This window comes from Hyaena hyaena, unplaced genomic scaffold (genome assembly GCF_003009895.1).
Source record: "Hyaena hyaena isolate Hyena2069 unplaced genomic scaffold, ASM300989v1 scaffold_302, whole genome shotgun sequence".
NCBI lineage: Eukaryota > Metazoa > Chordata > Mammalia > Carnivora > Hyaenidae > Hyaena > Hyaena hyaena.
This window is the reverse complement of record NW_024080936.1, coordinates 722576-855340: the sequence shown is the minus strand read 5'-3', so window position 1 is coordinate 855340 and position 132765 is coordinate 722576. Positions and strand designations below refer to the sequence as shown.

The 132765-nt window shown below is 62.2% G+C and overlaps 8 protein-coding genes and 2 non-coding genes across 26 annotated transcripts in view; 4 read left to right on the top strand and 6 right to left on the bottom strand.

Moving 5' to 3' along the window:
• Positions 1-4736, top strand: part of PCSK4 (proprotein convertase subtilisin/kexin type 4) — a 6119-nt gene extending 1383 nt beyond the window's left edge. The window contains exons 3-15 of one of the 4 annotated variants that reach the window (XM_039248117.1): positions 550-642; positions 754-846; positions 931-1007; positions 1095-1183; positions 1421-1593; positions 1677-1889; positions 2252-2352; positions 2432-2535; positions 2604-2721; positions 2902-3120; positions 3284-3408; positions 3677-3799; positions 3937-4736. In XM_039248117.1, coding sequence (XP_039104048.1) covers positions 550-642; positions 754-846; positions 931-1007; positions 1095-1183; positions 1421-1593; positions 1677-1889; positions 2252-2352; positions 2432-2535; positions 2604-2721; positions 2902-3120; positions 3284-3408; positions 3677-3799; positions 3937-4388 — 1980 coding nt within the window. In that variant the 3' untranslated portion in view covers positions 4389-4736. Of the gene's footprint in view, positions 1-549; positions 643-717; positions 847-930; positions 1008-1094; positions 1184-1420; positions 1594-1676; positions 1890-2251; positions 2353-2431; positions 2536-2603; positions 2722-2901; positions 3121-3283; positions 3409-3676; positions 3800-3936 lie in introns of all 4 variants that reach the window. The other 3 variants (XM_039248115.1, XM_039248119.1, XM_039248118.1) reach the window with 3 other exon arrangements.
• A 1935-nt stretch (positions 4737-6671) lies between these two features.
• On the top strand, positions 6672-9930 carry CUNH19orf25 (chromosome unknown C19orf25 homolog). 2 transcript variants are annotated; one of them, XM_039247967.1, is made up of 4 exons: positions 6673-6915; positions 7151-7282; positions 8724-8916; positions 8999-9930. In XM_039247967.1, the coding sequence occupies exons 2-4, from the start codon at positions 7153-7155 to the stop codon at positions 9033-9035; spliced, it is 360 nt and encodes a 119-aa protein (XP_039103898.1). In that variant the 5' UTR covers positions 6673-6915; positions 7151-7152; the 3' UTR covers positions 9036-9930. The 2 variants fall into 2 exon arrangements, with proteins under 2 accessions (XP_039103899.1, XP_039103898.1); XM_039247968.1 differs by lacking the exon at positions 8999-9930 and having other exon boundaries at positions 6672-6915; positions 8724-8950.
• A 535-nt stretch (positions 9931-10465) lies between these two features.
• On the bottom strand, positions 10466-27731 carry APC2 (APC regulator of WNT signaling pathway 2). Of its 2 annotated transcripts, none has more exons than XM_039248144.1 (14): positions 27591-27731; positions 27354-27444; positions 27087-27267; positions 25956-26064; positions 25749-25865; positions 25162-25239; positions 24862-24960; positions 23985-24360; positions 23459-23554; positions 20894-21033; positions 20502-20579; positions 20048-20164; positions 19546-19760; positions 10466-17642 (listed from the first exon to the last, which is right to left on the bottom strand). In XM_039248144.1, exons 1-14 carry the CDS (start codon positions 27729-27731, stop codon positions 12785-12787), a joined length of 6696 nt encoding a protein of 2231 aa, XP_039104075.1. In that variant the 3' UTR covers positions 10466-12784. The 2 variants fall into 2 exon arrangements, with proteins under 2 accessions (XP_039104075.1, XP_039104076.1); XM_039248145.1 differs by having other exon boundaries at positions 25749-25862.
• A 9000-nt stretch (positions 27732-36731) lies between these two features.
• On the bottom strand, positions 36732-38205 carry RPS15 (ribosomal protein S15). Its single transcript, XM_039247971.1, has 4 exons — positions 38108-38205; positions 37675-37760; positions 36964-37198; positions 36732-36881 (listed from the first exon to the last, which is right to left on the bottom strand). Exons 1-4 carry the CDS (start codon positions 38108-38110, stop codon positions 36768-36770), a joined length of 438 nt encoding a protein of 145 aa, XP_039103902.1. The 5' UTR covers positions 38111-38205; the 3' UTR covers positions 36732-36767.
• A 3805-nt stretch (positions 38206-42010) lies between these two features.
• Positions 42011-64818, bottom strand: DAZAP1 (DAZ associated protein 1). Of its 6 annotated transcripts, XM_039248028.1 has the most exons (13): positions 64614-64818; positions 57353-57393; positions 56636-56802; positions 56291-56356; positions 54298-54408; positions 53075-53123; positions 49914-49996; positions 47233-47386; positions 46014-46043; positions 45762-45902; positions 44306-44482; positions 43267-43356; positions 42312-42398 (listed from the first exon to the last, which is right to left on the bottom strand). In XM_039248028.1, the coding sequence occupies exons 1-12, from the start codon at positions 64640-64642 to the stop codon at positions 43277-43279; spliced, it is 1128 nt and encodes a 375-aa protein (XP_039103959.1). In that variant the 5' UTR covers positions 64643-64818; the 3' UTR covers positions 42312-42398; positions 43267-43276. The 6 variants fall into 6 exon arrangements, with proteins under 6 accessions (XP_039103957.1, XP_039103958.1, XP_039103960.1 ...); XM_039248026.1 differs by lacking the exon at positions 43267-43356 and having other exon boundaries at positions 42011-42398; positions 64614-64811; XM_039248027.1 differs by lacking the exon at positions 43267-43356 and having other exon boundaries at positions 42011-42398; positions 54298-54405; positions 64614-64811.
• A 6337-nt stretch (positions 64819-71155) lies between these two features.
• GAMT (guanidinoacetate N-methyltransferase) lies at positions 71156-74261 on the top strand. Of its 2 annotated transcripts, XM_039248077.1 has the most exons (6): positions 71156-71394; positions 72384-72529; positions 72741-72804; positions 73067-73134; positions 73306-73416; positions 73932-74261. In XM_039248077.1, the coding sequence occupies exons 1-6, from the start codon at positions 71214-71216 to the stop codon at positions 74070-74072; spliced, it is 711 nt and encodes a 236-aa protein (XP_039104008.1). In that variant the 5' UTR covers positions 71156-71213; the 3' UTR covers positions 74073-74261. The 2 variants fall into 2 exon arrangements, with proteins under 2 accessions (XP_039104008.1, XP_039104009.1); XM_039248078.1 differs by lacking the exon at positions 73306-73416.
• Positions 74262-74707: 446 nt separating this feature from the next.
• On the bottom strand, positions 74708-80551 carry NDUFS7 (NADH:ubiquinone oxidoreductase core subunit S7). 2 transcript variants are annotated; one of them, XM_039248080.1, is made up of 8 exons: positions 80472-80551; positions 79441-79474; positions 78561-78629; positions 78080-78197; positions 77020-77199; positions 76893-76939; positions 76176-76264; positions 74708-74870 (listed from the first exon to the last, which is right to left on the bottom strand). In XM_039248080.1, the coding sequence occupies exons 1-8, from the start codon at positions 80485-80487 to the stop codon at positions 74773-74775; spliced, it is 651 nt and encodes a 216-aa protein (XP_039104011.1). In that variant the 5' UTR covers positions 80488-80551; the 3' UTR covers positions 74708-74772. The 2 variants fall into 2 exon arrangements, with proteins under 2 accessions (XP_039104011.1, XP_039104010.1); XM_039248079.1 differs by having other exon boundaries at positions 79441-79507; positions 80472-80502.
• A 220-nt stretch (positions 80552-80771) lies between these two features.
• TRNAN-GUU lies at positions 80772-80845 on the bottom strand. The gene has a single exon. It is a non-coding gene; the product is annotated as a tRNA-Asn (tRNA).
• A 112-nt stretch (positions 80846-80957) lies between these two features.
• On the top strand, positions 80958-81030 carry TRNAF-GAA. The gene has a single exon. It is a non-coding gene; the product is annotated as a tRNA-Phe (tRNA).
• A 2009-nt stretch (positions 81031-83039) lies between these two features.
• PWWP3A (PWWP domain containing 3A, DNA repair factor) lies at positions 83040-100282 on the bottom strand. Of its 5 annotated transcripts, none has more exons than XM_039248075.1 (14): positions 100245-100282; positions 99301-99383; positions 98563-98648; positions 97417-97487; positions 95128-95946; positions 94013-94114; positions 91965-92035; positions 90789-90865; positions 90028-90088; positions 88253-88328; positions 87885-87935; positions 86913-87349; positions 85346-85434; positions 83040-83321 (listed from the first exon to the last, which is right to left on the bottom strand). In XM_039248075.1, exons 2-14 carry the CDS (start codon positions 99325-99327, stop codon positions 83267-83269), a joined length of 2022 nt encoding a protein of 673 aa, XP_039104006.1. In that variant the 5' UTR covers positions 99328-99383; positions 100245-100282; the 3' UTR covers positions 83040-83266. The 5 variants fall into 5 exon arrangements, with proteins under 5 accessions (XP_039104006.1, XP_039104003.1, XP_039104005.1 ...); XM_039248072.1 differs by having other exon boundaries at positions 99258-99383; positions 100245-100259; XM_039248074.1 differs by lacking the exon at positions 100245-100282 and adding an exon at positions 100125-100223.
• Positions 100283-132765: the final 32483 nt, after the last annotated feature.

Genomic DNA, 132765 nt, shown 5'->3' with positions numbered 1-132765 from the left:
GTGCCTCCAGCGGAGGGAGGCTGGTGGGGGCCAGCCAGGCAGGGCTTTGTGGGCCCTGGAGAGGAGGGCAGCACTGGAGGCCGGGGGCAGGTGTGGCCATCCAGGCATGTTTTGCGAGGGGTGCGGCGTGGGCAGAAGGATCTAGAACATGGACTGGGGAAGGGTCAGGGCTGGACCCCAAGAGCAGTGGCTGCGTTGTCAGTGGGCCCTGAGGGCCTTGGTCCCCGCCGAAGGCGAAGCCGCACGCACACGGGGGCCGCAAAGAGCAGCCTCAGCAAACACGAGGTCCCGGGCCCTGTCCCACACCGCAGTGGCCCCAGGACAGGGTGGATGACCCAGACACACATCGCACCCCGGCCACGGCCCCACCGGGCGTCGCCCCTCCGTGGAGCTGGGGAGGAGGCCCGCGCAGACCCTGGAAGCAATTCCTTGGCCGGGAATTGGTGGGAAAGGCTTGGGGGCCAGGGCTCTCCACGCTGCGTGGGCGTGAGAGCGCTGGTGGCTGCGGCTTCGGGGCTGCGGCCTCCTGCCGTGCGCGTCTGCCTCCAGGTGCAGTGGTTCGAGCAGCAGACGCTGCGGCGGCGGGTGAAGCGCTCGGTGGCGGTGCCCACGGACCCCTGGTTCCCCAAGCAGTGGTACATGGTGAGCGGGCCGGGCCGGGTGGCGGGGCCAGGCCGGGCCAGAGCCCCGCTGACCGCAGCCCCCTCCCCCACACAGAACAACAAGGTGCAGCCCGACCTGAATGTCCTGCAGGTGTGGAGCCAGGGCCTGTCGGGCCGGGGCATCGTGGTGTCTGTCCTGGACGACGGCATCGAGAAGGACCACCCGGACCTCTGGGCCAACTACGTGAGACCGCGGGGACCCGGGGGGTGCGGGCTGCCCCAGCTCCCATGGGCTGCCCCCATCCCTCATGTGCCCGCTCATCCCCAGGACCCCCTGGCCAGCTACGACTTCAATGACTATGACCCAGACCCCCAGCCGCGGTACAGCCCCAGTGATGAGAACCGGTGAGCCGGCGTCCCGCGGGCGTGCGGGCAGCGCCCTGTGGGGAGCCGGAGGGGCCGGCACTGGCTCCCCTCTCTGCCTTGGAGCAGGCACGGGACCCGCTGTGCCGGGGAAGTGGCCGCAGTGGCAAACAACGGCTTCTGTGGAGCAGGTGTTGCCTACAACGCCCGGATTGGAGGTATCAGGGCCCGGCTCCCAGGACAGACGGCGGCCGGAGGGGTGACGTGGGCGCCCAGGAGCGCCAGGGAGAGCTAGCGGACAGACCACGGCGGGCAGCTTTGGGGGATGCAGGGCCCAAGCTCGGGGGTGGGGGGGAGCGGAGCCCCACGCGGACGCCCCCGCTCCAGGGGGGGCCTGGCAGGGAGGGCGCGGCGGGGCTGCCGCAGAGGCTGGATGCCCCCCCCCTCCCGTGCAGGCGTGCGCATGCTGGACGGCACCATCACGGACATCATCGAGGCCCAGTCGCTGAGCCTGCAGCCGCAGCACATCCACATCTACAGCGCCAGCTGGGGCCCCGAGGACGACGGCCGCACGGTGGACGGCCCGGGTATCCTCACCCGCGAGGCCTTCCGGCGCGGCGTGACCAAGGTGAGCGCATCCCGGGGCCTCGGGGGGCCTGGGCCCGCCCTTGAGACCGACGCCCCCATGCGGTCCCCCGCCCCTGTGTGCAGGGCCGTGGCGGGCTGGGCACGCTCTTCATCTGGGCGTCAGGCAACGGCGGCCTGCACTCCGACAACTGCAACTGTGACGGCTACACCAACAGCGTGCACACGCTCTCGGTGGGCAGCACCACCCGCGAGGGCCGCGTGCCCTGGTACAGCGAGGCCTGCGCCTCCACGCTCACCACCACCTACAGCAGCGGCGTGGCCGCCGACCCGCAGATCGTGAGCGCCGCCCGCCCCGCCCCCATCTGTGCTTGTCCCCCCTTCCCCCCACCCCTGCCGTCTTCCCCCTCCACGCCTGCCCTCCCTGCCCGTCCCCTCCTCCGCCTTTCTCTCCTCCCAGGGCTGCCCTGGGGCACCTGGAACCCAGGGGGGGCCCCGGACCGGGCCCCAGGTCGTCACCCTTTCACCCACCCTCCTGCCCTCCCGGCGGGCAGTCTCCCCTGCTCTGTGGCCTGGGGGGCGCTCCGGGCCCTGTTCCTGGCGGTGGCTCTGTGGCACCTTCTTGAAGTCCAGGGTGGGTTTTGAACAAAGGCTGGCTCTTCCGTGTGCCAGGACCCCCAGCCCCCCCCCCGCCCCCCCAGGTCACCACAGACCTGCACCACCGCTGCACCGATGAGCACACAGGCACCTCGGCGTCGGCACCGCTGGCTGCGGGCATCATCGCCCTCGCTCTGGAGGCCAAGTAGGTGAGGGAGGGGCCCCCGCTTCCTGCGCCCCCCCCTCCAGCACGGCCTCAGCTCACCCCCCTCGCCTGCCCCCAGCCCCTTCTTGACGTGGAGGGACATGCAGCACCTGGTGGTCCGGGCGTCCAGGCCGGCGCAGCTCCAGGCCGAGGACTGGAGGGCCAACGGCGTGGGGCGCCAAGGTGAGGCAGGGCCGGGGAGAGGTGGGGGTGCCACGCCCCCAGGGCGAGTGACACCGCCCTCCACACAGTGAGCCACCACTACGGCTACGGGCTGTTGGATGCCAGGCTGCTGGTGGACATGGCTCGCACGTGGCTGCCCACGCAGCCCCAGAAGAAATGCGTCATTCAGATTGTACACACCCCCACGTGAGCACCCTCCTCGGCCGCCCCACCCCACCCCGTGCCCGCCCCTCCTCGCCCCACGCGCGTCCTCACCACGGGGGAGGGGGTGACAGACGCCTCGCTTTCCCCACATATAAAACGAGAGGGTGGGCTCCGCGACGTGAGCCTCGACCCCGCCGCTGGCCCCTCCGTCTCCCCCCGCAGGCCCGCAGAAGGGGCGCTCGCGGCCCCCGCCGCCCCCAGCCCCATCTTGCCCTTGACGGAAGTGAGGAGGAACGTGTCGGCGTGCGCTGGCCGTGCCAACCGCATCCGCTCCCTGGAGCACGTGCAGGCCCAGCTCTCGCTGTCCTACAGCCGCCGCGGGGACCTGGAGATCTCGCTCACCAGCCCCATGGGCACCCGCTCCACGCTCGTGGCCATCAGGTGCGGGAGTGGGGCGCCGGGACTCCTGCCTTCCCCAGGTGGGGGGAGCCCCGTGGGGTCGGGGTGGGTCTGGGTCTGCTCAGGCCAGATGCCCGACGCCCCGCCCCCCGCAGCCCGCGCTTGGCCCTCCCTCCACCCCCGCCCACCCTGCCTTCCGCCCCAGACCCTTGGACGTCAGCGGCCAAGGCTACAACAACTGGATCTTCATGTCCACCCACTTCTGGGATGAGGACCCGCAGGGCCTGTGGACGCTGGGCCTAGAAAACAAGGGCAACTATTTCAACACGGGTGAGAGGCACACACAGGCTGGGGCCTCGGGCCCGGGTCACCCCGCTGCGCAGGGGCTCCTGGGGGCTCCCTCAGAGACCCCGCGGTGTCTTCGGAGAATAGTAGACGCTGGCTGTGGGCGCTCGGTGGGGGTTCAGCCTGGGGCCATCAGCGTCTGGGACTCCAGCTTGGGGTGGGGGGCGGTGGGGGCCAGGAGACCAGAAAGGTGGGACCAGGCTGCCAACAGCCTCTCCTCTTCTCCCCCGTGCCCACTACGACCCCTGCCCAGGGACGCTGTACCGCTACACGCTGCTGCTATACGGGACGGCCGAGGACATGACCGCGCGGCCCCCGGGCCCCCAGGTGACCAGCAGCGCGTGTGTGCAGCGGGACACGGAGGGGCTGTGCCAGGGTGAGTGCCCGACGCGGCACGGCCTGCTCCCTGGGGGGCGGCAGCGGCGGCTGGTGTGCGTGTGCGGCCCAGGGCGGGAGGGCGCACAGGGTGGCGGGTCTCGGCCTCACGCTCCAATGCACATGTCCCCCGTGCAGAATGCCACGGCCTCGCCTGTGTCCTGGGCCACCCCTGCCTCTCCAGCTGCCCGCCAAGGTGCTTCAGCCACAGCCGGCAGGCAGTGACCGCTGGGCCTGGGCGCACGGCTGCTCCCGCCCTGCGCGTCTGCCCGAGCTGCCTCGCCTCCTGCTACCCCTGCCTCAGCAGCTCCCCGCTCAGCTGCACTGCCTGCCCCCCGTCCTACACGCTGGACGAGAGTCGGGGCTCCTGCTCAGGACCTGTCCCTCCCAGCAGCCTCCCCCAGCCCACCGCGGTCGCCCACCCCAGCTGCCACCCTGGCCGGGTCCAGCCCGTGGAACTGGCCCTCCTGGCCCTGGCCTTCGGGAGCCCCTTACTCTGCAGCGTCCTCGCTGTAGGCTGCCCACCGCTGTGGGGGTCACCTCGCCACCACCCCGGGCCCTGCTGCTGGCCGGGGCCTAGAGATACGTGACTGGGGGGCAGCCGTAGCCGTGTGCCCGGGCAGGCACCGCCGTCCTCCTCTGCTCCAGCCTGGGCTCAGGGTACGTGGGGCTGCCCCCCCAGGAGGGCCTGGCTGAGCACCGGGGCCCTCAGGCCAGGGGCGGCCTGCTGGAGTCCCGGATCCGAAATTGGCAGGTCCAGGTGAAAGAGAGAGAGGAGTCTAGCCGCACAGTTTGGGACGGGAGTGGGGTGGGCTGGGGCGGAGGCCCTTCCCAGCCCCGGAAGTGGGGGGAGGGGCAGGGGGAACGGATGACAGCATCCAGAGTCTCGGGCACCACGCTTTGCAAATAAAGGTTGAATAGGAGGTGCCAAGTCTGCGGTCTCCTTTGGGGCAGGAGCAGGGCCCCGTCCCCACGGCACGCTTGGGGGTTCCCTGGTGCCCCGCTTGCAGACTGTCTTCTCCTGGAGGACTCAGTGGCCCACAAAGGAAAAGGGGCAGCCAGGGCACACGTGTCTGGGGTGGACAGGAGTGAGGTGGGGGCTCCCAGGCTGGCGTACTGCCTTCCTAGCTCCTCCTACGTTTACCTCCCCCGTTGGGATGTGTTGACGCTGAGAACTAAGAAGCGCGTGGTTCCCAAATGGCTCCTCGAGCCGCTGTTCCGCGGCCACACACAGGTCTGTGAGTTTGTAGTAACTGTGGTTACTCTGCTCCCTGGGCGTCTCGAGGAAGCCGAGGGGATTATGGGCTGGAGGTATGTTGCTTTCACTTGCCCCCAAGCTGGATTTTCCTGTTCGGGACATTTCACATACGTTCTGGGTCCGTCCTCGGGGCGGCGGGTGTGGGCGACGTGCTCCTGCTCGCGGCCGAGTGGATGCACAGTGCGTCGTCCGTTCTTCCATCGATGCGTAGTTGGGCGGTTTCTATGTCCCGTGCCTTGCGAGTCCTGCTGCTGTGAGTGTGCGCGCGTGTCTGAGCACCTGCTGGGCCCGGGCCATGTGTCCAGGGCTGCTTGGCCGCCTCCTTGGAGTTTTGGTGGCCTCATCTGTGCAACATAAGTCTTGCACCTGCGTCACCCAACGGAAGATCAAGAGAGGTCGTTTTCCCATGCGGCACACAGCAAGCACCCAAAATGTGCCAGCCTGGGGCAGACACTGTGGGAAACCAGAAGTTCTGTAAACCGGTGATCAGAGTTACCGTGTGACCCAGCAATTCCGCTCCCAGGTATGTACCCAGAGAAAGAAGAGCATGGACCTGCACAAAACCTTTACAGGGGTATTCTCAGCAGCACGAGTCACAACTGCCAAAGATGGGAACAACCCAGATGCCCATCAAGGGATGAGGTCAAACAACGTGTCCACCACACACAGACACATCATTCGGCCACAAGCGGGAGTGAGGCGCCCCCACACCCGCCGCCCTGCGGACAGACCCTGAACACACGACGCTCAGGGAGGGAACCAGACACGAGAGGCCACACCGGGTGTGAGTCCATGTGTGTGAAACATCCAGAACAGGCTCACCCACGATGGGATGGGGCTTGTGGGGGCCGGGGGCTGGTTGGGGGTTGATGGCTAATGGGAGCCAAGTTTCCTCTGGGATGATGGACAGTTCTGGAATTAGACTATGGTGATGGTTGTACATCTCTCTCAAAACCACTGAATTGTACATTTTATTTTTTAAAAATGTTTTATTTTTGAGAGAGAGATGGAGACAGCATGAGGAGGGGAAGGTCAGAGAGAGAGAGAGGGAGACACAGAATCCGAAGACAGGCTCCAGACTGTGAGGTGGCTGTCAGCACAGAGCCTGACGCGGGGCTTGAACCCACGAACCGGGAGATCATGACCTGAGCTGAAGTCGGATGCTTAACTGACTGAGCCCCCCAGGCGCCCCTGAATTGTACAATTTAAACAGGTGGACTGTATTTTGTGTAGATAATATCCAGTAAAGCTGTTAAAAGGCTCAAAACCAGCCCTAGTCTCTGAGCCTGTCTTCCCGCCCTAGCTGTACCGGGAGGAACCAGGCAGGGCAGAGGCGGGATGTTTTAGGGACCAGAGGGGCGACCGTGATGGAATCTAGCTGGCGACGCGACGCTGAGCTGTGTCCAGCGTCCCTGGCCGCCTCCCCGGTTATTGGCGCGGCCAGCACCCCCCACCCTCCACCCCCGCCAGGGCACTAACTTTGCTCCCACAACAGCCACGTGGGTTGGGAAGCCCTGTCCACTTTCGTCAGAAAACCGGGACTTGGGTGCTTTGTTACGCAGCGAGGGGAGCCGGGACAGGACCCCTGCCCCACCCCATGCTCTTCCAGACCTGGCGCGCTGGGAGGCTGAGGTCACGTACTTCCAGTCAATGTCAGACGATTGAGGACCTTTGCAGGCGCGGCGCCTTTAAGAGGGGGCGTGGCCTCCCGCCTAGCAGCGTCCAGGTGCCTGAGGAGGCACGAAGTGCGAGTCACGTGCTGGTGGGCGGGGCCGCGCCGCGACCGGAAACGGAAGTGGCTTCTCAGCAGTGCTGGCTGCTCAGTGTGCGCGCCCTCGTCCGGCGGTCGCACTTTCGGGGTATTAACAGGGAAACTGAGGTGGCGGGGGTGGAGTCGGACGCTAAACCCCCTGGCCCCAAGTTGTCGGTCGTTGGGAGGGGCAGGGGCGAAGCGAGCCCAGCGGGGCGGGGCAGGGTGGCTTCCCCGGGAACGGGGCGCCTCTGGGTGTGTAGGTGTTCACTGGGTGGGAGGAAGGGCCCAGAAGAAGGCGAGAGGTAGACGCCCCAGTCAGCTCCCCTTTCTCTCGCCTCCAGGGATGGGTTCCAAGGCCAAGAAGCGGGTAGTACTGCCCACTCGCCCAGCGCCCCCCACGGTGGAGCAGATCCTGGAGGACGTGCGGGGTGCGCCCTCCGAGGACCCCGTTTTCACCGCCCTGGCCCTGGAAGGTAGGGGGAGCCCGGGCACGGGCAGGGGAGGGACGACCCTGAGACCCCGGCGGCAAGGGGCGGGGAGAACCCTCTGCGGCAGGGTAGCCGGTCGGGTGAAGCCGAGGAGTTAAGAGCGTAGACTTTAGCGCCGTGCTTACTCTTTCTGAGCATCTGTAAAGTGGGGCGCAGCTTCAGAGGGGCGCCTGAACACCACAGCCGGGTGCTCAGCCAAATCCCGGTTGTCTGTTGTAAAAGCCAGGGAGCTAGAAATGGATCTTGCGGGGCGCCCGAGCGGGCCCAGCCCGCGGCCAGCGCGGCTCTGGATCTCGGGGTTGTGGGTTCCTGGCCCACGCTGGGGGTGGAGGTTGCTTAAAAGTAAAATCCTAAAGTTAAAAAGAAGAACGGGTTTTTAGTTGCGGGGGAGGGGTGGAGAATACACGGGACAAGGGAAACGGCTGGGAGTTGGGGTATCAGAGCCCGTGCCTTTGTGTGGGCCCAGAGCCCACTGGTTCAGGTGTGGAATCCGAAGAGGTTCAGGTATGCATTTGTTTAACCTTCTGGAAGAAGGTTCCGGGCACAGGCCGGCTGCTGTTGAGGCACTGGTTCAGGGGGTGAGCAAGATGGGGGCCAGCGCCCTTCCTGGGGTTGGTGTGGTGCCAGGAGAATTCACCGCTAGGTTGGGGAAGCCACAGATGGGGGGAGACTGGGAAGTTTTGTTTTGTTCTGTTTTTTTTTTTTTTTTTTGCGGCGGGGAGGGGAGAGCGTTGAGCAGGCACCATGCTCAGCGTGGAGCGCGACCCAGGACTGCAGCTCCAGAACCTTGAGATGGTGACCTGAGCCCAAACCAAGAGTTGGACGCTTGACCAGCAGCACCACCCGGGCGCCCCTGCTCTGGGAACTAAAAAAATTAAGGAATCGTAAACGTTTGGTTCTTTGCTCCGGGGGGCCGTGTTTCAAGTGCTCAAGGGCCGCTCGTGCCTGATGGCCGGTTCTGTATGCCAACAGCTCAGCCAGAGGACTTGTCCACCATCTGGAATGTTCTGTCAGATGGGTCCTGCAGCAGGGCCATAGAAGGCTACTTGAGCAGGGCCACCAGCGTTCGCAGGGTGGGGAGGCTGAGGCACCGGCCCGATCGAGGCTCGCTGAAGGGAGAGGGGCTCCCCCTGCTGGCTGCAGTTCCTGTCTGAGACCTCCTGGTCACCTTAAGGTGGTGGGGGGACGCAGGCACGTGGGGAGCTTCTGGACGTGTCTCCTGGGAACCCGGACCCTGTGGGGTCTCTCTGCCGCCGACCAGGCATGGGCTGTTTGACGCAGCGGGGCTGCTGGGAAACGCCTGTCCGAATCTTCCTCCTGCCCTGAGTGCTGGGTCTCACGAGGTCTCTAGGGCTGGGAGTGGGGTGGGCGCCAGCCTGCATCATGGGCCCCCAGGCCCGTTCCCTGATGGTGGTGCTGTCCCCAGACCCCCCAGGTCTCTCCGGGAGGGTGGAGGACATAGACGCCCAGCGGGAACAGCTGTACCAGCAGAGCCGGGACTACGTGGCCATGAACCAGCGGCTGCGGCAGGCGGGCGACGGGCTGCGGCAGAGGCGCGCGGGCCTGTGGCGGGCTGGCCAGGAGCTGGAGCAGGACCTCGGCCAGCTGACGCAGGGGGCGCTCTCCGGGGCCGTGGCTGCCTCCTTGGGCTGACTGGTCTGCCAGCTCACCTTAGCGCGCACCCCGGCAGGGCACCCCGCGGCTCACCGGAGCCTCCGGTCGCCCCTGTGACCCCTGACCCGGCACACCTCAGATGTGGGCCCCTGGGTCCCCTGGCCTGGGTTCTCCCCGGTGCCCGGAGACCCCGGGGCACAGGGCCTGCGTGGCGGGTGACAGACACACCTGCCTCGGCTGGGCACGGGCCCCTTCCCGACGGGCGGCTCTGGGTCAGCGTGGGTGCCGCTCACCCCTGGCCGTGGGGCCCAGACTGGACTCCGCGTGGGGTCCTCGGCGCTCGAGGGCCAGTCCGTCCATCCTCTCCTGCCCCTGGCGACCCCGCATCCCCTCGTCGTCCCAGCAGCCATCCCAGCTGACAGAGCGGGTGGGACGCGGCCCCCTCGCTGTCTCCGCCCACCTGGGGGGCGCAGGACCCCGTTCCTTGCAGACGGCGGCGGCTGCTGGAGGAGCACTTGCCCAGCAGCGCCCACACCGGAGACGGGGCCTCTGGTGGTGCCCCCTGAGCACCCTGACCTGAGGCCTGGGTGCTCCCACGGGGCGGGTCGCTGTCGGGGTGCAGGCACCCCATCACACGGGCTTCTGTGAGAGGAAGAGCTGGTCAGCCTCTCACCCGAGCCCTTGGTGTCTGCCTCCATCCAGGCAGGCTGCACCTGTGGGCGGTGGGGTGCACCGAACAGGAGCGGAGCTTGAAAAGGGCTTTTCATTTGAAAAGACAAACTTTCAGAAAATTGAGGCAGAGGCGGCCGCTCGTGGGTGTCCCCACCGGGCCCCACAGCTGAAGCCCTGTCTGCAGCAGGTCTCTGCACAGCGCCTCGTGACTGCCCCATTCAGGGGTCCCTGGGAGCTCCGAAGCACCGTGGCAGGGCCCTGTCACGAAGGATCCCAAGCATCCGAGGGACCCCCAAAACCAGAACCCAGAAAGTGGGGGGGGGAGGGGGGATGGGCATGGAGGAGGACACTTGTGGGGATGAGCACTGAGTGTTATGTGGAAACTAATTTGACAATAAACTATTTGTAAAAAAAAATAATAAAATAAAACACACCTTATCAACCTCCAAAAAAAAAAAAAAAGAAAAGAACCCAGAAAGTGGCTTTGGGGGCCCGGGCACATGGAAAGCACAGGCCCAGCTCCGGGTAGGGCAGCGGGCGCACAGCCGCCCCAGCTACCAGTGGTGCCCTTGCTGAGAGCTTCTTCCACCCTCTGGGCCTGGCCTGGGTCTCTGGCACTTCCTGACTCCAGGGTACCGTCTCCTCTCGGAGTCCCCTGGGGTCAGGCAGGGGCACACCCACCGGGCTCCCTGTGCTGTCGACCCGGGACCCCGGACCACACTCCGGCTCTGCATCAGGGACAGCTGCTCGCTCTTGGCAGAAGCCAGGCTGGGCCTTCACGCGGACCCCAGGTGGGGATGAGCAGGTCAGAAGGCCCCAGAGTCCCCTCCCGGCCCCCACCCCATCCTCACCCACTTGGAAACGGAGCCACAAGCGGCAGAGTGCGATTCGACAGCTGTGTTTATTAAAGGTGCATGTGAGACGCCTGCTTCCGCGCCTTCCTCCCGCCAGATGCCGGCGGTGTGGTTAGTGGGGGCAGATGGGTGTATTTACACGTGTCCTGTGGTGCTGCAGAGACGCGGGACGGGGATGCGAGGTTTGGGCCAGGACAGCCAGGCTCGGGCTGTGGGGCACTGTGGCCGCCGGCCTCCTGGGGCAGCGGGTGTGTCCGTCCGGCCCTGGCCCTGAAGTCACGGCGTGGGGTCACAGGTGTCCCCCTTGGGCTTGCCCCAAGAGCGCCCTAGAGGCGGATAGGTCCTTGACGTGTTCCTTTGGCGGGTGGCTGGGTTGGCCCTTTGGGTCCTCAGACCTTAGGTCTTCAGCCCTCGACTCAGGGTGATTGTCTGGTGACCGCCAGCCGGCGCCTCCAGGGCGCCTGCTACCCGCCCAGGCTGGAGGATGAGGCGCAGCTGCGCCCCCGGCGCAGGGGGGGTGGAAAAGGCAAACGTGGCTGCCGGGCACGCGTGGGAGGGAGCTCCTGTGTGCTGGCCCTCGGGGAGCTGCGGGAGAGGCAGCCCAGGGGCGGCAGCGAGGGAGGGCCCCGAAGCACAGGTCTCCCCCAGCCACGGCGGTCTCTCCACTCGCCCGAGAGGTAGCTCTGGGAGTTCTCCCCGCGGCCCACGTGGGGAGACTGAGGCACAGAGCGGCGAAAGCAGAGCCCAGGGTCTCACGGTGCGTGCTTGCTCGAAGCCCTGGGCCCGTGGCTGGACGAGCTGGTGGTGGGTCTCTGCCTCTTCCCTCCCAGCAGCCCGCGTTGGGAAAGCCTGTCCCATGGGGACTGTGAGCACAGGTGATACCGGGCAGTCCCCAAATCCACAAAGGAGCCGGGGGCCCCGCAGGCTACAGTGGGGACAGGGACTGGCGGTCTCTGAGAGGTGTCCGATATGCCTGTGGGTCCCGAGGGGCGGCCGCGGCCTTGCGCATGCTCAGCCGCCATCCCCGCTCAGGCGGGCCCGGCTCCCGTCCCACGGCACGGGGCATCTGGGGGTGCGATGCAGCAGCGGGTATGGCGTCAGGGTCTCTTGAGGGCTCCCCAGCTGAGGACGGTGAGCCACTGCAGAAACTTCTGGGTGACGGGGAGGGTCAGTGGTGCTGTCGGGTGGGGGCTCTCCACTGTGCTTCATAGAAGGGACTTCACGGTGGCTGCACTGTCTCCCCACTGTCTCCCCAAATGGCATCTGTCCGCGCCGGGAGTGGTGCTCTGGCGGGGCGGCTGTCACAGCGGATCTGTTTGCCAGGGGGCGCTCTCCGCGCAGCCCACGTGCCGCAGGAAGAGGTCGTCGGCTCTCCCTGCGAGGCAGCGTCCCGGGGGCTGAGCCTGAACAAACGCACACCTGGGGACACTGAGCTGCACACGATGGGGGGAGAAGCGAGGCCTCGGGGATCGCTGTCCCCCATGTGACCCCCCACAGCCGGCATCTCCTGCAGCTGTGCTGTCCCTGGCGGCGAGCCCATGAGCCCAGCACTTTGTGCGCCACGGAGGAGGATGGGATGGAAAAGCAGGGCGGTCGCCTCCGGGGACGTCCTCTACACGCTTCCTCCCGCCGGCTGCAGTTGCGCCCCCTTCCAGCGTCCCCGTCCCCAGGCTGGCAGCCATCGCGTCCCCCCAGCCAGGCTGTCTGACCACACCGTTGACTGTCCCTGTCTTCTGCACACCCGTCTCTCCCTGCAATTCCAGGCCGCCCAGCAGCCCGCCCCTGCCCTGCGACAGCCGCGGGCGCCCCGGGCTCTGTCTGGGGCTCCACCACTCCCGCCCCCACACTCCCCAGCCGGGGCTGAGGAGGCAAACAAACCCGCAAAGCCATCATTAACCAATTACGGGGCCTCCAACATTACAGGCTTCACCCTGGCGCACGCTGGCACCGAGGCCCCCAGCTGGCAGGCGCCTGCTTGATGGGGCCACCCTCCCCACCCTGTCCCTCATCCGGAGTGGGGTGCCACCTCCTTGCACCTCCCAAAACGAGAGGGTCTTGCTGGAGCTTGGGGCTGTGGAGCGCGCTGCTGAGGGCAGCCCGAGCTGGGAGGATTGGTCTCTGCATGGGGACCCGGTTGGGACTGGAGGTCCAGCCTGGGCTCCACTTCCTCCCAGAGCCCCCGCGACACGGAGCAAGCATCTGTGCGTGAGATGTGAGGCCCATTCGGGCTGCAGGGGAGCTCCAAGGGCAGGGGCTCTGGTGGGCAGATGGACCTTGGGACCACCCCCTGGGCAGCCAGGCCAGACCTTGGCCAGGAGAGGATGTTCTAGGAGGCCGGCCACGGCCCCTATTCCAGGAGGCTGGCGGGGGCAGCGGTGGGGGCCTTCTCCGCGGCCAAGTCAGTGGTGGCTGCCACCATGGGGCTGGGCACGTAGTTGAAGGGGGGCACGCGGGCCGCGCGGCTGGGGGAGCCGTGCCGACTGGTGGGAAAGCCTCCCACGGCCACCCCCAGGCCCTCGTGGACAAAGGGGGCAGAGGTGGGCACCTTGGAGGGGCAGGGCCCATCCACATCGCTGCCGGGGAATGAGGTGGGGCTGCTGCCCGGGACCTGGGGCGGCCCCCTGCTCTCCAGGCTTGGAGACGTGCTGGAGTTGGTCTTAGTGGCAACGAAGTCTTCTGTCTGGACCACAGCGTCGCTGGTCTTGCGCTGCGGGGGGCCGCTGGGACCCTCCTCGGGCGAGGCGCCCATCAGGGGCAGGGCAGTGGCGGGCAGTGTGCTCCGAAGGATGTGCGGAACGTCCTCGTCCCGGATGCGACGCCACGTGGTGCCTGGGGCCGCCACCCTGGGCAGTGGCCGGGCCTCCCCGTCGCTGCTGCGGCGGGCGGCATCAGCCGTGGGCGCTGGTGCCGCGCTAATGTGTGGCAGGGATGCGTAGCGCTTGACGGCCTCGGGCCGGGCGGCTGGTGTGCGGACGGGCAGGTGGGACGGGCTCTCGGAGCTGGGGCGCCGAGTCGGCCGCTCGCCGGGGTCAGGCCGGGCTGCAGGGGGTCGCCTGGGGGCCGCCCGCAGCTCGTCGCAGCGCGAGGAGCACAAGAAGACTGCGGGCAAGGCGGGCCGACCGCGCCGGGGTGAGCCGCCCTGGGAGGTGGCGGTCGAGGTCTCAGGCACAGACACTTCTGAACGGCGGCGACGGGGCAGGCCTGCTGACTCCTTGACGAAGGTCAGCTGCCGCCGGAAACCGGAGCGGTCAGAGGACTCGCTGCCACTGGAGCGGGTGGAGGCCACCCGTACCAGGCCCAGGCGGCCTCCTCGGGCACCCAGGCTTCCTTCGGTCCCTGCCCGGCCCCTGGGGCCCGGCTCCGGGGCTGCCCTGGCTAGAGGTGTCGGAGCCCGCCTGACTGGCCTCTGCATGAAGGGGATCCGAACAGGTGACTTCTGGGTCTTGTGCTGCCTGGACAGCAGGGCCCGTGCGGGCGTCTGGGGCACCAAAGACGCCCCGGGACCAGGAAGCGGCCCTGCAGCCTGGGCGCCCGGGGGTGGCCTCCTGGGCGGGGGTTGGGAGGCAGGGGAGGCTGGGGAGGAGCCGGATGAGGGGGCCTTGGCCAGGCGGGCAGGCGGCGTGGCGCTCCGCTGTGGGGGGCTCGGCGCCGCCAGCTCCGAGATCTTGCCTGGCCGGTGCAGGCTGCGAGACCGCGGCTGCCCTGGGCTGGGGGCTTTGGCTGGGGCTGCTGGCTGCGTGGGACTTGGGGCTCCCATCTTTTTCGGTGCCACACGGGTGCTGGGGTTGCCTCTGGACTGTGCCCGGGGGGCTGGGCTGGGCACATAGATCACAGTCCGTCCCCGGAGCACGGCCCCCACCCTGCACGCCGTCTTCTGAGCACCACGAAGCCTATCCGGGCCACTGGTTCCGTGCTGGGCCAGGGTTGAGTCCCGTTTCTCCAGCCTCGGCCTCTCAGCACTGCGCGCCTGGACCCTGGCCTGCAGCCGCTGTCCCTTCCTGTGCATCGGCGGCTGCAGGGTGGAGCCGGACAGCCCCGGCTCGGACAGGATGGAGTCAGAGCCAGAGGAGGTCTCGTGCGCCGCAGCTGCTGCCTGGTGCAGCCACGTGACAATGGAGTTGGCGCCCTCTTGGATGGCGCGCCACTCGACGCTGTCCAGGTCGGAGGCCTGGTCTGAGCCTGCCGCCTCGTCACTGCACTCCGGGGGCCGCTCTGCTGGCCGCTTGTCTGGCCGGGCAGCCTGCGGCTTGCGGCGCCGAGGGCCTGACGCCTGGAGCCGGCGCCCAGGCACTGCCGAGCCGACACAGCGTCGGAGCAGCCCCGGCCCCGCCCGCGGGCTGGGGGCGCCGTTGCACCCGCTCCCCGGGCCCAGGACCTTGGCGACAGCTGGCTCGGGAGCACGGGGTCGGCTGGCCAGGCGCTCAGGGGGCTCAGGCTCGCTGAGGGAGCTGGCGGAGGAGCTCAGGGAATAGCAAGGTGGAGTCTCATCGGCGATGAGGCTGGGCTGGGCGCAGGCGGCAGGCGGGGCCTTGGGCGGGGCCTTGGGCGGGGCCTGCACATCCTTCCTGCCAGGTGGGTGCTCTCTCTTCACTGCACGCGGGATGGCGGACGCCCGCCTCGGGGGCGCCACGGCCTCCGCTGGCTCTTCATCTGAGTCGTTGTCGTAGAAGCAGTACACGGCCTCCTCGGTGGGCGTCGTGAGACACAGCGACTGCAGTGCCCCATCCCCGCGTGCCTGGCCAGGCCGGGAACTGTCCTTGTCCGTGCAGGTGCTCGAGGGCCGGTGGAGGGGCAGCTCCAGCCCTGCCCGGCAAGTGCCCGCCCCCCGGGCCTGCTCTGTGCTCCGGCCCACGCCCCACGCCCTGTGCTGATGCCCGGTGGCCTGCCTGGCAGGGGCCTCCCGACCTGCAGTCTTCTGGCTGTCTGCATGCCCGGCCGGCGGGTCCCTGGGGGGTCCCTGCAGCGTCTCGTCGCTGAGCGAGGTGGCACTGGAGAAGGTGACCGGTGTGCCCTCGGCTGAGTCGGTGCATGAGTCGTCCCCCCTGGTGGGAGTGGGCACCAGCATGTACACGGGCACAGGCAGTGCGCGGCGGCCTGGCACCAGGGCCGAGGCCACCTTGCGGAGCCGGGCGGGCACGGCGGCCCCCAGGCACTCGCGCAGCAGCTGCAGCTCCTGGTCGGCGGCTGCCGGCCCCTCCAGGCAGCCCCCAGCCTCGTCCCGCCGGCGGGCGCCTCCGCCGCTGCGATCTGGGCAGGCGGGGGGCAGCAGCCGCAGTTCCACGTCTTTCTGCACATAGTGCTCGTGCAGAGCCAGCGCGCTGAGGCTCGAGGCGCACGAGAAGTTCTCATCTGGCTTCTCCACCGTGAAGCGGACGCTGCCCGCATCCAGCTCCGACGGCAGCCGGCAGCGCTCCCGGCGGTCGGCGATGTCCAGGAACCGCTTCACGTAGCTCTCCCACTGCAGACTGAACTGGGTGCTCTCGCGCTCGCCCGGGGGCGCAGGGGCCAGCGGGGGCGTCTTGCTGCGGCTGGGCGGCATGGTCTGCCCGGGGCTGTCGGGCAGCTCGCTGGGGCTGACCGTGCCGCTGCCCAGCCCGCTGCACGGGTCACTGGGGACGGAGCTGGCGATGGACGGGCTCTCGAAACTGCTCAAGGAGCTCACAGAGCTGCAGCGACTCAGCACCAGGGGCGTCTCCTGCACGCAGTTCTCCGAGGAGCTGGACGGTGTGGCGTCCTCGGCCCCCAGGCTGCGGCCCCGCTGCGGCGCCGGGATGGCCACGGGCAGGGAGGCGGCCCCGGGCCCGAGCCAGGCTCCGCCCAGCTCTGCCCTGCCGGGCCCTGCCTCCTCCAGCCCCTCCAGGGACGAGTCGCTGTCCAGGTCCCCGGCCTCGCTGGGGCCCGGGCGGCCGGCCGAGGACAGCGAGGACAGCGAGCTGCAGCGCGACAGGGGGCGCGGCGCCGTCTCCGCCGCCGGCTTCGCGGGCACCCTGCTCAGGCCCTCCGTGGGCAGCCAGGCCTGCTTCCCAGCGCCCGCCCTGGGGTTGGCCTCGAAGAGTGGCACGTGCTGGTAGGTGGGCGACAGCTTGATGGTGCGCACGCAGGCGTCGGCCGCCGAGCCGTCCCCCACGGCCGGCTCCCGGCTGCCGGGCAGGCTGAGGTCCAGGCGGCTGGGCCGCGCCTGGCTGCACGGGGACCCCTCCTGGTGCTCGGCCAGCACGGCCAGCAGGGAGGGCCTCGTGTGCTCTCGGGGACAGCGCCCGTCGCCCGTGCTGCCGCTGTTGAGACTGTCGTTGGAGAGGCTGGCGTGGGCGGCCTGGAGCCGCAGCAGCGGGTGGGCGCGGCCGCCAGCCTCCTGCCTCCTGCCCTCGGGCCGCCGGCAAGGGGAGCAGGACTGGGCTCGGCCTTCCCGCGGCGCCTCCTGCCCCGGGTCCCCGGAGCTGAGGCTGAAGCTGTCATCAGAGGAGGTGTGCAGGGCCGAGATGTCCTCCACCAGCCGGTCGATCCTCGCCACCGCCAGCGCCAGCTTGGCCTTGGCCCTGGCCGCCACGGCCGCCTCCCCGCCGGCCTCCTTGTCAGCCTCCGGGCCATCGCGGCGGGCAGGCGGGGCGCGGGCCAGCGCCTGTCCCTGCAGGAAGGGGCTGCCCAGGAAGAGAGACAGCACGGCGGGGCTGGCAGGCTCGGCGGCGGAGGCGGCGGCAGCCAGGGAGGGCGCCTCGTCGTCGTCGAAGCAGCCGGAGTCTGAGGCGTAGTCCCGGGCCAGCCCGTCCAGGTGCCGCAGGGGCGCCGGCGGCTTCTTGGAGGCGGCCGCGGCCTCGGGCAGGCCCTGCTTCTCCAGGCGGTCGAGCGCCTGCACCAGGTGCCGCGTGTCCAGCTCGGCCTCCAGCGCCCGCTGCTTCCTCACGTACAGGCTGGGCGCGCACGCGCCGGGGGACACGGCGGTGGCCGTCGCCTGGTACTTGGCGGGCCGGTGGGCCAGCAGGTTGCGCAGGGCCGCGGCGCTGCCCATGGCGATCATCTTGTGCTTGGAGTGCACCAGGTTGCGCAGCATGCCCACGGCCCCCAGGTCCCAGAGCAGCTCCTGGTCGCGGGCGCTGCGGGCCGACAGGTTCCAGAGCGTGCCGCACGCGTTGCTCACGATGGTCAGGCTGTGGGAGGTCAGGTGCTGCAGCAGTGTCTGCAGACAGTTGTGGTCCCGCAGCACCTGCCTGCAGCACAAGAGGGGTCAGGTGGGCGCCCCCCCCCGCCCCTCCCCCGGCAGCAGGACTGTGCAGAGCATCCGGGCTCCCGGGCACCTCTGCGTTTCAGAACGCCGCAGAAACTGTGGCGTGACATCATATATCAAAATGATAATACTTTCTTCTAGGGGCGCCTGGGGGGCTCAGTCAGTTAAGCGTCTGGCTGTTGATTGTGGTTCAGGTCACGATCTCACGGACCATGAGTTCGAACGCCGCATCAGGCTCTATGCTGACAGTGCGGAGCCTGCTTGGGATTCTCTCTCCCCCTCTCTGCCCCTGCCCCGCTCACATGCACTTCCTCCAAATAAATAGACATTTAAAAAAATACTTTTTTTTTTTTTTAAAGTAAAACGGACTTGGAGCGCCTGAGTGGCTCAGTCGGTTAAGCGTCTGACTTCAGCTCAAGTCATGATCTCATGGTTCGTGGGTTCAAGCCCCGCGTCGGGCTCTTTGCTGACAGCTCGGAGCCTGGAGCTGCTTCGGATTCTGTGTCTCCCTCTCTCTTTGACCCTCCCCTGCTCACGCTGTCTCTCTCTCTCTCTCTCTCTCTCTCTCTCTCTCAGACATAAATAGAACATTAAAAAAAAAATGGTAAAACGGACTTTATCTCATTTTAACTACATCTCATATTTGGGATATACTTATGCTAAAGATAAGTTGTATCTGTTTTTAAAAATATTAGAGTGCCCGCCTGGCTCAGGGTGGTGAGTTTGAGCCCCACACTGGGTGTAGAGATTACTTAATTATTAGTATTATTTAGTAAATAAGTGTTTTATTGATTTTCTAAAATGTTTTATTTATTTCTGAGAGAGAGACAGACAGACAGACAGACAGCATGAGCAGGGGAGGGTGAGAGAGAGAGAGGGAGATACAGAATCTGAAACAGTCTTCCAGGCTCTGAGCTAGCTGTCAGCACAGAACCCGACACGGGGCTTGAACCCACGAACCGTGAAATCATGACCTGAGCCGAAGTCGGACGCTTAGCCGACTGAGCCACCCAGGCGCCCCAGTGTTTTATTGATTTAATAAAATCTTTAGCACAAGCCGAGCCCATGCAATATTTGGGATATACTCATATAAAAAATAAATGTTATGTGTTTTCTTACATTAAAAATTACTGATTATCATCTAATAAATAATACTTTATTTTAATAAAGAGTAAGTATTTATTGGGGCGCCCATGTGGCTCAGTCGGTTAAGCGTCCGACTCTTGGTTTCGGCTCGGGTCATGATCTCGTGGTTTGTGGGTTTGAGTCCCACACCAGGGACTCAGTGCACAGCTTGCTTGGAATTCTGTCTCTCTCTCTCAAAAGTAATAAACATTAAAAACAGAATAAGTATTTATTCATACTACTTAGTAAAAACTCTAATAAAGAACAAGTATTTGTTAATATTATTTAAAAAGTAATACATTTTATTTTACTTTTAAATGTTTGTTTATTTTGAGAGAGCACATGTTCCTGTGTGCACAGGGGAGGGGCAGAGAGTGAAGCGATTAATTCCCAGGCAGGCTCTGTGCTCGGCACAGAGCCCGACTGGGGGCTCGATTTCCCAAACTGTGAGATTGTGGCCTGAGCACAGATTAAGAGTCAGGCACTTAACTGACTGAGCCACTCAGATGTCCCCATATTTTTATTTTAAGAAGTTAACTTAAAATTGATTATACAAGTATACGCCACACAAGATTTGGGATATATTTATGTTAAAAAACTTAGTTTCTGGGGACCAATTGGGACCATCCATTCCCAGCACGATCCAAGGCTTGTCCTCGGTTCCCAGGGGAGTAGGATCTGCCAGCGCCGCCCCGCCCCCGCCCCGGGCTCCCCCTTCCCCCAGTCGCCCCCCCCCAAGCCCTGGCATGGGCAGGGCTGACCTGTAGTCCTCCCGCGTGGCGATGAGGCTGGACACGTTGCGTAGGATGCCGCCCCCGCTCTCAATGATGGCCAGGGAGTTGCTCTGGCACTTGTAGGTCAGCGTGCTCACCAGGAAGCCCAGGGCGCCATCCACCTGGCAGATGGCCGCCTTGTTCTCCGTGCTGTGCGCCGACAGGTTCCACAGGGCGCTCAGGACGCTCTTCAGGGTGGACTCCTGGGCACCGAGCAGGGGAGGAGGGTCAGCGGTGGGGGGCCCGCGCAGCCCCATACGCCCGGCCCTCCCCAAGCTGTGGGCAGAGAGCTGGGAGGAAAGGCACCCAGATATGTTCTCGAATATGAGCGAAGGGCACGTTGACCATCACGGGATTCCAGACACGTGGCCTGGCGTCCTCAGGGGCAGGCCACCTGCCGAGCAGCCCAGCGCTCGGCGGGGTCCACCCCGCGTACGTCCCTGCCCCGGGAGCTCCCGCCGCGCCCACCCCGGCTCCACCTGGTGCCCACCTTGGAGGCTCGAAGGACACACTGCATCAGGGCCGTCATGCTGCCCACCTCCCTCAGCACCTTCTTGCTGTTAATGTCCGCTCGCCAGGACAGGTTGCGCAGGATGCTGGACACCACCTGGGCCGGGGCACAGAGCGAGTGTGGTGGGTGGGTGGGGGGGAGGGGGCAGAGCAGGGGCAGTGGGCCCAGGGCGCACGGGGCGGGGGGTACAGAGCGGGCATAGTGGGTGGGGGGTCACGGGGTGGGGGGCCGGACTCCCCAGGTGGTCTGCATCTGCATCCTCACCCCTTGCCAGGCCGGCTGCGCGAAGATGGAAGGGGACGCCCACCACAGGAGGCCCAGCACACCCAGGGGGCGGGGGCTTTGCCGGCAGAAAGGCCTCAGGCAGTGAGACACCCTGCGAAGCCCCCCCGCCCCCCCCCCCCGTGCCGCCGTGCCCCCTCCGCCCGCGCACCTGGTGGAGCTCCTCGCTCTCCGAAGCCAGCTGGGCCACGATGGCCTCCATGCAGCCCCGGCGGGCACACAGTGTGGCCTGTTGGTGTGACAGAGGAAAGTCACGCGGGGTGGGGTGAGGAGGGTTGGGGGTACACCCGGCCGCCGGAGCCTGAACCCCGCCCCTCTCTCTGCTCTGCTCGGGGGAGGGAAGCGGCGCCCTGCGGCTCCCAGGAGGAAACAGGCTCAGGGCAGCGCCCAAGGCCGCGGGCCTGGCTGATCCCGTCCAGACACCACCTCCTGGGCCTCAGCACGAAGCTGGGGACAACTGTCTCCCCCTCTCAGGACTATTTCAAGGCTGGGACGAGGTCGAGGGGGGCACGGACCCTGCCCCCCTCCGGCGGCCCTGGGCACCTTGTTGGCGACGTCCCCAAAGGTGAGGTTGGTGAGGGTCATGCCGGCGTATCGGCGCAGGGCGAGGTTCAGCGGGTCCCGGGTCATCCTGTGCATCTCGTAGTCAACCTGCAGTAGCTCCGCCACGGCCTGCAGTCCGCCTGGGCGAGCGGGGAGGGGCTCGTGCGCTGCAGGCCCCGCCCCCGCCCCGCGCTCGGCCCCGGACCCCCCACCCCCGCCCCCTCCCCGCTGCTCCCACGCCCTCCGCCCCGCCCCGCCCCAGACCGCCCTCGCCCTCGGCGGGTCCACCCGTGCAGGCGGCTCCGAGGGCTCCTCACCAGGGCGGGCCTCTGCGCGGCTGTTCCCTCGGTTCCCTCCGCCCAGAACGCTCTTCCCTATTGGCCCAGGTTCCCGCCCGTACTGCCAGCGCCAGAGTCACTCTGTCTGCGATGCCCTCCAACACCCCCCGTGAGAAGCCCTCAGAGCACGAGCCACCACCGAGGGCAGGGGCTGCGTGGCTGGTGCTCGGGAGCTGGGCGGGGGACGACGCCCCCAGTGCAGGGGAGGGAGGGGACCGCGCTGGGAAGACCGGAAAGGGGAGAGGGTGGCGCGCAGAGGGGCAGCCGCGGCACAAACTCGGGAAGCCCCTTCTCCCTCTTCACGTGACGGAGGCAACGTGCTCCTCCCGGGACAGGCTGGCCGGGCTCACTCTGGGGACGTCAGTGCATCTAAACCCTCCCAACGTCAACGTGCCGCGGCCACAACCCAGGTCCCCTGCCACGCGCCGCCCCGTGGGCACACCTTGAAGACATCCTGCCAGACTTTACTTATGTGACAGAAGCCAGACACAGAAGGACGTGTCCTGCGTGACCCCACTCGCAGGGGGTCCCCAGAGGAGTCCCGTCCATAGAGGCAGAGAGTAGATGGTGGGAGCCAGGGTTGGGGTGGGGGGCGGGGAGTCCATGCTTCCTGGGGACAGAGTCTCAGCTTGGAGACGGACAGTGGGGGCGGCTGCACGACAGTGTGAGCGTGCTTGACGCCACTGAGCTGTGCGCTTGGAGATGGTAAGGATCGTGAATTTTAGGTTGTGTGTACGTTACCACAATTTAGTTTTAAGTAGGCTCCACACCCAATGTGGGGCTCAACCTCACAACCCTGAGATGAGGGGTCACATGCTCTTCCAACTGAGCCAGCCTGGCGCCCCTAAAATATTTGTAATATGTAATTATAAGTTATTTCAGGGATCCCTTCTAAGGCCTTCAGTGCTCCGTTTGTGGAATTCTCCCCCGTTGGAAACTGGCCGGAAGGAGGCAAACAGGCGGGGGATGGCGGCGCTTGTGCCACCAGGAAGGGGCCACCCTGCGGTCAGAGCGGCGTGCAGGCGCTTCAGCCGCGGACCCCTGTGTCCTCGAACAGTTTTGAGGACCCCCCCGGGAGATTCTGTTCCTGTGGGTGAAAGCTGTTCCGTGCTAGAAATTAACATGAAGAAGCCATGGGGCGCCTGGGGGCTCAGTCCGTTAAGCATCCAACTTCCGCTCAGCTCATGATCTCACGGTTTGAGAGTTCAAGCCCTGCGTCGGGCTCTGTGCTGACAGCTTGGAGCCTGCAGCTGCTTCTGATTCTGTGTCTCCCTCTCTCTCTGACCCTCCCCTGCTCATTGTCTCTCTCAAAAATAAACATTTAAAAAGTTTTTAAAACATAAAAAGAAGAAGCCTTTTAAACCCCAACATGTACAGCCCAGCGGTCCCCAGAACATCTGGAAAAACCCAGCGAACACACACATGCACGACAGAAAATGGGGGTGGAAAAGGCAAAACAATTGCGACGCTGTGGACCTCAGAGAAGGATCTCTGGAACCCCCAGGGGTCCCGGGGCCAGGCTTCGAGAACCAGTTTTATACGAAATTCCACCCGTTCATAGTACAGACGTTCACGGTCAGGAGGAGACACAATGCAAACAAATCCGCGTTTCCTGCCTGCCAGGGGCACTCCATCCTGTCCACACTCCATCCATCCTGTCCACACTGCATCCTGTCCACACTGCATCCATCCTGTCCACACTGCATCCATCCTGTCCACACTGCATTCCAGGCACGTGTGTGCAGGTGCCTTCTGTAGAGCAAAGGCCATACCACCTCCCCTGCTTTCCCGCGACGACCCGAGAACGTACACAGTGGAGAAGACGCCCGTGACCGACTCCTTACAGCTGGACACAGGCTGTTTCCCGACCGGGGGTGGGGAGGGGTCTATATGGGTTGCTGCCTGCCTATTTTTGCGTGTCTTGCTTTGTAAATCCGGCCACAGGGCGCAGGAGTGTGTCAAGGTGTGCACACTGGGAAAGAACCCGCCGGTGCCAAAGCCCCCCAGAAAGGCTGCCGGGGTGTGCTCCCCGCGCCAGACTACCTGGCGGCTCTGATTCCTCACGTTAGGCTGAGGCTGGATCTCTCTTCTTGGCCCTTGGATTCCCAGTCGCTCCCTGTTCTCCTCGGGGCTAAAGCCCTGCCCTGGGCGGAATGAGCACATGCGCGCACGCACACACACACGCGCGCACACACGTAAACTCCTGCGGGAGACGAGGGGCACTCACCCAGCTCGTTCATGGCTCGGCGGTATTCCTCATCAAAAGACAGCTTCATCACGGCACAGGTGGCCTGGCAGATCTGGGGCTCAATGGGGCCGGGAGCTGTGGGCCAGGGGGCCAGGTCAGCGCCCTCCCACCCCCGGTGGGTGCCCGCCCCTCCCTGCCTTCCGCATCCCTGCGGAGACCCCGGGGCTTTTCCAACGGCCGCACTGCATGCTGGGCTCGCAGAGGGGTGGGTCCGCTTCACCAGCCTCTGCCAGGACCGCCCGGGCGGGTCAGGTAACACCCGGCGCTTTTGTCATAAAGTGACTGCCATCAGCTGCAAAAACTGGGAACCTCACACGCTGCGCCCGGTTTTCAAGGGTCACCCGCGACCTGTGCCTGCATTCAGTGGCTGTTTCCTGAGCATCTACCACACGTCATCACGTGTCGGTGGCCACCGCGGTCCCCGTCCGCCAAGACAACGTCCCCACGGGCCTCAGGCCGCACAGGGTCCAGAGGGCGCAGCAGCCGCGGCGGCCCCGCCACTCACCGGCCGCCTCGGCGCCGCCGCCCGCCCGCAGCCAGTCCCAGCAGGTCTCGCAGTAGGCCCGGATCTGCTCCAGCACGTGCAGGACGCGCATCTCCTTGCGCGCCAGGCCCTGGTCGGGCTGCGAGAAGACAATGTTGTGCAGCGCCGCGTTGGCGCGCATGCGTGCGTCCTTGGCTCCCGGCGCCCCGGGGGCTCCGCTGCGACCCCCGGCGCCAGCCTCGGTGCCGTGCAGGATCTGCAGCAGCAGCGGCAGGCACCCCGAGCGGCGCATGGCCACGCAGCTCTCCGGCGAGCTGGACATCGCCAGCAGGGTGCGCGCCGTGTCCTCTTGGTCCCGCGTTGCCAGCATGGACAGCAGCCAGAAGACCACCTCAACCTACGGGGGCCGGGGTCACGGGAGGTGGGTGGCGAACCGCGCCCCGCTCACCTGCCCCCCCCCCCCGCCAGGGGCAGTCCCTGAACCCCTGGTGAGCTGCCCAGACACCTTGAGAGTCTTGTGACCCCAGCCCAGGACATGGCTCGCTCACCCCGACACCCTCACCCTGCTCCTTCCTGGGGGCCAATGCGCACACCCGGGGAGGGTACCGGAGATGCCCCCAGCTCATGAGGACCAAGTCTGCTACTCCCGTGCCCTCCCAACACACAGGACAGCGGGCCCCGCCCACGCGCTGGCCCTGCCAGCCTCGCCACACACCCAACCCAGGCGGCCCTTCCACACCTGGGGGCGCTTTTCGGAGACAGGGGAGGGAAGGTCCCCCACATCTGACAGAGGCAGGACCCACGCCACCATGCACCCCAACCCAGCCGGCCCCCTGCACCCTTTGCCTCTCAACCCATCCGCCTCATCGATGCCCCACAAACCCGGATGCCCCTTCACCTTGCTGTTGCCTGGCTGAGGGACGCCATCCTCAGGGTGCGTGGGGACCTCAGTCTCTGGATCCTCGTCCACCGGCACCGACTTCACCGCCAGCAGGGCCTGTGCGGAGGACGCCAGGCCTGGGGGCTCTGGTGGGGAGCACCCCACAAAGCGCACAGACTGCTAATGCCGGCCACACCCCCACGACGATGTGGGTGGCGGCTGCAGGCCCATTGCTGCACCCTGGGCAGAGCCCTAGCGGTCTCTCCACTGCCTGGACCCGTCAGCACCCCGGTGCCCTGGCTCCCCCCCTCCCAGTACCTGGGGCTCGGTCTGTTGCACCCGGTCCTGTGCCGACATCAGTTCCTGATCGATTTGCTCCAAGCGAGAAGCGCGGATCTGAGCCAAGAGAAAGATGCACGCTGGGGCGGACCCCACGCCCGGATCTGACTCCGCCCCCTCCAACGTGACCCCACCCCCTAAGCGGCACTTAGGGCCGCTTCTGCCCCTCCCTGGCCCCACCCCAATTCCTCCATATGGCCCCGCCCACTCTGAGCCCCGCCGCGATATCTGACTCCGCCCACAGGCGGGCCCCGCCCCAGACCCTGGCTCCACCCACTCCTTGCTCGGCCCCATCCTTCCGGACCCGCCCACTCCCTGCTCTGGTCCGGCCCACGGACCGACGCTCAAGGCTTGCCCTTACTCGGTTTTGCCCACTGACCACCCCCTGCCCTCACGGTTCTCGGACTCTGCCCTCGGAGCCCGGGCCCGCCCTTCGCCACCCACAAAGGGCTCTAGCCCCTGGCCCCGCCCCCCGGCCCGGCCCCGCCCACAGCAGTCCCCGCGCCCCGCCCACCGGCGCGCGCCTCCCCGGACACCGCAGCGCCCCGCCCCGCGCGCCGCCTCACCTGCGCGCGCTGCACCATCTCGTCCGAGGTGCCGAAGCGCTCCTCCATCAGCGAGCGGATGTGCTGGGCCTCGAACTCCAGCTGCTGCCGGATCAGGTCCATCTGCATCGAGAACTGCTGGGAGGGGCGGGCGGGCCGCGGTGAGGGGCGCCCGGGCCGAGCCTTGCCCCGCGCCGCCCCCCGCGCCGCCCGCCGCCGCCCGCTCACCGTCTCCACGTGCGGGAGCTCGTCCAGGCGCTTGGACAGGCCCTGCAGCTGTGAGTAATACCAGAGCTTCTCCTTCTCCTCCTTCTCGATCTCGTTCAGCAGGAAGCACCTGCGGAGGGGCAGTCGGTGGGCGCGGGCTCGCAGGGCGGCAGCCGTCCTGCGTGTGCCAGGTTAACACCTTGGTGCTCCCGGGACTGGGGCGGGGTGCAGACAGTCACTTCGGCTTTGTAAGTCGCGGTCCCCGGAGAAGGACCCTGATCAGCACTCGCTGAACCCCCTCTAGCCCGCGGAGACCTGCTCCGGGCGCAGCAGGCGCCCTCAACCTCGTGGGGAGGCGCTGCCATTTGCCTTTTACGGAGCTCCGCGTTTAGGCCCGGGGTCCTTTTTTTCTTTTTTTGAATAAATATTTATCGACTTTAGATAATTTTTCCCATGTTACATATAATTACATGGCAAAAGTCTGGGGCTGGGAGGGGTTAGGTCCTACACCACAGCGTGGACTTAACTCCAAGCCGCTCTTTTAAAATTTTTTTTTTTATAGTTTATTTATTTTTGAGACAGAGACTGAGCAGGAGCGGCGGAGGGGCAGAGAGAGAGGGAGACACAGAACCCGAAGCAGCTCCAGCCTCTGAGCTGTCAGCACAGAGCCCGACGCGGGGCTCGAACCCACGAACCGTGAGATCATGCCCTGAGCCAAGGTCGGACGCGTAACCGACGGAGCCCCCAGGCGCCCCTCCAAGTCGCCCCATCCGACCCCACACAACCCACACCCTGCTTGCCTCTGCTGGCCTCGGGCCACAGCCCTCTCCGCACAAAGGCCGCGTTGAGCCCTTCTGGCTCCAGTCCCGACCCTGGCAATAGACACAGCCCCGTCCCTCAGGAAGCCTGAGTGCTGGGGGCCCTGGGGCCGTCTCCCGGGAGCCCTGCCCTTGGCCAGGAACTCCTCCTTCCTCTTTGTCCTCCGGCTGAGGTCCCCTCGGGCTGTGCAGCGCATGCGGGCGCGGGCGGGCGAGGGCAGGGCCGGCCCTGGAGGTGGGTGGAACACCGGCCAGGGCAGAGGTGCGTGGGGGGGGGGGGAGCGGAGCTACGTGACAGTCTCTGGGGGCCGCTTCCGGACACTTGCCATCTCACCTTTCCCGGTCCAGTTCCTCCAGCAGCCGGATGGTCGCCCGGCTCAGCTCCCCAAAGCTGTCCTTCGAGGGCCCAGAGCCGTGTACTGGACTCCCGTCGGGGGTCCGGCCAGTGGGCTCAGGGCCGAGGGCCGGGGGCTGGAACTTGAGGTTGTACAGGCTGGTGATGTCCATCTGCAGGGCTAGGTGGGCACGGAGGGAGAGGGCAAGGTCAGTGCCCCTTCCTGCCCCTCCTCCTCCCAGCTCCCTCGGAGGCCCCTCCCCTCACCTTTCAGCTGCTCCAGCACCTCAGTCTGCCCCAAGGACACCAGCACCCCGGCCTCCTGCTCCAGCTTGCCTTGTAAGTGCTTCAGGACCTCCTGCGGTGGGGGCGGGAGTGTGGCTGTCCGGGTCCACCCCCGCTAGGGGGTGTGCCCCGGGCCTGGCCTGCGGGTCTCTGGGTCCAGCACCCTGGTGGTCGTCCCTGTAACCGCAGCCCGAGGCCCCCGCCCAGCCCCACCCTCACCTTCATGCCGGATGTCTCCGTCTCTAGCTTGGACAGGTGGCTCGAGTTGTCTCGAAGCTCCTGCCTCAGGTGGCTGTTCTCGGCCTTCAAGGCCTCCACCTGCCGCACCAGCTGCTCGTAGGGTGCCACGGAGCTCGTCATCTTCAGCTCCTGCAGCGCCTGGGGCCACAGGTCAGAGGTTCACCCAGGGGTCTAGGGAGGGTGAAGTCCCCCGACCTAAGTCCCAGCCCTCCCCCATCTGATCTTAGGGATGAGGCCCAGCAGGAGAGCCAGGTGTGGACCGCTGCAGGCAGCATGACGGCAGCACAGAGGACATGCGGCATGGCGGATGGACCGGCAGGCTTGGGCAGGGGTGACGGGAGGCAGGGGGCCAGAGCCGCGGGCTGGATGTGCAGACACACGGCCCCCCAGCGCCCACGGGTACGTGTCCACCCTCGCTGCCGGGGTCCCAGACACACGAGCGGACAGCTGGGCAGACAGATGGGCAGCCAGGGTCCTCCCCCACAGAGCCGCAGCCGGCCCAGCCCCCTAACACAGCTCAGAGAGCGAGGCCCAGGCTGCTGGGGGGGCCCCCGGAGCTGGGCAGCCCGACAGGCCGACCCCAGCCCAGCGCGGTCACCCTGGGCGTCTAGCAGCTGAGTGCCGCGCCACCCCCACGCCCCCTCCACCAACCTGCCGGGCCCGGCTCCTCTCCCGTCAGCCCTGCACCCGCCCCTGGGGTCCCCGGAGCCCCATGCCCCGTCTCCTGGGCTTTCGCCCCGCCACCCACTTCTTTGTGTGTGGCTGTCCTCGCTCTGGCCCAGCCTCCTCTGTCCGGCCGCTGGCAGCTCCTCCTCTCTGGGCTTGGCCCTCCCCGAGCCGTCCCACCCCCTCCCCACCCCCTTCCCTCTTTGTTCCCTTCCCATCAGCACGCCCCCCCCCCTCCGCCTTTGTCTGAGGCGCACCAATGGCAACCCATCCTCTCCTCCACCTACTTCCCCGAGCCCCCTCCCCAAATCAGCCCGCCCTCCCCAGCCCACATGGAGGCACTTGCCCCCCTCCCCCACCCTCCACCCTGGCCACGTAGTCATTCACGTGCCCGGTCACTCCGTGTCATCTCCCTGCCCCTCCCCACCCCACCCCGCCTGGGATCAGCACGGGCACCTGTGTCTGGAGTGAGTGGGAGACAGGGGGGGGGGGGGGGGCTACTGTATGCCTGTCCGGCATCCGACTTGCGGCCGTAGCCCCGGGCCTCAGGGACCGCCACTGGGCTGTGCCCAGAGAAGGAAGCTGAGGCGTGGGTGACAGGCAAGGCATGATGGGGACCTGACACAGGAAGGACTCAGGAGTCCAGTTCTGGCCGCTGCGGGCCTCGCCTTGCCCACCGGAGGGAGGAGAACGTGGTCCTGCAGGTCGACGTGAGGGAGGGGCGACGGGACAGTCACATGGGAGAAAACGTGTCGGGTAGGGAAGGCCGCAGCCTGTGCCTCCCGCCCCAATATTGATCCTGCCCAAGGCCCAGCCGGGAACCCCAGTGGGGACTCAGGCCTGGGGTTGCGGCAAGATTCCTGGGGTCTGGCTGCCACGCCGAGCACAGCCAGGGGAAGCGCGAGGGGACGCAGGACACTCCTGCGTGTCCGTCGTGCTCCCTAAGCCCAGGCCCCTCCTGGAGCCCCACCCAGGGCTGCTCCCCCCCCCACACACCCGGTTTCCCTCCTGGGCTGAGCCTGGGACACCTTCACCCCCCCCCCATCTGGTGGTCACTGCTGCATCCTCATCAGACTGAGCTTGGCGGCAGGGCCACCCACCAGACTCCTCATTCCAGCCCGAGCTCCCCAACTCCACACTCCCGCCCGCCCCTCAAGCTTTGCTCAGCTGGACGCTCTCTCTCCCAGCTCCCCACAGCCCTCCCATCAGGGCAGCCTCGCTGGCCTCCCACAGTCCACTCGTGGAAAGCCGGAAGGAAGCTCTGAGAGTCACGGGTTGGATTCCATCCCTCCCTCACTCCAGTACTTCCCATGGCTCCCCCGTGCCCTCAAAATAAGAGCCAGTTCCCCCGCATCCACCCTGCCTCGCTGACACCTGGCGGCCACACTGCAGTGTTCTTCCCCCGGCTTCTTCACATGCAGCTTTCTGCCTGGAGCACCTTTCCCGACTCCTGCCGTCCTTCAAGGTGCAGCTTCCTCCAGGAAGCCCTCCTGCCTGCCCTTCACCCCAGGCTGTGTGGGGGGACTCCTGGGAGCCTCCCTGAGAGCTCTCCGTTGCAGAAGGGAAAGCACCAGTAGCTGGCAGGTCCCCTGTAGAGCAGCGAGTGGCCGAACGTCAGGGGAGGACGGCATAGATGTGGCCCAAAGGGGCCCTTCCTTCAAACCCCACTTTACAGAGCAGGAAACGTGGCCAGCGAGGCGGGGCACTGCCTCCCAGGCCACGGCGGGCCTGCCACGGCCGGAGGTCCCAGTGCCGAGCCCTGCGGGCGGGTGTGCGCGCGGGCCGGGCGGCGGCGACGCAGGGGCCCGCCCGCCTCTCAGCGTCCCTTTCCGGCTCCACCCTGGAGAAACGGGGTGCGCGCCGACAGGTGCAGCGGCGGCGGGGATGGAGACCCCCAGCCGGGGTGGAGGACGCGCCCCCTGCCCTCCACCCAGGGAAGCGCGCCGCTTACTGTAGCTCACGGGCTGGGCCGGGCCGGGGCTGCGGGGCGCCGCGGGGCGGGGGCTGCGGGGTCTCGGCGGCGCGGGCGGAGGCCTCCGGGGCGGACAAAGCCGGGTCCCGGCCTGGCCAGGCGGCGCCGCGGCTCGCGGAGCTGGGCGAGACCACCGCGCGCGGGGGCGGGCGCGGGGCGCGGGGCGCGGGCGCGGCGGCCAATGGCGGCGCAGGAAGACGGGCTGGTGCCATGGCAACAGCCAATGGCGGCCCCGGGGCGGGGACGAGCGGCGGCCGCCGGACGTCGGGCCTCCGAGCGGGCTCAGGGACTGGGTGTGCAGGGGGGGGGGTGAACGCCCTCGGAGGGAAGGGGGCACCCCGAGGACGAGGACCCTGTGTCCCCCCTTCTGGGGTAAAGCGGCCAAGAACCTCCGGCGCCCAGATCCGGAGAATTTGAGAGTAAAAAAAGCATGCGGTCTTGGATGTTACATCAGAATTGGGGGGCGGGGGGGGCGCAAGGGAGAGGCCAGCGCCTCCGACGGATCCAGGCCTTGTGCAGATGGGTGAGGGCGGGGCAGGGCTCAGGATCCAGGCTGCACTCCCAACCCCCTGCCAGCGGGGTGCTGGCTGGCACGAAGGGGTGGGCGTGGGGCATGGGCGGGCATGCTGAGAGGCACTGAGGACCCTGGCGCTTCCCCCCGTCTCCCGCCTGGCAGAACCCCTCATGGGTGTCTGGCGTGACCCCTGTCCACCCGCGTGTCGCTTGGTCTCTCGCAGCCTCTGTCTCCGTGTCCCATCACGCTCTTCCACCCTCCCAGAAGGTAAGCCAGGGCAGGGAGAAGCCTGGGCCCCAGCTGCCTCGGTCTCCGTGGGGCCACAGAGCCAGCACTTTGCAGCTGCGCCCAGTCCTTACTGCCTCGGGCACATGCATGCCCGGGGGGGGGGGGGTTCTGCGCCAGGAGCTGTGGTTTGGGGGGCCTGCCTCTGTCCTTCCTGGCTGGGGCAGGGGGCATGGAGAACCTCGTTTCTCCCCTCGGCAAAATGAGGAGGTGGCTGCAGCCTCTGTGAGGGCAGGTGCAAGGCGGGCAGCCCAGAGCACGCGCGCCACGTTGTCTTCTGTTGGGTCTACGCAGGAGGTCCCGGGGGGCAGTCCCCAGCCTGTGGGCCTTGAGAAGGGGGTGCAGTGGGCCAAGGGGCTCTTTCTGGAAGCTGGGAAGGCTGCACAAGAGGACACCAGTGCTTGGCCTTTTCAGGATGAGTAAGAGTTGGCTATGGAAGCAAGGAGGGGACAGGCATTCCAGGCTGAAGGAACAGTGTGTACAGTTCCTGGAGCTGAGAGGTCAAGGCCCTGTCAGGCGGCATGGGCTTGGAGCGCGGCCGGAGCCGTCCCGCGAGGAGTCCCGGGGCTGAGCGGATCGTGGAGAGCAGGGCGGACCGGCCAGAGCTGGAATGGGGGCGCGGAGAGGACGGAGCCTGGGGCCCCAGCTTCAGTGTGACCTTGGACATCTCTCTCTTTGGCCTTAGTTTCCGGTTTTGCTGACTGAGAGGTGGGCTGGAGAACCCTTGCCTGCCTCCCCCACCCCGTCTCCGATGCGGCCGCTCTCAGCCCGTCTGATGCCCAGCCGTGTCCTTGGACGTAGGAGGACACTGAGGCTCAAGCCAGGGAGCAACTGCTTGAGTCACTTGTGAGCCTGACCAGCCCTGGGCTCCCCCTCCTTGGGGACCGGAAGGCTGAGGGCACAGGGACTGAGACTCCAAGGCAAGACGCCCTTGTCCCTAAGCGTCTGGAGTCTCACGTCTCTGACACACCCTGCCCCTTGTCCCCAAATATTCCTGACCCTTTAAATTCTTGAGCCATATCCAGGCATCACTGGAAATCTGAGAACCACGGATCCTCGGGAACCCCCACGGCACCCCGGGACCCCAAGCCCAGTCTTGGGGGAATGAAAGAGACCCCTCAGTGTACAGAGGCCAGGTCTAGTGGGGAGGGCACTCCCTGGGCTCCTCTGTGCTCCCTGCCGCTGCTGGGCTCTCAAGGGGAAAGTTGAACCATGGGCCTCGCTTATCCCCACCCTCACCCTGAGACCGCCCCCCCCCGCCCCCCCAAGCCGGCATCTGGCTCAGCACACAACAGGGTCACTCGGAGTGCCTTCGAGTCTTCCGAGCATGACCTAGGTGTCTCTTCGGGCCTCGGGAAAAGGGTCCGCCCTTTTCCACTGACCATCCACTGTGTTAGACGCTGGGGGCAGAACCAGGGGTGTCCCCCCCGCCCCAACTCGGAGCTTGGGGGTGGGCAGAGGGAAGCAGGAAGGCACCAGGTTGTCATCCGACCAGAGATGGGGCGCGGGCTGGGTGACGGAGAGGGGCCCTGACAGGGGAGCCGGGAATACTACTGGAGATGAGGGGGTGGTGGCGCCGTGCCCCCGACATCTGGTCCGGGGTGGGTTCCCTGACAGCGTTCTGGGCCTCAGTTTCCCGGGCAGGGAGAGGGCAAGCGAGCGCCCTGTCAGCACCGCGGACAGCTCCCCCAGGCCGCCAGGCCTGGTCCTTCGCCGGCGCCTCCGCCCGGCGCTCAGGCTTCAACCCAGCCGAAGGCTTGACCTTGGGCTCCCCGCTGCACCCCCAGCCTCAGTTTCCCCTTAAATTAGGAACGTTAAAGCCCCCGGGTTCAGAACGATCACGGAGGACAGCAAGGCTCTCAGGCCCAGTGGAATGCATATTATGAACCTCAGCGTCGGCGACGGTCGGAGACGGCCCTACGCTGGGATCCCAGAAGGGGAAACTGAGGCCCGAAGAGGTGCAGGGCGTGGCCCAGCCCTTATCCGCCAGTGCGGGACGGAGCCTCGGCAAGACGGCGCCCCGCCGCAGTCCCACCGCCCCACCTGCTCTCTGCGTCCGCGCAATGGGGCGGGGTCGCGGGGGGTCTTTCTCCGAGGCCAGAAGCTGGGCCCGGCGAGGCCGCGCTTGCGCAGACCCGGGGTGGGGGATTCGCAGCGACTCGGGGGAGGGGCTCCCCCCGGAGAACAGCCTGAGGCAGTTGCCCTGGCAACGGTCTCCGCGGCGACTGCGCGAGACCCCAGACCCGTCAAGCCCCGTGCGCGTTTCGGAGTGCCCCCCACGCCCTTACCTGGTCCCCGAAGAAGGCCGAGTGCAGCAGGCTCAGCAGCGCCAACAGCCCCATGGAGCCGCGGCCGCCCCGGACCAGCGCGCGCCCCGCCCTCAGCTGCTGGGGGGCGGGGGGGAAGAGCCTCCCTGCGCCTGCGCGGAGGGACTGCGGGGAGGGCACGCGCCGCGGGTCGGGGCGCGGACTCCTGCGGGGGGGCGGCCGCGCGGGGCTGCGGGCTTCACAGGAGCGGGGGGAGGGAGTCTCGCGGGACTGAGGACTCGGGGGGGCGGCGTGAGGAGGGGAACCTGCGTGAGCAAAGCGGGGTGCGGGGCGGAGGGAGAGCGGGGAGGGGTCCCGAGGAGAATGGCGATCTCGGGGGGAAGGATGGGGGAGGCGCCACCCTGTGGCCGCATTCGGCTGCCGGCCTGGACCGACCCCCGGCTCCGCGCTCAATCCGTTCGTCACTCAGCAAACAGTTGCTGCCGGTCTCCAGTTTGCGGGGCTCAGAGATGGGTGCTGGGCACGGATGGGACTTGCTGGCTCACACCACACGTACAGACATCCACCCAAGTCCCTTAACCAACACCTATTAACCACCACCTGTGCGCTGGGCCGTGTGCAATGAAGTCATTGAAGCAGAGCGCTCGTGGGAACTGGCACCCTGGGCGTAGAGGGAGTGGCAGCCCGCGGTGGGCGCGGGCAGCGCCAGGGACGTGGGGCGCGGAGGCTGCCGGGAGGACCCTGAACAGACCCGAGTAAGGCGGCCGGGCACAGGGAACAGCCAGCGCAAAGGGAGGCAGGGGGTGGGAGCGAGGTGTGCGTGGAGGCGTCGGGCCGCGCCCCGGGAACGCGGGGGGACCCCCGGGGCAGAGCCCGACTCGGTGCTCAGCGGCGCCCTCTGGTGGCAGCGGGGAGACCAGGGCGCAGGCGACCGCGTTAGTCCGGGAGGGATGGGGGCAGGGATCGCCGAGGGTCGTTTTTAGGGATGACTAAGTCCCGGAAAGCGAAGGACAAGCAACGAGAGAAACGGGGCGCGGGCTCGGCCTCCACAAGCAGGTGCCATGGGGTCAGTGGGTAGGGGGCCTGGCAGAAAAGTCTGGAAGCACGAACGAGCCAGGACTCCAGGAGCTGTCGTGGAGCCTGGGGGTCAGGGGGTGGATAACTACTTATTCCGCACTGACCTACAGGTGAGAAATAGCGACCTGGCCGGATCCGGGACAGGCTCAGAAGGGGGCTGGCCCACGCGGGGGCGGGAGTGGAGACCTAGCGCGGATGGGGGATGCCAGTGACGGGCACCGGAGACACCCGGTGGGTATGGGTGTGGGCTGCAGCCCGGTGGACTGGCCCAGAGCATCAGGCTCCGGAAACCAAGTAAGTAATGTGGCTGGGGGTCTGAAGGCAGAGCCCGAGCCTAGGGACCCGGCAGTGAGACCAGGCAGGTGATTAATGCACCCACCCCACAGCATGGCCTCCGGGAAGCGTGGCCTGGCCTGGAGTGTGCAGCTCGGTCTGCGTGGGGCACAGCTGCTATCGCCTGTAACACTAATGCACACTGGCTGCCAATCACGCGTAAGTGGTTAACAGAAACGGCCCGAAGCCCTGAAGGGGTGTCCTGCGGGCTTCCACGGAACAAAGTCTGTTCTAAAGGCCCAATTTTGGCCACACAGGCCAGTGGAGAGAACACCAAGTTTGCCCATGTTCCCTCCCTCCCCCCGTCACCGGGTGTGTGGGCATCACCCCTGGCTGGCATCTGCCACCCCGCAAACATCTGTGTGCACCCACACTCTGCTCCCCCAGGTGGACCTAGTGCCTTAAAAGCTCCGCCCATTTTTACGTAGACTTCATGCCCAACGCGAGACCTGAACTCACGACTCTGAGCTGAGATGGGGTCAGACCCTCAAGCAGGACACTCAGCCTACGGAGCCACCCAAGCGTGCTCTGCCCGTTTTTATGGCTTTTCCTCCTCAAGGTCAACACCCAAGTTCCAGTGAAGCCACTTTTGTGCTGGGCATTCTTCTCCCCCTGGTCAATGTTACATGAAAAGTTTCCTGTATTTCAACTTCTTTTTGAGAGCGGGAATGAGGAGGAGGAGGAGAGGGGCAGAGATCGAGAACCTCAAACAGGCTGAACACTCGGTGCCGCATCTGACCCGGGGCTCAATCCCACAGCCCTGGGAACACGACCCGAGCTGAAATCAGAGACAGTTGAACCCTTCCCCTTTTCCGGGCTGGGCTTCGTGGGCGGTTGACTTATGGAGGTGACACAAAGGCTTCTGGGGTCCCAAAAGAAGGGTGTGTGGATGGTGCCAAGCAGGCCAGTTAGCAGCTCTGACCGTGGCCTTTAAACCACAGAGCACCCAGCTGCCTCATCAGCGTCCCACCCAACACACCCCATGATGTGTCGCGTCGGCCTCTCCGCAGCCCAGCGGGCTCAGGGGGCCTGTCCAGAAGGGCCCGAGTCCCTGAGCTTTGCCACCCGTCAGCGTCCCCGCTGGGAGCTCCAGGCCCCCCCGCCCCCCCTGGCCTTGCCTCCTGCCACCCAGGCTGCAGACCTGCCTCCGGATCACCTGGTCCCAGCACCGTGGCTCCTTCTGTCCCCACCGCCGGGGCGCCTGTTGGATCTGGCCCTGCAAGCAGTCTGCCCCGTGTACCTGCCTCTGCCCCGGGCTGTGCACACAGCAGCCCACTTTCTGGGACTCCAACCCGACAGAGAACAGTGAGCAAATCGTGTTGCGACTCGGAAATAAAATGTGCAAGGAGCGTAGCCCGGAGCTGGTGACAGCGATGCCGCAGGGAGGGCAGAGAGGCGCTTTGCGTCCCTCACCTCCCAAACGGAGGTGCAGACCCCGGCCCCGCACACGCAGCACGCATCCAGCTCCCCTGACCGGATCCCCGCCTCGGCCGGCGCCCACACGCTGTCCACCAGCTGCGCGCTCTGTGGAGGAGTCTACCGTCTTCCTCCTCCGGAAGAAAACAAATCTCAACAGAAATACTTTGGGGAGCCCGGGCCAGGAGGCAGGTGAGGGGCACCGGGCGCACGTGTGCAGATGCAGGGGAGGTAAGGCTCGGGCTGCGCGAAGACTCCCTCAGGTCATGGGCTCGGGCTGCACCCCCACCACCCTCGGACTGGATGAGGGAGGAGGAGCCCCCGAAGGGCACGCCAGCTCCAGGGGACGCCCTTCCCTCGGCCCAGGAATGCCAGTGCCTGCACATGTGGGTCCGCGATAGAAGGGTCCGGACGCAGGGGGCAAAGGGCGCACAGGAAGTGCTTCCTGCACTTACCTGCGAAGCGTGGCCATCCCCGTGTCACAGCAGGACACCGGGCCCACCTCCCGCACCGAAGGGGCCCACACCCGGCCCCAAGACACGCGCGCCCTGAGCCTCCCAGCCCCGGAGACGGAGGAAGAGACAGACCCGGGCAGAAGACGTCTGCGCCTTTATTGGCCGATCGGGCTACTTGAGGGGGATGAAGCGGGACGAATGGGTGGCCCCGATGCCGGGCCTGCCGTGCTTCACGGGCTTGTAGGTGATGGAGAACTCGCCCAGGTAGTGGCCGATCATCTCGGGCTGCGGGGGTACAAGCAGGGCAGGGTGTCAGGGGGCGGTGAGCGGATGGGCCCCCGCCGCCCGCCCGGCCGGCCCCAGATACCTTGATCTCCACCTGGTTGAAGGTCTTGCCGTTGTAGACCCCCACCATGCTGCCCACCATCTCGGGCAGGATGATCATGTCTCGCAGGTGCGTCTTCACCACCTCGGGCTTCTCCATCGGGGGCGCCTCCTTCTTGGCCTTGCGCAGGCGCTTCAGCAGCGAGTGCTGCTTCCGGCGCAGGCCACGGTTCAGCCTCCGCCGCTGCCGGGCGCTGTACAGCTGCATCAGCTGCTCGCTGGGGACGGGGTGCTAAGGCGTGAGCAGCCTGGGCGCGACAGCACCCCCTCGGCCCGGCCTCTAACATCTCTGCTGCCCCGCTGCTTCCCCAATCTGCTGGGAAGCCCTCGGGGTCAAGGACCTGCAGGTCGCTGTCTGGAGGCGGGGAAACTGAGGCAGGCAGACACGTGTCTGGAACGCCTTGGGCAAACCGCTGTTCCCTCCAGTCTCAAGGACCCCCGGCCCCTCACTGCCCCGCGCACTTCCAGGAGGGGTGCGAGGCTTCCAGGCAGGCCTGTCTCCCCATCTGAGAGCCGGGACCCCGCATCCAAGTCACACCACGGCCGCCCTGCCTAGGCGTTCCCAGCCCGGGTTAGCTTCTCGCGTTTTCAGGGGGCGTAAAAAGTGTCACGAGGGGACACACGGCAATTAGACTCGATCCGAACGTCAGTGTGCGCAAACAGCGCGCCGCCCCCGCCCGTCCGGCCCCCTTACTAGGACATGTCCAGCAGCTGGTCCAGGTCCACGCCGCGGTAGGTGAACTTGCGGAAGGTCCGCTTCTTCTTCTGCTCCACTTCCGCCTGCGCGGGTCCGAGACGCGGATCAGAGGGCGGCCACAGACCCGAGTGCCACCCCCGCGGCCGCCCTCGGGAGCCCGCGGGGACACACGGCCTGCGGCGCGTTCCCGGCGAGCGCGGGCGGCTCGGGGTCGCTGGGGCTCGGCCAGGACGTATCGGCCTGCGCGGGCCCTCCCCGCTCCGCGTCAGCCCGACCCCAACCCGGCCCGCCCCGCCCCCCCATATGCGGTGGCCCCGGAGGCTCGGAGGAGGCTGCCGCAGCCCGACGGCCTGACCCCGGCCTCGGCGCGGCCACACCGCCGATGGCGCCGGATGAATCGGGAGCAGCCACACCAAACGGCGACACTCACCATCTTGTCAGCTCTTCGGAAAGGACCGCCCTCTCTGCGCCTGCGCGATTATCACGAAGGGGCCGGTGAGCCCCGCCTCGCGGCCGACCGCTCGGACGCGCTTCCGCTTTCTCAGCCGAGGAGCGCGCCCTCTGCTGGCGGGAGGGCCGAGCGCAGGCGACGCTCGCTACGGAGACCCCCGCGGCTGGTGTCGCGGGACGCCTCGCCGCCTCTGGAGGAACCTCGCGCTCCTTAGAGCAGTAGGTGCTGCCCGGGGGCTCGGCGACAGCGGGAGCGGCGGGGCCCTGGCTCTGCACAGGTGCTCCGAGAAGGCGGCCCTGACGGGCACCTGCCGCCTTTAACGGAGCACCTCCGGCGCAGCAGCGGCTGTAGCGATGCATCGCTGCGTTTTTGTAACGTATGTGCATGGGACGTGTGTAACGGTGACGACGGAAAAGGGACAAGGAATTAGGGCTACGTCAGAATAGTGTCCCACTTCTGGGTGTACACCCCAACAACTGAAAGCAGGGACTCCCAACAGATTTACATCACAGCAGCACGGCTCGCGACAGCCCGAAGGTGGCGACACCCGTGTCCCTCCACCCGCCACCGCGCGGTCGGACCCGGAGGACACTGCGCAGTGACAGAAGCGAGACACAGAAGGACACGTCCTGCGTGACCCCACTCACCAGGGGTCCCCGGAGGCGTCCCGTGCGCAGAGACAGAGAGTAGATGGTGGGAGCCCGGGATGGGCAGGGGGTGGGGAGTCCGTGCTTCATGGGGACAGAATCTCAGTTTGGGGAGATGGAAGGTTCTGGAGACGGGTGGTGGGGGTGGTGCAGGACGCTGTGAATGTGTGTGACCCGGCTGAGCTGTGCACTTAGAGACGGTTACAACGTAACCCCATAATAAGGAAGCAACCCGGAGTCTGGCTGGCTCAGTAGATTAAGCATCCGACTCGGATTTTGACTCGGGTCAGGAGCTTCCGGTTCCTGAGTTGTAGCCCTGCATCGTCGGGCTCTGCGCGCTCTGACGGCCCGGAGCCTGCTTGGGGTTTTGTCTCTCCCTCTCTGCCCCTCCCCCACTCATGAGCACTCCCTCTGTGTCTCAAAATAAACAAACATTTAAAAAAATTTTTTTTAATGTTTTACTTATTTCTAGGAGAGAGAGAGAGACAGCGTGAGCAGGGGAGGGTCAGAGAGAGAGGGAGTCACAGACTCCGAAACAGTCTCCAGGCTCTGGGCCGGCAGTCAGCACAGACAGAGCCCGACGCGGGGCCCGAACCCAAGAACCGTGAGATCATGACCTGAGCGAAAGTCAGACACTTAACCCACTGAGCCACCCAGGCGCCCCTCAAAATAAATAAACATTAAAAGAAAAAAACAAACACACGGTAAGCTCTAGAGCGGCCTCAAAGAAAATTACAAAAAATATGAAAAAAAATCACTAAAGAATTAAAACGCTAGCTTAGAGAATACTCATTTAATGCAAGAAACAGGGAGGTTTAAGAACAAGGCTCGCCGCACAGGAAACAGCGAGATGGCGGGAGTAAACTGAGCACCACTTTGAACATCAGGGGGTGGCAGAGACCACCGGCTGGAGGGGGGGGGGGTCCGGAAGGACGGAGGGAGCGTGCAAAGCCCCTGCGTCGGAAGGAGGTGGGTGCTGCCCCCACCGCCGACTCTCCCCGGCCGGCGGCCACGACAGCCTCGGCCCCTTGCTGGCCTCAGGCGCGGCTGCTGGGTGGGGTCTGGCTGGGACCAGCGGTGGTGCTGGGAGGTGCTGGGAGCCGGGCTGGCCTGGAGGGACCCGGAAGTCTGCCAGGAAGCTGGGCCACCTCAGCCGCTTCTCCAACTCTGCGGGTTGAGCCAACTAAACTCTTCCAAAGAAGGAGACGTCCCTCCGGTCCCCGACGCAGCGCAAGGCAGTGTTTGGGGGGCTGCAGGGTGTGTCCGTCGGGCTGTGAAGGGGGCCGGCCGGTGCTCGCCAGAGCAAGGTGGGGGTCCCGGGCGCTCCTGGCCAGCTGGAAGCCCACGCATCGTTTGCATGATGGCCTTCTGCCACGGAGCCCCACTCTTGCGGCGAATTTCACAAGCGAAAGGAGCTGATGTTTAAGGTCCCAATGGCACGCGGTGTGAGGGCCCTCAGGGCGGTGGCGGCATGGCCCCAGGGCAGGCGGGTGGCGCTGGGGCGCTCTGAGAGCTGCAGGGGGGCGGCTGCGCGCAGGGACCAGGGCTTCTCGCTGTTTCGTCCGCTACTTCATCTGGAGGCCTGCGCGTTTTTGGACGAGTTCGTTCTTTTTACAATTTATCATCTTGATGGTGTCCTTCAGAGAGAGAATAACTGCCTCCAAAGACGTCCCCGTCCTGGCTGTGGGACCCGGGACCTGTCACCTCACGCAAGAGGGGACCTTATCAAGGCCCCTGTGGCGGGGGTGACGCTGGATACCCAGGGGACCCCAGCGTCCTCACGAGGTCCTCAGGAGAGGGGGGCAGAGGGTGGGAGGCAGAGCGACGGGCGGACCCCACGCTGCTGGCACCGAGGGCCAAGGACACGGTCGGTGTGAGTGGTTTGAAGCCCTGTGGCGATCTGTCACACGGCCCCCTAGACACCCCCCAGGCCCAGGAGCCCCTCTCTCACGAGGAGGCGGGCCCAGAGCAGGAAGCCCCGCGTGCACGGGACCAGGCTTCCCCCCCCCCCCCCCAGCCCGCCGGGGCTGCAGACAGGGCCTCCCGTCCCAGCCCCTTCCAGCCGGGGAGGGAGCAGTCAAGAAAACGGACAGAAATGGGGCGCCTGGGTGGCTTAGTCGGTTAAGCGTCCGACTTTCACTTAGGTCATGATCTCGCGGTTCGTGGGTTCGAGCCCCGCGTCGGGCTCTGTGCTGACTGCCAGCTCGGAGCCTGGAGCCTGTTTCAGTCTGTGACTCCCTCTCTCTCTGACCCTCCCCTGCTCACGCTGTCTCTCTCTCCTAGAAATAAAACATTAAAAAAAAAAATTAAAAAAAAAAAATGGACAGAAAGGTCTAAATATCTAGTGCGGGGCCCGAACATGCGGGGTGGAAAGGCCGGACAGACACACTCGGCGGCCGCTGTGGGATGCAGGCGGGAGGCCACCCTCCCCGCCTCCCTGGCCTTGGGCTCTAGGACCTGGGGCCACTGCGCTGCCTCCCGCCCACCCGGTCTGGCCCGGCACCTTCCCTTGGCACTGGGCGGGTGGCCAGGGGCGGCGGCTCGCAGCAGGCGCCCCGGCGCCCCCCTCCAGCAGGCCTGGCTCCTGAGCCCTGCGGGGGGGGGGGCCGCGGGCACAGGTCCCCGCCGCGATGGGCTCTCCCCGGGCACAGGAGGGACGCACAGCCGAGAGCGGGGAGGGAATAAAGGCACACAACGTGGGTTTCTAATCCAAACGCACTTCTCTTTATTCAAACCAGGGTCAAACTGGTCAGTGGGGACGCCCTGAAACCACGTGCGCGGGGGAGTGGCTGACAAGGCCTCCTGTCCTTGCTGCCGGGGCGGACGCGGGGCGGCCCCCACAGCGCACCTGCAGACGGGGCCGGGCAGGTCAGTCGACAAAAGCAAGGAAGAAACAAAAAACAAAACACGCTCAGTAGACTTGTGTAAGCTCCCAGAGTTTCTGGACCAACGAGCCCCGACCCTCAAAGCCAGGAGTGAGGCCCCGAAACGCCCCTCACTGCCACCAGTGTCACCGGAAACCCTGCTTTAAATTAAAAAATAAGCCCGTATACATCGTAGAAAATTTCTCTTAAAAATCTCACAATTTGTAAATGTATATTTCTTCTTTAACATAAAAGTTTACAATATACGGTAAAACAAAAGGCTCAGGAAAATAATTTCAAAAAAAAAAAGGAAGAAAAAGAAACCTGAAGTTTTGAATTAAAGCTGAAGACATTTTTTTTTAAACCCTGTGTTGAACCAGTGACTTTTTTTTATTGTGCTGATGGGTTAGAGAAAGAAATATGTTTAAAAACTTCAGTCCAGACACCCACAGCCGCCTCCGGAAGCCTCTCCCCCCCTCCCCCCAACGGTGAGCCGCGATTTTTCTGCCAAGTTTGTGATTGTCACGAGTTCACAAGTTTTAAATCCTGGGTCTCGGCCGCCCCGACGTCCACAAGGCGCCGGCAGCTAGCGTCGGTACGGGTGGAATCCTTGCACGTTGTGGTTCTGACCTCGTCCAAATCCACTTCCGCCGGCGGGGGGGCCCCCCGAGCCCGGCACCGAGGGGCCTCCGTACGAGGGGGGCTGCTGGCTGGGGTCTGAGAAGCCCTGTCCGAAGCCAGCCAAGTCCTGTCCGTAACCTGCAGGGAAGGAGCCCAGTGAGCTGGGCCGCGACAGCAGCTCTGCCCCGACGGCCCAGGAGCGGCCCAGGCCTGTGGAGCCCACCCAGATTCCCCCCCAGGGCCCGACCATGGCCTCCGCACAGGAGGAAGAGCTGCTCAGAGACGCAGAGGACCCCAGGGCCTGTCCCATCTGCCCTCGGCTCCGCCTCGCCACCCATTCCCGAGGACGTGGGGCTGGGCCCTGGCAGCACGTCTGAGCCGCTGGATACCTCTGAGCTTGGAGACACTAGGAGTGCCCAGCCGGGCTCGCTAGACTGAGGATTTCCAGAAAATTTAATCTTCAGTGTGATGCACCAGGGAGGGGTGAGGGCAGGGGGCGCAGGCACAACTCCCAGCATGTAAGACACGTCAGCCTAGCCCAGGCCCCTCCCTCCAGGGTGACCCCCAGACCCGAGTCCCTTCTGCAGAGCTGACCCAACCTGGCATCTTCCCTAAGACCGACGGGTGTGAGGAGAGACTGCGTGCCCAAGTCTGCGCCAGCTGTAAGCGACTCTGGGTATCGCCCCTGCAGAGCCTGCGGGGGGCGGGCTGGTCCCTCCTCCGCACAGGACCCAGACCCTGCACTGCTGGCCTCAGAAGGCACGGGAGGCACTCTGGGAAGAGCACCAGACTGCACCCCGGGGATGGAGGCGTGCCCCAGGCCCCCGGGCCCCCACAGAGGGTGCGCGTGGGTGCCGACACCTGCCAGTCGAGACGCTTGCCCTGGCGAGGGCCCCGTCCCAGAGGGCACCGCCAGGTCCACCCCCGCCCAGGACGGCAGAGGAGGCCGTGCCCGTTGCCCGGGTGCAGGCAGAGTGGGGACCGTGGATGAGGAGGTGCCACCTACCTAGGCCACATCACTGCTCAGCCTGACCATAAGAGAGTAAACAAAGTATGGGCCCGAAGCCTGACGGGTCTTGAGAATAGGTAGCCAGGCCTAGCAAGAGACGAGACCAGGGTGACTACCCCAGGGCAGCCTCGGTGGGGGCGGGGCGGGGCCACGCTGGCGGTGGTCAGCACACCCCACCCGGGCGGCTCAAGGGCCGGCCGACACGTGTTCTGCTGGAGGGGGGTGGACAACCCACGACCATGGCCTGGCACGGCACTGAGGGGAACAAGCTGCTGCAATGCTGGGCTCCTGGGAGGGGAACAGCCTCAACACGCAGACACTGAAGTCTTGGGCGAAACACAGCGTGAACGACAACGTGGGAGTGGCAGAGCCCCAGGTAAGGAGACGTGGACCGAAGCCGTGGCTCCCACAGGAGACCCACGAACCCCAAAGGCCCCAGAGACAGGCAGCCCTGCCTGTGTGGCCCAGCAGAGGTGGCAGGAGGCCCAGGGACGGGGCGCCTGCTCGACCCAGGACACCGGCCCCAACCTGGTCCTCAGGAGCTCCTCCCGCACAGGCCACAGGCACCACCTCCTAGACCCCAAGCTCAGAAGCACCTAGTCCAGGACCAGCCCCTCTGGTGAAGCACTGGTGATGCCCAAGCCAGCGCTGGCCACAGGCCTGAACCACGAGCCCAAGCGTGCCCTCCCTGCACCGTGCCCTCGGAAAATGAGACCCCAGGGAACAGGGCGTGCCGATGAACCCCTGCGCCATCCTCCTGAGGGCCCGGTCACGGCTTCTGGCTCCCAAACCCACAGTCCCCTCGTGTGACCTGCTGCACAAGGGATGCGTTTCTCAGACTAGCTACTAGCAAAACCCCAGGAAACCGAAATCCTGCTTTCCGTTTTGCTTGACCCTCTCCGACATGCGCCGGCAGAGCGGCCTCCCCGTCACACCGACGCTGGTGGGGAGGAAGGCGGGAGGTGGCACGGCCGGATCCCCGGGCCCGGGACTCGCACACAGCTTTCCAGGGTGGGCAAGAGTTATAGCCACTCACCGTACTGGCTGTAGGGGAAGTCTGGCTGGGCCGTCGGGGGCTTGCTCATGTCGGGGGCGGCCTGAGACGGAGGCGGTGGGAAGGCCAGAGGTGCTGCCCCTGGGGTCGCAGGTGGAGGCGGGACCCCGGGTGGGGCGAACTGGTCCGGTGGCGGTGGTGGGGGCCCGTAGCCGAAACCTGCACGCAAACAGGAGAGGAAGACACAGACCCAGGGCACGATGGTGGCCCGGCCTACGGGATCCACCCATACCATCTCCTGTGCAGACCCAGCAAGTGGCAGTGGCCTGAGGATATCCCCGGGCGGGGAGACAGCAGCACGTGGGCTGGTGATGGTCTGGAAGGCCGAGGGGGCTGGGGGATGGCCTGTCACCGCTGCTCTGACAGTGAGTGTCAGAGAGGAACTCCACAGGGAGTAACTGCCCTGAAACTCTTTAAAGGGGCGCCTGGGTGTCTCAGTCGGTTAAGCGTCTGACTTTGGCTCAGGTCATGATGTCACGGTTCATGAGTTCGAGCCCCACGTTGGGCTCTGTGCTGACAGCTCAGAGTCTAGAGCTGCTTCAGATTCTGCGTCTGCCTCTCTCTGACCCTCCCCTGTTCACACTGTCTCTCTCTCACAGAAATAAAACATTAAAAAAAAAAAAACTCTTTAAAAAGACAACATAGGATGCCCAATAAAGCACAGCGTGTGCTCTGAAGACACAGAATCACAGGGAGCCCTTCACGAGGGCAGGGGGCCAGGCCCGTGCGTCCTGTCCTAGGGCCCCGGCTACCGGTCCCTATGCACCTGTGTTCCCGTTAGAAGGAGAACCTGACGCGGTCCGGCCATGGGCAGCTGGGGAGCCTGACAACGTGCCTGCCGCGAGCCTGTGCTGCGTCCCGAAAGCAGGGCCCACGCGGGCCCCTGAGGCCCTCACAGGAAGGATGGGGGACAGTCTGCATGGCTGCAGAGCAAGGCCACGAGCAGCCACACCGGGTGCGGTGAGGGCTTCTCTTTCTTGCTGAAGACCTGGTCACCAGGAGTGGCCACACAGCCTTTCCCCCCTTTTTAAATACCTATGTGATTTTCTTTTCTTCGAGAAAGAGAAGGGGGGAGGGGGGCAGGGGGGAGCCCACGAGCGCACTAGCAGGGGAGAGGGGCAGGGGAACAGGAGTTGGACGCTCTGCCAGGAGCTGAGGGCCTGCCGAGGGCCAGCACGGAGTCTGCCGGCCGCCCCGTCGCAGAGCAGAGCTGGGCTGACTCGAGCTTCTCGTGGCCTCCACCCCTCACTGCTTTGTTGCAAGGTTACCCGGTCAGGTCCAAAGGGCCCATGGCGCTGTGACCACTCAGGGCCTACCCTGGTGACACTGACATGGCACACTCGTCTTGGGACAACAGAGGCTCGATCCACACGGCGCTCTGGGTCGAGGGGCCCTGCCCCGCAGCGCGCCAGCCCCCCCCCAGGCCCATAGGACTTACTGAACTGTGGAGGGGCACCGTAGCCCTGTGGGAAGCCCTGAGGAGGGGGGAACCCTCCGGGAGGGGTGGATACGATGTAGGAGGTGAACGGTGGGGGCGGCGGGGGGGCTCCTCTTCCCGCAGGGGGCGGTCCATAGCCACCTGCAGCACAGGACACAGGGGTGAGGGGGGGCGGCACATGGCCCCTGGCCCATGTGGGGCCGCCCCATTTCAGACCCTGCTGCTTCTCGGCCGCTCGAGACCAGGACTTACCGATTGCCTGTCCTGCTGGCACCCACATCCCTAAACAGGAAAACAAAGAGGGTAGTTGGTGCCCCGTCAGCTCAACACCCCGGACTGGGGGCCGAGCCCCGACCCCCAGCAGCACTGGCTGTGCTGGTGAGAAGCCTTCCTGGAAATGCGCCAAGGGGCCCGGTGTCCCAGTGCACTGTAGGCACGGGGGGTGGGAGTGGGGGTCCCAGCCTTGACCCCCCGAGCTTCGCCAGCACCTGGGTGTAGGGAAAGAGCTGCCGCTCACGTCATGTTTCTAAGGGGCGTGAGGAGGCTCCCAAGGGAAGCCTGTTGGTTGAGTGGCCCCAGCTCTTCAACAGAACCCATGGGAGGGGAGGGCTGAATACCCACAGACAAGGGGCTGGGGGACACAGGTGGGACCCCTCAGGCTGGGCGGGGGGGGGGGGGCGTGCCAGGTACCTGTGGGTGCAGACAGGCCCACCTGGCCGCCTCCTGCCCCTCCTCAGAGGCTGTCCCTTCTTTGCATTTCTAAAGGGGGTAGATGCTACCAGATCCTGTCCCGGGGTCCCTAGGAGCCCCAACCCTTCTGCCAAGCTGTCCTTAACCACTCTGCTGACCCGTCACAGAGGACCTGACAGCCTGAGGAACAGGAACAGTGCAGAGGGCCCAGGAAATAGGATGCTGTGCCTTCCAGCCAGGGAAAAGCCCCGACCTCCCGAAGAGCACCTCCCCTTTGTATCCGGGCTGCCGAGAGGGCCTGGCCAGGCCCAGTGTCGGTGCTAGTGACAGACTCCAAAATCCACCTGATCCTTCTGCCCAACCCCACCCCAGGCACTGCCACAGACCACGGGGACAGCCAGCCCGAGGCTCCTAACTGCTCCCTCAGACCTGCGTGGCCCCCTCCAGAGCGAGGTACTTGAAAAAGGACACTCTGCCGATTATGATGAGATGCCTCTGCCCAAACCACAGACGGGCACCTTGGCTGTGGCCCAAACACACTGCCGAGGATCACAGCGCCCTCAACCGGGACCAGGTGATGACATGAAACCCGGCCCCTCTCCTATTTGTGTGCTGACAAAGGCACCCCCTGGGAGCTCGCTGGAAGGTCCGGGCGCTACTGGGGGGCCAGCACGAAGCCCACACCCCAACTGCTGGGCAAGACTCCTGGGGCCGGACAAGCAGGGAACCCCCCACCCCCCGGGCTTGGGGCCCCGGCTGGTTCTGGGGGCTGGAGCCTCACCTTGTGGGCCGTACCCTTGCTGCCACGTGGGGGGGGGCTGGCCTGCCCAGCCGTTGGCAGCATTGGGCACGACCCGGCTGCCCCACTGGCTGGCACCTGGCTGTCCCGGCGCTTGGCTTTTGCTGTCCCGCGGCTCGGCCCGTTTAACTTCCACCTAGACAAATGGAGCTGTGGTTTAGGGAGATGCCGAGGGTCCCGGACCCCCTGCCCTTCAGACACACCCTTGAGGACTTATGACTACACTTAGCATCTTATTATGACTTAAAACTAAAAACTTAACTATAAACCTTAGGCCAGTATTTTCTTTCTTTAAAAATTTAAAAAAAAAATTTTTTTTTAATTGCTTAAAACATGTTTCTCAGGTACAACAGATGCAACTGTTAAGACGTGTTAAGCCCTACCCGCTGCACAGCGTGGACTGAAGGCCAAGAACCCTCAGTTTTGTGTGACCGGGGTCTTTCAGTCAAGGCCTCGCTGTCCCGGGGACAGAGCCCAGGGCCATCCGGACGACCAGCCCTCTCCCCAGGCCTCGTGGGGACCCCAGCCTGGCAGGGGCCCCGAGGGGGCCGCTCTGGGGCCTCCCCGCCCTGCCCTGTGTTTTAGGCTCATACCTGAGAAACACAGTTGGTTTCCTTAGGTTTTTATTTAAAATGTCTAATGGAAGATAAAGACTTACCTTCCCCAGGCTAACGCTTAAAGAATCTCAATTAACTCAAAATAATGTCAGAGGGAATGGATGTGGTAAGAGAATCTTACATTACATCTAACAAAAAAGTAAACAAACATGCAATAAAATGGACATTTGAACCAGTAAGCAATCTTCATACTGTGTTAGGTCAGCAGCCCAGGACCCTTCCTTGTTCGGGGGCTGTCAGGAGCCACAGCAGGGGGAGTGGGGGCGGGGGCGGGGGGTGCCCTACCTGCACTAAGCGCCGTGGCCACACAGCTCCTCCCTCTGCAGCAGACTCCCACCCAAAGGACCCCCCAATTACAGGGCTGCCTCAGCATTTGAGAGCCTTGAATTTTTTGTGATAAATTTTAATGAGAAAAAGGAACAATAAATCCACTTGGAGTCCTCCCTGGGGGCTCTCCGCCTGGTGAGCCTCTGTCTTCAAAGTTCCGTCGGCTGTGCCCTAAGACCCCTTCCTGCGGAACAAGGTGGGGGTGTGTGCCCCAAGGCCCCTCCATGGAAAGGAACAAAATCGCTGTTGGCTCAAGGCAATGTGACAGCAGGACCCAGGGACCCGTCTCAAAGCACTGGGCTTGACGAGTCTTCACACCCCCTCCTTGGGGGGAATTTGGTTCCTGCTGACAAAGCGAAGCAGCCCGTGTAATTTTTACCTAAAAACATCCTCCTCCTGCGGGAACGTAGATGCAGCCACTCGCGCTTTTGGCTCTAACTGGAGGGACCCCCACTAAGGAGCCCGTGAAGGCCGGGGCTCTGGCCCGAGTGCACCTTACTGTGCGAGTCGAGCCCCACACGGAGAAGCCACCTGTTTCTGCTCTGTGCTCCGTGCAGACCAGACTCAGACACCGATGGTCCTACAAAACCAGGGCGGGGACAGGAGGCGGGAGCAGGCCCAGGCTTCGCCCAAGTCTTAAATGTCACAGTACCTTAGAGCGGTGAACGCGGACTCCTCTGCACTTGGGCTGGTAACTGGCGTGCAGCCTGGAGACCTGCGAGCTACCCCTAAACTACAAGCTTCGATGACGGAGTGAGTTGCGTGTGTGCTCAGTCAGGCTCAGACGGAGTCAACTGAGCCTGCGCCACCTCTGGATAAAAACAGCTACATACACGCTGCTGTGTTTATTGATTTTCGGGGCGCGAGGCTGGGGCGGGAGGGCTGGAGGGGCAGGACACCGTGGGGCCTCGTGCCCCGCACACTTTGTTAAATGACAAAAGCAGCCACCGTCTCGTCAAGAGGACTGGGCGTGGCGGACGGAGCAAGAAAGTGCCGTCTGCATGGCACCCACGGGGTCCGCCAGGCTGCACGGAGCAGGTTCTCGAAAGCCCGAGACAGGAGTCCCACAAAGCCTCTGCTAACGCTACGAGATCCCACACTGCCGAGTTTCTACCAGCGACTCGTCTGCGAGTGAGCCCCCCCCAGCTCTGAGCCGCTCGCCTCCGCGGCAGCAACACAGTATGAAGATGGAACAACCAGAGGTCACTTGACTGCACGGAGTTAAGTACTACCGAGAGCATGTGCTTGGGGCCGGAGTTTCACAGTAAGTGACCCAATTAAAAAAAACCAATCCTTCAGGATGTTTACGTCTCTTTCAGTTTGACACGGAATTGGTTTTCAGGAGTTCGCCGCCCCACACCTTACGGGGCGGCTGAAACAATCCGAATGCGGGACAGACATCTGAAGGAGTGGTCATGGAAACCAAGCCTGAGGCAACCTGCGACTTCACTGGAGGCCAGCCCCCCAGCCCCACCCCCCCACCCCCGCGGCCCGGGTCCCAGGGCATCCGGAGAGAGGGGCACCGGGCACAGAGCCCCTCGGGCAGGATGGGCCCCTCGCTTCTGCAGAACCAGGCCCGAGCCCCACCCAGCTGAAGCCCCACCCCCAGGCCACTGACCCGGCCCCTTTACTGTTAAGGAGTTTTTGTTTCCAGTGAAATCCCTAAGTTGCCTAAGACTTGGTTTGATCTTAAGGTAAAATAAAACTACAACTACACACTTTTTTGCCCATGATGTCGTGAAAATGCATGTTGACAGCCTGGTCCACTGATTGTTCGTCCTCGAAAGTAATAAATCCAAAACCTAGCCAACGACGAAGAGTGAATCAAGGTAGCAGGGCGTTGTGACACAAAACAGGGTGATGAACAGTATCAGGGCCGGGCCGAGGGGGTGCCCCAGGGTTTCAGGGAAGCTGAGTGTGTGCGGCTGCGGTGACGCAGGCAGGGGCCCGTCGCGGAGAGCGGCGGCCCCGGGTGGCAGGAGGGCAGGCGGGCGGGCGGCTGCTCTGGAGCGCCAGAGCTCCCCCAGCAGGGGAGCGGCCCGAGAACTCCGCCTCGGTTGGGGCGGTGGGGTGTGTGCCGTGGGTGCGCATCTGCTTTTCTGAAACCCAGGATTCTCCCCCTCGGCTTGCAATTTGCTTTGCAACTAGTGCTGACAGCAGCCATATATCGTTCTAGCGCGTTAAACAGAAGTACGGTGTCTACAGTTAGTCCCCGCTAAGCTTGCCCAACGCTGTTGGGTAAGCCCAAGGAGTCCTCTCGAGGTAACGTACGTATGGATACAGGTATCTATCTGTACGGATCTACGTAAATAAGATACACAAAGATACAGGCCACAACGGGTTCCCGCAGGTCAAACGCTGCTGTCAGCAGCAAGAGCAAGAGGCGCCATGTCATCCGAGAGAATTTTAAAGGGAAAACAATTTAGCATTTCCCAAACACGAGAACGTGGCAGTATAAACGAAGTTTGGTTGGTCTGGGTGAGTGCGGCCGCCCGGCTAACGTGGCGTGTCTGGCCCCCGGTCGCCTGCAGTCTCCCCCGGGGCCCGTCTGCGCTGAGCACAAGAGGACGCGAGCGGCACACGGCCGCCAGGAGACCCCGAAGAACAAAAGATGGGTGAGGGGAAGAGCTGGCAGCCCAGACCAGGCTGAAGAGGGGCATGGGGCGGGAGGGGGCTGAGGAGTCGGTGAGGGTCGGGAAGGGGCGTTGCGAAGGAGCGGCCAATCCCAGGGCCTCTCAAGCTGATGGAGGAGGGACTCTGAGGCTGGGGAGTGGGGGGGAGACCGTAGAGAAATGCCTGGTGGAGAGGGTGGAGACGGGGGGGGGGGGGGCAACTGAGAAACCTGGGTGAGACTGGGAGGGAGGGACACCCAGGATTCAGGAGGCCTCTGCTGTGTCCCTGCACACGCGTGTGCCCGGAGCGTGACTATGCACACACTCACACAAGAACCTGCACACGGCGCATGAGAAGGAGCGGGACCGCGGCAGCGGAATGAGACGGCAGGACGCACAGGAGTAGCCAGAAGCCGGAGCGGGAGCGGGAGCCGCCGGAGGGAGGAAGGTGCGGGGCGAGCAGAGGCGGCGGCGGCTGGGGCGAGGGGGGAGGGCAAGGTCAGGGCCTCACTGTCCCTAGTGAGACACAGGCAGAATCTCCAGGACACGGACAGGGATACTGACTTCAATCAGCAGAGAGGGGGGAAGGGAGGCGGAGCCTTGGAAAAGACCTAGGAAGGGAGCACGCAGGGTGGGCTCTCTGGGGCGCCCCCCAAGCCAGGGATGGGGGGCCCTACTCCCGCCCTCTGCTGGCCTGCTGCTCGCAGGGACTCAGAGCCTGACATGGAGCACGGCGTGAGCCTCCGCGGAAACGGGGGCCCCAAGGCCGAGCCAGAGCGCCCTCGCCACCAGCTCCTCCTGCCTGCACCCCCAGCCCACAGCGGCTAAGCATGCACCCCGGGCCCGGGGCGAGGCCTCGGGGGCTGGAATCTAAGAGCAGCCCTCAGAACTCCCCGTCCTGTTTCAGCAGATCGGAGCGGATAGTGGAACACAACACGGGCGATGAGCAGCATGTTTAAGAATGAACATTTTCTCAGAGTGCAGGAGGGTCTGCAACCACAGGCCTGGCGTGGTCCGTTACAGCGCAAGAGGCGGTGAGGCTCGGGTAAGGAGCCCCGGGGTGGGGCGTCTAGGGACGCATCTGTCAAGAGGCGACATCACCACTGAGGAAGCGGACAGAAACACACTGAAACTTCGTTTACACCCCACTGGAGCAAAGCCCGTTCCCTCCTGACCGCGGGACTGGCCTGTACCTGTGTGATATAATTTAGCACCTGGAGAAGAGAAATCTAAAGAGATATCGTTAATCACAAACAATTCACAGAGAGAAAAGGAGAAACAACTTACTTAACGTTACTGTACTTTACTACTAGACACTTAAGTACGTCACTATGCATGTACGTCTACGTTAAAGTTAAGCTAAGACTTAACAGCTTAATCGACATGGAGTGAGGATACGTCACTTATCATGGAGAAAGAGAAGGATGAAGTTCAAATGGCAAACTATTCTCCAGCATGGCGGGCGCATGCTGCGGCGGCGCCGGCTCGGTGCGCTAGGGGGGCCTCGGGCAGGGCTGGGGGGGCCGCACGGCACCCAGGCTGGCAGCGCAGCTCACACGGCCGGTCCCAAAGCGGCGATGAACCAAAACATATGGGCGGGCAGACAGCAGCAGCCACAAAAACAAAAACAAAATCAAAAACAATAACAAAAAAAAAAAAGGGGGAGGAGGGGGGAACAAGAAAAAAAAAGAAAAAAGAAAAAACAAGAAAAAAAGGGGGGAGGGCTCAGAAATCGGGGGCCTGCTGTCCCAGCCCCAGGAGCCTCCCGGGGACACACTGAGGCGGCTCTTCACCCTCCTCCCGCTGCCCCACAGCCTCAGGGGAACAGGAAACAAGAAAAACAAGAAAAAAGCATGGGATGGATAAAGGAAAGTCCACGTTCAAGCCGAGCTGGGGCAGACCTAGCCTGACGCCATGGGATGAGGCCTGCCTGGGCGGGGGGCGCGGGGGGGGCTCCAAGCAGGACGCAGCCCTGAGTGACGAGTGCACCGTTGGAAAAAAAGCACCGATCTTTCAGTACACATTTAAAAACAAACCGAGTTGAAATTCATGTCAAGTTGTAAAAACTTCAAAAGAATGAGCCAAAAAGACACTAGGACGTCTGACCTTGGGAAGCAGACAGGCTGGGCTGCACAGGAAGGGCCTATGTTTTAATCATGTCTCCAAATCATCCTTCTCTGAGGCAATGCTCGCTACCACCACCACCTAATTGTGAAATAGTTTGCCATCTGAAGAGGGAAGGTCAAGGACAAACTCCATCTCTTTTACCTCGAGGCCTCTGTTTCTCTGCGTCGTAGATCATGACCACTTCTGTGACCTGCAAGAGAGATGGTGCTCGAGAATCCGGGGGCCACGGGCGGCCAAGGGCACATCTGGCTACCACACACTCCTGAGGCAAAGACAGCTCGGGATGGTCTCCAGACGCTCCTCAGGGACGCCTGGAGACACAGGGCCAGGCTTCTGGGCTTTGGTGCCCAAGACTCACGGGACCAGAAACAGGACAAGGGAGGCGCGAGCTTGCCTCTGTCCTAAGTGCTCCCGTGGGGGCATCGGGACACCACGGACCTGGCCCCACACCCCAGCTGGGGAGGACGTCAGGTGCCGGGACGGAGGGGCCTGGGGCTCTGGTGCTCAGCCCTGTGCTCCAGTCCCGGGCAGCCTGGCTCAGCACTGCTGACAGACAGCTACCGGGACGGCACCTCCTCTCTCTCCAGGCCCCTCGCTCACTGAGCACGTGCCACCACACGCTCTGGCGCTCTCCGTTCTGGGCCCAGGCCCTCGGCACACTCAGGCACCCCGACAAACAGGCGGTAGTGAGGGAAACGACTGTCTACCAACGGGGTGTATGGCCCAGTGGGAGCCTGGGGTGACCCCATGCCTCTGCTTCAGGTGACTGGGACGCCCCGCCTCACCCCCCCCCCAGCCTGCTTGCCAGCCCATCTTCCCCTTTGTCTGCCCTATTAGAACTGAATGCAAGTGATGCTAACGCCCCAGAAGATTCTAAAGAATTTCAGCCTCTTCCAGAAAGAAAAGCGGTCTGGGGAGAAGGTCTGCGGTCACTGAGGAAACACCTAGCAGGTGACAAGTCCGAGAATCTCCCATGATACTCGGCCAGCAAGTGAGTGCCCGGCGGCCCAGAGCAGGGCAGCACAGGGGCCAGGCTGGCGCCCTCCCGGAGGGAGGGGTCTGCACGGCTGCTCTGAGGACCTGGGCTAGAACGTCCCTCCTGTGAGGAGACACAGCAGTATGGCTCCCACCACCAGGCCAAACCCCATCTCTCCCTAACACTGTCCCAGTGCTCACACCGTGGCGCTTTCAGGTCAGCCTGGCGAGCGATCATTTGCCTGGAAAAGCCGTAAATCCCCTCTCCTGGGCTCGGGCCTGCTTTGGGGAGGACACAGGCCCAGAGAAGAGAGCTGCTGGGCCTAACCTCCATGGTCGCTCAGTTCCACCGCCCCCGCCCGCCCCGCGTGCTCTGGCGCAGAACTCACCACTCCGAATTTCTTGAAGTATTCCCTGAGCTCTGTCTCACCGCAATTGTGAGGGATCCCACCGACAAATATCTTATTTGATTTACTGTTATCGCTCCTGGGTCCTTTCTGCTGTTTCAAGAGGGAAAAAATAGTTAGGGTATGAGGAGAACCCCCAAGATGCACTCTATATAGCGTGTACGGCGGGGGGGGGGGGCCACGCCCTGAGCTGCCGGTGTTAAGACCCTGCTAAAAGCCAGACCAAACGCTCCAAAAACCCTCTAAATCCAAAGAGAATCACAATCAGCAACTCTTTTTCCATTTTCCTATAGAGTTCTGCGGTGACAGGGACCCAGCACCACCGCATTTCCAACGCGCACACACGGGGCTTGCAGCGGGTCCTGTGTGTGACTATTCTGAACGACGACAGCTGTAGAGCATAAAGCTCTACGATCTGAAAAGTGAGAACTTCAGGAGGGCGAGGTGGCTGCAATGACAAAAAGGAGCAGTGTTTCAGGTTTTGAGTGGGTGACCGAAGAGGACTATGGGAGTCCCAGTAACAGAAGCCACTTGCCTCAAGTGCCCCTGACGACCCCACTCAGGGTGGTCTGCGGGACAGCCTCAAGCCTTGGAGGGAAACGCCTGCCTGAGCCCGGCGCTTGTGGCCAGAGATGGAGGACTGGAGCCTCAGCTCCTGCTCCCGGGGTGGGGCCTCCCCACCACACTCCTCATGCCTTGTCCTTCCTGTCCCCAGGGCACCCAGACCACACTGTCCCGGCCGCTCTGGATGAGACTGAACTTTGGGGGCAGGCAAGGGTCTCGCAGGTCCACACGGGGGTCAAATGCCATCAAGATGTGGTTACCCCACTTGCCCGTTCCGTCTCCATAAAAAAACACGAGAAACCAAACAGAACGTGAACCTGGCTTGGGTCCCAGTCTGAAGAGAAGAGGAATGAGAGCCACCAGTGGAAGACGCCCAAAGCCACGAGTGCACCTGTCTGGACACAGGCGGCCCCAGGCACCACGGCTGCCGCCTCAGCTGATGGGTGGGCGTCCTGTGTGCGGGTGTGCTTTCGGGAGCTGTGCGCTCCAGAACACACGGACGGGAAACAGAAACACAGGCAACTTCGGGAAAACGGTAACAACTGATGAAGCTAGGTGCTACGTCTGACGGACTACTCTTCCCACCTTCCGTAAAGTTCCTAGGTAGTTTCCTAACAGGAAACTGGGAAAAGAAAAACTATTTCAAGGGTCTGAAGCCCTTGTCTGCCAGCAGCAGTCGGACCCTGCTAGAAATGCAGGTTCCTGGGCCCCGGCCCAGACATGCTGACCAGACATGTGCTCTGCCTCTGGCCCAGCTCTAGCCAGGCCTCTCTGCTAGGACAAAGGCTTCCTGGGTGATGGTCTTCTCTGAGATCTGCTGCGTGGGCGCAGGGGAGGTATGGGTGACGGTGGACTGAGGGCGGGTCTGCTCCAGTTGGCCAAGCACCGAGGGCCACACACCGCTCAAAGCGAATCCCTGAGGAGCCACCACAGTGGCGGGTTCTGAATCAGTTGTTCGAGCAACCAGCAAGCAGGCTCTCGGGCCCGGGCATAGGGCCCCTTGCCCACGAGCGCAGCACCCAGGCGGGCACGGCCAGCAAGCAGAGGGGGTGGGGAGCAGGTGCAGAGGGTGCTCGGTCACCGGGCCCCACCTCGGGGGGGGCAGGAAGTCACCACCAGTGAGGAGAAGAGAGACTACTCCTGATCACAAAAAGGCGCGAACAGGCCTTGTCCTTCTGTTAAGGCAGACTAGTCAGCGTGCTCTCGGCCCCGAGGTAAAAAGTGCACCCGCCTGGATGAGTCCCAGCCGCGCTCAGCTGCTCGCATGCTGAGCTCGAAGGCCTCTGTTGCTCGCAATCATAAGGATCAGAAACATCAGATCAAAGGTGCGTGTTTCCTCCCTCCCAACCGTGGCCACAAATACACAGAACGCGAGGAGAGGCCAGCCCGCCCCCCAGCCCGGCCCCCTTACCCATCCTTCCTTCGGCCGCGTCCTCTCTGGCTGCATCCCCCGAGGTGTGCACGGCTTTGGGTCGATCTGTAGAAGTTTCAAACGAGCCTGTTGTGAATACGAAGCTATTTTCTCCAGATAAGGTGCCAACACAGCCAATGAGCACATCCCCCAGCCTGTCAATTCACCCCAAGTCTATGCCCCACTCCAACGTCCAGCCTAAGCCCGGAACTGCAACCCTTTAAGTCAACCCCGCCCAAACACTCCCTGACGCAAACGCCCATCAAGGCCAGCGGCAGACGCTGCTGGAGGGATCGCGTGCGTGCGGCAGGGCCGGGGGGACAGACTCCGAGGAAGGACACTTACGTTTCGGCCGTCCAGTGTGTGTGGTCTGCTGGCCAGTACCGTCCCCACACAGTTTGGGTCTTTAAATTTGACAAACCCAAAACCTCGAGACTGGTTGGTGGTTTTATCTTTCATGATCACACAGTCTACAACTTCTCCATATTGGGAAAAGTAGCTGCGTAGAGTCTCTGCTCAGAGATTGGGACAAAAACACAGACACACACACCAGAGTGTTAAGCACAGTATCGCAGCTGGTGTGTAAGCACACACGCACACGTGCTCCTGGCCCTTCAGGCTGACCTGGAAAGTATGGAACTAGCAGCTTTTAAACTGGCAGATCACCTGACTGGGGGTGGCCGAGGATGGAAAGGGCAGGAGGCCCCTGGGAAAGGACTGGGGATTCTAGAGACGGATGCACACGTCTTTGTACGAATTAGTGAGGGTGCAACTGACTATGGCAGTGGCCAAAGGCCTTCCGAAAAGTGGAGTGTGAGGGAACCCAGGTGGCCACCGGGAACGCCGACTGTCATGAGCTGCTCTGCGCTGTGGCGGAACGCGTGACTGGCCCTCACAGTCCCCTCAGCTCCACCAGGACAGCAGGACGGCTCCCGGCCCAGCGCCCCTCCTTCCCAGAACTCAAGACGGTGAGTAAACCAAGAATTAAAAAAAAAAAAACCCTTCCCCCAAAGGTAGTAGCTGGAGACAAATGCTCGGCATCGGGCTGGCCCCCCCACCTACCTTGGGTGGTGCTCCAGTCCAGGCCACCCACGAAGAGCTTCCTGCAATTCAACAAGAAAACATTTAGGGTCAAGACGGTTCTTGCCTCTGAGATGCCAGCCATCTGCCCCACGCTAAGGTGGTAATACACAAGAAGTTGGCGCAGACGTGCCAACACGTGCCATGAGATCACAGCAAGGACACGTGTCTACCGCGGGCCTCGCCTGGCCTCGCCAGCTGTAGACACGAAAAATGACCTCAAGACCTGCCAGGATGGTGGGGAGTAAGGGTCACAACAGGTACTCAAAGAAAGACGTGTCTAGAGCCACACACTGTCGCTGATCAAACCAGTGAAAAAACGAGACCTTTCGAAATGGACCGACAGGAGCCCCCCGACTGCAGAGGATTCGGGGTGCGGCTATGGGGCACACTTCCCTGCTGCGCTTGCAAACACTGTGGATTTAGAAGTCAGGGTCTGAAGGCACACGCAACAAGCCACAGCGACAGCAGGGGTGGGGGCTCTAGGACAAAGCCCCAAGTATCTTCTACGTGGTCATGAGTAAGGACCCACAGATCACTGGGAAGGTCCCCGGGGCTCCAGACTCAGCACTGGAGCCCTGGCCCACAGGTCCCGCCCCAGGGCAGCCCAGGCTGTCCGGGGAACCTTCCAGAGGAACTACACTATGGCCTGCCTGCCTCTTCTGCACACCACACCTCTAGTGCGGGTAGGACATCAACAAGCCACAGGGTGGTGTCCCCCATTCCCAACGGCCCTGGAAACTGAGGCACTGAGACGCTGGGGCGCATCCCAAGACAGGCCAGTGTGCCCTGGCTGCTCGGGCCCTTACTGGGGGCAGAGCTCACACACATCTGAGACCAAACACACACATACCCTCCTCAGGCATCACTCAGGCCTCCCACAACCTGGAGAGTGGGTACGACAAGGCGGGGGGCTTTAACTGCAACAGGGACGGCTCTCTGTGCTGCTGGCTTCCCTCAGGAAAAGGGGACATGACCACCATCACACTCAGGGGACCTGGATGCTACCTGGCTGGCTTTCAGATGCCAGCGAGCGGCCAAGGCTCGGTCCGCGTCCGGGACACAGGGCTCCGCAGTCCCGTCGTCTGCAGCTGAGCACGCCCTGGAGACAAACAGATGCCTGCGGGGCTGACGGCACTCGAGCAACCAAGAGAGCTGCCAGACAGGGTGCCCCATCCTCCACCCCAGGACAGACCCCTTCAAGGCTGCCGCGGACTCGACCCTCACCCCCGGACTTGCTCCTTTGGTGGCCTATTCTCTGAGGACGGGCAACTTACGCGTGGTGTGTGAGAAACCACTCCCCGCCTCCAGGCAGGTACCCAGTACCATCCTCAAAATGCCCACACACGGGCCACCACAGTCCGGGGAGGGGGTGCCGGGGCAGGCGCATCGGGCGGAGGCAGCCCTGTGAGGGGCAGGTTCCAGGGAACGTGCGGCTCAAACGGCAGGAGGCCTCCGTGTAGGCCACGTTAACTTAAGGCGGCGTCTCCTCCGTACCTTCAGCGCCAGGCCAGGCTCCTTGCCGCCTCCAAACACTCCCAGGGGAGTGGGGCCTCCCCGGGGCGGCCAGGGCACTGCCCAGCGCAAGCTGGGACTTGGGCCGCCCGCCCGCGCAGGGCCTGGCGCCCAGGAGGGGCACAGAGCCGATGACCACAGGCCCCCAGGCCGGCTGGCACGACTCAGAAGCCGCGTGCTTGGCCACCCTTTCCACACAGTAGCGAACGAGGATTTGCTGTGAAAACGCAAATTCATCCAGGAAAAAGGGAGCTCAAGCGTTCTCCAACAAAACCAAACCAAACCTAATTCTCTGAGACACACACCGGCCTCTGGTTAGCACGCCTCCAACCAAAACAGTCCGGTCATCAACAGGTACCCTTCCAGGCAACCCGATCCTCCTCCACTAGGCCTCGGAAGGGCGGAACTCGTCTGACCAGTCTTGGTTCCAGCCCTTATTTAAATTTCAAACTCAGACATGAGAAGAAAAGACCAGGAATACCATCACCCACACAACTGACAAACCTCAAGTCTGCCCTGTGGACCGGGTGGTACAAAGGGATCAATGCTGCTCTCTCGTCTCACTGTGCTGTGCGCATTTCAGTGAATATTCTTGTTCACAAAGGGGCCCGGGGCTCTGCTCACTCCCCGATATCTTATGAATGCATGTGGCGCACAGGAGGGGACACCCCAAGGGGGCAAAACCTGGGGAGCCTGGCTGGGAAGAGCATCTAAGGGCCTCGGTCACTGTTCTACAGGGTCCTGCCAGGCTGACGGCCTAGAACCCGTAAGCCCTGAGAGGTCCTCCTCGCTGCGGGAGCCACACGACCGCAGACTTCCCTGCCGCAGGCTCTCAAGGACCTGCGCCGACAGGCACACCTGGGCACTCGGGGCAGAGAGCTTCGGGCTGTGGTGCCAGCGCTATGCTAGCTGCTCTCTGAGATCCCGTGTCCTCTCCTCCTGCTCCAAAAACATACTTTCCCCAGTCCGCAGACGGAAGGTGCCAGGAGGTTCCAGAAGGCCCTCCCACGAGGGCCCGTCCAGAGCCCCAGCACAGAGCTGCAAAGACCACTGGCGTTTGGCAGGCCCAGCCTGACGTGGCTCCACTGCTGCCCGGGCACCAGTACCCTCGCCGGCCGACACGGATGTGCCTGCAACGCCCGGTGCCGAGTGTGAGGCCCTTCGCCCCGCCAGCCGTCCCGGGGCAGCCGAGACACACTCACGTGGCAGCGCGTAGCTCTCAGGCGTCAGTGGGTGCTCACACCAGGGACCCTGCAGACCAAGCACACGGCTGACTGCGTGGTTCCCCCTCCAACCCTTCCCTGCTCTTACGGACACAAGACTCATTACTCAGCAGAAGCTCAAAGTCAGGGGCCCCCACAGACAGTCAAGGGGACCTCCTGACTCTCCCAGGCCCTCCCGTGTGACCGGAGTCCGGTCCTTGAGGGGCAATGGGCAATACCATCACCCGGAGAGCTGGGGAGAGGCCGTCCGTGGCCAGCGGGTGCTGACTTTCTCTCGGAAGGGGCTCTGCGGGGGTAACCTGGGTGCCAGGCCCTGGTGGACTCTCCCCTCACCCACCGCCGAGACTGAACCCCGCTGCAGCTGTGTACTTCAGGGCAGCCGCGGGCTGTTTCTGCCAGAAGGTAAATCTTCGGCGGCTTCCCCTGGCTCAGGCCAGCCACTGCAGGCTCTGCCCCTTGGCAGCAAGCTTGCAGCTTCGGAAAGTGCCACCATGCCTGGTGAGACAGCCACCAATAAGGCAGCAGTGCGGCAGAGCTTAGCTCTGGACAGTGAGAGGCAGAGGCACGAGACCCGTCCTGGTTCTTTAGCAGTGACCCTTTCGACTTAAAGACACACAACCCAAAACCCATGCTCCCACTTCCCTGCCCTCCAGTGCGGTCACCCTGGGACCCTGTGTCCTGAAGTATGTCCTGCTTCCCTGCAGGGAGGGAAGCCACCCGAGGAGGCACACACAGCCCAGGCCCCAGGGAGCCACCCCACTTCTGGCCCGCGCATGGCAACAAACCAAAGACCCGGAAGGCAAATGTTGGGGCTCAGCCCTCACCCCAGCACCTGCCTGTGCCAGCCCTGCCCTCAGTAGCTCACGCTTCCCTCCTGCCAGCAAGGTGAGATCACCCCCTCCCAGACCACTGAGGGGGTGAAGCGACATTCAGAAAACCCCGGGATCCCCCCAGTGCCTGGCATTAACTCCCGAAGCCCTTCACAGCCTGCCACCGTGAGCCCCTCCACTTGCCCCACAGCCCACACCCCAGTACCAGGCAAGAGCCTCAGTCTAACAAGTGACCTCCTGCTGAAAATGCTACTTACGATTCTGAGGGGGTGAGACGCTGTGCTGGGGACAATGACCCTGTGACGACAGCACCACCTCACTGACAGGGGCTGAACGTACACACTTGGGCCTGCCCCTGATCCCTGCCATTCCCCACAAGGGTCCTTCTGGCCCACCAAGAGTATGGGACCCCCAGCTCTGGCTTGTCTTAGGGGTCCTTGGGCAAGACTCCTGCCCTTCTAAGCCTCAGTCTGCCTTGCAGAGGGAAGGGGTGGACTTGGGGCATAAAACTGCAGCCCAGCCCCCAGCAGGTGCTCTAGGAAGGGCGTCAGTGGTGGGTGACTCTGGGCAAGTTTCTGCTAGTCCGGAGGCCATGTCACCTGCTCAAGGTGCATGACCTGAGGCAAACACTGAAAACAGAAAGAAGTCAACCAAAGTGCCTCCCAACACCACAGTCCCCTTCACAGGCACCAAACTCGGTCCCACTACAGGACACAGGGCGAAACCATGGGAGCAAGCGACAGGGACACACCGGGAACCCGCTGAAGAGAGACATGTTCCCAGTTATCTCATTTGGGGTGATCCTGCCCCAGGTGATACTGGGCGGTATCCGGCAACATCCGAGGTTGTCACAACCAGGGGTGCTCTTGGGACCGAGTGGGTGGGGGCCAGGGACGCCGCTCGCCCTCGCAGTGCCCAGGATGCCCCAAATGCCAGCGGCGACGAACCCTGCCCCAGAACAGCTCCAAGTGCCAACAGGAGCGTCTCTACCCTCCGCCTGTTCGGGTCTCCACCGCCCCCACGTCCCAGAGACGGCCTCTTCCCCACGCAGGACCCCTTCCCACAGGCACGGAGCAGCCCCGCCCTTGCAGACCCAGGCCTCCGGCCCCACCCGGTCAGCGCCCGGGCTCACTGAGCTGCTGGGACCTTTGGCGTCACCGGCTTTCGGTGCTTCTGGCTCCAGCGGCCGCGGACTCAGCCGCCCGCCGGCACCTTCTCTCAAAGTGACCCGAGCGCTGCTCTGCCTTCTCTCCGTGCAGTCTGTCCTCTCCCACAGACTCTCCCCTTGAGGGTGACCAGGCGGCCCCGTCGTGCTAGTAGAACACGTGCCAGATAAAAACCTTCCTCCACTTCCTCTAGCGTCACGACATAAGCCGGCTCTGTCCTAATGGGCACAGCCCTGCCCGAGCACTCACGAGCACCGACAAGATGCCAGGAGCCTTCAGACGCCGAGAGAGCAGGGGTCCCCGTAAGCCTCGCGCCCCCACCAGGTCCCAGAGCAGGGATCTCGAGACCGTGCTTGAAGTCAGCTTCCCAAGGCTACGGGCGGGAAAAGAGGACTTGGTGCTTCCCCAGCAAGGGGAGCGCCTGTGCCCCGCTCCCTGGCTCCGAAGGCAGGCTATCGGCCTGTCCCACATCTGCTCCACGCGACACTGCTGCTCCTATCATCCCTCTGCCCGGGAGACCCAGCCCTCCCTCTGCTCCGGCTGATTGCGACAAGCAACAGACGCTAACTAAAAGCAAGTTCTCAGCCAGCTTCCTGTCTCCCTGCAGCCTTTGCCTCTCAGGGACCTGAGCCAGCTCAGCCGGTCACCACCTGCCGGAGCTCCCCACACCCGGGGTCCTGGCCGGAAAGGGGAGCCGAGCGACCCGCCTACCAAGCGCTCCCTCAGGAGCCCCTCGGACACGGCTGGCCAGGGAGACCGGAGGGGAAGGCGCAGGTCACCGCCCGTCCCTCTGGCCTGTCACATGCCGGTCACGGGCGCCATCACCTGGATCTGAGCGCCGCACACGCTCCTCCGCGGGAACCACCCCCGAGCAGGCACGCGGTCCCCCTCGCGGGAGACTCTGCGAAAGCGGCCGTCGGGGAGCGCGGTGGCCTCCCTGGCGCCGGGCCGGCAGGGAGAGGAGAGTGGACGCATCCGACGGCGCTCCCCGCGACGGCTTCTCCCGCCGAAGCGCGAAGACGTCTCCGCGACGCGTCTCTTCACAGCTTGCCGGCGCCGGGCGGGTTTCCAGAGAGGGCAGGGCCCCCGAGCCCGGTCCCGCCGCCAGCCCACCCGCCTCCGGGGCCGCGGGCCGGGACACACGGGGGGCGCGGCTCCCTCCCCGCCTGGCCTCCGCTCGCCCTGGGGAGGGGGACCCCGCCCCCGCGGGCAGCGCTCCGGAAGGCCAAGGCCACTCCGTGGTCAGATTCCGCCCCGTTTCCGGAGCACTTTGTCCCCCGTGCCCTAGTTTCCAGTCAGAAGAGGGAGAACTTTCACCTTTCGGGGGGACGACGGGCGCCTCATGTCCACGCGTGTGACCTGGAGGCCCCGGGGGTGGGGGGGGGGCCCGCCTCCAGCGACAGGGCCTTCGCCGCGGCCTCGGGACACGCGCACACGGCCCCGAGCACTTTCCGCGGCAGGAGCCGGCGGAGCCAGCCTCCGTGAAGGAAACCAGACCGAGCCCCCAACGAGGGCAGACATGACTTCCAGGCTCCTCCGGGACCGCAGGCGCCGAGCGCGGCCGCTCCGGCCTCAGATGCGCTCCAACTGCAGAGAACTCGCGGCCGAGCGCGGTTCAGGGACCGCCCGGCAGCGGCCTTTCTTCTTCATTCCAGTCACGTCTACCGCGGGGCTCCGGCCGCAGAGCCCCCATCAGAGGGCGCGGGCGCGCGGAGACGGAGACCCGGCCCCACCCCCACCCCCGCCGTGACCTTCGCCCCCGGCCCTGCGGCCGCGAACCCTGCGCGTCCCCAGCGCTGCGGGCAGCGGCTCGGGCGGAAACAAGGCGAGCCGCCGCCCGAGTCCCGGCCGCCAGAAGTTGCGCGGCGGCGGAACTGGCGCTCCGGGGCCGGGCCCGCCACGTGCGCCGACCCGCCAAGTTGGTGCGCGGGCCGGGGGGGGGGGAAGCCGCGGGACCCTCCCGTTTCCGCTCGGGCTCCGCCACCGGGAAGTCCAGGCGAGGAGGAGGACAAGGCGTCCCGGACCCGCCGGAGCTCCCGTTCCGGCTCCCGCTCGGCCAGGAAGCAGCGGGATCCCTGCGGACGCTCCCAAGGGCCCCCCGTGCGGGGCTCCTCAGCGGGAAATCCAGGCGCTGGGGGCGGGCAAAACGGCCCAGACCCCCGGGTTCCAGGGTCCGATTCATCAGCGGAAAGTCGGGCGGCGGCGGCGGGGACGCCCTGACACCAGAACCCCCCCCACCGCTCGCCCCGCGCCCGGAGCTCCCGTTCCGGGTCCCCCTCAGCCAAGAAGCGGCGAGGTCCCCCCGGACCCTCCCAGGGGCGCCGCGGCCAGGAAGCGGAGGGACGCCGGACTCCCAGGATCCCGCTCGCCACCCCTACCCCCCCGGAGCGGCCCGGTCCGGCAGCCCGGACCCCCAGGCCGCCGGGCCCCAGCGCGGCCCGGCAGCGTGACCTTGACGGGGGCCGGGGCGGCGTCTGGGCGGCGACGGCGCAGGCCAGCGCGTCCTCACCCGATCTCGTCAGCGCCCGAGTTGTTCATGGCGGCGGCGCTCGGCGTCCCGGGCCCCCTGGCTCGCTCCCGCCTCCGGAAGGTCACCGGCCCCGGCGCCCTCCCCACAGCCGCGGCCCGGATCTGCGCAACGGCGGCGGCCGCGCTGCCTCCTCCCCTCAGCGCCAACGGTCACCGCGCGCCACCGCGCCCGCGCCGCCGCCCTGCGCACGCCCGGGCGCGCTCCCGTACGGGGCCTCCGGGGGCGGGGCCAGGGGTGCGCCCGCCTGAGTGCGTGCGTCCTTGCGTGCGCGCCTTGCGTGCGGCGGCCACCGCCGCGCGGCGGCCTTGGTCCTCTGCAGCTATGGGCGACGCCGCGGGGTGCGCTGGGAAATGGAGTACCGCGCGCCGGCGTCGCCCCTCGTCGCGGAGGGGAGGAGGGGCGAGCCGCGTGCGTGCGTTCTGCGTGAGTGCGTACGTGCGCGTTCGCGCCTGGGCGCTCCAAGCTAGGCACCGCGGGACGCAGGCGCGGTTCGGCTTCCTTGTTTGAGCTCAGGTCGGAAGTGGCGCGTGGGGTCAACGGTGGGCAGAGTCCACGCCCGGCGCGGGGTCACGCCGGGTGGCAGCGCCCCTTCCCACGCCTGCGCTTCCGCTGCCCTCGCGGAACTCGTCTCCCGGGAGGGGGTGGCGGCGGCCGGCGGGACCGCGCTGAGGGTGGGAGCGCCCGTCTTCCCCGTCCCGGCCCCGTCGGGCCCCGTCCGCGGACGACGCCGGGCCCGGCCTCGAGCGCCCCGCAGCCCGGAGCAGGGCGCCCGGCGCGCGAACGCAGGCGTTTTGGACGGCCGGGCCCGTCGGGTGGCCTGTGCCGCGGGACTCAGCTCGCTCTCCGCCGGCCATAAGTGCCCTTATTCGCCGTCGTAAAATTGAGTGAATGGAAGGAGTGAAGGAACTAGGTCACAGGCAAACAGTACAAAACACAACGTTTAAAATACTACCTCGCCTCGCCCACTTTATAGTTTGCCAAGCACGTGGGCATCCGTGTCAATTACAGTCGTCACCCGTGGAGAGCAGCTCGGTCCCCGTTTGCAGATGGGAGAGGGAAGCCGGGAGAGAAATGAGTGGTGCGTGTCCCCCACCCTGGAAACCGTCCTCCTGCAGGGCTTTTTGTTGTGTGTTTGTTTCATTGTTTCTTGTGTTGGGTCTGGTCTGGCTTTTTGCAGATCAAAAGAAATCAGTAGCACTTGGCAGGGGCTGGTAGCCCGTAGGGGCTCCCTGGGGAGCTGGGCGTACGTATCCAAGACGTGTGGACATGCGTGCACTCGGGACAGGTGACGGGGAAGAAAACAGGGGCAGGTGGCGTTGTGCGTCCAATGCGGGCAACTCAGCAGCAACCCCACTGTGAGGAATTGATCCCCCAAATGCTGGCCCCGCTGTGTGCACGGAGATGTGCCAGCATGCTCACAGCCCGCTATTACAATCAGAAAAGTTGAAAAAACAGAAACAAGGGGCGCCTGGGTGGCTTAGTCGGTTAGGCGTCCGACTTTCGCTTAGGCCATGATCTCGCGGTTGTGGGTTCGAGCCCCGCGTCGGGCTCAGTGCTGACTGCCAGCTCAGAGCCTGGAGCCTGTTTCAGTCTGTGACTCCCTCTCTCTCTGACCCTCCCCTGCTCACGCTGTCTCTCTCTCTCCTAGAAATAAATAAAACATTAAATAAAAAAAAAGAAAAAAAACAGAAACAAAACAATCCTATGTCCATCTACTGATACCCGGGTAAATAACCCATGAACAGCATGAATGAAATACACAGGAAGTGGTTAATGAAGGAAGCCAGACGCACACTTTTAAAAATAATGTATTTTTCAGGGCGCCTGGGTGACTTAGTCGGTTAAGCGTCCGACTTTCGCTTAGGTCATGATCTCGTGGTTCGTGGGTTTGAGCCCCGCGTCGGGCTCTGTGCTGACCGCCAGCTCAGAGCCTGGAGCCTGTTTCAGTCTGTGACTCCCTCTCTCTCTGACCCTCCCCTGCTCACGCTGTCTCTCTCTCTCTCTCTCTCCTAGAAATAGATAAAACATTAAAAAAAATTTTTTTAAATAAAAATAATATATTTTTCAAAATACAGACCCTGGGGTGCCCAACTGGCTCGGTTGGTGGAACATGTGACCCTTGAACTCAGGGTTGTGAATTCAAGCCCCATGTTAGGTTGGAACCTAATTAAAAACAATAACAACAAAAACATTAAAAATATACCAACCAGGAATAAAATAACTAAGACCCACATATCTGCCACTGGGACAAATATACGTTAGTGTTAGGTTTTCTTCACGTCTTTTTACAGAGCTGAAGTAGCCAGCTGGATTTTTTTCCCTCCTTCCTGATTCATTTCCTCCCTCCCACCCCATAGCAAATGCTGTGACAAAAATGGGTATGTGGACACTTCTGAATTTACTCCTATGAATACATGCATAGTGAATACACAAAATATGGTTTTGGTCCCTTTTTTATTGTAAAATACACATAACATAAAATTTAGCCTTGTCACTATTTCCTTTCCCTTTTTTTTAAATGTTTATTTATTTCTGAGAGAGAGAGAGTGTGTGTGAGCGGTTAGGGGGCAGAGAGAGAGGGAGCCGCAGAATCTGAACCAGGCTCCAGGCTCTGAGCCGTCAGCAGAGAGCCTGACGCGGGGCTGGGGTTTGAACTTAGGAACCGTGAGGTCCTGTCCTGAGCTGAAGATGGACATTTAACCAACTGAGCCCCCCAGGCGCCCCTGGCATTAGTCACTATTTCTGAAGTGCCCAGCCCAGCGGCATCAAGCACGCTCTCATGCAGCCACCCCCAACATCCACGTCCCCAAACTGAGACCCTGTCCTCATGAAATATGGACGCCCCACCCGGCCCCTGGCTCCCACCATTTACTCTGTCTCTGTGGATGGGACGCCTCTAGGGACCCCCTGGGAGTGGGGTCACACAGGATGTGTCTTTCTGTGTCTGGCTTCTGTCACTGCGCACAGTGTCCTCCGGGTCCATCCACGTGGTGGCAGGTGGCAGGATGTCCTTTTTATTTTAATTAAAAAGGTGTTATTTATTCAAGTAATCTCTACACCCAATGTGGGGCTTGAACTCACAACCCTGAGATCAAGAGTCACATGCTCCTCAATCTAAGCCAACCAGGCGCCCGTCCTTCCCTTTTAACGGCTGAATCATAGTCCAGTGTGGACAGACCACGGGGTGTATAGCCTTCACCTGCCCACGGACACTTGCATTGCCTCCACCTCTTGGCTGCTGTGAACAGTGGTGCAGCGAACATGGATGTACAAAGGTCTGATCCCTTTTAATTAAAATACGTTTTCCAGGGCGCCTGGGTGGCTCAGTCAGTTAAGCATCCAACTTTTGGTTTCAACTCAGGTCATGATCTCGCTGTTAGTGGGTTTGAGCCCTGCATTGGGCTCCATTATGACACTGCAGAGACTGCTTGAGATTCTCTCTCTGACCCTCTCCTGCTCACTCTCTCTGTCTCTCTCTCAAAAACAAATAAATAGGGGTGCCTGGGTGGCTTAGTTGGTTAAGCGTCCGACTTTCACTTAGGTCATGATCTCGCGGTTCGTGGGTTCGAGCTCCGCGTCAGGCTCTGTGCTGACTGCTAGTTCAGAGCCTGGAGCCTGTTTCAGAGTCTGTGACTCCCTCTCTCTCTGACCCTCCCCTGCTCACGCTGTCTCTCTCTCTCTCTCTCCTAGAAATAAATAAAATATTAAAGAAAAAATAAAAGAAAAAAATAAACTTAAATAAATTAAAATATTTTTAATGTTAATTTTTGAGAGAGAGAGAGGAGACAGAGCACGAGTGGGGGAGGGGCAGAGAGAGAAGGAGACACAGAATCCAAAGCAGCTCCAGGCTCTGAGTTGTCAGCACAGAGCCCGACGCGGGGCTTGAACCCACGAACCGTGAGATCATGACCTGAGCTGAAGTTAGTCACCCAACCAGCTTAGCCACCCAGGTGCTCCTGATCCCATTTAACTTAAAAAGTATCACTTGGTATATGACACTATACACACATACGCATATACGGTAACATAGGGCAGGAATCACGGGACTGTGCTGTCATAGCTGCCACGTGGCTTGCAGTTCTCTCATTCACACGTTGCTTAGTTTATATTTTAACTTTTAGATTTTTTTACTTTAAGTAGGCTCCACGCCTAACATGGGGCTCAAACTCACGACCCTGACATCAAGAGTTGCGTGTTCCACCGACGGAGCCAGCCAGCCGGGTGCCCCACCCACTGCTTATTCTTGTTTATCCCCCCCCAGTAGGCTGTTAGCTCTGGGAGAGTCAGGATGGGACCCCCAAAGCAAGGTACTGCCTATGTGTTTGACGAATGAACTTCACTTCCCATGACCCATCACTCTATATAGGGCGGGTAGACTTTTTCTGTACAGAGCTCAAGAGTAAATATTTTTGGTTTTGTTGGCTGTAAGATCTTCATGGCGATGACTCACCTGTGCTATTACAGCCAGAAAACCCCAGCGGCCCAGTGTTAACAAGTGGAGATGGCTGCATACCCACACATGAATGTGAATGTCATGTAATTATCGTGTGCTGTAAAATAGCCTTCTTTTGACTTTTTCCCAACCATTTAAAAATATAAAAACCATTCTAAACTGCACCAAAACAACAGCAGGGGGTGCGATCTACAGGCTGATGGCAACTCTGTAACATTTAAAAAAATTTTTTTATGTTTATTTATTTTTGACAGACAGAGACAGAGAGCAAGTGGGGGAGGGGCAGAGAGAGAGGGATACACAGCATCTGAAGCAGCTCCAGGCTCCAAGCTGTCAGCACAGAGCCCGACGTGGGGCTCGAACCCACGAACCATGAGATCATGACCTGAGCCAAAGTCAGATGCTTAACCAACTGAACCACCCAGGCGTCCCCAACTCTGTAACATTTGAGTGTTTTGACCAAATATGTCAACTTTCTAATCAGAAATACATATATTTTCTATGTGTAATCTTTTTTTTTTAATTTTTTTTTTTTTATTTTTGAGAGAGAGATAGAGACAGCATGAGCAGGGGAGGGTCAGAGAGAGAGAGGGAGGCACAGAATCTGAAACAGGTTCCAGGCTCTGAGCTGTCAGCACAGAGCCCGATGTGGGGCTCGAACCCACGAACCGTGAGATCATGACCTGAGCCGAAGTTGGACGCTCTACCGGCTGAGCCCCCCAGGCGCCCCTCTTTGTGTAATCTTTTAAGACTGTAGTTTGGAGTCAGACACATCCCTCCTCCTATCCTCTGCCACTGATTCACTGTACACCTCCAGGAAGTCCCTTTCTCTCTCCGATCCCAGGTCTGAAAGCTGTGAAACGCAGACAAGAACAGCACACCCTAGGGTCTCTCCTGAAAAGTGGACACAAGGAATGGCCACGCATCATTCACTTGCCCACATGAGAAGGAACAAGCATGGTCACCCCATCTGGGAAAAGAAGGCTAAGTTGCCAGGAAGACCATACTGGGTCCATGGCCACTTCTGGGGATGGAGCCCAGGTTGCATCTCAGTGACCACTGGGAGGTCCTTCCTCTCTGGGGACACTGAAGCCGCAGGGGAGATTACAAGCTGACCGGCTCTCTTTGCTGTCACGTAGGGTCCCTGTAGGCAGCAGCCTCCGAGACACCGCCCCCATGATCCCTACTTCTTAGCATTCGTGGCCTGTGTGACCCCTACCTTGTGTGCCTGGCTTCTAACCAGTAGAACATGCGCAGGGTGAAGAGATGCGACTTCTGTGATTAGATTCCAAACAATTCTGACGTTGCGGATTCTCTGGCTGGTTCTAATGAAGCATGTTGTCTCGTTGGGGAGGTCCACGTGGCCAGGAACTGAGTCCCTCCCCCCACCGACAGCCCGAAAGGAACCCGATGCCAGTCAGTGAGCTTAGAAGTGGATCCTTCCCTAGAGGAGCCACCAGAGGAGACCCCAGAACCGGCTGGCATCACCTGCAGCACTGTGAGAGGTTGGGAAACAGAGGACCCACAGAAGCCGGGATGATGAACCTGTGTGGTTTGAAGCGGCTACGTTTGGGGTAATTTGTTACACAGCAATAGCTAGCCAATAATGGCCTGCCTTCTCCTGTCTCAGGCAAGGCATCCCTTAAACTGGGTGACATTTAGGGGCGCTTGGGTGGCTCAGTCAGCTGAGCCTTTTTCGGGTCAGGTCATGAGTCGTGGGATCCCGTGTCATGAGTCTCTCTCTCCCTCTGCCTCTCCACCCCTCTCGCGCGCGCTCTCTCCCTCTCAAATAAGAAAGAAAACAGCATTGGGTGACATTTAGCCAGTACCACCTGTTTACATAGGATGTACACGGCGCCTTTCGCCCAGTGGCCGCTAGAGGCCTGTCAGACGGCCGTGCAATCCGCTCCCGGCTCCGCGCAGCCGTCCTGGCCCCGCCCCTCGGACCCATGCCCCGCCCTCGCCCCGCCCCTGGCCTGGGGCCCCGCCCTCGCCCCGCCCCTGGCCTGGGGCCCCGCCCTCGCCCCGCCCCCGGCCTGGGGCCCCGCCCCCGCCCCAGAAGGCCGCGCAGGGATCAGGCCCGCGCGTCGCGAGCCCAGTCCAGGCGCTCGTCCCAGGCGCGCAGCATGAGCGCCCCCGCCGCGCCCCCCATCTTCGCCCCCGGCGAGAACTGCAGCCCCGCGTGGCAGATGGCGCCCGCGGCCTACGACGCAGACGACACGCACTTGCAGATCCTCGGCAAGCCGGTGATGGAGCGCTGGGAGACCCCCTACATGCACTCGCTGGCGGCCGCCGCCTCCTCCCAAGGTAGCTGGGCACCCAGCTGTACGCTGAGGCCGCAGGGCGCTCGGACCCGGGGTCCAGCCCGTTCTCCACCCGATGTGCGTCAGAGCGGAGCCCCCCCGGTGTTTTCCCGCCTGTAAAATGAGGCTAGCGGGGAGCAACAGGGAAACAAGAGGGCTTGCGGGCGCGGGCTTGCACACAGAAGGCGCCTCGCAGCTGCCAGGAACTTCCACACTGGAGGGCTGGGTCGAGGGAATGGGCTCCCCCCCCCCCACGACCTCGGGTGGCGCTCAGCCGCCATCCCCCCATGAGGTCGCGGAGGCGGCAGCGGCCAAGCACCGGGGGCGGGGGAGCGCTGCCCCGGCGCCCTTGGGGAATGTTCCTTCTCCGGAGTCCCCGCAAGCCCCGCCCTGGCTGCGAATAGCTCTGGGAGAGCTGAGGCAGCGGAGCAGCTGTCGCGGTGGCTCTGTGCCTCGGGTCAGAGACGAGGGATGCCAAGGGCCCCCCCAGGTCCCCAGGGGCCAGGCGGGCGGCCTCCAGGCGTCTGCACAGCCAGGGTCCCTGCGTGGTTGGGGTGTTCCCATCCCCTGTCTTTGGTCCAATGAGGACCACCTCCTCCCCAACTGTTGCAGGCCTGAGGCCTCAAACCCATCCCGCCTTCTCTCGCAGAAACTTCATGGAGGAGGGGGTGGGGGAGGCGAGAGAAAAGTAACCAAATCAAGAGATAAGCACCACCAGGGACCAAAGTCCAGGGTCTGACCTCCCCTCTGGGGCCGGGCCTAAAATCCACTGCCCACGCTTCCCTGGCCTGCCACCCTCTCTGGCCTCTGGCCCGAGCCCACGCGGTTCGCTCTTGGGGCTAGTGTGTTCTGTCTCAGCCTCCACCTCTGCCCCACTTGTGCCCTCCCGTCCTTGTGGCAAACGTTTCTCTCCGCAAGACCCTGGCCTTGGGCCCCCTCCTCCAGGCAGCTCCCCAGCCCCAGCCTGGCATGTGATATGGGATCTCTGCCCAGGGGGCCGGGTCCTGGAGGTGGGCTTCGGCATGGCGATCGCAGCTTCCAGGGTGCAGGAGGCCCCCATTGACGAGCACTGGATCATCGAGTGCAATGACGGTGTCTTCCAGCGCCTTCAGGACTGGGCCCGGCGGCAGCCACACAAGGTGCCCGCCTCTGCCCGCTCGTCCCCCATCAGCACTGCCCCCCGGGGTCCAGGCCCTTCCCCGGGAGAGGCTGGGGGCCCGGGCAGCGCTGAGATGGAGGAAGTGGCCTTCTCCCTTGGGAGCTCCTCGGGGCCCTCTCCCTCGCAGCAGGCGGGAAGATCCGGGACCCCTGTGACCCTCGATCTTCTGTTTTCTTCTTCCCTGTCCCAAGGTGGTTCCCTTGAAAGGCCTGTGGGAGGAGGTAGCCCCTACCCTGCCGGATGGCCACTTTGATGGTGAGGGGGCTTGAGGGGGTGGGTGGGGAGCTTCTGCCTCACTTTCCACCACCAGCCCCCTCCTTGGCTTGCAGAGGGACCCTCTAAGGGACACACTGCAAGGTTTTACTTGGGGGTACAGAAACTCAGCGGGCGTGGGACAGCTGAGCAGAGCCCCGTTCCCAGAGGGGGCAGCACGCTGAGCACTGGGTGAAGCCCCTGGGGTCGTCTCCGTGTGCTCACGTCCCGGCCCTGACCGTGGAGCCTGTGACTTCCTATGCAGGTATCCTGTATGACACGTACCCCCTGTCGGAGGAGACCTGGCATACACACCAGTTCAGCTTCATCAAGGTAGGACCCGCTGGGTGGGCGGTCACCCCCCAGGGCCGGGCGGGGGCGGGCGGTCTGCCATTCCTCGCGAGGCACTTCTTCCTGTTTTTCCGGCCGGCTGGGGGCTGGGGCTGGGGGCTGGGACGCGAGAGGCCGCCCCAGTGATCCCTCCTGATCGCTGTCCCCTGCCAGAACCATGCCTTCCGCCTGCTGAGGCCCGGGGGCATCCTCACCTACTGCAACCTCACGTCCTGGGGGGAGCTGATGAAGTCCACGTACTCAGACATCACCGCCATGTTCCAGGTGCGGCTGCCTGGGAGCTCCCTGTGGGCCTCTGCCCCAACCCCCAAGCCAGGCAGTGACCTCGCTGGACAGCAGCTGGAGGAGCTGTGACCTGTGACCTGGGGCGGGAGGGGGGCAGGGGGATGTTCTTGGCCTCTGGGGCTGATCTCTTGGCGGACTGTGAGCTCCAGTTAGAAGCCTGTGAAGCCTCCCCGCAGCTACACCACCTTCCTGGCTCCCCAGTGCCCAGGCACCCCCTCCCTCTGCCCTCCTCTACCCAGCATGTCTTTATTGGCGTCGCCCCGTGGTCTCCGGGCCTTTGCTCAGGCTCTCCCTGCTGCCCGAGTGGAGACCCCTGGAGGTGGCCCCCCAGACTTGGGCTCCCTCCTTCTGTCAGTCAGCAGTGGGGCTGCCGCGCCCAGCTCCCTCCCCCGCGGCCTTGGCAATTCCAGATGCTGTTCCAGGAAGAGTGGGCGCCACGGGTCTTGTAGGCCTAGTGGCTCTAAGTGACCTGACACGCACCCCCCACCCCCCAGGAGACACAGGTGCCAGGCCTGCTGGAAGCGGGTTTCAGGCGGGAGGACATCCGCACGCAGGTGATGGAGCTGGTCCCGCCGGCCGAGTGCCGCTACTACACCTTCCCTCAGATGATCACGCCCCTGGTCACCAAGCGCTGAGCCCACCTAGGCCTCGGCGTGACCGCCGGGGGCTGCAGCCCGTCCCCGCACACCACGCAGTGGCTTCGCAGCCTGAGTGCAGCGCGGGATGCAGGGCCAGCTTCCCTCCAAGGGAACACCACTAGCTTCCTCTCAGGAGCACGGAGGACAAAATAAACGCTAATACTGGGCTCGGCCCATCGGCAGTACGCTGTCCGCGCGCTCTCGTTTACTTCTGCCCTCTCAAAAGCCAAGAAGGAAGAGCATGTGCTCTGGGGAGCCCCCAGGTCTCTGGGCCAGCTCACGACCCTCCTGGTGCCCAGGCCGGTGGGCAGCGTAGCCGTCGGAGCTCCCGAGCCCCTCCCTCCAGTCCGCGGCTGGGGCACAGATGGGGCATCTCTGGTCCCACCCAGAGGGAGCCTTGGAGGAAAGCAAACTCTCGAAGCCCAGCCTCACTCACCAGGACCCGCACCTCAGCCCTAGACGTGCCTGCCGAGGCTGGCTGCGCCCCGACTTCCCCACCCTCCGGTGCCCTCCTCAAGCTCTCAGATCTGTCCACTCCCCTCCTTCGTGGGCCTGCAAGGCCACGTGCAGGGTCCCCGGGCCGCGAGCTGACCATGCCCCCCCCCCCCCACCCACACAGTGAGGGGCAGTGACAGGTGGGCGTAGTAGGTTTATTGACCATCCTGAGGGCCTCCGCAGGGGCCGGGCACAGCCGGCACTACCTGCGGTACCAGATCCTGAGCCTCTTCTCCCGCTTGATCTTCTTCTGCAGCTGCAGGATGCCGTAGAGCAGAGCCTCGGCTGTGGGCGGGCAGCCTGGGGGGTGGGGCCGGGCCTCAGTTTCCTTGCAGCTGGGAGGCCGGGCCCACAGCCCCAGGGCTCATCCTGGACCAGTGACCGCATTCTGGGCCCTGGGCTCGTCCTCCCTGCTGGGGTCACTGACCCTTGTCCCCCATCCCGCCCCCTGCTGGCAGAGGGTGCCTGAGCCAGCGTGCAGGTCAAAGGGCTCCACGGGCGGCCGCAGAGCCCGGTCCTACACCCCAGTACTGCCTGAGCTGGGGGTCTGGCCTGTCACAGGGCACGAGCCAGCAAGGCGGGCTGTGCCAAGATCCTGACCCCAGCAGAGGCCACCACTCCTGGACCAAGATGCCCTGCCCACACCCGCCATGACCGGGCTCAGAGACCCCTGGAGGACACGTGCGGCCTGCCTCCTGACCCTGGGCCACACTCGCCTCGTGGTGGACCCTTGGAAGGAGGGAGCGTGTGGGGACTTGCGGGGGCAGAGCAGCTGGGGCCGGGCAGGGAGGCCCACGTGGTCTGCAGACCGAGGGGAAGCCCTGGAGAAGGACCCTGTACGATCCCTGTGCCGCCTGGCCCCTGGCCCGCAGGTGGGTCCTACGCGCCCCTCCCTACCAGAGCGGCTCCATCCCCCCTGCATGGGGCGCCCCGGGGCCTGGCGTGGAATATCCGCGGAGTGCAAAACAAATCAACGGCACGTGAACTTGACTCTAATGTCAAAACCCATTTCTCCGCCCTGTGAGATGCCAGGTGGGACTTCAGCTTCTCTGGGGACTTGGAATTGTGGCCTTGAGTGCCGCCACTCCGCGAAGACTCGGGCCGGGCTTTCCATGCCTGTACTAAGAGCCGGGTCTGCAGGCTAAGCAGCGACCCCGCCCTCCAACCACCGTCAGAGCGGATGCCCTGGGGCCCATGTGTGACCGGGTAACACATGGACACCCAGTAACACGGAATTGAGACAAACAGCCAGTGTTTCCCCAGGGTCAGTGCCACAAACATCGTAGGGGACATACTTACACTGGCACACGGTTCTCTTTTTTCCGGCTGTGTTTTTTTGGTTTTATACTGAAAATGTAGTGTAAAGCTGGCGGAGTGTCCCCCCACCCCCCAGGATCAGGCTGGTCCAGCATCTGGATAAAACCCACGCCTCTTCGGTTGGGGAGACCTTCCAGGGGCAAGGGAAGAGAAGGTTGGGGCCGCGCCCCTCTGCCTGGACCCACATCTGGTCGTCTCAGTGGGGGGAGCCCACCATCCCCGGGGTGCGGGGCCCACGAAATGGGAGGTGGCTGGCACGGCTCCACTGCGGGCGCGGAGCGAGCTTACCTGGGACGTAGATGTCCACGGGCACGATGCGGTCACAGCCCCTCACGACGGAGTATGAGTAGTGGTAGTAGCCGCCTCCGTTGGCACAGCTGGGGGGGTGGGGCATGTGAGGACACCCACTCCCCTAAACCCACAGCTGCCTTCCGGGGCACACAGCGGCCAGGAACGGGCAGAAATGGGATGCGAAGGCACTGATGGGAGTACGGCCACCTGAGACTTTCAGCGGGACCAGGCAGGGCAGGCGGACGGGCCCCGAACACACGACGCTCAGGGAGGGAACCAGACACGGGAGGCCACGCGGGTGTGAGTCCACGTGCGTGACGCGTCCGGAACATGCACCCTCCAAGGCTCACAGGTGCAAGGGGCTGGGGAGGGGGAGGAAGGGGCGTGACTGGTGATGAGGAGGGGCTTTCCTATAGGGCTGATGGAATGTTCTAGGATTAGGACATCACGGACCCACGCATGTTAACAGGGTGAACCTCTTGGCACCTCACGGCGAGAGCTGGGTGATGAGACCGCGTCCGAGGACACGGGGAAGGTGGTGACGTGAGGACGGAGTGCACGGGGCAGGACAAGGCAGAGACGCGCACACAGCAGGAGCGACTCTGAGGGGCGGGAGGGGCGCTGGGGAGGGCGGCGGACGCAGCCCCGGGGCCTCGGGACCTTGCCGGCAGGTGGCAGCCGGTGTGTCTGTGGCGGGGCCCGCGTGGCACTCACCTGCCCATGGACACAACATAGCGAGGCTCCGGCATCTGGTCATAGACCTGGAAGAGACGTGGGGGGCAGGGGGTCGCTGGGTGCGGCTCGAGCCAGGGCCACGGGCGGGCCGCGGGCCCGGGCCTACCTTGCGCAGGGCTGGGGCCATCTTGTTGGTGAGCGTGCCGGCCACGATCATGACGTCCGACTGGCGCGGGCTGGCGCGGAACACCACGCCGAAGCGGTCCATGTCGTAGCGCGGCGCCGCCATGTGCATCATCTCCACGGCGCAGCAGGCCAGGCCAAAGGTCATGGGCCACAGCGAGCTCTGCCGGGGGCCGGGCGGTCAGTGGGGGAGGGCACAGGGGTCGGCCCGCCTCCCCCGTGACCTCGGGTGCCGGCCAGGAAGGGAAAGGGAGGTCCCCGGGGGGCCAGCGCTCTGCTGGCTCTGCCCGTCGGGGACCTGGAAGAGGGCCCCACGGGCCACTCCGTGCAAGTACAGGGGACGGGGCGCAGGCTGCACAGCGGGCGGCCCTGATCGCGTCTCGAGCAGCCACCGCCACCAACGGTGCGGCGGACGCTTCCGTGCCAGGCCGCGGGCCCTGCTGTCCCACAGACACATGTGGACAGAGACGGTGGGGGACTGCGAGCGGAGGCCTGGGGAGCTACTGTCCTGTCAAACAGGGCCGGCTGCCAGGGGGAGCCAGACGCGCACGTGATTCACGGGGCGGGGGGGGGGGGGACCCAAAGCAAACTGTTCTGTGGCCAGTCCTGGGGCGGGGGAGGGTCTTCGGGCTTTTCCCGGAAGGAGCCACAGTCTCGGCCTGCACAACACTCCCCGTCACCAGAACCACTTCTCCGTTAGAAGAGAAAGGAGGAGGGGCGCCGGTGAGGCTCAGGCAGTCAAGCGCCCGACTCGCTTTGGGCTCAGGTCAGTCTGTGGTTCGAGCCCCGTGTCAGGCTCCACACTGACCATGCGGATCCTGCTTGGGGTCCCCTCTCCCCCTCACTCTCTGCCCCTCCTCTGCTCACAGTCTCCCTCTCCCTCGCTCAAGATAAACTTTAAAGACAAAATTAAAAAAAAAAAAAAAAAAGAAAAGAGGAATGAACAGAAACCGAAGAGCTACGGACACCTTCCCTGGGGGCCGAGGGAGGGGTCAGGAGGCAGGGCAGGGGCACTGAGGGCACAGAGGAGAGGCAGGGCTCACCCGACGGGCCCAGTTCACGAGGTCGTCCAGCTTGGCCACCACATACTCGCCCCGGCTGCTGGGAAGTGCGCTGGGTTTGGGGACCACGGCTCCGGCCTTGGACACAGCGGGCTGGGTGCTGGGCACAGAACACATAGTGCGGGGGGTCAGGCAGGCATCCCGACAGCCTCCAGCCCAGCAGCCTCTCGGGGGGCGGCCCCAAGCGGGGCCCGGGTCGGGGGGGGCAGGACGGGCCCGCTGGACGGAGGAATGACACCCGGCCTGGCTCCTGCGGCCCCGGCCGGCCTGTCCGTCTAGGAGCTGTCTCCCCATCTGGAACACGGGCACTCTGGGGACACAGTCTGTTGTCACTCGCCCCGACAACAGGGACTGAGCTGCATCACCCTCCGGGGAGGAGGGAGGGACCAGAAGTCACCACGGGCAGCTGCCGTGCCGAGGGGAGGCTTGAGGGCGTGTGGGCGCCCAGGAAGGCTGGCCTCACCTGCTGGCGCCGTCCGCGGCCGCGCTCAAACGGACACCTCGGACCTGCAGAGCACTGCCCGCGCCGGAGCTGTGGGGAGAGGGGGGCCCGAGCCGCTGTCACAGGGGCCACACCGAGGGGGAAACTGCACCCAGGGGCCGGATCTGGGCCTCTGCCTCTTTTTGTCAATAAAGTTCTATTGACACGCAACCACGTCCGCGCATTTCTGCATTTTCACAGCCCTTTTCACAAATGCAGAGCTGAGTGGTCTGCGCAGAGACAACCGGGGCCTTCGTGGAAAAAGTCTGCTGACCCCGGGCTACAAAGTGTCTAGTTTTCATTGTAGAATTCTCTCATTTTCCCTACTTTCCCCCTTAATTTTACACTGAGTGTGTATTTAATCCCCAGGAAAAAGTCCTTATCAAAACAGGACAAACTCTGCCCAAATCCGTGTGCTCCTCAAAGCCTCCCATCTGCCCTCCATTAGGAAGAGCCACTCCTTCGATCTGCCGTGTCCCTGGGCCCCTGGCGCCGGCCGTTCGCCTGCGGGGCTCCGTCCACCAAGGGGGCCCGGTGGCTGCCTGCCTCGCTGGCCTAGGGAGGCCTCCTCGAGGCTGCGAGCTGAGCAAATGCGCCAAACGCCTTCCTGCAACAGGCAGCTAGTGAGTTGCGAGGGAACCGGGCCAGGCAGACGCGAGTCGGACTGTCCCCAAGGGGCCTGAACCCCACCTGCCGCAGGACGCTGCCAGCCCCGGTGCTGCCGCACGCACTGTGTGACCTTCAGCAGCTGGGCCCCCTGCCAGATGCGGCCACAGGGCCCTCCCAGCCCTGAGGTGCTGATCCACCCCTCCCCCCCCAGCCGCTGAGCCCGCCCCCCTGAGGAGGGGACACGGGCACTCACCGCAGAGCAAGGAGCGGGCGCAGCAGGCCGGGAGCTGTGGAGAGAACCGTGGGGCGGAGACAGTGAGCTGCAGGCAGCAACACAGGCGGTGGTCCCAGGGCCTGGATTGGCTGGCAGGGTCCAGCCTCCAGGAGTTGACCCACGAGGCCCCCGCCTGGCATGTCCTTCCTCTTACCCTTGGTCTATCTAAATTCCACTTATCAAACGCTGGGTAGAGAGGTCTTTCAGGGTATGAACCAAACGGTGTCACCTCCCTGCTTAATACCCCAGACCCTGAAAGCAAAGCCAAACACAGCAGGGCTGTCCTCCCTTTCCTCAAGCATGTCAGTGTCGCTCCTGCCTCAGGGCCTTTGCACTTGCAGTTTCCACTGCCTGAGCACCCTGCCCCACACGTGCACTTGCCAGCGCTTCCCATGGGGCAGGCTCCAGGTCTACACCAGCCCCCAGGCTCGCTAACCCTGTCACCCTGCGGCATCTCCATCGACGTGTTGTGTGGTGCCTGTCCCTCCCAAGATGCTAGGGCCTCCTTGGGGCTCCTGGGGTCCTGTGACTTGGTGCATGACGAGTGTGCTGAGTAGACAAGTCCGCAGAAGCCGGAGAGGTTCCGGGCCTGGGGCTGGGGCCTCTGGGGTTTCAGAGGCTGGGCATGAGCACCAAGCTGACCGCCCAGGCCGGGAGTCCCCAGCGGGCTGCCTCTCTCTGTGCCTCGGTTTCCCCAGCTGGAAACTGCGGGCTCTGGACACGCTCACGGCACAGTGAACGCCCTTCCCTCCCGGGCGCCGCTCGGTCTGTCCGCTCCGCACCGGGGACACGCACGCACCGCCCGGACTGCGGAAACAGCCGCGACCACGGCCTCTCCGCGCAACTGCCTCCCTCCGCGGTGCTCTGAGCTCTGCTCCGTGCGTTCAACCCCTGAGCCGGCGGGCGGCGGTCCCGCAGCAGGACGGGCGGCCGCGGCCCCCGCGCCCTCCGCTCCCGGGACCCGGAGGGGCAGCCCCGCGGCGCTGACCCCCGGCCCGCGACCCACTCACCCGCCAGCGCCGCCATGTTGGCCTCGGCCTTCAAACAACCCCTGCGGTCCGTCCGCCTTAGCGCTCCGGGTCTCCAGGGCCGTCTCTCAAAACGGCCCGGCCGGGGCGCGGAAGCAAGGAGCCGGGCCTGGGGCGTTCCGCCCGCGCGGACTTCTCCTGACGCGCGGCCCCGGCCGCCCCACCCGGGCCGGGCTGACGCGACGTGGCGCGGGGAGCGTCCCGGCAAAAGCAGAGGCGTCGCTCGCCGTCTTCTTACCTCGCTCGCCGTCTTCTTACCTCAGGAACAAAAGTTCGGAGCCGCGTCCCTGGGTGGGCTCGAACCACCAACCTTTCGGTTAACAGCCGAACGCGCTAACCGATTGCGCCACAGAGACGGCGCTGCCGCCCGGCGCCCCGCGAGGCTTTAGGAGGCGCGTGCGGCCGGGGAGCGACACGCCGGCGGGAGCGGCGCGCGAGGACGCGGGCCGAGCGCGGCCCCTGCCGCCCGCCGAGATAGCTCAGCTGGGAGAGCGTTAGACTGAAGATCTAAAGGTCCCCGGTTCGATCCCGGGTCTCGGCAGCCGTTTTGGCGCCCCTGCGGAGGGGGAAGCCCCCAGTGCTGCGGGGGGGGGGGCTGCTTCCGGCCACCGCCGCCCCAGTGTCACCCCAGGCCAGCGTGGGAGGGACAGAACAGAACCCTCACAACCCCTGACCCGCCCCCCCAGACCACAATTCCATCCCATTTGGTCAAAACCCGCGAAACGGTTTGCGAAAACACTTGCCGCTTGCATGTCACTTAATTCCTAACGATCCTCCTGGGCTTGTGCACCTGGGGGCGCGGGCTCACACCCGCAAGCGCGGGGCGGGGCGGGGCAGGCCGGCCTCGGCCCCGCCCGGAGCCCCTGCGGGGCTGGTCGCGCGTGCGCGTGCCCGGCACAGCCGGCGGTCTCGCTCCAACGGGGAGCCGGAGCCGCGGCCCCTTCCTAGTTCCTTCCCCCTACGCGCCAGCCTGTGGCGCTGGATCTCTTTAAATTTATTTAAACAAACTTTGCATTTTAGAATAATTTGAGGCGCAGCAAAGTCGCTAAGATAGTAAGAGCTCCCGTGTAGCCACCCCGCCCCCGGGCCTTAGCACCTGCCGCAGTTCCTGAAGCAAAGTGGGTGCGGTGTCTGAGCCTTATCCAAACGTTGCTTTCCCGTAAGGTCCCTGCCCCGTGGGCGAGCCGAGCCGCCAGCCCCGCTGCCAGCCGACTGCGACCTCGTGAGTCCCCAGAGCCGCGGGCAGGCTGCCCTTGGAGTTCCAGTCCCCCCACTAGGGTCCGGGTAATCTGTTACTCAAGCCGGGAGGGGCAAAGGGGACGTCGGGCTGGTTGAGGGAGGGGAGAGGAGCCTCACGGAGGCCCCCCAAGGGCAGGGCGCTGGGGCAGCAGAGTCTGGAGCCGGGACAGGCGCATCGGGCAGGGAACTGAGTCCGGGACAGGGCCCCGCGGGGGTGGGCGGTTCTGAGCAGCTGTGCTTCCCTGAGGTTCGGCTTCTTCCCCTGCACATGAATTACTTTTGTTTTTTGTAAAGTGTATTTTGAGAGAGGGCAGGAGATGGAGGCTCCTGAGCCGGCTCCGTGCAGTCAGCCCAGAGCCCGACACAGGGCCCCAGTCAGTGAACCTTGGGACCAGGGCCTAAGCCAAAATCGAGGGTCAGATGCCTATCCGACTGAGCCGTCCCAGCACCCGCCATTTTTCTTTTTTTTTAAGATTTTATTCTTAATTGACCTCTACTAGGCCCGATGGGGGGCTCTAACCTACACACCGAGGTCATGGTTGCTTCACTACCTGAGCCAGCCAGGTACCAGCCCCCACCCCCAGCACCGAATTACTTCTTTAAACCGTTTTTTCCGTAAGCAGTGGACAAGTGTGCAAGCAGGTGCCGAGGTGTGTGCATCCCAGGAAGCCTCGATGCTGGCGTGCGGTGACCACAGGAAGGGGTGGCACCATTCCTTTGCACCTTTGGGCTGGGGACAGACCACGGCCAGGGTCTCGAAATGAACCTCCCCTCCGTGTACTTCCAGGTGCAGCCTCTGGTCAGCTTACGATAAATAATTCATTTGAGCACGGCTTTAACCAGCCACCGGATTCCCGGGACTGTGTGCGAGAACCGGCCAGGTGAAACTAAGTAAGGCCCTTTACGTGGCCGGTCGCCAAAGGTCAAGGTCTGGAGCCGGGGACACTTGGGCATCGGGGTGACAAGCCCTGCCCCCTGTGTGCCCAGGGCAGGCACAGGCCATGGTCTGCAGGAGCACTGTAGCCGCGCACACACGGATCTGGGCTGTGGTGGGCGTGACGGCACGGCCCTCGGACAGGTAGGCTGGTGCGGGGGCTGGTGCGGGCGAGACGTGCTCCGAGCCGCCGCGGGGCCGGGCTCGCACCACACGCACGCGACACACGGGGACCGAGTGGAAAAGAGGCCATCGTAAGACGTGTGTTCCGTGCGTTCTCGTGCACGGAGTCCCAGCGAGCGCTACAGCACAGGACCGCGGACTCGGGGCCCACCTGGGGACAGACACGGCTGAAGACACGGCTGAGCCAGACGCACTGGGCTTTGTTACAAGTCTTTAATACCGGATACAACGCTTTGTAACACAGAAAACAAATGTGCACCTCATATTAAACGCTACAGCATGGTCACGAATAATAACAGTAAGTAAAATAAAACGTTTGCTTTCAAAACCTTTTAGGAACTGTACCTTCCACAGACAGACAGGAGAACGGAAGCCACAGATGAGAAGTGCACACTCGGCCCCCGTCCTGCGGCCCCTCCCGTCAGCATCGCTGACTCCTTTCTTCCAGGAGCTTGTTATCGAACATTTCTTTTTCCCTTCAGAAAATAAAAGGAGATAACCTCGTGTTAGTCAACTCATCATGTTTTTTTTGTTTTTGGTTTTTTTTTTAGCATTTGTTTATTTTCGAGAGAGACAAAGAGTGAGCAGGGGAGGGCAGAGAGAGAGGGAGACACAGAATCCAAAGCAGGCTCCAGGCAGGAGCTGTGAGCACAGGGCCCAACGCGGGGCTCAAACCCAGGACCGTGAGCCGGAGCCTCACACTTAACCAACGGAGGCCCCCAGGTACCCCAGTAATTCATCGTGTTTTAATTTTTTTTTTTTTAATGTTTTTATTTATTTCTAGGAGAGAGAGAGAGACAGCGTGAGCAGGGGATGGTCAGAGAGAGAGGGAGTCATAGACTGAAACAGGCTCCAGGCTCTGATCTGGCAGTCAGCACAGAGCCCGACGCGGGGCCCGAACCCACGAACCGCGAGACCATGACCTAAGCGAAAGTCGGACGCTTAACCGACTAAGCCACCCAGGCGCCCCTCATCGTGTCTTAAAGAGTAGGAAAGAGTCCGTGTTTCATAGGGACAGAGTCTCAGTTTAGGGAGACAGAAAGTTCTGGAGACAGACGGCAGCATGGCTGCACAACAGTGTGAGTGTGTTTGACACCACTGAACTTGCACAGTTGAAGACGGTAAATTTTGTGTTCTGTGGATTTTATAATTAAAAAAAAAATAAACTGTTCACAGAAAGTGAGCCATCAACTTGTCCTTGTTAAGCAACTCCCTGGTAAAAGGAATGACATAAACCGAGGCCTGGCGTGCCACACTTGTCCGGGCAGCGACAGTGACAAAAATCAGACACAGATGGCACCCAGCAAAGCCCCCGCAAGTCCACGTGTGCTCACGGTTCCGGCGGAACAGGAGACCACCTTGTGGGGCAGAAGGGACAGTGGCCCCAAACTCGGTTAGAGGTCGCGTCCCTGGGGCCCATTATCGGCGCGGCCGATGGCATTTCCACGGTGCCCCTGATGTGCTCACAGCAGGTAAAGGCTGTCAGTACTCAAGACGCTGGCGACCCAGGGGACCCAGAGCAGCAGCAAAGCGTGAAAACGGAGCCGTCCTCACTGGCAGAGCGGTCAGTCCCTGAGGAGCGCTCTGCACCCGTGCGGCTCCCACTCTGCCATCTGGAGAACACTGTTCTCTGTGTGGGTGTGGAGGGCGCCACACTGGCCACTGAGATCCCGGAGCAGACATGCCAAGTTTCCCTGCTCCCAAAGGCCCTTCCTGTCGGGTTAGTGCAGCCAGCCAGACCAACCCTCCTGCGCGCGGAGCCACACTGGCTCTCCCGGGGATAGTGACGCGGGAGGCCTCCCCACCCACTGAGGCACGCACCGGGGATGACAGTCCTGGCCGTCTGGCATCCCGGGGCAGTGTGCCCGGCTGGCCCTGGACAGAGACCTCGGCCGGTGACTCTAGTTGAGTCTTCAGCCTGTCACTGCCACGCGGGCCCAGCCTGTTCCCAGCAAGGCCTGGCAGCAAGCCCAGAGACAGGATTAGGGGCTCTGGGGGCCAAAAATCCAAGGGCGATGAACTATGCTGACGGAAGAGAAACATCTTGATCACCGCATTCTTCTGACCGGCCAGGAACGGGCCAGGGCGGCTGCCACCACCTAATCCTACTGTTTCCTCAACGGCCACGGCGTCGGGGTGAGGGGGACAAAGTTCGAAATGCAAACATGAGCGACTGCAAAACACGATTAGGCACAGCAAGGCCGGCACGCGTCCAGGGCGCGGGCCTGGGCTTGCGCCCAGATCTGCCCTGCCCAGGGCCCCCGCCCAGAGTCTCCAGAGGGGAACGTCCGTCCACTGCTGGCTTCGCTGGGTCCCCCCTTCCAGCAACTCCTGGCCAAGCACTAACGTGCATTTCGAATGTTTGCAATTCATTCCCTGGCTGGGCACCTGGGCCAGTGCGTCAGGAAGAGGGCCTGGGGTTACAGCCGCCAGCGCCAGCCGACATGAGCCCTCCCAGACTCGCTGCCGCTGGTCGGGCGCGGCACCCAGAGCAGCCTACCGGTAGCTGAGCGAAGGTCCTCGGAGGTACTTCGCCTCGGCTGTCTCGTAATCCACGGCATCCACTGCAGCGATCGCACAGATGATGGCCTGCAAGACGGTGGGGGATGCTCAGCCTCGGGTTGGGGGCCCGCGCCGCACACGGGGCTGGGGGGGATGTGCTGGGGCCCGGGACAGCTTTGGACCAGCCTCCACAAATGTGCACGGAACCCGTGAAATCTCTGCTTGTGGGGAAACTCCTGAATGACATCAGTTAACACCATCTTGGGGACGAGGGACGAGAGCTCATGTCACCAGCAGTGGAGAATGGAAGGCGGGATCCAAAGCAACTTGCGTGTTTTTGAGTCCATAAGCTACCCGGGCACACAGTGGAGAACTACGACAGTGACATTCTGAGCACGCGGTATGCCTGACGCTGAGGAGTCCTTCCTCCTTTCGGTAGGTGACATAACGGAATTGTGGTCATGTAAGAAAGTGTTTTCAAAGAGCCCGTGCGGGGCACCCAGCAGGCTCGGTCCGTGAAGCCTGCGACTCCCCTGCCGGGTCCCGAGTGGCGGCCACCATTGGGCACAGACACTACTTGAAAATACAATCTTTAGGGGCGCTGGGGTGGCTCAGTCGGTTGAGGATACGACTTTGGCTCAGATCATGATCTCACGGTTCATGATGTCAAACCCCGCATCGGGCTCAGTGCTGTCAGCACAGACCCCAGCCTCGATTTTCTGTCCCCCACGCTCTGCCCCTCCCCTGCTAACGCTCTCCTAAAAATGAGCATTTAAAACCTTTATAGGTACCCCCCAACCCCTCTCCACCCGGGCGCTGCTGGCATCAGAGCAGCTTACTCTTGGGGTGTCCCAAGCACTGTGGGGGTTCAGCGGCCTCCCAGCAGGAGCCCCCTCGGTGGGAACCACAGCTGTCCCCACATGGGGACCAGTGTCCCTAGGGCAGAACCACGCTGAGAGACACACACGGAAGCACTTAAGGATCAAGAACTGGGGATCCCCCCGCAATCGCCTGAGAGGAGACAGCTAGTCGTACAAGTGGGGAGAGGCCGCTACTCCAACCGGGGGCTGCGCACGTGGCTGCAGCCGCTTTCTCACTTTGGTACAGATTTGAAAGCTTCCAGTTTGTACAAAGTTACAGATCTTTGAGTCTGATAGTTTCCCACACAGCCCCAACCTTCTAGATAACCGGCGGGTCCCGAGTGCTCCTGCCCATCGCACCGCGGGTGCGGTGGGTGCCGGGTGGAGAACGACCACTCCCTCTCCGCAGGCGGCTTCCATCCAGGAACAGGCCCCGCAGGCACACGCACACGCGGACAAAGCCCTCGGCTCTTGCCCCCGGGCACCCGCCCCGACCATGAAGCTTAACCCCCCCCCCCCCCAGAGCTTAACCCCCGAGGCTGTGTCACACCGCCAGCCAGCGGAACAGGCCGCAGAGCGGGTGCCTGGCTCCACGCTGCAATGCCCCCCCACCCCACTCTGTGCCCGGGCCCCGGCTCCTGGGCAAAGCTGGGTGGGGCCCTCTCCCGGCCCCGGCTGCTGCCCCCACCCCCCGCGGCCACTCACTTCAGGCAGAAGGACGTCCAGGATGAAGCGGATCCTGTCGCCATTCACCCGCGCCAGCGCCCTGCTGCCCGTCTCCTGGTAGACCCCCTGGAGGTACTTCACCACCACGTCCAGCTGTTCCTCATCTTCCAGGTACGTCTCCACACAGGTCATGTACTGGCCTGAGTGCAGGAACGTCGTCAGCCACCGTGACGGCTTCCTGTTCCTCAGGATGGCCCGTAGGTGGCCCTCGGCGCCCCTCGCCTTCACGATGTACTCCACCAGCTTCTGGTTGGCTCGGTCCCGGGCAGCCCGCGAGCGGTCAGGCAGCACTTTCCTGCATGGCCGCCTCCTTCCCTGGGGGGTCCCCGTCACAGGTTCCTCGGGGTCCCCCTTGGTTAGCTGGGGAAACCTGGTCCCCAACACATCCTGCTGGATGGACTTGCGGACGGGGTAACCTGTGGAGCACCGACATGTCCTGGGGCCGCCGGCCTTGCTGGGAGAACTCCCCGCCTCCTCCCCTCACTAGGTGTGTGCCTGAGGCTGTTGGGGGTGAGGTGCCGAGCCCCCCAGGACACGGGGGTGGGCCCAAGGCAACACACACAAAGCTGCCTCCTCTGACGGGACCCCGCATCTCTCCCCAGCTCAGCCCAATCCACGTGTGGCCCAAATGAGCGGAGTCCCTGGGTCCCCCAAGGAAGCACGGACTCCTCCCGCCCCACTGTAACAGCCGGGACAATGGGCTGCAGTGTAACCATCAGTTAACCAGAAACTCGGGCAACAGGGAAGGCAGGCGCAGAGCGGCACCAGTCACACTTAAGAGGAGAGGCCCGAGTGCCCAGCGCACAGGGGGCAGGAGGCACGGGCAAAGTCTGCCCCTGGAAATCTAGGCTCAGGCTCGGGATACAGCCTGGCCTCCGTCTAGACACCCCCTGAACTTCAGACACAGAAGGCGGCCGCCCTGCACCCCTGCAGAGGAGCCGGCGCACTTACTTATGTCGGCCGCGTAATACTCCAGGAAAGAGCCAGCAAAAGAGCCGCAGCCTGCAGAGGAGGTGGGGGCGCCCGGTCACCACCAGGGGAGGCTCTGGAGACGCCGCCCGCCCAGCGTCAGCACCACCCAGGCTGCCTCCAGAGACGGCTGACGGGACAACGCGGCCGTCAGGGTGCCGCCTCGTGGCCCAGCAGGACCTGGGGCAGACGGAAACCACTCTCCACCTCTGGTTCACACCCAGCAGCTCGGCCTTCGCTGTTTTGGGGACAAGACTGCCCTGGGCCCAGGCAGTGTGCCCAGGGTAGGCAGAGGCCTGCGTGCTGTCCCCCATGCCGTCCCCCACCCAAGGGCGTGCGGGCCCACGTACCAAGCCGGACCCTGTAGTCCGTGATGAGGGAGACGCACCAGCCGATGGCCTGGTCGAAGTCCTCCTTGGCTTCGTTCTGCAATGACAAGGCCCAGATGGAGACGTCAGCGGGAGGCCGTGGGGGCTCTCCCACCATCTCCACGTGCCTGGCTCCAGTGTCGGGTCAGTAGAGCCGGTGGGGGAGGCGGGGGCAGGTGATGCACATGGACGCCGAGGTCTGGGGCCGGAGCCACTCAGAAAGGGGTCCGCATGTGAGCTGAGCACTTTGGGGCTAAAGACCGGGGACCATATGAGAAGAAGGCGAACGCCCCCGCGTGTAGCTGATGTCGCCCTCACATGGACAAGGCTTGGAAGTCACACAACAGAAACACTTCTAAGTCGACTGTGTCCTCTGCTGGGACCTGTGCCGGGTCAGTCGGGAGACGTGCCGCCCTAGGAGCACACCCGGCCACCACGGGGGCCTGCCTAGGCCTCGAGATCCTCACCGCAAACGGAGGACCTCTGAGCCAGGATGAGGACCCGCCACCTCCACCCGGCCTCCTCCCATGGGATCGGGGGGGGGGGGGCGCCTCTGGGCCCAGCAGGGATTGCTGACTGGCACCGGGGATGGCGGGCTGTGTGGCCCCTCACTTGGGGAAGCACAGGGCAAAGCCACGGCCATCACCCCAGGACCCGAACGGTGCACACAGCTCCAGGAGGTGGTGCTCCTCCCAATGGAAGGGCCTCTCGGGGACCCCGTGCCCACCCCCCCTAACAGAAGAGCCTAGCTTTTCTCGGACAGCAGGAAAACAGGGACAGGCACCATCCCAGCGTCTGATTACATGAGACCACGCGCCATCTTTGTCACAAAACGCACTCTTCACGTGGTTACAGCACACAGACCTCCAGACTCCCGCCCTCCTTTCCAACCCCTCCGCTCCGGGAAAGGTGCCTGGAGCCCTGACGTGGGCTGTGGGCTCGTGCTTCAGGGGATGTGGGAGCTCCTGAGGCCACAGCTGGCCTGTTAGAGGGCCCCGACGCACACCCTGATGGGGACGGGGCGCCCAGCAAGGGCCACCACTCCAAGACCGAAGTGAGCTCACAGCAGACGGGGTGGACACGGGGCCACCGCGCAGGCGCAGACAGGTCAGCAGGAGGAGAAGGCCGGGACCCGGTGGGGTGTCACCCCCAGACGCTGCCACACCGCAGCCTGTGCCTGCCATCCTCAGAGCCACACGGCCCCCAGGGGGCCTCCAGCCTCCCGGTCCCAGGCCGTCCCCACAAATAGCAGGGACAAGCCGCTGCCCCCACAGGAGGCTTCACTGTGACCTGAAACCCAGGACCCCGCTCCCTAGGCTGGGAGGAGAAGGGCACTGGAGGGAGGCTGATGGGCCTTTCCCCTGGCCGGCTTTGTGTTTTGAAAGCCAGCGTCTCACAATCGAAAAAACGACGTGTTCAATGGACACGTGACTCGCAGGCTCGGGGTACAATTGAGCTGATGACAGCGTTTCGGGGTGTCAGCCACTGGAAAGCCCAGGAAGCCCCTGTGGGGGGGGCCATGGTGGCCTGGCGCAAGGATGGCCTCCGAACGACAGCCCGCAGGAGGGGCCGGCCTCGCACCTGGGCGAGCTGTCCTCCGCGCCAAAGCCTCACCTGTACGATGAGGGGACGGCCGGCAACCTCCCCGGGGGACTGTGGTCCCCGCCAGGCACGGCCCTGTGGACCGAGGTCACGCGAGGGGTGCAGCTACCCGCCGCTGAGGGAGCCGCTCACGGAAGCATCAATGGTCCACCTACCAGAAGCGCTTGCTTCTCTTTGCAGTCGAAGTGCTTCAACCTCCGGAGGGACACCGTGATGCTGGGAGCAGACAGGCAGAGCTCAGCGCCAGAGCCGCGCCTCCCGCCACGAGAAAACGCCCCCCCCCCCGCCCCGCTGCTGAACCCAGTCGGGGCTGCGGGGTGCCTCTGCCAGCGCCGGCTTCCTGATCCAAGGCCACCACACCCCCCGGCTGCCCGGGGAAGCCCCTCAGAGACAGGCCTGGCGGGAGACTGGCAGAGCCCGAGGGGACCCCGAGGGGACGTGGCTGAGGCTGCCCGCGGGGGGTGGAGGCAGCACCCCAGGGCCAGGGGGCCAGAGGCCAGCTCTACGCATTCGCCTCCAAAATGTGCTTCCAAAGCGTCCCTCTAGCAGAAGGGGACGTTCGCGTGCATTTCCATCCCTGGACTGAGACCCCGTAGAGGGTGACCAGACAACCAGGCAAATGGCAAAACCCGGGGAGGCAGGTGGCGGCTCACACAACTTGAAGTGGCCGGATCACGGTACAGTTTGGAGAACGAGTACAATCCAAGGGCCGTCTGGGCCTTGTTTCCAAGCTGGCAGATAGAGCTCGGACACCCGGGCTGCCTGACCGGCCTCTCTGACAGCCTTTGTCTGGATTCTTCCTCCAGGAGCTGGATTGCAACCCCCCCCCCCGCCCCCGCCCCCACCCCCACCAGTGCCCCCGAGCTGGCGGGCCTTCACCCGGGAAGCTTTTGCAGAGAGCAGACAGCTGCGTTACCCTCTCCCTTTGGGGTCCATGTGCCCCTCGATGAAGAGCACGCTGGCTTTCTTCTCTCTTCGCCGGACGCTCTTGACCTGTTGGCAAACCCAAGAAGATAAAGAAAACGTCAAGAACCCAGGAGAGGCCGTGGGTCTGAAACAGCCTCCGCATCAGTTACACTGTGCAGGACAGGCGTGAGCGGCGTGTGGCCAGGAGCCCGGGGCTGGGGGACGAAGGCAGGGTCCTTGGGGAAGGCGCCCGGATGCCGGCCCGACTGCTGCTCGCGCTGCCTGTGCTCACGGCGGGGCGGGACTGAACGGGCTGCGCTTTCCTTCCTTTCGTGACAGAGAGCGAAGCCCACTGCTGCCGACCACCCCGCGTGTGACATGAGACCCTCCCCTGCCTTAGCAGGGCACGCTCATCCTCATCTTCAGGAGAAACGTGAGTGGAGGGAATGGGGACCAGCCGAGGACACAGGGAAGCAGGGTGCCCGACCCCTGGCCCCTGGCTCTGCTTGCGCATGTGCTCATGCTGCACTTCTACACGCAGGGGAGCCGCACCTGCTGTCACTGCCGGTCGGCCCCACCTGTGGAGGCCACGCCAACCTACGGGAGGCCAGCCTCCCGCAACAGAAGCGTCTCCCAACTCTCACAAACACTCTTCTTATTTGTCACTGTCTCTGCCCACAAGTTTAAAGCACTACAGCTAGCATCAGAGTCCCATCTACACCGCAGGGACACAGAGAATACAGGATGGAGGGGAAAGAACCAGGATGTTGCCTCCACCCAGAAAGTGCACTGACAGTCCACAGCACACGGGTGCAGAGAAAGCCCGGAGCTCGCTGCGCCTAGCCCCTGCAAAACCTCAACCCTCTTGATGCTCCTGGTTGGGGGGGGCGATGGAAGAAATGGTCTCAAGTGCATGTCAGAAACAAGCAAACCACAGGCCTCCTTTCAGGCAGGTTTCCCTGAGCCTGCCCGGCAGAGATCGGCCCCAGGACCCTCACACGCAACTGCGCCCAAACGATTAAACTCCCCTTACACAGGAAAATGTCTCCAGAAACCTTGCTTGTAATTATAAGCCCATCGAGTTCTCCCAGGAAAAATATCTGCCGGGGTCCAAACGACCAGAGCGGAGAGTGAGCGGGCAAAAGGGCAGGGGTTGCTGCGGCGCCCCGAGCCCGCCCCTGCTCACCACTGCCGGCCAGAAGGGGTATTTCTGGTGTTTCAGCCAGACGAGCATTCCGACTTCAAACGAACGTGGCTCTAGGATTAAAAAGAAACAAAGACAAAAAGGATGTTAATCAGTTCCCAGTCATGCACCAAATTCAACAACTTATGAGAAAACAATTGCTAGGGCTTCGCTTAAATCTGATGGGCGCTAGCTCTGATCAGAGTGCCCAGACGCTTGGAGGCCATTTCCCAACAGTGCTGGCATCCAGGGCCGGCCGTGCGCACACCCCGTGGTCACGAGCTAGTTTCTTCACAGGACAACGTGCCCTGGTCACACAGGTGGTGACCGGGGAGACGCTGGTAGCTGGGGACTCTGTACCACCTTCACCACTTCTCTGTCTCAGATTCTTCCAAAATAGAACATTTTTTATAAAGTATAGCACAGGGGTACCTGGATGGCTCAGTCAGTTGAGCGTCTGACCTTGGCTCAGGTCATGATCTCACGGTTCGTGAGTTGAAGTCCCACGTCAGGCTCAGTGCTGACAGCTCAGAGCCTGGAGCTGCTTCCGATTCTGTGTCTCCCTTTCTCCCTGCCCCTCCCTCTCAAAAATTAAAAAGTTTAGAAAAAAATTATAGTATAGTACAGAAACCCCAACGTGAAAAGCAAATTCCTAGCAAGCCCACTGGTCTGAAAACCTAGGCTCTTAAAAGGCCAAAAAAAAAAAAAAAAAAGAATTACCGAAACCGTCATTAAGTAACTCCATATTAATAAACCAAACTTATTAAGATTTCCAACCCCCTGTGACCAAACCATAGTGCGGATCCACGACTGGAGCGCTGCCCTTCCCCGCGGAGCCACCTCAGTGACCAGGGCAGAAGGTCCACGGACGGGCAGACGGCTGGCAGCCATATGCTGAGAAGCGCTCAGCCTGTAAGCGAACCGTCAGGGCCCCGGGAGGACAAAGAGGTCCCGGGAAACAGCAAGACAGACGTCAGGCTGCCGGGGGATGGGGACAAGACCAAATCAGACGGAAGCACAAAGCAGGGCCGAGAACGAACACCGCGGTCTCTCTAGCTGCGGGAACCCCCCACCGGCAGCGGCTGAGAGGGAGACGCCCCAGAGGAGGCAGGCACAGTGTCCTTCTCTGGCGGTGGCTTCCGCTCTGCTCCCAGAAGCCCAGCCTGCAGTTCCCTCCCAGAGGTCCGTGCCCCACAGGCAGCAGCCGTGGTGGAACCCACCGTTGAGATAACTGATGGCGGGGGGAGGGCTCAGTACGTAACAACTCGTTGAGGGAAGAGTCCTAGGAAGACCATGTGGAAATGTAAACCATGTCCAGTTACCAAGTCACAAAAAAGAAACCACAGGGACCCAGGGCAGCATGGTGCCGTCTGGTGGAAAAGAGCCAAGTCACAAGAGCGCATCCTGTGCAGCGGCCTCCCAAGGTCCGGGGGTGGGGGGGCCTTGGAGGACAAGCCGCACTTCCAGGTACTATTTCTGCGACATCTGTGAACCCGTTAATTTTTGCACACGACAAAAAAGCTAAAAACTACCGGCTACGTTAGAACAGACAGGTCCGGGGCAAGTCTAAACCCAAAACCCGTTCTCAGTGATTTACTCCAGGGAACACACTAACGTCCCGCGGGTGTCGGTTCAGGATTCTGGCTCCGCGTCTCCGGCTCTTCCACAGGGGCCCAGGGCACCCCCTGTGCGCGGTCTGCCGGGGCCCATAGCGTGGGGGGGGGGGCCCTGGGGCTCCGCTGCCTCTCTGGACACGCATGCAAAGGCCATCCCCAAGGGTCCGCAGGTGGCGCTGGGCCGCCCCCGAACAGTGGCGACAGAGCCGTCTCTCCACTTGGCTGTCCCTCCTTCCCACGGAGAGGACAGGGCGACACATAAAGGGAGCAGCGAGTTGGCAGGGAGGGCCGCCCGTCTCCTCCCGGGGAGTCTCTCTCCCCTTTGTGTGCTTATCCTCAAGACAGAGCGGGGGGGATGCGCCGCCTCTGAGGCTGTCAGTGAGGCAGGAGAACAATTAAACGGCCAGAGAGGCCAGGCTGGGCCGTGGGCCTTACCGTGATACAGCAGGATTCGGGGGGGCTCCTCGTCGTCCTCATCCTCCTCCAGGACGGAAGGAACGGGCTCGAACTCCACAGACTCTCCCGAAGACCGACGGTCTGCCAACGAGGTCAGATTAGACTTTCGTCCTTACCACCCCAGAGACTCAATCCCAAGAAAAACGTGTCGTGATACGTGACCGTAAGTGCAAAAATAAAAGGTCCCGTGTTCACACTGCCAAACAGAGTTCCCTTTGACTAACGTATGTTTAAAAAAAAAACAAGCGGGGGGGGGGGCAGGGAAGGGAGCAGGAGACAGGCGGAGAGAGCGAGGGAGGGGGGGACAGGGCTCTCGAGTCTCCGTGAAAGGCCAGCACACAAAGCGGCGATCTGGGTCCCGGCAAGGGACACAAGCAGGGGCGGGGAGGACACAGGATGGAGGCCCCTGAGGTGCTGAACCACGGACACGCGAACGGGTGTGTCAGCGTCCCAGACGGGGAGCACCGCAACAGGACAGGAGGGGCCGCGGTGCGTGACTGCAGGCGCAGGCGCAGGAATTCCTGAAAAGTCGGGAGCCCGGGGCACCGTGGTGGCCCCGTCGGTTGAGCGTCCGACCTCTGCTCACGTCATAATCTGACAATTCGTGGGTTCCACCCCCAAGTCGGGCTCGGTGCTGTCAGTACAGACCCTCCGTGGGATTCTGTGTCTCCCTCTCTTTCTGCCCTTTGCCTGCTCTCTTTCTCCCTAAAATAAATAAGTGTTAAAAAAAAAAAAAAAGGTCGGGAGCCTTCCGAGCGAGGGGATCACTTCTGAGCCTCCCGCCCGTCCGGCGGGAGTGCGTTAGCTTCGCAGGTCTGAGCACCGGGGCGTGTTCCTCAGGCACAGGCGCGGCCTCCAGCGCCCTCCCCTCTAGCTCAGAACAAAACCGAAGGCACAAGAAGCTGGGGGAACTGGGCTCATCACAACCCGGTGGGAACAACCGCCAAAAAGGAACCAGGGAATCCCTGCCCCGCGTCCGTTCTGATCGGCTCCCGTGAGGCCCTGGTGAGAAACACACCAGAGGCAGGCCACACGTGCGCCGGGAGAACCCCAACCCGCCCGCTGCCGGCATGAGGCCATTTGCGGCCACAGACCTTTGGCTTCCTTCACCAGGACTCGAAGATCTCCGATGTCCTCCGTGGGCGCAGGCAGGCGGAGTCTGGCAGCGCTGCGCAGGGTCATGCGTTTCCCGAGCCCCTGCCTGGGGGACACCACTGCCCCAGGCTTCAGTCGCGTGGTGGGTGGCCTCCGGCCACCATCAGGGCACAGCCGCTTGGCAGAGTGGCCTTGGGCATCCAGGCAGGCTGGGGGTAGAGCGGGGCCACGCAGACGCAAACTGGGTTCTCGTCCTTTGGCCCACAGACCCTCCTCCTTCACTCTGGGCGGGGAGCCAGGGGCTCGAGGGCTGCTTTTCTCGTCGTCTCCCCGTGAGAGCAGAGGCGCCCTCTGACCCCTGCTGGGCTCCCGGGCTGAACCTCTCCGCCTTTTACCGGGGGTCGTCCAACTCGCACAGCACATTCTGGACCCACCCCCGTCCTGAGAACCACCAATGGCTGGCGGGGCTACCAAGGCCCGTGGGCTTCTGCTTTTTCCGAGTAACTTCTTGTGGTCCGCTTTGCACTTGGGGTCTTTTTTACAAGCGGGGGAACCTGATAGCCTCGGGTGGACACGTTCCCTCCTCTCAGGTCCAGATCTGCTCGGCACAGCCTCCTGGAGGCAAGGAGAGCCAGGGTCACAGAGCAAGGAGGCCAGTTCCGTGGGCTTCTCTCGTGAACACAGAGCGGTTCTTTCTTCCCGTGAAAGGCTTTCTTGAGGCAGAGCAGCGCTCTCGCTCAGGACGTCCAGAGCCACCCGCAGCGAGCGTCTGTAGGCCAGCTCCTCTAGGGGTTCAGCAGGAGCCTCGTTCTGGGAGGCTGCAAGAATGGGAAGCAGACAAAGCCTGGTGACGACTGAGCACGGCCACCGGCCACGTAAGGTCACACAAGGTCCTCGGTGGCTTTCACACCTGAAGAGAGGTCTGCCCCTCCTCAGCCCAAAGGGGGCCAAGGACACAAAACAACATTGTTCAGGGCCACTGGGGCTCTGCTTTTCCAAAAAAAAAAAAAAAACCTGACTGGGTTACAAAGACAAATCCCTCCAAGTTACCAAACAATACAGCCAGCAAGCCCAGCAAAACCAATGTACTCACACCCTTCCCAAATCGGCTCAGCCTCACAACTGCAAATTCCATCAGGATCAAGAAAAACCCTTGCCAACTCCATAAGGAACTCGGCCAGCCGGCACCGTATTCTTGGGAGTGAGGGCCAGCCCGTGAAAGGGACCCATCGTGGGCTGGTAGGTTTTCCATACTTCTTTGCAAGGGCAAAAAAGAGCAGCAAGCCAGCAAAGAGCAGCATGAGACTTGAGATTTCAGCCTGGCCTCCCGGCTGCAGTAGTTTTAGTTATTTATTCCAACACACAGACCCAGACCACTTATCTGAACGGGATGATGGACGCAATATCACAACTCAGCGGGCGCAACACTTATCGTCACAGTATTTTCTCCGTTTAATATTAAAAGCTCCTACAGATAACCGGTCCCTAACACGATCTGAACAAATGATGATGAGTGACTGGGAGGTGACGGCCAGCGCTGCCTAAGATATGCCCGGTGGACGCTGCTTTGAACAAAAGCTGTTTTTCCAAAGACACAGAAAAATAGACCCAATTTCATAAACACCCCTGAGAGGACCCCCAGTCAGTCCTTCCACAGGACAAACAGCTCCAGGTACAAGAGTGCGCGGCCCCCTCCCAAGGCGACAGAAACCACTTCTGCTTGGTCTGCAGAGCCGCCACCAAGGAGGCAGGCAATCGGCCCCAGTGCCACAAGGCTCGGGAGCCCCCACCTAGGAGAGGCGAGGGGGGTGTCGGCCTCCCATCTCCGACCGGCCTCGCCCCCACCCAAGAGGGCACCGGCACACAACGTGTCCAACGGGGAAGCTGGTCACAGAGCCCTCTCTCCCTGGAACGCAGCCGTGGGGTCTAAATATGCAACCCGCTGCTCTCAAGCCCCAGGCAGAGAAATAACCAGCGCCAAGAGCATTTCTGCAATCTTCCTATGGGCTGGGGGCAGGGGAGGAGAAAGCACACGTCTCCCCCATCCCCCCACCCCCAAAGAGGCAAATGCGCTGTGTCTCGTTCTCCTGTGCGCCAGCGGCTGTGGACGTGACCCGGCTCACAGCTGGCCGCGCCGGGAGTTAAGAACAGGATCGGTTCCAGGGTAGGTTCTGGAAGAGTTTAAGTACATCTGTTTTATTCTCCTCCTTCAGCTAAGGGTTTCCCGGAAAGCAGGGTCTTTCCGTTCTCCCACACTGTCCCTCTGTCCCTTACAGACGTGCTCTTACCCAATGCGGAAGCAATTCGTTCGATGTGAGCCGTCGTCAGGGTCTCCGCTTCTGTGCTCTTCACCTCGATTCTGCAGGGACAGAAGCGCCCGTTATCCGCGACCAGCCAAGGCCACAACGACATTTTCAAACATGTTTTTCTTTAGACGACAAAGGATTGAGATTCATTTTCTTCCTTCTCAACCTTCCCCTTAAACCAAAAGTCGCAGCCAACTAGGAATTCATGTGCCTGAGGTTAGAGGCAATAAGGATCCTGGTGAATGAGGTCTTTTTGCTTTTTTCCCTTTTAAGACAGAAAAGGTCGGCTGGATTTAAGAGTGAAAATGAATTCAAGTTGTGACTTTTAGGAGGCAAATCCTACTTTCAACTACACAAATAACTCCTTTGTTAGATTTTTCAGAGTAGAAGATAATGTCACTAAAAGCTGTTTACAGCCCAGCAAGTGTGTTTTAGTTTAAAAGGATGAGCTTTCCTTTTAAACTGGAGTATTCAATTACCTTCCCAGCCGCAGGGAAAGTGTGAGCTGGGGACTAAGCAAGCTTAGGAGGCGACTCTGAAGAGGCCAGGGGACCTGGGGAAGCTGTAACCAGAGCGGACGAGGTTTTATTCTCTTTGAATTGGGAATTCTTCCATCAGACACAGCAATACCACAATCCTACGTGACCTGGGTGTTTTAATCATTCTGGGCAATATTTTGTTCTTCCATCACCGGATAACGAAGAGAAGAGTAACACTGCCGCATAGCTGCGTATTTGCCATCTGAATGCTAAATAATAGCCTCTTGTCAGACGGACGGGCTGAAATAGCACACACTTCAAAACTGACAGGCCTGTCACGTAAGTTTCTGAGAAAAAGACACGCAAGTCTGTGGGAAGGAAATATCTGCGTGTGAACCCCAGCAAGAGCTTCCCCTGTGTATTCTTTTATTGTTTTTCTACTGCTCTCTTCCACACAGAACACCTGGTATCAATCTTCCATTTCCAAAAGGACACACACACCAAATCAGTGTTTGCCTCTTAAGAGTATTGTGCTCACAACTAAAGAATAAGCGCTTAGAGTTTACTACGCTTTGGGAGGGGGAAGATACAGTATAAGAAATCCCATTCAAGAAAAAAAAACAGTAAAAAAAAACCCACAACACTTAACTTTTCATCTAGAGAGAGTATTTGAACACTTAGAAAAAATTCCTTTTTTCTCTTATTTTTTGTTGACATCTCCGTTCTGGCCAAAACCTACATTAAAAAAACAAAGCAAAAAACAAACAAACAAAAAAAAAAGCAAAACCCTTGTTACTAAGACACAACAAACAGGTGACACAAAGAAGCACTGGGCAGCGAGCCCGTAATTCTTAAAGTATGCAACCACCCCAGGGCCTCAGCAAACGCATGGCTAATCCTGCCCCTTTACAGATGGGGAAACTGAGGCCTGCGAGGTCAGTGGCAGGGACAGGCAGGCAGCAGGGTGGCTGCCCGCAGCTGAGGCCTCTCCCCATCACGTTGCTAGAAAGTCCCCCCAGGGCACTCCGGTTATTTATTATCACAGGGCTCCCTTCCAGATATTTCCTGGAATTACATACTGCCTTACATGCCTTTTTAAAGCGGAGTCTGTTAATTTTCCTTATGTGCAGGAAAAAAAAGACACTTCTGGAAGTGTAACCTTGTAAGCACCAGACCGGAACCCCATTAACTGGGGAATGAGGATCAGTGCCAAGAGATCCGAGCGCCAACTGCTTGGGCTCAATTATTTCACCGAAAGAGCTCCGAGCTGCCTCCTGATAAAGATTTTACTTGTCACCCAAAAGTCATTTCTAATTCCTGAAATTACGGCACAACGGCTGTCACCTTTGCAGGCCATAATCGCTTTTCCCATCTGCAGAGGACATACTTGGCATCCGTCATGATTTGGACTCATGTGGCAGGTGGTAATGATTTGGCACAAAGTACTTGAAGGTCTGACGAGATGTGCCCCTGCAACAAAATTTGCACAGCCGTTCAGAAAGGCGATCGCTTTCCACGTTAGCACAGACGCGACCCTCAAGGGCAAGGGTCACTGGGGCTTCTCCGAGAGGAAGCGGGGTCAGTTCTGCAATCCTGCACGGAGATGCTCACCGTTAAGAAGACAAGACTGGCCTGGGTCCCTAGGGAGGCGCCTGCAATTCTCTTAGAAATAAACCGCAGCCGCCGCCCGCCGCCCCCCGCCCCCGGGGCCGTGGCTCGTGTCTAGGAGGCTCCGAGCAACTCTCGGGTGCGCTGAAGGCCTGCCTCCCACCTTCGCAGGAAAGCGATTGAAAACAAAGCTTTCGACCCTCCCCCGTCCGGGTAGTGAACAGTTGCCGCCAGTTGCAAAAAAATAAAACGGGAGGAAGCGACTGCTCCTTCGCCTGCTCTGGCCCTGGAAGGACGGGGACAGCTGCGGGCCGCTCGTCACCTCAGGGGACACATGGGCCTGGCTGCGGACGGAGAGCAGAGGGGGGCTCACTCGCGCACAGAGGGGCGCAGGCGGCGGGTGAGGGCGGCTGCAGACGGGGTTCCGGGAAGGGACGAGGGACGTACGCAGCCGATGCGGGGCCGCGGTGTACAGAGGAAGGAGCGAACGCGGCGGGGACCCGCTCAAAGCCCCGGGGGCCTCCTTTTGGGGTTCGCCCCTCCCCCCAGGCTCGGCCCGGCCGCCTCAGCCCCTGCCAGCCGACCGCGGGCCGCAGGGCTCACCGGGCGGCCGGCGTCCCCAGCGCGGCGTCCCCGAGCACGGGGCGGAGGGCGAGGAGGCCGCGGCGGCCCAACGGCGTCGGCACCCGAGCCTCCCCAGCCGCCGCCCGCGCCCGCGCTCACCGCCTCCGCCGCCACCGCCGCCGCCGCCGCTCCCCGCGGGCCGGGGGCGGGGCCGGAGTGGCGGCGCCGCCAGGCTCCACCCCCGCCGCTGACCAATGGGGCCCGCGCGCCCGCCCCGGGCCCCGCCCCTTCCGCCCGGCTGGGCGTGCGCACGCGGTTGACGGACAGGAGCTGGGCGGGCAGGCGGGGGCGCGCGCGCGCGCGCGAGTGACTGACGGGCGCTGGGAGGGCGCGCGGGCGCGAAGCCGAGGGGCGTCTAGCGGGCGGCGAGGGCGGGCGGCCTCGGTCTTCTCTGCCGGCCCGGCACGCGAGCCTGTGAAAGGCTTCGGCCCGGTTCCCTTTGTCAGCCCGCCTCCGGGCGCCGCAGGCTGGAGAAGGCGGCCTCCCATGGCCGGAGGGAACCTTCCAGAGCCTTCCAGAACCTTCACGTTCCTGAGGCGCCACGTGCTGCCGCGGTTCCCACGGCGCAGCCTCTGGGGGGCGGCCCGGGAAGCAGGTACCAGCGCGTGGGCCGGGCTGCGGGGTCGCGTCGCTTCTCTTCAGCTTAATCCCCCGGCGCTCGGCCAGGCGTGACCCTCAGCACGACGACACCGGAGCCTGTCGCCCCCAGACTCAACGTCCCGCTGCTGTCGGGGGTAGGGGGTGAGGGAGGAGGGGAGAGCTGACGCGGCGGGGGGGGGGGGAGCGTACCGGGCCTGAGGCCTGGGGGTCGGGGTTCTCACGGGGGAGGGGGGAGCAGCCACCCGAGGTGGGGGCGGGGGGCGGCGGCGGGGGGACGCGGGGGGCGCCGACTGCAACGAGGCGCCGCCGGGAGCTGCACGGCGGGAGGACGGAAGGCCCCTCCGCCGGGCGGCGTTCGCGAGCTCGGTGCCCGGGCCCGGCGGCGCCCTTCCAGGCCCAGTCAGGGCCTCCAGCGGAGGAGCCTCTGCTGCGCCGTCCGCTCGGAGGCAGCTCTGAAATCGCAGTTCAGTCGTAAATTTCGGGCCACAGACTCCGGGCCGCCTCGCCCGCTCGCTCCCGGCCGCGCGCGCCCGTCTCCGCGTTCGCTGCCGTGTCCCCGCCTGGCTGACCATCCGTGGACGGGCCTGGCGCGTCGTCTCGGTGACGGGCGTGAGCGCGGCCCGCCGGCCGGGAGCAGCCTGGCCCCCGCGGCCCGGCCCGGCGTCCCGAGCCTCCGACGGCGGCCTCGGGGAGGGCGCGGTCCCCCTGCCCACGCAGGGCTCGCGGCGCGGACAGCGCGGGGTCCCCTCAGCTTCCGGCAGCGGAGAGCTGGTTCCCCGAAGCAGGATGGGAACCACTGCTCTCAGTGCTCGAAGTAAGAGAAGGGTTCGTGATTCGGTTCCGGTAGGAGAGTTTTTAACTGATTCCGAGAAGGACGTACCTTCTTACAGAAGGTTCTCTCTTTTCTTTTAAATGTTTCATTTATTTCTAGGAGAGAGAGAGAGAGACAGCGTGAGCAGGGGAGGGTCAGAGAGAGAGGGAGTCACAGACTGAAACAGGCTCCAGGCTCTGAGCTGGCAGCACAGAGCCCAGCGCGGGGCTGGAACCCACAAACTGTGAGAACATGACCTGAGCCGAAGTCAGGTGCTTAACCGACTGAGCCCCCCAGGCGCCCCTATGTTTTTATGTTTTAAACAAATACACAAGTGACTGGTGACAGGGACTGGGCGTACGATCATGAGGAACCTTGCACTCAGGGAGCTCACAGTGTGATGGAGAAGACATGTGATAAACCGGTAGCAACAGGGGTACCTGGGGGGCTCAGTCAGTTAAACGTCCCAGTTCAGCTCAGATCAGGATCTCAGGTCGTGGGTTCGAGCCCGGCGTTGGGCTCTGTGCAGACAGCTCAGAACCTGGAGCTGCTTCGGATTCTGTGTCTCCCTCTCTCTGCTCCTCACCCCGCTGGCACTGTCTCCCTCTCAAAATATTTATAAATAAAGCATTTTTAAAAAATAGTAACAACAGGGGCACCTGGGTGGCTTAGTCCGTTAAGCGTCCGACTCTCGCTTAGGTCATGATCTCACGGTTCGTGGGTTCGAGCCCCGCGTCGGGCTCAGTGCTGACTGCCAGTGCAGAGCCTGGAGCCTGTTTCAGTCTGTGACTCCCTCTCTCTCTGACCCTCCCCTGCTCACGCTGTCTCTCTCTCTCCTAGAAATAAATAAAACATTTAAAAAAAATAGTAACAACAAACATCAAACCCCTTTTCAATTATTAACTTTATTTAACACAGGAATCCTAAAAGGGCAGTATGATAATTAACCCCGTTACTTTGGTTTTCACCAAATCACAAAGCAGCACAAAGCCTCTTACCCAGAACAACCAGTTTGGTACCTTCACGGGTCTGCAGCCTGGCCCGGGTTCAGCCACGGGTCCTCAGCTCTCGCCGGTGTTGACACGTGAGCTTGCATCCGGCTGACATGTCAGCTGGAGCGTCTCCGTGCGCTCTCGGGGCCTTTCCTGTCCGTGTGGGGTCTCCCCGTGCTCGCTCCAGCAGGGTGGCCGGCTGCTTACATGGCCGCTCAAGGTTCCCAGGAGCACAACCCATTTTACAGACAAGGAAACCCAGAGAGGAGAAGGTTGAGTCATCGTCCAAGGTGGAGCTAAGATTTGAAACAAGTCTAGCTCCAAAGCCCAGGCTGTTGAGCACTGCACCGTAAAATACGTTCAGATCCTGACGAAGCTAACGCAGCAGTAGTTCAGGGGCCCTGAGAGTGACAGTGACAACAGCGTTTGGAGCCACCAGGGTTCAGGAGATGGAAAGGGATCAAGGAAATGGCATTTAGCCTGAAAGCCTAGTTTATAAACGGTCTGGGAACTGAGAAAGAGCTTTTAGAGCTTAGGGGATTGAGCAAAGGCCCTGTGGTGGTGGAAGGCTCTACTTGACAGAGAAACTAAATGGTGCCTGGTGAGGCCAAGAACAAGGGTTAGGGAAAGCAGAGGGAGTCCCTCAAGGCTTGGGTGTGCCCTAGGAGGGTTTTTGATTGGGCTTAGTTTTGTTTTTTAAACTTATGTATTTTGAGAGAGAGATAAGGAAAGAGCATGCTTACTTGCTTGCATGCACGGGGGAGGGGCAGGGAGAGAGGAAAAGTGAATTCCAGGCACGTTCTTCTGACAGTGCTGAGCCCAGCACCAAACTGCATCTCAGGAACCGTAAGATCATGACCTGCGCCGAAATCAAGCATAGGACATTTAACTGACTGAGCCACCCAGGCACTCTGTTTTTGTCTTTGAGATTTTATTTTACTTTATTTTTCTAATACTTATTCATTCGTGAGAAAAATAGACAAGAGTGCAGGTTGGGGAGGGGCAGAGAGAGTTGGAGACACAGAACCCAAAGCAGGCTCCAGGCTCTGAGCTGTCAGCACAGAGCCCACACGGGGCTTGAACCCACGAGCGGTGAGATCATGACCTGAGCTGAAGTCAGATGCTTAACCGACTGAGCCACCCAGGTGCCCCCTAAGATTTATTTTTAAGGAATTTTTATACCCAACGTAGAGCTCGAACTTACAACCCTGAGATGAAGAGTCTGCCCTACTGACCGAGCCAGCCACGTGCCCCAAGAGGTTTTTGTTTTTTTCATGTGTAGTATTTTAAAATAATTATATGTACATCCTCCGAAATTTGCAGAATTAGTCCAGAGAGGTTCCTGGTACCTTTCTCTCTGCTTCCCCCAACGGCTATGTTTTGTGTGTCTGTAACGTAATATGAAAACCAGGACAGTGATGTGACATAGTGGCATGTAGAGCTCTGAGCCATCGTTTAATGCACAGACTCATGTACTCACCACCCCAGTCGACACACAGGGCATTCCCATCGCCACAGAGCTCCCTCCAGCGAACCCTGGTAGGCCCCCGCCACCCCCACAGCCACCCCTCGCCCCTGGGCACCACAAGTCGGCTGTCCATCTCTAGAACTCCCTCCGAGTGCTGTGTAGATGCAGCCACACAGCACAGAGCTTATGGAGATCGGCGTTCCCGCTCGGCACGTGCCCCGGAGACGTGTTCAAATCCACACGTGTGTCAGGAGTTCCTTCCTTTTTGTCTGAGTTGTGTTCCCTGCTGTGCACGTACCAGGTAATCTAATGCCATATATGCGTGGTTTCCAGGGATGAGCGTGAACATCTCTGGGGCCCGTCTGGCCCATGCAGAGGACCGAGGAGGAGCGGAGGCCACGTGTGCCCTGCCCCCCGCGGGCCCGGTCGTATCCACGCAGCTACAGCCTGCTGCAGGCGGGCTGGGAACGCTGTCCCCCCTCCAGGAGTCACGTGCCCAGTCACACATGAGGCTCCCCTACTTGGAGGAGAAGGGACACCGGAGGACAACTGGCAAACCTTCCCCGCAGAACCCGTCCACGCCTCACCCCACGGGTGGTTGAGAGGATTCCGTGGGCCCTTGCATGCGAGTGTCTTGCGCGGTGCCTGGCACAGCGGGCGCCTGGTGAGCCCAGAAGGCTTAGTTTTAGGGAGGCAGGTGCTGGGGGGCGGACAGAAGACCTGAGTACTTGGGTTGGCTCTGCTCCTGGGGCACATCACCTGTGACTCTGTTTACCCGCCGTGAGTAGGGGAGACCACACTGAGTGTCTCCCTGTGGTCCGCGCCCCTTTTGCTGTAGCCGCAGTGGTGGGGAAGGGTGGTGTGTCTGTCCCCCCCCCAGCCTGGGGGAGAAGCAGGGACCTTCCCTCCCGTGCCTGTGGTGCCTGGAGCCTCAGGGTGGGACGCAGCAGAGATGGTGATTGAGTGACAGAGTGAGTAAGTGCTCCGGTGGGCAGATGCCTCCCTGCGGGCTGCCCGGCGCACTGGGCAGGAAGCCCCCCGTAGACCAGAGCAGAGTCTTTGTCACCCAGGACCCTTACCCCCATAGCGTGGAAAACCGGAGGAAGGCGGGTGCTGTGACTCCGGGGCACTGAGAACCATCCCCAAAAACAAGGGCACCGGCACTCACGTCCTGAGTCTCTCTTGCTGAGACCTCCAGTGCCACCAGCCAGCTCTTATCCTGCGTGCCTCCTGTGGGCCACTCCTGGCCCCGTCTCTCACCTGCTCTGTGTGTTTGGTGGTGCGGCAGGCAGAATGCCAAGATGGTCCCCAGTGGCTCACGACCTCGTGGAATCCCCTGTCCTTGAGTGTGATAGAACCTACAATGTGACAGGTTTCGTGTCTCAGCGTGGCATATGGCGAAGGTGAAAGGGTTTTCCAGATGGAATGAAGATTCCTGCTCACTTGACCTTTCGTTCATCCAAAAGGAAATTATTCTGGGTGGGCCTGAGCTAATCAGGGGAGCCCTTTAGAAGAGGGACCGGGGTCCCCCTGAGGTCACAGACTCTCCTCTGGCCGTGGGAAAGCAGGAGCCCACAGGTATGCAGCCGCCAGCAAGGGGATTCTGTCAACACCCTGGCGAGCCTGGAAGAGGCTGCTGCCTCCGAGGCGGCACAGGCCCCGCTCCAGGCTCGTCGCCGGGGAGATCTCGGCAGGATGCCCGGCCACGTTTCCCCTGTGCTCCCGACCCAGACCCACGGAGACTGTTACTGAGTGTTTGAAGCCTCCAGGGTGGCGACAACTTGCTACATTGCAGCAGAAACCCAGCGTCCACCGTGTGAGGTCCTGTGCTCCCTGTCCCGCCTTCCTCGGGGTCTCCCCGGCCACCTTGCGCTCCAGAGGCCTGGCTCAAGTCTCCGCTCCTTCGTGAAACCCTCCCTGGGGGTCTGCGCCGACAGCGCGGTGGCCTCTGCTGCAGTGTCCGTGTGTCCTGTGCCCCGGGCATGGGTGCTGGCGCTTCCTGCGCGCCCCCCCCCCCCCCCAGTGCGGAGACGGCTGCAGCCCGGGTGCCGGCTGACGGGAGGTGAGCAGGGCTTGTGGCCAGCACGTGTGTCCCCTCACCCCTTCCTGTCCACCCCAGGACCCCCTTCTGTGCTCCATGCTGGCGGTCCCCTCAGCCGGGCCGAGAGTGAGGAGGAGGGCGGCAGCGGGGACCGCTGTGGGAGCGCCTTTGGCTGCCGGAACAAAGCACTGTGACCTGGTGACCTGGTGGCTTAAAACAACAGATACTTAACGATCTCGTGCTTCCGGAGAAGTCTGAGACCCACGTGTCGGGAGGACAGTTTCCTCCTGGGCCTCTGAGGCAGTGTCTGTCCCGCATCTGCCCGCCAGCTCCTGGGGGCTCTGGCGGTCCTTGGCTTGTGGGCACATCCTTCCTCTCTCTGCCTATGTCTTCGCGTGGGCTCCTTCCCTGCTGTGTGTCCTTGTTTCTTTTTTTTTTTTAATGTTTTATTTATTTCTAGGAGAGAGAGAAAGAGAGTGAGCAGGGGAGAGTCAGAGAGAGAGGGAGTCACAGACTGAAACAGGCTCCAGGCTCCGAGCTGGCAGTCAGCACAGAGCCCGACGCGGGGCTCGAACCCACGAACCGCGAGATCATGACCTGAGTGAAAGTCGGACGCTTAACCGACTAAGCCACCCAGTCGCCCCCGTTTCTTCTTATAAGGACACCAGTCATTGGATTTAGGGCCCACCCTAATCCGTTACAGTCTCGTCCCAACTTAACAGAGACCCTACTTCTGTCAGATTCGGAGGTTCTGGTGTATGGGAAGTGGGGGGAGGCTGTTTAACCCAGCGCTTGTCATGCGTGAGAGAAGTGAACCTCCGTTGCTCATACACACTGAGCTGCAGGAGGTTTGTCGCGGTGGCCAGCGGTGGCCATTACGGTAGGGCGTGGCGTCGCTGATTGGCACCATAACGTAATTATCTGTCTACACACTTGTCTTTGCCCAGACGCTGCCCTCCCGCCAGTGGGAGATGGTGTGTCATTCACGACTATATTGTACGGGAGGGGAAATCGTTTTCCCAGCTGGCACCAGAACATACTTCAGAGACACGAGTGGGCTTGTTTACGAAAATACCTTAATGGGTGCAGGGGAGCGGTCAGGGAGGTCCTTGGGATGCGGCGAAAGGGCCCACGGAGAAGCCGCTGAGGCCCTCAGCATGAGGGAACGGCTGCCGTCCGGACGAGAGGGAGAGGAGCCGCGCCCTGCCCCACCAGAGGTCTCGGGACAGAGCCGTGGCTGGGAAACAAAGGCAGAGCAGATGGACGCCAAGGCAGCCGCCAGCGTCCCATTCAGGGGCCCCTGTGCCGAATGCCAGAAGTTGGCCAGACCCTCCGTGAACTGGGCCTCCGTGCGGCCAAGTCCCCCGGAGAGGTGGCTGTTGGCACGTGCAAGGGGCCGGAGGAGCCAGGCTTCGGATGAGACCAGCATAACCCTAACGTGCTTTCGTGCTCCTCGGAGAACCCAGGCCCACAGACTTGCCTCGGCAGCAACGTTGCGCTGACGCGGGCCGGCCGGTGGGTGCAGGGCAGTCCCGGAGGAGGGGTGAAAGCCACTGTCGTGTTCCCCAGCTCTGTCTGCGGACCCTGGGTCTGCGTTACTTCTGGTTTTATTTTTTAAAAAGGTGACCAAAAAATAAAATGTATGTTTTTTAGTGTTTATTTATTTGGAGAGAGAGAGCAGGTGTGCATGCAAATGAGGCAGGGAGGGGGAGATAGAGGGAGGGAGGGAGGGGGGGAGGGGGGGGAGAGAGAATCCCAAACAGGCTCCATGCTGTCAGCACAGAGCCCCATGTGCTGAGAGATCATGGCCTGAGCCAAAATCAAACGTCAGATCCTTGACTGAGCCACCCAGTCGCCCCAAAAAGTAAAATACCAGTAAAACCCTGGTTTGCGATCGTGATTCGTTCTGGGAACATGCTTGTCGCCCAGAGCACTTGCATATCAAAGCAAATTTCAAGAACCATTGGCTCAATTGTGATCAGGTGACATTCAGGGTCACGTATTACTCATGTTGCAGGACATTGATCGTTTATTAAGGTAAAGTTTATTAGAAATGTTTGTTTGTCTTGGGGAGCACTTGCAAAACAAGTTCTTAGCAATCCAGGGTTCTGCTCTATTTTAAGACAGTCCACACTATGCTAGCTCTTGCCCGGCCGGGACTGGCTCCCTCTGGTGCCGAGGGGGCACGTAGTGCCGCTGACAGCCGTGTGTGCCACGCCTTGTTGAGCCCCTTCCCTGCAGGCTGACCCGCCATCAGCTCTCCTGGGGGCCCACCCTCCAGACTTGGCCCCTCGGGCTTGGCTTATCAGTGGCTTTGCTGACAGCTGGGAAACGGGCCCGGGCCCCTCTTCAGTGCTGCCCTTTAGGGCCTTCTCGGGCATCATGGAGGGCTGAGCAGTGTCCCTAGCCTCCACCTGCTTGATGCCAGGCCCATCCCCACTCACACCGGCCACGGATGTCCTCGGACACTGCCCAGTGCCCCCAGAGGCGGGACCCCTCTGGACGAGGCCATGGCCATAGACTGACGGCTCCCTGCTGTCATTCCCAGAGGCAGCCTCGGATCGTTCAGCTCACTGCCTCGGGTGACCTCGGGACAAGCCTGGCCCCTGCACCCAGTGTGGGCTCGCTGCCTGGCATGTGGAAAACGAAGGAAAAGACAGCCCTTACAGCAGACAGCTCTCTTCTCCAGAACGTCCCCCTGCTCATCAGGACTTCTCTTTGGGCGCAGGCCACCGTGGGAGGAGAGGAGAGCCCCCCTGTCTCCCTCCACCGTCTCCTGAATCTGATTTTGGTGAATGGAGATTAGTTGATCTTTTCCCCCAACACATGACTTTCTGAGAACCAAAACATGCTTGCCTCAGGACCCGGCCGTTTGCATCGAGCACGTATGAGGGCCGTTCCCACAGGGCGCCCGTGGGGACGGTCCCTCAGGATGTGCCCGGGATTAGCAAACGGAGAGGAAGTACTAACGGGACATCTTGGGACGCTCGGCCTGGGCTTCTGCACAGGATGCAGATCACATCTGTGTGACTTTTCCGGGGCTCTCGTAACAACCCCAACAGTCCCCTGGTTAGGGGAGCCACAAATCCAAACTGAAGGTGCGGCAGGGCCATGCTCCCTCTAGAGGCCCCTGGGGAGGAGCCTTCCTGCCTCTTCCAGAATCCGGTGGCTCCGCTGTCCCCCGCTGTCTCTTGGCTTGTAGATGCTGTCTTGTCTCTGTGTGTCCGTGTCCAAAGTCCCCTCGTCTTATAAGCACAGCACTCACTGCATTTAGGTGCGTCCTGATCCACCTTGACCTCACCTTAGCTTTTTACATCCGCAGAAACCCTGTTCCAAATAAGGCCCCGTTCGTGGGCTCCTGAGGGTTAGGACTTCAACATGACTTTTGGGAGACACGCTCAACCTGTAGAAAGGTCACAGTTCCCAAGTTCCTCACCGCGCCTCTGTAGGTCAGCGCCCTTAGCGGCAGCCGTCATCATACGTTAGGGTTTGCCAGGTACAACAGAGGACTGAACTGTTAGGTACGCGTTACAGGCACGTTGTACACGCGCACGTCAGATGCAGCGTTAACACACAGCTACTGAGTTAGATAGAGTCCCTCTTCAACTGCTAAAAAATACATGTTGCGTATGTAAATTTCAAAGCTAACTGGGTGTTCTGTGTTTTTATCTCTAAGTCTGGCAACCCTGTCTATTAATTAGTTTTGTAGACTTTTCTCCAAAGGGGCAAATGGAACTTCTGGAACATTATGTGGATTTTATTCTTTCCACAAGAACCTTTGGTAGGCGCCAGTTGGAGTCTTGTTTCTTTTAACAGGGAGCTTTTAACAGTGTGCGAGTGTGTGCTATGCACGCAAGCCTCCAGAAACTGAAGAAAATTGGTTATGAGATAGATACAGGTGTGTGTGTGAGTGCGTGCGCGCATATGTATACAGATATTTTTTATTTTAGAGGGAGAGAGCGTGTGCACGGAGTAGGGGAGAGGGACAGAGGGAGTGAGAGAGAGAGAGAGAGAGAGTGAGAATATCAGGCAGGCTCCACGCTCAGTGCAGAGCCCAACACAGGGCTTGATCCCACAATCCTGGGATCATGAATGACCTCAGCTTAAATCAGGAGTCAGACGCTCAACCAACTGAGCCACCCAGGTGCCCCTGAGATACATATATATATTTTTTTAATGTTTATTTATTTATTTTTAGAGAGAGGGAGACACAAAATCTGAAGCAGGCTCTGAGCTGGGTGCCCCAGCTGCCCTTTTTTTTAAATCAAACATTTAAAACTAATTTTATTGTAATTTGAATAAACGTTAAGTGGGTTTAGGGTTTCTGCTGACAAAATTCACATACAATACAACTTACCCATTTAAAGTGTACAATTCAGTGGTATTTGTTATCTACTATGGTCTTTTTTGTTTTGTTTGTGTTTGTTTCTGAGAGAGAGAGACAGTGTGAGCAGGGGAGGGTCAGAGAGAGAGGGAAATACAGAATCCAAAACAGGCTCCAGGCTCTGAGCTGGCTGTCCACACAGAGCCCGACGCGGGGCTCGAACCCACGAACTGTGAGATCATGACCTGAGCCAAAGTGGGACACGTAACTGACTGAGCTACCCAGGTGCCCCTGTTATCCACTATGTTGTATAACCACTACCTCTGTCTAGTTCCAGAACATTCTATCACCCCAAAAGAATCCCTGTCTCCATTAGCATTCATCCCCAGTCCCCGGCACCCATGAGCCCCTTTCTGTCCCATGGATGAGCCTGTTCCAGGCATTTCACACACGTGGACTCACACCCGTGTGGCTTTTCATGTCTGGTCCCTCCCTGAGTGTCGTGTGTTCAGGGGCCGCACACCAGACAGTGGGCATCCGCGCTCCATTGCTTTTCGTGGCTGAGTAGTGATCTAGGTGTGGTGTGGTGAGCGAACTTGGCCACCAAAAGATACTCACATCCTACTTCCTGGAGCCCGCAAACATTGTGTAGCAGAAAAGGAATAGTTTAGATGGGATTAAGGATTTTGATGGGACCTGTGCTTTTGACCCAGTGAAAACGACAGGGGACTTCTGACCTCTAGAACTGAGAGAATAAATTTACGTTTGTACCGCACAGTGTGCGTGTGGTTAACTTGTTTCAGCAGCTGTTATGAAGTCACAAGGGTGGCCCCTAACCCAGCATGGCTGGCGTCCTTATAAGAGGACATTGGGGCCCAGGGGAGGCCGCGTGAAGACGCGGACAGAAGATGGCCATCCACACGCCAAGGCGAGAGGCCTCCAGAGAAACTGTAGAGGCTGCTTTCAGGCAAACTGGCTTGAGCAATGGAACGTCGAAGGGGCACAGCGACCACCTGGCTGAATACTGACAGGCCCCTCAGGCAACTCACCCCGAAACAGCCACAGGTCCTTACTGCCAATGGGCTACTTGCCACCAGGCCCGGTTACCAAAGTCGGGAACATTCCGAACGGTGCCACACCTCCTTTCCTGCCCCCTGGGAAGCAGCCCCACCCACGCCCCTCCGCGCCCTGTCGGGGCCCTCGGTACACTTCGGCCTCCTCCCTTCCGCCGCCTGCGCACGCAGCTAACGTGGGGGCTCCATCCGATCAAGACGCCCTACTTAGCGCAGAAACTGGCCCCGCCAACACCTTGGTCTCAGACTTCAGCCTCCAGAGCTGGGAGAGAATAAATACCTGCGGCCCCATCTGCGGGGTTTGTTATGCGGGGGCGGGGGGGGGGCAGACGGGGAGAGAAGCAGCCGCCAGCGCGTTCCGTGCCCCAGCCGCCCCGGGGTGTGCCCGCCGCCCGTCCCGGCTGCTGGCTGCGCTCGGGCACGGAGGGAGGCGCCCTGCTGTGGAGGGTAGTGTGGCAGCTCCTCAGGAGGTTAAAAATAGAATGACCGTGTGACCCTGGAGTCCCACCCCTGGGCATGTGCCCAGAGACACTGAAGCGCTGACACACCAGACACGTACCTGCACAGCCATGTTCACAGCAGCACTAGCTACCGTAGACAGAAGCTGAAATCAGCCCAGGCGTCCGTCGACAAAGGAAAGATGAACACGATGCGGTTCATCCATCCACACACTGGAATGTGATCCAGACTCGGGAAGGAAGGACGTGCTGCCAGCCGCCACCACGTGGACGGACCCGGAGGACACTGTGTGCAGTGACAGAAGCCAGACACGGGACATGTCCTGCGTGACCCCACTCACAGGGGGTCCCGGGGTCCCGTCCACAGAATCAGAGACTAGATGGCGGGAGCCAGGGGCGCCTGGGTGGCTCAGTCGGTTGAGTATCCGACTTCGGCTCAGGTCTTGATCTCAAAGTTGGGTTCCAGCCCCGCGTCGGGCTCTGTGCTGACAGCTCAGAGCCTGGAGCTGCTTCCCATTCTGTGTCTCCCTCTCTCTCTGCCCCTCCCCTGCTCACGCTGTCTCTCTCTCTCTCTCAGAAATAAATAAAAGATTAAAAAAAGTCTAAAAGATGGTGGGAGCCAGGGCTGGGGCAGGGGGCGGGGAGTCCGCGCTTCATGGGGACCAAGTCAGTCTGGGGAGATGGAAAGTTCTGGAGATGGATGGTGGGGGTGGCCGGAGGACGCTGAGCGTGCTTGGTGCCGCTGAGCTGTGCAGTTAGAGATGGTCAGGATGTGAATTTGATGTGTACTGTACGACACTAAAAAAATTTTTAACTCCATCCCTGCAAGTCAGGCACTTCCCGTACCATCTGGGATGTTCCCTGATGTGTTCAGCGGTGGGGTCAGAGGGCGACAGACACCCTGTGAGGAACACGACCCCTCTGCCGCCCCTCTCGGTGGCTCTCCAGTGGCCACGTCCTCCTCGCCATAGGGACACCTGTGTTCCCAGACCCGGACGGGGGCGTCTCTTCAACAAGGAGTCAAGAATTAGGCCCCGTGGAGTTCCCATCCTGTTTGCCTTTGATTTTTTTAAAAAAAGCCTTTCATTTCAACTGTTAGGCTTTTCAGGGCAGGCTGCGCAGTGTCATCTGCATTTCAAACAGGTGCCTCTGGGGAGATTTGTTTCCTTCCTCATTTCTGTTTCCTCCTCCTTCCCAGACGCCCGGAATCCACAGCCGCTGTTACTTGTTTTCTTCAAGGCCCTCCATCATATTGTCTCCCGGTGTTGCCCGCCACACAGCCGCCAGCCCCCAAGCCCCCGTCCAGTGCCCACCCCGCACCCACACGAGGCCTCCCCCTGGTCCCCAGGACCCAGTTTCCTCAGGGTTACCCTGCCCTGTTTCTTTTCCTCCCAAGACACTGAGTGGAAATAAGGAATTTGCCTTTTTTTTTTTTTTTATTGAAGTAGAGCGGACACTCAACGTGACATTGGTCTCAGGTGCAGAGCACGGGGACTCACAGGTTATGCTGTGCTCGCCACAAGTGTGGCTGCCGCCCGTCACCACTCTGCACTCTCGCGGCATCACTGACCAGCCTCCTGGGCTGGGCCTTTCATCCCCGTGAGGGGACTCTGCCGGTCTAAGCCCCCAAGAACCTTGGCTCCCACTCACGGCTGGCAGATTGGCTGAAGGAACCCCGAAAGCACTGACTGCGCGCACAGAAACCGGCTGGGAGCCCAGCCGGGCGCGGGTTTGTCTCCTGCTTTTGCAACTGTCTGGACCTGATCGCACTGACGTGCGTCCGTCGTCCAGGCAGGTGCACTTGCAGAGGGAGCAGCCTCCAAGGAGCCGCGTGTGCTCCTACCTTGATCCTCACCAGGGGCAGGTTTTTAACATTGTGGTCAAATGCGTTTAACATAAAATGTACCATTTTCAGTGCACAGCTCAGTGGTATTGAGCACACTCCCTGCCATGCAGCCACCCCCACCATCCATTTCCCGAACTTTCCATCTCCCAAAACTGAGATCTGTCCCATGACACTGAACGCCCCCCACCCCGGGCCCTACTTACGTACTTCTGTCCTGTGTGGGGCAGTTCCATCGTGGATCTGGGCAGGAAATGAAAACCTCAGCGTCTGTTTTAGTTGACTTGTATTTCATACTTGCCACAGTCTGCGGGTCAGCTTATGATGCGAACTGGAGTGTATTTAGGCTTTTTAATTCTTTTAATAAAGACCAGATGAACTCACTTTACAGTCTTAGGAAAATGGAGTGAAACACAGGGTCAGGAAGTGTTGGTCTCCTTAATATCCAAAATTTCATTCTCTGAATGTGATCTTGATCAATAAAGTGTTTTAAAAATCATAACTCCAGGGGCGCCTGGCTGACTCATTCAGAGGAGCACGCGACTCTTGGTCCTGGGGTCCTGAGTACGAGCCCCATACAGGGTGTGGGCATTACTCAAATAACGACTTTTAAAAAAAACCGCAAAAGTAAACTGAAAACCATAACGCCATGGCAGAGTGATCAAAGATGAAGAAACAATGAAATTTCCAAAACGACAATGAGAACGCCCGGAAGAGAAACCTTCTGTTTACCAGTGTTTGCGTCCCCTCGTGCGTGTGGGGACGGCCGCCGTGGGGTCTGATGTTGACCGTCCATCCCACCCTTAGGGGTCTTGCATCCTCGTCAGGGTGTTGAGTTCAAACACTGCCGCTCTCTGCCTGCCTGACGGCCGCCGGGCGACCCGCTCGCCGCCTCTCACCAGCTCACGCCCCTCTCGCGGTACAAACGTCTCTGCGCATGCTCCCCTTTTTTTCTTGGTTCTGTGAAAACGCTGGATTCTGACGCCTGCTTTCCACAGCCCCATACACCAGAATTTAAGGGACCAAAGTCAACCTTTGGGGGACACAGCACACATCTGCTAAGTCCCCAAATCGCGGGCGTGGACTGTCTGCTGGCTCAGGAATTTGCCATGTCCCCAGAGCACCCGCGGCAGAAGTGGCTCCGAGTCTCTCGCGATGGAGGAAGGACTTCCGGTGAAGGGTGGCGGCCTGTAACGTGACCAGAGGGGGTGCGAGTCACCTGTGCACGGGAGGTTGAGTGGCGTGGAGACACGGGCATTTGCGAGCACGTGCGCCGGTGAGCCCGGGTGGGCCGTGCGGACTGCGCCCGGGTCAGTGCCCTGGGGGACACCCTGCGTGTAGGTGCTCTGGGTCCCACATGGTACCGCTGAGAGGGGTCGGGTGAGGTGGGCGCTGGGCCTCCCTGTGCATTTCTTTGTGCTTTCCAGTAACCGTAAGTATTTTAAAGTAAAAAGTACATTTAAAAAACCAAAACAGGGGTGCCTGGCAAGGTTAAGCATCTGACTTCAACTCAGGTCACCATCTGTGGCTCACCAGTTCGAGCCCCACGTCGGGCTCTGCGCTGACAGCTCAGAGCCGGGAGCTGCTTCAGATTCTGTGTCTCCTTCTCTCTCTGCTCCTCCCTCGCTCTTGCTCACTTTCAAAAATAAACATTAAAAAAAGTTATTAAACAAATAGAAGAAGCATTCTAGAAACAGCTCCCTCCCCAAGCCGGCAGGGCCGCGCTGTGCACGTGGGTGAGCAGCAACCCGCGAGAGCTCGGCGCCGCGGGGCAACCTGGGCCGCCCACAGCGGGGCCGGGAGTGGGGGCCGCCGGCGGGTCCTGGGGGGGGGGGCGCCCTGTTCCTGGTTCCGCGGCCCCCCGCGCACAGCCCGTGCAGGGGCCGGGGCTCCCCCACCAGGCTCTTCCCAGGAGCCCTGTCTCTGGCCGGAGGCGCAATGACCAGCTCACGGGACTCAGGCTGTGGCTCCCTGACGCCGCCCCCGCCGCCTGGCAGGGACAGAAGCCTGCAGCGTCTTTAAAACCCCACAGAGGGGCGCCGGCCGGCTGGGCAGGGAGGGGGTGGAGCGTGCAACTCGATCTCAGGGCCGTGAGTTTGAGCCCCACGCTGGGTGTGGAGATAACTAAAAAAATAAAAATAATAAAAACCCCACAGAATGTTGTGCTTCTGCAAAGCTGTGTCAAGGCCAGAGTCCCCTACCCGGGAGACAGACTCCCTGTGTCCTCGTGAGAAAGAAGGAGGGTGTTAATATTCCACTGGACAACCAGAGGTTCCGGAAGCATCAGGAAATCCCTGTTTGTTCTGTGCAGACTCGATGGAACCCACAGTCCTCTGGGTGAAAGGAGGCGACAGCTGAGAGGGGCTGTGGCTTAAAAATGAAGTCCCCCTGTGCTCGCAGCGCCCCGGAGCCAGTGGGTCCCGCAGCTGCCGCCCCCCACGCTCATTCCGGGGGGCCTGGGGATTGCACGGCATCAGGGAACGGCGGCGTTCAGGGAGCCCGTCCGTCAGGATGCCGTCTCGGTGACGGGGGCCAGGGCGAGGCTGTGCCTTCTGGGAGTTCAGGCCCCTGCCTGGCCCCTTAAACGGTGCAGTTGCAGCTGGAGATGGTGAGCTGAAAGGGAGCTTCTAGTGCTGCTCCCTCCTCCCGAAGCAGGCACCCCCCCCCCCAACGAGATGCACAGGGAAGAGGTGCTGAGGGACCCGGCACCCCCTGACGGGGCACAGAGGCAGGGCTCGCACGTGCCGAGCGAGGCGGGTCCCGGGCTCCGGCTGTGACCTCCGAGCTCACAGGCTGGAGTCTGAGATCTCGGAACAGAACTTGACTTAGGAATATGGTTGTGCAGGTGTGACAAGTTCAGAGGACGTCACATTGGAGTGGGGATGGTCCCTAATCCAATGACAGTATTTTCCTAAAAGGGAGATCTGGGCACACGCACGCACACGGGGACCCTCCGTCGGTCTCCTTGCTCAGCAGTACCGACGCTCAGGGTGTCCGGCATCGCCGGCCCCCACCCTCAGTGGCTTGATGACCACGGCCGCCCCGGACGCCACCTGCTGTCCCTGGGCTAGGACTGCCCAGCGAGCGCGGCTGCTGCGGGCGGGTCTCCTCGGAGGTGTCTCGGCTGATGCCCTGTCGTTTTCAGCTAAAATCCCATACGATTTTTTTTTAAAACGGTCCTAGACAGAAGCCACCGGCTATTACAAGTATTTACGTCTGAAATTCCAGACAGGACGTACATTTCAAAGTATGTATATGAATGACCAGAACATCTGAGTGTTTTTTAAGGACACAAAGATGTTACTTTTTATTTTCAGGTTCTGGGAGCTGAGGCTTTCCTTTGTTTTTCTCAGAGTAGGATTCCTTCTATTTGAAGTTGAAAACCAGGGCAAAGTAGACGTTTCAGTGAGGATCACAGACACAGGCAGAATCCTTCAACTCGTAAAAGTCATAAACACGTGTAAAACACAGAAGTCCAACACTGCAGGACTCCAGAAAACCAAAGCGCCTCGGTCATCAGCACCAGGAGTACGCGGGAAGCGTGGGGTGCGTCCCGACCTCAGCCCAGGAGAGCAGCTCGTGTGCCCGAGAAGTTCACAGAAGAACCCACGGGAACGGGCGTGGAGCAGGGAGCCCTCCCCGAGACGGCCGCCCCAGCCTAACGGTAGGAACACGGGCTGGGCCCCCGCAGAGCGGCCTCCGCACGACCCCCGGGTCCTCCCTGCCGCCGCCCAGGGCACCGAGAAGCCTGAGAAGTGGCCTCAGCCTGGAGAGGCCAACAGAGCGTGTGTGTGACTCATGTCACATGGGGCCCCGGCTGGGGTCCTGGACACAGAAGGACACGGCAGGAAACACGAAGTCTGACTAGAGCACAGACTTGAGTTAATAAGGGAGCGTCCATACTGACTGACTGACTGTGACAGACGCGCCTCGGCGACGCCAGGTGTCAGGAGCACGGGACCCGGCGGCGGGAGCATGAGAACTCTCCGCACTGTCCTCACCGTCCGGGTAAAAGCGCTCTGAACCTCAGCGCTTACCACAGAGCAACGAGAAAAGCGGATGTCGCCCCGAGAAGTGGTCTTAGACACATGAGGACCGCGACCAGACGGAAGACCTGGTGGAAATGAACAGACCCCAAGAGAGACCCCTGGCGCCGGGCACGGTTCCCGGCTGGGGACCCGAGTCCACCATGTGGCTTTGCAACGGGGGTGGGGGCGGCCTTTTCACGGTCACGTGGTGTCCACTGGCGGATCACTCCCTCCCAGGGTTTATTCCCTAGAATGTTCTCCCATTAGTTCCTATGGAGAAGGGCCTTCTGCCTACACTGCAGAGAGCCCTGACGACCCAGCGAGAGGCGGGGGCCTGGGGGAGGGAGGGTCGGAGGCTCTGAGCAGCGCATCCTTAGGCCCGCGTCCCCCCGCCCCCTCCCCCGCACCGGAGCACCCATCCCAGCCGCCTCCGTGCGCCGCTGTGCCCCAGCTGTTTAGTGGTTTGCTTGGTGAGAGTCTGAATGTGTACAAGGGGCAGGTCTTACTTCTACAAGTAACTTGATATTTTTAAAAAATTTTTAATGTTTGTTTATTCTTGAGAGAGACAGAGCGTGAGCAGGGGAGGGGCAGAGAGAGAGGGAGACACAGAATCCCAGGCAGGGTCCAGGCTCCGAGCCGTCAGCACAGAGCCCGATGTGGGGCTTGAACCCACGAACTGTGAGATCATGACCTGAGCCGAAGTCGGCCGCTCAAATGACTGAGCCCCCAGGCGCCCCTACTAGTAATTTATTAGTAATAAAAATAGACGCCTGTGCCGGTTAGCTAGGGCAGCTGCAACCACGTGCCTCTGACCAGGTGGCCTAAACAGCAGTCATGTAATCTCTCCCAGCTCGGGAGCCACACGTCCACGACGAAGGTGTCACAGGGCTGCTGAGGGAGAATCCGGCATCACGGGGGTCACGGCGACCTGGAGCTCTGGCCCGTAGGACACCAGCCCCCATCTCGGCCCATCTTCACGGGGCCTCTCCTGCTTGCGTGTCCCAATGTCCACTTTTTATAAGGACGCCAGTCGTTGCTGTAGGGCCTCCCTCCGCCCGCACGACCTCACCTCAACTGGTTATACCCGCAACAGCACCATTCCCAAACAAGGTCCCATTCTGCGGTCCGGGGGTCAGGACTTCAACATACGGATTCGGGGGGCGGGCACAACACAACCCATAACAAAACCTCAACTCCAAGGACGGATCCGCACACAGTTCACACCAGCGCAGGCTGCCCTGCCCCCCAAGCACCCTCTTCCTTCTGCCGGGGCACGTGGCTGGAGCCCCGTCTTCCTGGCGGCGCCACGTGCCCACGTGATCTGCACGGGACATGGGTGTCTCGGGGCCTGCAGGTCGCCTGCTGGGTGCCCCGCCCGCTCCCCCCCGCTGCCCAGGCAGGGCTGCCTCCCGGGTCTGGGTGACCGGCCCTCGCCTCGCACTGCGCGGCCTGAGGACCCGTCGGGAGCCTGGCCCTCCTTCTCGGTGCCTCCGCCGCGGGCTCCGTGTGCAGCCGCGCCAGGGTCTCAGCCCTCAAAAGCCTGCTTCTGTCCTCAGCCCCCCAGCAAGGAGGCCAGAGCAGCCCAGGGACCCGCCAGCCCCCGAAGCCGCCTGAGCCTCCACACGGGACTGAGGAGGGGTCAGAGCCCGGGGGCAGGGTCCTCAGTCACCCGCACGAAGCCCTGACCTCACGGCTTCCTCCTTAAACGGCCACTGCTCCTCCCACTCAGGCACGAGTGGGTGTAGCTTTTCTGTAAGGTTTTCGGAGCCTGGAAGCCTCCGTGACCTGGGCCCAGGAGTGGCTCTGCTGCCCGGCCTGTTCCCACGATGGCCCATCCGTGGTGCCTGAGACAGAGCTAGACCCCCACCTCTGAGGCAACCCAGGCCTCCGTCTGGGCCCCTGGAGGAGGCGGAGGACTCGAGCCGTTCTGTTTCCGCCCCTGGCCGCTCCAGGCTTCCCCAGGCCCCCCTGACCACCGGCTCATTCAAACCCGTGTCTACAGCTCGTCTTGGGCACACGAGACACGCGCTGAGAGCCCGGGGGGAGAGAGAATGTTCCGTTTCACTGAGTGGGTTTAGAACACAGCCCCAGAGATGCCCCCGTCCTGGTACCAGGGCCTGGGAACGTGGCCGCACGTGGCAGAAGGAGTCTGCAGGCAGGAGCAAGTCAAGGCCCCGAAGTGAAGGTGACCCTGGGTGCCCCGGGGACCCAGTCAGCAGGGCCTCAGGACAGGGAGGCAGAGAGATGGGCGGCCCCGCGCAGCTGGCCGTGGGGACGGAGGAGGGGCCGCGGGCCCAGGATGTGACGCCTCGGGGAGAGGGCGGGCACGGGGCTCCGGGCTGCGCGTGCCTGGACGCGGCCATGGCTCCAGGACCGTCAGAGTCAAGGTCTATGATTTTAAGCCCCCAAGTTTGTGACGATTTGTATAGAAAACCGAAAAAGCTTCTCCGCTAGGGAGCCACACGGTGAGAGGTCCAGAGGCTCCGGGCACGGGAGCCACCACGGCGCTCCCTCCCCGCGAGGACCCGCGCTCCGATGGCCGCCTGTGCGAAGCGCTAAGAAACAAAGCCGGTGGAAAGTCCATTGTGCTGGGGCCTGAGTCGGGGCACCAGGGAGCCACCGCGGAAGCGCCAGGCGGCCGTTCCAGGAAGGAGCCGCGAGCGCAGCCCGAGAGTCGCCGCTGGCCACCGCGGTGCCCCCACCTCCCCCACCCCCGGCCCCGGCTCCGGTTCTGATGGGAAACTGATCTTGCTTTTTTTGTCCAGTGGTTTCCGGTTGTTGCTTTCACCGTCTCAGCAGCTCCCATTCCCTGGAGGTAGACCGGGATCTGAGGCCCTGACCTACTTCCCAGGACAGGGAGCGCGGCCCCGGCTGCTGCGAGGGAGGGCTTACCGACCTGCTCCAGAGGGCGCCGTCAGGCCCAGAGATGAGGGACCCGCGTTCCCTAAAGGTTACCGGAAGGCTGGTAAGGGAGGAGTTAGATGGCTCATCAGCTTGGGAGACAGACACGTGCACGCTTGCCGGCAAACTGAAAACAAGGTGGGGGGACAGCCCCGCGATGTCAGGTCTCTGCTGCACGGCTGGCTTGCCCGTGGCACCCGCGAGGGACAGGCGGTGGGAGCAGCCGCGTGCCGAGCGACAGTGGCGCTGTAATGAACGCCCCGAGGCGCACCCTGCACAGTGGTTCAAATGGCGCGTTCTGTGTTGTATGTTTTCTACCACAGCTTAAAAAAAATTAGTGACACGGTATTTAAAAAATAACTGGATTGTACATTCTCAATAGGTGAATTGTACGGCATGTGAATTATACTTCTTTTTTCTTTTCTTTTTTATTTATGTGAATTATATTTCAATAAAGACGTTTTTAAAAACAGTACTCTGATACGGTCTTAATTTCTTAAGTGCATATTTTATTTTTACAACATGTGTATGCAAACCTACATACACATGTAAGCGTTATGTGTACACGTGTGTATAATTCACTGGATGTATTCTTGCTTTTCTGAGTTTTGTTCTCTCAAGAATCTCCATCATTTAAGAATTTTGTAATTTGCAAATTCTTTGTGGGCCCTTGATTTGTGTGATATGTTGATCTTCCTCCCAAACCCGTTACTCGGCCCGACCATGAAACACCAGCTGAACTCAGAAGAGGGACATCCTGTGAAATTACCGGTCAGCTCTCCCCAAAACTGTCCAGATCATAAAAACAAGGCACATCTAAGGAACAGTCTCAGGGGCGCCTGGGCGGCTCAGTCGGTTGGGCGTCCGACTTCGGCTCAGGTCATGATCTCACGGTTCGTGGGTTCAAGCCCCCCGTCGGGCTCTGTGCTGACAGCTCGGAGCCTGGAGCTGCTTCAGATTCTTTGTCTCCGTCTCTCTCTGAGCCTCCCCTGCTCACGCTGTGTGTATGTCTCTCTCTCTCAGAAGAAAAAAAAAACATTAAAAAAAACAGACAACTTTTAGTGTAAGTACATGACATGCAATACTGGGGGACCTACTTATGCAAAGAAGCTGTTCACAACCACATAGCGTGTGATTCCCTTGATGCGAGATGTCGGCAACCGGCCAGTTCACACAAACAGAAAGTGGGTTCTCGGGCACAGGGGCTGGGGAGGGGGGTGTGCCGTGACGGCTGATGCAGTCGGGCTCTCCTTTTGGGTGATGGAATGTTCTGGAACTAGATAGACGTCGTGGTGGCACAACCTTTCAGATGTACTAAACATCACTAAATTGTTCGCTTTAAGATGATTATGTTATGGAAATTTCACCTTGCTTTTATGAAAGACTTCAGGGACCCCTTCGGAGGGGAACTGGCCTCCCTTTCTCCCTGCCCCCAGCGTGCGTGTACGCGTGCGGCTCTCGTTCTCCCCCCTCCCCCTCCGAAAACAGACAGACAGAGGGGGGATCTGTCCCAGGAGCCAGGGCACCGGACGGGAGCAGGGACACCGGCCGCCCTCACAAAGCCCCGTTTTACCAGCCGGAGGATGCCCGGCGGGGGATCTGAGGCCCGGCAGGGGCCGTGACACCCCCGCCCAGGGCCTCACGGCTGTGGGCACAGCGCCGTCCCGGCACTGCCACCCCCCGGACACAGGGACCCGTCCTGTTCGCAGGCGGGGCGCACAGCCCTGCAACTGTGCGGACCACCCGGAGGCAGGGGAACACAGCCCGGACGCCGGTGTCCCTGGAGGACCCATCAGGGGGAGAGGAGCCGTGGCGCGTGGCCGGATCCGGGCTCTGGCGCCGTTACAGGTTTTTAGCAGGGAAGCCGCCGCCGCACAAAGGTGCTGCTTACCTGTGGTCACTGCGCCTTCCGGGCCCCCCCGGGAGGTCGGGGATAGGGGTGAGGGGACAGCTGCTCCCCCGGGGCGCGGACGCCCCACGCGAGCCCGGGCGGGAAACGCGCAGACCCCGGTCATTTCCACAACTGCCTGGCTTTTTATGTTTTGGGTAGGACGCTCGCTCTAGCGTCTTGCTGCCCGGGAGTCGGCCCCGGCCGGTCCCGCCCGCGTTTCTTCCGCTCGGCTGATGCTGCGTTCGCCACAGTTTTGCGTCAGGCAGCTCCGCAGCCGGGCTGCTGGGCTGGGGGTTCGGGCACCGTCTCCCACCTGATACCCGCCGGGCCAGCCCAGTCTGCGGCTCTCGGTATTTGCCAGTGTTTCCACCTCTCGCCCCTCAGCCCGAGGCCGTCTCCCCCTGCGACGCTATCTGCGGTCACTTGCCATTGAGGGAGACCCTGTGAGCCCAAGGGGAAATAGACACTGGTCACAGTTCAGGGTGCTGCTGGGCAGGACAGCCAGTGCCCGCAGGGGGCCGGAGCGGGCGCAAGGCCAGGAGCCGCCCCCCCTCCCCCCCATCTCCGCAGAGAGCCCTCAAGTACCCAGACGCCAGAGGGTGCGACCGTGACTGCCATCGGCCTTGTCCGGAGGGTGGAAAGGAAGGTGTCCCTATTGTCTCCCCAAAAGGACACACAAAACGGGGACAAAGACAGCCTGCCTGGAAAGGCTCTCAGCCCCCGATCTCCACCGCGGCCCCGGGGGCGGCAGACGACAGGCAGGGACGGCAGAAAACGTGGAACGACAGCGCGCTTTGTGCGCCTCCGCCTCGCCGCGACAGGGGCCGCGGCTTTCTGCAGCCGTGTCCGTCCGATTTCAGGAGACCCGGAACCGTGGGAGGCTTCAGCGGCCCATTGTGCCCCGGCCCGGCCCCCTCGCACCCCCAGGGCTCCTGGGGCCCGGCACCCCGCAGGCAGGCAGCACGGCTTTCTGGGGAAAGGCCCCTGGAGCTCGGACGGGGTTGGGGGGGGGCAGCTCGGGGAGCACAGGTGGCCCCACCGCGAGTGCCCCGGTGCTGGATGTGGGGGCCTCAGCCTTGCCCTGGTCACTCATTCCATCCCTCCCTCCTGACTTTAGCCCCCTGACCCCACGGCGGCCTCCCTCCCAGGCAGGGACACCCCTCTGCCCTCTGTCAGCACCAGACTGGAGAAGGTCTCCCTGCCTCCTGTGGGTTACTGTGTGGAGGGTTTGCTGGGGTCTTCTGGTTCTTGGTTTTAAGACTTTAATATACTTTGCAGGACGAATTTCCAGAAGGACAAAGAAAGCCGCATTCTGCCTGGAGCCAAAGAAAAAAACACTCAGAACAAGACACGGCGTTTCTTGCCCGTAGGAGGAATGGGCAGGCGGCCCTCTGGCCTGGGAGCGCCTTCCTGGGCAAGGGACAGGGTGGGCAGCCACCCCGCATCTACCCCTGGCCACCTGTCCCCCCGCCTCCGAACTGCGGTGTGTGGGGTGGTCCTGGGGCCCTCGAGAAAGCACGAGAGCCCAGGCCAGGCCGGGGGAGCCCAGAGGCGGCGGCGGCGGAGGAGTCCAGCTCGACAGCAGTCACTGGCTGCTCAGAGTAACGGCCTTCGAGGACTTTTAAATCAGCCACACGGACAAGGCGTTCACCTCCGGCCCGACCAGGCACAGGGCGCCATTTCTCCAGGGGGCGACGTCTGTCCAGAGCTCAGCCCGGAGCCCGGGGGAGGGGGGGGTCTGCTAAGGCAGACGGCGGCCCAGGGGGCAGGAGGCCAGGGCCCCAGAAGGACAGGGTCCGAGAGTCCGCGGGGCCAAGTGACGTACAGGGTACCCGTCTGTCGTCGGGGGAGGGAGCTGGAGGCGTGCACTGGGCAGGGGGACGAGCCTGGGGCCAGCGGGGGTCGGGGCGCAGACGAGTGTACGGCCGGCACGGGCGCCGTCCGCCTTCTCCACGTTTTCGGCGGGCTCGTAGCGGGCGAGAAGGCCGCCGGCTCTGCCAGGGCCAGCGAGGCACGGCCACCGGCCGGTCGGCACAGGGAGGCGACAGGGCAGGGGTCCCCGAGCAGGTGTGACCCTCCTGTGAGGACCGGTGACAACTGTGAATCACAGACTGTTGGGGGAGGGGACCTGAGACAATGACACGGCCGCCCAGCCACTCGCCGGGACCCTCACCCACCGTCTCCCGGAAACGTTAAGCTGCTGCTGTTTGTATTGTGAAAATATGTCCCCCCTAAAAACAATTTAATGTTTTTAAGTAATGTCCAGCCCACTGCGGGGCCTGCCTGGCGCCCCAAAAACACTGTTCTCTGAATTCAGGAAGGACAAAGGGGAAGGAGATGGACGAAGGGAGGAGCGGGCCGAAGGCGGCGTCCCGGAGCCTCGGGGACTTTGTGTCTGAACGCGGATGGGATCAGTTTTGTTAGCGCCGCTGACTTTCTATTTTATTCTTTCTTTAGAAATGACCACAGGTTCGCAGGCACTTGCAGAGGTCGTGCGGCGGAGCCCCTACACCCGGCGCCCCTCTGTCCGCGCTGACGCCGGGTGCGGTGGCCGGCACGGCGCGTCCAGGGCCCTGAGCCGCATGCAGATGTGTGCGCCCCGCACCGCGGTCAGGACGCAGGGCGCCCCCGTCACCGCGGAGAGCCCCTCCGGCGGCCCCGTGCCCCCCTCGCCGCCGGGCCCCACACGGCTGCCACCCGCGTCCCCAAGTCTGTCATCGTGAGGACGTCTCTCCCGTCTGCAGCTCCGCTTCTCCCGCCGAACAAGAGCCCGAGGGCCCATCCAGCTGCTGCCCCCTCCACACTCGGTGCCTTCGTCTCCCGGGCACTTTCCCGGGGCGCGTGTGTGGCGCTGGCTTACTGCGGGGGTCTGAGCCGGCGGCCGCCTGGGGCTGTCGTGTGCGTGCACAGGCTCTGAGTGCACACGGAAGTTTCACAAGCAGGGCGGCGGCTGGGTCAGGGCCTCAGTGTTTCACACGCTGCCTGGTGGGCTGTTTGCTCCCCGCGTCTCGGGGGCCCCGCCGCGTGGGCGCGTCACCCCGCAGGTGAGCGCCGGCTGTTTGGGCTGCTGGCGGGGACCCCGCACCGGCCACACAGAGCACGTCCCGGAACGGGGTGAGTCCCGGATGACGTGTTGTCCGCCACGGGCCCTCCAGCGCATTTAACCTTCCTCTTCTGTTGCCTTTCTTCCTTTCTTCCTTCTTTCCTTCCCTTTCCCTCCCTTTCTGCAGACAGACGACATATAACCGGCATGAAACGCCGCGTGAGTCTGGACTTGGCGCTCGTGTACGCGGCCCACGGGGCCCACACACGTGCACGTCTTCTCCCCAGGCTCTCGCAGCAGCTTCCAGATCCGCAATACGGTGTTGTTACCTATGCCACACGTGGCAGGTGGCCTCCCCACTTCGCCACTGCACCCGTCAGCCCCGTCCCCCACCTCCCGCGCCCCCGCCGCCGGCACCTGCCAGTCTGTTCTCTGTGCCCCCGAGCTCGGTTTCCGGATCAGATTCCGCATGGGAGTGAGAGCACACAGGGTTCGCCCTCCTCTGCCCGACTTACTTCATGCCGCATGGTGTTAAACTTTTTAAAATAGATTATACAGGTTACTAGTAAAATGTTGTTTTGCATCAGCGTGGGGCTCGTAATACGTGTGAGGCACACACGCGCTGCAGCCAGCTTCCAGCTGCACCAGTCACACCACCCCCTTCCCGGGAGAACCAAACGGAACGCGAACGCCATCCCCCTTCGGGCGGGTTCTTTGGTGGCCGAGGCCCAACACCGCCTCACATTCATGCTGCTTCTCCTGCTGAGAACTGCGTTTTCACTCACTCTGCGCGGGTTTTTTTGTTACTTGGTCCTCGATGATCTACAAGAGATGTTCTCTGCTCAGGACAGTCATCGTGCATCCATACACATAACTGGTTTTAAACCTCAGTGGGCAGATCGCTCACGGTTTCTGGCTTCCAGAGCCTGGTTACAAAGGACCCCCTCTCCCCAAGATTAAAAACTCTATCAATGTGGACTTTCCCCCAGGAGGTGGCGGTTCAAGAACAACCTGGCACACGTTTTCTACCGAAGCTTTTTATTTCCGAGTGACTCCCCGCCCCCCACGCCCACACCTGCCTTCCCACCGACGGGCCGGGGCCCCATCCAGGAAGGCTCCGTCTGCCGTCTCCCTGCCGGCCCAGCGCCCCCGCCCCGCAGCTCCCCTGCCCTCCACGTGAGCAACAGGGCTGTTCCCACTCCAAGGGGGAGGCGAGGAAGTTCGTCATTCTCTGAGTTTCCACCTCACCCCCACACACCTGATGACACGTAAAAAGAACCGGATCCCAAACACGCTCCGTTACGGGACAACAGCAGCGAGCAGACCTCAGCCCCACTCGGCCTCACACCCCCCTCCCGGGAGTTATGGAGCAGCGCCTATTGAGAGACGGGATCGCACCCTGGGCTCCCGAAGGAGCCCGCACTGGCCCCCGTCCAGTGCAAACCCCCAGCCGCACGCACGGGAAGACTCACTGCCCTTATCGGGTGTCTGGGACCTCCCGTCTGTCACTCACACTGTTCAGGAACTGCGCTCTCTCCTTCCTGGCTCGGCTTGCTCTCTCTCCCTCCTGAAGCCAGGGGCCCCCCCGCCCCCCACCCCAGCTGCTCCTGCCCGGCTCCCTCTGGGTCCCTGGACTCGGCCCGCCTGTGTCACACAGAAATCCCAGCCATTTCTCCAGCAACGTCTCCTGTCTGCTCCCGGATCCCATCGAGGACAACACTGCATTCTGTTGTCCCGTCTGCCCAGGCGCCTCTGGCCAGAGCTGCTTGTCATCTCAGAACGTGCTCGGGGACGCCTGCGTGGCTCGGTCTGCTGAGCAACCCACTCTCGATACCAGCTCTGGTCCTGAACTCTCAGTATGGAGTTTGAGCCCCGTGTTGGGCTTGCTTGGGATTCTCTCTCTCGGCCCCTCCCCCTCTCATGCTCTCGCTCGCTCTCTCTAAACAAATAAACATTTAAATATTTTTTTAAATCTTTGTGTGTGTGTGTGTGTGTGTGTGTGTGCGAGAGACAGAGCATGAGCAGGGGAGGGTCAGAGAGAGAGGGAGATGCAGAATCTAAAGCAGCTCCAGGCGCTGAGCTGTCAGCACAGAGCCCGACCCGGGGGTGGAACTCAGAGACCGCGAGACCATGACCTGAGCCGAAGTCGGACGCTTAACCCACTGAGCCACGCAGGCGCCCCAAAAAACATTTAAATTTAAAGAATCTGCCAGGGGTGCCTGGGTGGCTCAGTCGGTTAAGCGTCCAACTTCGGCTCAGGTCATGATCTCACAGTTCATGGGTTCAAGCCCCGCATCAGGCTCTGTGCTGACTGCCAGCTCAGAGCCTGGAGCCTGTTTCAGATTCTGTGTCTCCCTCTCTTTCTGACTCTTCCCTGCTCACGCTGTCTCTGTCAGAAATAAATAAAAAACATTTAAAATTTTTTAAATAAAAAAGAATCTGCCTGATTTTTGTCTCCCGCTGGCATTTACATGAATTATTTCTAACCTCTATTTTCTCACCCCTCAGTGTTGTGGGTTCTGTTGTGTCCCCTAAAGACAAAAGTCCCCACGTGTCCCAATTCTGGGAACCTGTGAATGGGGCCTTATTTGGAAGTAGGGTCTGTGCAGGTGTGATTAGTTAAAACGGGGTCACACAGGAGTGGGGGGCCCGAATCTGATGATCGTGTCCTCATGAGAGGGAACCGGATACAGCAGAGAAGCCACATGTCAGCGGAGACGCGTCCACAAGCCAAGGGGCGCCAGGAAGTCACCAGATGCTCGAAGGGACCGTCCCCTTGAGGCTTCAGAGGGAGGGAAAGCCTGTGACACCCTGATTTTGAACTTTTGGCCTCCAGAACCGGGTGGGAACAGGTTTCTGTTTGAAGGCACGCCGTGTGGCCGTTTGCCGCGGCAGCCGCGGGAGGCTCACCCTCAGTCATCAGAACGGCTCTCGTGCAGGGCCGCCACCTCAGGGACACAGGTCAGCCGCGTCAGACGGGAGGCACCCTCCCAAACACTGCTTCGGAGCCGCCCCGACAGGGAGCCCCCACGCGGGCGGCCCTGCAGACGGGCTGTCCCACAGAGCGTGCCCCACGCCTGCGTTTACGGTAAAACTAGCAGATACGGCTCCGCGAGCAAACGTGGGGTCTTCGCTGCTAACGGCAGCAAGGCCGGCTCAGCGGAGGCCCCGACCTTGTGCGCGGCCGGGACAACGTGCGGTGGGGAGCGCCGTGCACAATAGCCGGGCAGCTCCTCACAAGTTACCCCCGGGGTCCCGTGCCGCTGGCGGTCCCGGCTCTGGGCGCAGCCGGGGACGGGAAGCAGGGGCTCGGACAGGCACCTGCACCTCTGCGGCCACAGCAGCGCGATTCACAAGGGCCGAAAGGTGGAAACACCCCGGTGTCCATCTGTGGACGAAGGAGAGACACAGTGTGTCCATCCACACACCAGAATGTGATCCGGCCCAGCCTCAGGGAGGAGGGATGACCTGTCACCGTGTGGATGGACCCGTAGGACGCCGTGCACAGTGACAGAAGCCAGACACAGAAGGACGCGTCCTGCGTGACCCCACTCCCAGGGGGCCCCCACAGGAGTCCTGTCCACAGAGACAGAGAGTAGATGGTGGGGGTGGGACAGGGGGCGGGGAGTCCGTGCCTCATGGGGACAGGGTCTCAGTCTGGGAGACGGAAAGTTCTGGAGACAGACAGTGGGGGAGGCTGCACGACAGCCTGAGCGTGCCTGACGCTGCTGAGCTGTGAGAAAGGTTATGATGCCGCATAGGAAACAGCAGCAGCTGGTGCTCAGCCCAGGGTCCAAGGTCAGTCTGGCGCCTCACCGGGGCTGAGGTTGCCGGTGTCGCCGTCCGTGCGGGTGCCAGCTCGCACTCAAGAACACCAGGTAAATGCACCCCTACCTTGTTCTCCCCTGGTCCTACGAGCTACGTGCAGAGCCCCAGGAGCTGAGGGGATGCCACACAGCAAACCCTGGGTGACACGATGCTCCTGCCGTCCTGGCACCAAGGGCGGCCCGACCACCGCAACCTCGGGCCTCCGGAAGCTTACAGGGAGGACCCAGTCTGTGCCCACAAACTGCAGCAGGGCCACAGAGCATTGGGAAACACACCTTGCCCCCTAGGGACCTGGGGCTGCATGCCTGGCCTCTTCCGGCTCTGCCTCGGGACCCCCCAAAAGATCTGTCCGTGTTACGAACCCTGGCAACTGAATTTGAGCTTACTTAGAAAAAGGGTGTTTTGCAGATGTTATTAAGGATCTCAAGATGAGGTCGTCCTGATTAGGGTGAATCCCAAGTCCAATGACAAGTGGTTTTCTAAGCAACGGAGGCAGCGATTGGAGGGATGAAGCCGAGCAACAGAGGAGCCCCGGGAGCTGCAAGAGGCAGGAAGGGCCCGCCCCTGGGGCCCCGGCAGGAGCCTGGCCTGCGGGCCTCATTTCCAGGACGAGGCCGGTCACGTGCTAGGAGCTCGTTAGACGCCTGAAAACCAGGGGCGGGTCTGCCGTTATCCGCCCGCTGACCCACAAACCCCGGCCCCGGCCAGCCAGCATCCCCAGGGCAGCCTGGGGCAGCGAGTGACCCGGACGTCTGAGGCCCCCACCACCCCTGGGGCACCCCGTTCACCCAGGTGGCGAGTCCCATCAGCTTGTGGAGCCCTGTCCCAACATAAGTTTTCAAAAAAAGTTACCTTTCTACAGCCACACATGGGCACGTCCCTTGGCCCCGAGCAAGAGGCGCCCACACCCGCTGCCCCGTGGATGGACCTCGAACACACGACGCTCAGGGAGAGGCGCGAGAGGCCGCATGGGGTGTGACTCCACCACGTGCGTGAAACGTCCAGAACAGGCTCCTCCACGGACGGGAAGGGGGCTCATGGGGTCCAGGGGAAGTCGAGGGAGGGGGTGATTGGTGATGCAGATCAGGTTTCCTTTGGGGGTGATGGAATGTTCTGGCATTGAATAGAGACGGTGGTTGCACAACTCTGTGAATGTACTAAATGCCACTGAATTGTACATATAAAAATCATTAATTGTGTGTTGTATGAATTTCATCTCCATGAAAAAGCTTCCTTCCTAATCCTGTTGTTTATATTGAAATGGACAGCGAGGTCGCTATTCAACAACACCAGTAACAGACACCGTAGCCTAAGGTAAGTAACCAACCCGAGTCCAGACTGCCTTCCAGGGAGACAGGTGTAGACGATGCCATCTTCCCGTCACTGCCGAAAAGTGATGTCAGCAAAGGCCCACGGTCGCCAGAGCTGATGCAAGCTCACATCCAACCTCCAGCCGCCCGTGAAGGTTCTCAGATCCCTTCTGAGAGGCCCGGGGTCTCGGGCCTGTGCGATCCCTCCCGGGGCCTTCCTGTGGGACCGCTGCCCCCAGGTTTGCAGATCTGAGCCTCCAGTCTGCTTCAGACTCTGAGGGGCTGCTGGGTCCCCGTCCTGGGCTCTAAGCAGGAGGACAGGGAACCCCAGCCACCTTCATGTGGTGGCTTGTCCTCATGGCATGAGGTACTGGGACTCTGGCCAAGCCCCCAGCCCCTCCCTGCCCAGGCTGCGCCCCCAGGGAGGGCCCAGGACTCTGCCCATAATCCCAACCCCAACCCCAGACCGGCCATGGGGGTCCTGCCCGGGCTTGGACGCTGGTCCCATTCCCCAGCCAAGAACACCAAGGCTCACAGTGGCCTCGGCCGGGCCCGGGACAGGGCAGGGCCAAGATCTGCCCCCAGCCCCGGAGCCTGCTGAGCCGGTGGCCTGGCCCCTCGCATGGGACATCCGGGGAGGGGAACCAGAACCCTCTGTTCTTCTTAAGCCTCCATCTTGAAGCCCGCTGTTGTCTTGGCAACGGTCTGCAGCTGACCTTTTTGCAGAAAAAAAAGATGACCTTCCCAGTGCAGTCCCTCCTCCCGTCGCTGTTCACGCCCCCCTGCACACCCCACCCCGCTGAGCGGTTTAAAGGCATCTGTCTAAACAATGCATTATGGATTTCTCCGCTGGCCTGGCACAGCTGAAGAATTTCAATCCAGAAAGCTCCGGCTTTCCCGAACTTGCGGAGGGGAGAGCGTCCCGGAAGTGGACGGGGTGGGGCGGGGTGGGGTCTGGGAGTCCACGCACACCTCCCATGCCAGCCCTGGGATTCATCTGGTGAACACGAGGGCCTCAGCCTCGGTTTCCCCATCTGTCAGGTGGAATGCTGCACAGATCCAGGGGCTTGGGCACAAGCTGGCATAAGCCAGCCAGGCTGGGGCCAGTGGCTGGCATTCTCCTGAGCCCAGAGCCACTGCCGGAAGTGCCACTGTGGGGACCGCGCTGCACTCCCCTGCCCAGGGATGGGAAGGAGACTGAGGGCGCTGCCCCACACACCTGGATGCCTATCCAGCCCGAGGTCATCACTGGGCCTGGGTGCCAGGAGGGAAGAGGGTGGCTGGCTCAGCCAGGTCCATCCCCACCAGGAACAAGTGGACTGTGGGCACCTGGACCCTCGACATGTGGCAGTCTGCCCGCCAAGGCCCTGCCCTCCCATTTCCCAACCAGAAGGAAACAGAAACGGGGGCAGGAGAAGCCAATTTCCTCCCAAATCTTCCCTTGGCACGATTTCTAGCCTGAGCCCCTTCCCTGACTCGGGGCAGCCCGTCCTGCGTGGCCCTTCTGATGGGCACACCGCCCGATCACATCCCTCCCCTGCCGTCACCTTTGCCGTGGCTCCCCGGTGCCTGTGGGAGAAGAACCAAAGCCCCCCTCTGCCTCCCCCTGCTCCAGCGACACCAACCCCCTAGTGTCCCTGCAAACACACCAAGCCCCAGGGCCTTTGCATTTGCTGTTCCTGTTGGCTGGATGCTTGTCTCCACCAGTGGTACAGCCCTCTTGGTGTCTCAGCTCAAATGACACCTCCTCCGAGAAACGCTCCCGTCCCTTCCCTTAGAACTTGTCAAGTCAATACCACCTCGCGGCTGTCAGAATGGCCAACGTTAACAACTCGGGCAACAACAGATGTTGGTGAGGATGCAGAGGAAGAGGAGCCCTTTGCACGGCTGGTGGGAATGCAAACAGGTGCAGCCGCTCTAGAAAACAGTGTGGAGGTTCCTCAAAAAAGTTAAAAATAGAACTACCCTACGAGCCAGCAATTGCACTACTAGTATTTATCCAAGGGACA

Bases quoted from the DNA above. Each gene is read 5' to 3' on its own strand.
- APC2 (XM_039248144.1), bottom strand. From the start codon at position 27,731: ATGACGAGCTCCGTGGCACCCTACGAGCAGCTGGTGCGGCAGGTGGAG. The intron at 25,866-25,955 runs GTGAGCGGGCGG...CGCCCCTCCCAG, and splicing joins AGCTCCCGCACGTGGAGACG to CAGTTCTCGATGCAGATGGA. The intron at 23,555-23,984 runs GTGAGTGGCGGG...CCTGGCCCACAG, and splicing joins CGGCGGCGCCGAGGCGGCCG to CTCCCGGCCCCATTGAGCCC.
- RPS15 (XM_039247971.1), bottom strand. The intron at 37,199-37,674 runs GTAAGGGGGCCG...CCCCGTCCCCAG, and splicing joins CAGCTGCTGGACATGTCCTA to CGAGCAGCTGATGCAGCTGT. The intron at 36,882-36,963 runs GTATCTGGGGCC...GTACCCCCGCAG, and splicing joins TCAACCAGGTGGAGATCAAG to CCCGAGATGATCGGCCACTA.
- DAZAP1 (XM_039248026.1), bottom strand. From the start codon at position 64,642: ATGAACAACTCGGGCGCTGACGAGATCGG. The intron at 53,124-54,297 runs GTGAGTTCTGCG...TCTCTCTTGCAG, and splicing joins ACTTCAAGAAATTCGGAGTG to GTCACAGAAGTGGTCATGAT. The intron at 45,903-46,013 runs GTAAGTCCTGGT...CCTGTGCTGCAG, and splicing joins GCCAGCAGGACAGGCAATCG to GTGGCTATGGACCGCCCCCT.
- NDUFS7 (XM_039248079.1), bottom strand. The intron at 78,630-79,440 runs GTGAGTGCCCGT...CTCTCCCCACAG, and splicing joins CGCCCGCTCCTTGCTCTGCG to CTCCGGCGCGGGCAGTGCTC. The intron at 74,871-76,175 runs GTAAGCTCGCTC...CCCACCCCCCAG, and splicing joins CGTGGACATCTACGTCCCAG to GCTGCCCGCCCACAGCCGAG.
- PWWP3A (XM_039248072.1), bottom strand. From the start codon at position 99,314: ATGACGGATGCCAAGTATGTCCTCTGCAGATGGGAAAAGCGATTATGG. The intron at 98,649-99,257 runs GTGACAGCCGTT...TTTTTAATGTAG, and splicing joins AGCGATTATGGCCTGCAAAG to GTTTTGGCCAGAACGGAGAT. The intron at 92,036-94,012 runs GTAAGGCCCACG...TTTTAATCCTAG, and splicing joins CCGAATCCTGCTGTATCACG to AGCCACGTTCGTTTGAAGTC.
- GAMT (XM_039248077.1), top strand. From the start codon at position 71,214: ATGAGCGCCCCCGCCGCGCCCCCCATCTTCGCCCCCGGCGAGAACTGC. The intron at 72,530-72,740 runs GTGCCCGCCTCT...CCCTGTCCCAAG, and splicing joins CCCGGCGGCAGCCACACAAG to GTGGTTCCCTTGAAAGGCCT. The intron at 72,805-73,066 runs GTGAGGGGGCTT...CTTCCTATGCAG, and splicing joins GCCGGATGGCCACTTTGATG to GTATCCTGTATGACACGTAC.
- CUNH19orf25 (XM_039247967.1), top strand. From the start codon at position 7,153: ATGGGTTCCAAGGCCAAGAAGCGGGTAGTACTGCCCACTCGCCCAGCG. The intron at 7,283-8,723 runs GTAGGGGGAGCC...TGCTGTCCCCAG, and splicing joins CACCGCCCTGGCCCTGGAAG to ACCCCCCAGGTCTCTCCGGG. The intron at 8,917-8,998 runs GCTCTCCGGGGC...GGGCACCCCGCG, and splicing joins GGCCAGCTGACGCAGGGGGC to GCTCACCGGAGCCTCCGGTC.